This window comes from Lissotriton vulgaris, chromosome 2_1, assembly GCF_964263255.1.
Source record: "Lissotriton vulgaris chromosome 2_1, aLisVul1.2, whole genome shotgun sequence".
Taxonomy (NCBI): Eukaryota; Metazoa; Chordata; class Amphibia; order Caudata; family Salamandridae; genus Lissotriton; species Lissotriton vulgaris.
Window position 1 is genome coordinate 1366253979 of NC_141687.1, and position 144179 is coordinate 1366398157.

The following is a 144179-nucleotide window of genomic DNA, read 5'->3' on the forward strand; positions in this document are numbered from 1 at the left end:
CCGTTTCAAAGACTAAAATGTAATCATTCACAGTTTTTTTCTGCCTCCTACTCTCTCCCGGGGATCATAAGGACTATAACTATAACAAATTGCTTCAAACTACCTCAGGTTACAGTAAATTACAGAAACGTTCATGCCAGCAGGTATTGCCTAGAGCTGTAGAATACTCTCCACTATAATCTTCAGCAGAAATCTTCATGGTTGTGTGCCAGCCTAATGCGCTGCTAGAAGAGGGGGCCTTTTTAAAAATGAGCTTTAAAAAAGTGCATTGTATGGAGCCCAACCACTTAATCCAATAATTTTTGGAACATTTCATGGTACAGAATATCAAGACCCAAATCCCACACCCCCAGGTTATCAACTCTCATCCAGAAGCCTTCCTAGTTTTTCATTACTCTTGTACAGAATAAAGAGATCAACTCTTTTGGGAGTCTAATCTCCACCACATTTACTTGAGAAAGTAATTGTATTACACCGTACATTTCACTAAAACCCATGCTCTAATGTATTTTGCATGTTTTAAGTTCTACTTCTCATTGCTACCTCTAATTACTTTATTCCAACTTGACTTCATGTGTTAGGTCATTTAAATGTATTATTATTATTTTTATTCCTCAAATTTACTTTAAATGCACCATTCGTCCACTCTTTTTTCAAAATCTTCTCGATGGGAACCCCCCAAACCCGCCGTAGGTTGTTTGGGGTTGCTCACTACTCCCGCTCGCTGCAGTGCAGTGTGACAATTATTTTATGACCCACCACTTTCAAATGTCACCACCAACCACTGCCAGGGTCACTGGAAAAATGAGAATTTGTGGCATGTAAATTAGCTGCAGTGGCTATTTTTTCCATAATCTGTTTTGCTTCTATCTCACACAGATTAACAGTTCTGACAGTTATGCACACAGATCGAAGTGCTGAGCCTCACTTTTTGTAAGGGTTAACGGGTCACCCTCAGAAGCTGGTTTGTGTGTGGAGGCTTTTAAAGCAATTATTTTTCCCAGTGTTTAGAGAAGGGCATTTTTCTTCAGTAGGAAAGAGGAACCCAGAATGTGTAAATGTAATTTGAGGACAGAAAGAATGTTTTTTTCTTTGTCGTGGTTATGTTTTTTTTATATTAAAACACATTTAAGCTATCCCCAGAAAATGTTCTCAATGTGAAAATTCATACCAGAGGGGAATTAAAGCGTGCCAAGAATCTCAGACTTCCTGCATCTTTATAAAAGCCCAATGATTTGTATTCTACCGTGTCTCCTTGTGAGACAATCAGTCCACATCAACATACTGAACTGCTTTCCATGGGGGCGGCTTGAGGTAAAGTGGTGCTTTTGAGTCACCACCACTTGGACAGCCAAACAGCAGAAACGTTTTTGAATATAGCTCAGCTATACTGTAACAAAGAAACGAGGCACGCCTTTTTTATTTTTATTTTTTACAAAAAACACACTTGCGAACTACCTTCAGCTCACTGTACCATTGCATTTGTTGCCTACACATTGTTTTGCTCTGGAACATAGGAAGGGCAGTGTTAATATTATGGCTTGGTGATTAACTTTGTGAATGATTTTGTACATTTGTGCATGGTGGTTTTCCATAAGAATCCTTTGTGTTTTAGTAACACTGAGGTCCCTCTTCTATCTGTGTTGTATAATGTCAAAATGGATTCATAACGAATACCTCAAAGTGAGTTGCCAAATTTGCTTAAAATCGCATAATATGCCACATAATACAAGTGTCTTTAGCGCATAGTTTAGTTAACACTGTTGCATAATTCCAATATTGATGTTTGTGGCCAATCACATACATTTATTTTTTGTGTGCAGTAGGTGCATGAACACACCAAGCTATGTTAATAGCACTGAAATATGTGACTTGGATGTTTGAAAGTTCCCTGCAGCAGATGTCTTATCCACATGGCTATCTTATGCATGCTTGAAACAAATGCGTGCTTTACACCTAGATTTCTGGAGCACTTGCATGAACCTCCTGGGTTATATTTGTTGATCTGTAACCCATAACTTGCAGTCAGGCTAACTTATCAGGGCATCTAGTTGGAGTGTGAGATTTCCGGATATAGCGAGATATTTGCAGCAGGTTTATAGACCTTCTGCAACATCTTTCTGCAAAGGGACCCTGCTGCCTGCAGGAGGGAAGGTCTCTGCATTACGAACACAAACTTCATGAGCTATCTCATGTTATTCGATCCTTTGTCCTGCGGGATAATCAGAAATGTGCTCTAAACGTATAATAACCTTGTGGTTTCTCTTGCTAGATTTGGAATCCGTCCCATATGGGTTACGCACTGGATGGACAACAAAACGCTCTCATACTGGGACTGGAATCAGTGATGGACAGTTGGTACACAGTTTTCTTTAGCATTCACACAACCTAAAATTCAGGTGTGTCAAATTGATTTTAAATGCATTGGCTTCTCCCACGCACACTTGATAGGTAGGCAGTTAGGGGAAGGGATGGGGTGAGCAAGGCATTCGTACATGCTCAGTACTAACATACAACTTCTTAAACTACTTTAATACATAATTTAACATGGTACTAATTTTATTTCACTCTCATATGGGTAGTTGGAGCCAGCTGAATCAGAAGCAGACCCTTTACATAGTTCTTTGCATTAGGAGCATTGCTGAGCTAACTTAGGGCCTCATTAGGATGGCGTCCGTCCGCCACCCCCGAGGTGGAGGGACCGTCCACAGGGGCAGCGGCGGTCCCTCCGGTGCAATTAGGATGTGACCGCCACCCTGGCGGTCACATCCTGTATCTTTAACCTTGTGGCGGGTGCTGCTTGAAGCAGCAGCCGCAAGGTTAAAAATGCATGTTTAACATTTACATGCACAAAGCGGCAGGCACCGCGCGGTGCCTGCCGCTTTGTGCATGTAAATGCTGGGGGGTACCATAGGTACCCCCCATGTGCACCCCCCACCCCCGACACCCTGGGGGCCCGCAGCGGGCCCCCAAACACCAAAGACCACATGCTTTTCCACAGCGGAAAAGCCGCCGTGGAAAAGCATGTGACGATGCACATCCTAATTTGGCTGACGGTGTCTTGCAGACACCGTCACCAAATGGCCCTCCACACCGTCCACAGCTGGTCCCACCGCAATCCCACCACCATCCTAATCTGGCAGTGGGTGTATTCTGTGGCCGCGGCGGTGAATCCGCATCCTCCGGGCCGGCGGTGGCTTCCGCCGGCCCGGAGGATGCGGATTAACCGCCATCCTAATGAGGCCCTTAATGTCAATAAAATCAGGCCCGTACTGGCAGGTAAAGTAAACACAATTGAAAGTCCCATACCAGACGGGGCCCTCTGAAAGAGCTTTGTGGCTGGGGTAGAGTCTTCAACTCAGGAGCCCAAAGGGCTTCTTTGAAGTCAATCGCATATCAGGCTGATGGCTTTGGAAGTTTTACACACAAGGAGGAGTAGGGAAGGTGTAAAATATTGGCACCTGCTTTGTGAGACAAATTCATCAAACAAGCACAGTGACCAGGTAGGCGTTTGCGATTAAAATGGATAGAACCTTAGACAATCTGTTCTAAAGTCTACGTGCTTTTTTCCACTTTAGCTTAAGAATTTTTTAGCAAACTTGGCCCAGTCATTTCATGTCACGAGATGGACAACACATCATTTGGATACACATTAAAAATCATTTACATCCAAAATATACATGAACACTATGAAACACCACACTTGTGATTAGACACTGTGTAAACAATCAAAAATACAAAATGTAAACACAAAAAACCGTTCTAAACAATATAAATGACCAGTCCTTATTTACACACTAACACTAGGCAAAAACCAACACATTTAATGCTCAGGTATACACCTACTGTCCTGCCTGTGACATGAGTAATAGGGGTACATAATAACATTGGTTGTAGGGGGTAAAACTATTCAAACTAATTCTCTCAAGGTACACACTCTGTTCGTTCACCCATTCTCTAAAGCCATCGCGTTTCAAACCCCAGGTGGCTAGAGGGTCCTCCTCAGGACTGGGACTGGATTGTGTAAACTGAAAACACCAAAAAAATGACAAGAATGTGATGTAAATAAAGCTGAGCTACCCTGTTGTCAGGCTACCCTAGTCAGTTTTAGGCATCAGATAAAGTGTGTACCTGATTGTAGCCGTTGGATTGGTCAAAGGTTGAACATAGCTGAGATGGCGATTTTACTAATGTGTTGGTGAAGCTGCAACATTGGAGAAATAAAGAAATAAATCCCATGAGATTTTTGTCTGGCAGAAAGCTGCCTGCTTCACTCCAGGAAATAGGTAATAAAGCATACCTTGAAGGCCCCAATCTGCACTCCCATAGAAAACTTCAGGGGACACTGTGTCTAGTTTGAAGAGCGATGCGATTCACTTGTGCAATCTGCAAAAATACAACTAATTTAGCCCTCTCTGTGTCACAACGCTGAATGTGTAGCTGCTCCAAGTGCCATAACCGGCAGGGAAAGGCAGTTACCCCCACGGTTAAAGATCAAAGAATTACAAAGCTTTCCTTGCCTTCTTACGATGTGCCACTTCCAAAACTAGGAAGGTACTAGGTTAAATGCTTTAGTGCAATTTCATGTTTCCAGGAAAGGTGAGACCCTTAGTTCAAAATGCCACGTAGAGACGGGAGCGACCAGCAGCAAGGAGGCAGAGTCTCCAACTGCTTCATAAGTAAAGTCCGAGATGGATTCTCTTTTCGTTCAATGCCCCATTGCGTTATGGAACATGTGGTTTAAAAGGCTGCACACTCCCAGTGAAACTTCGGTCAAAATGATAACAAATGACAGTTTGACAATTTCTGAAAGCTCGTTAAGCCCATGAAGGGCTGCATTAAATCTCATAATTAAGAGAGCCTCTTTTTGAGTTAGAAGGATATCTAGGTCCCTGCCCGACCCCTTTATCTCATTGTAGGCAGCTAGCACAGTCCAACTGAAGTCATTTGGTGTTTGTTTGAGGGTAATGACCTGTTTAACCATAGGTGCGGAGAGAACTTTATTCTTCAGCCGGGATTGGTGCTGAACAATCCGTTGTCGCACGTCCTGCGTGGTTTTCCCTATATATATGTTTTTGCAGGGACAGACAACTGCTTACACAACATGTTTAGATTTACAGTTCGTAAAGTCGTTGTGGCGCCAATGCCTTTGTCCATTGGTAAATAGGATACCTTCTAATGTGGAATGACACACTGAGTATGATTCGCACTTATGGAGACCTTGTGTAGGCTGTAGATTAAGCATGGTGCGTAACGTATCCGTTATTATAGGTGTTGCGGAAGAGCTGATGATTTGGTGTCCAATGCTGCAGTTTTTTTTAGCGCAAACAGTGGGGGTTTGATGTTGGGAATAGTTCCCTCAATTAAATGCCAGATGTTACGAATAATCCTCTTCAACTGATGGGTGTGGGGTTCGAATGTGGAAACACACATAATCCGATCTGTGGGAGTAAGTGTTCGCTGTGTGTGAACCAGGCTTTTTTCCGCAAATGTTTCAAAAGTTTATGAGGATATCCTCTCTCCTTCAGTTTCTTGACTTGAGACTCTGCATGGAGCTCAAAGTCCTCACGTTTTGCACAGTTGTGCCTTATGCACAAAAAATGTCCATAGGGCAGGTTGGTCTTGAGGTTTGGAGAGTGGTAGCTTCGATAGTGTAAGGCGTTGTTTTTGTCCGTGGGTTTTGAGTGCAGTGTGGTAATTAACCCATTGGGTGACGTTTTAACTTCCACATCTAGAAACACTAGATTCTTCTTGCTGTGTTCCAGACTGAATGTGATATCAGGGTTACGGTTGTTTAGCCAAGCGTGGGACTCCTTCAACAATATCTCAGAGCCCTCTCAGAGGCACCACATATCATCAATATATCTGTACCACTTTGTTTTCTGCTTGGTTGCCTGGTCTTTTAATTGCTTTACTGTTACTGTGTTGGTTTTGCAGCTGACTGGGCATGTTTTAATTTTTGTTTCCCCCCCGTATTTCTTGTCCTGTTTAGGTCTCGCCTGAGCCAATGCGCTTGCGCGTTGTTCCGGCGAGATTACAGTAAGGGGAAAAGAAAACTCTATCAAAACGGCAGATTAGCCACAGTTCATGTGAGACAGGCGCGTGCAGAACACCAGCCACGTCACACACCACCCTTCAAAGGCTGCCGCTCCCCCGCCCAATCAGACTTCAAAGTCTGCCGCTCCCCCGCCCCACGCCTCCCAACCCCGCCGCCGCATCAGACTTCAAAAGAATGCGCTCCCACTCCCGCAACCCCCGCCACAGCAATGCCGAGATAGCTTGTTTTCCCAACCGTCTCCCGAGCTGGCTCCTTTAGCCTTCTTCCAAAAAACCTAACTGTGCTTTCAAAGCATATCTTGTTTCTTCTTCATTTTATTTTATATTTTAATCATTTTGCGACTTCCGACTCGAATCATGGCATGGTCCCGCTCGCCCTGCAAAAGGGGGGGTGGCTGAACCAGACATCAGTTACAATACCTATTCGCTGACTGGACACAGTTCAAACAGCGGGTTGCCATGTCTTGCTCTCCTCATGGGAAAGCCATCTCCACACTCGACAGCACTGATCAAGACAGCAATGAAGCGTTGTGGAGGCGCCTTGAGATCTTTCTGTCTCACATATTATATGCTGTGCGATTGGTCCTTAATGTTACCCTTTGACACCGGGATTACCCAGAGGTTGAAGCATGCGCAGCAGTGATTCGCTGTCTTGTGTGAACTAGTCCGTTCGATTTCTGGTTTAATGAATGGGTCGAATGAGCGTACACGGATTTAGCACTCACTCACCTTCGGATTTAGTACTCTCTCACATTTGAACCACTTCACGGCACAGGTGTTAATGCTCACTTCTCTCCTTCTCTGCACTGAGACGCTCAGAGCAAAGACACTCTAACTCTACTCTCAACCCAGGTCTGCACTGCTTCATGGCACTTAGTGGTACTTGTTTACAAGCCACTTGCATTGCTTGTACCTCACTTTTCCCATAGTAAAATTGACACACTGGGGGCAAGTGGCTTATAAATAAGCCCATGTGATACTTGTTCATGGTTGTTTCCTTCTTTGCATGGAAGCAACTTTTCTTGCTTTCTTTTTGGTCGCCGCTGGGACGTTCTTTCCACTCATTTACGTCTTTATCTGCTCCTTGAAACCCGCCTCGGGGTTCCAGGCACCCTCTGGGTTGAATCTGCTGCCACATCAATGGGAAGCCATGTGAGATGTTTACCGCTCTGTCTGCCCGCATGCATGGAGACAGACGATAATGCGGAGAGCACACGTTTAACATTTTTTACCTCTCGTGAACTTCTCTTTCATTAAGATCGGTGTTAAAACACTTAGAGGGTTATTTTCAAAGCTGCACTGTTCCTGGTTTCATTCCTTTCTTGCTCCTTTCTTTCTTTCTTTCTTCCTTTCTTCTGCTTCCCTGTTTACTTCTCTTTCCTGCTTTTATTATCTCTTCTTCCCAAGTTTCTTTCTCTCATCTTTCTTTTCTCTCCTCCTTTCTTCCATTCTCTCCTCCTTTATCCTTTGTCTCTTCCTTTCTCTTTTGTTTCTTTTTTGTTTCCTTTTTTCTTTCTCTTCTCCTTTATCACCATTTTTCCTTTTTCTCCTTTCAGTTTTGCCTTTTTGCTTTCTCTAATTGCGATTTCTTTTTCTCTGCTTCCATCTTTCCTTTTTTTGTCTTTCCTTTATCGATCTCCGTTTGGTCTATTTGTCAGCACTTTTTAATGGTTGTTTCCTAGGTATGCTCCCCATCTCTACTTCGACTCCATCACCCTACTCCTCCTTCCTCCAGTCCTCCCACTCCAGACTTCGACAGCATTGTAAAATTACTGAAAAGTAACAGGGCAGTACTAGATAAAACACAAAAATGACATTGCAACAAGGCCCAAGTCACCTCTTCAAAGGCTGCCGCTCCCCCGCCACCGCATCAGACTTCAAAGGAATGTGCTTCCGCTCCTCCGCCCCCCCGCCACAGCAATGCCGAGATAGCTTGTTTTCCTAACCGTCTCTCTCCCGAGCTGGCTACTTTAGCCTTCTTCCAAAAAACCTAACTGTGCTTTAAAAGCATATCTTGTTTCTTCTTCATTTTATTTTATATTGTAATCATTTTGCCACTTCCGACTTGAACCATGGCATGGTCCTGCTTGCCCTGCAAAAGGGGGGGTGGCTGAACCAGGCATCAGTTACAATACCTATTCGCTGACTGGACACCACGTTCACCACCACCTCATCCACCACCACCTCATCCACCACCACCTCGTCCACCACCACCACGTCCACCACCACCATGTGGAGAAGTGTGGCTCACGATGTAGAGCAGGCAGACCCGGAAGCTGAGGTCAGACCCGGGACCAGGGTTCAATTACCGACGCGGCAGGGTCTTGAGCTCAAATGTCCACGGACTCGATAATTCTCGCTTCGGTGCCTGCTCTAATCATGGGTTCTCACTCTGCAACTCTGGGCATTAAGCTTGCTTAATCTCCACAACGGCCCCCCTGCGGCGGGATGCCTGGCTTTCACCTTGGGGATGCCCTGTAGGGGCTATCTCACAGGGAAAAAAAAAGCCAGGACGGGTTCCCAAGGCAAGCGCCGGGAAACCTCCGGGTAGCTGTGCGCTCAATAAATGCAATAATAATAATAATAATGTCCACCTTCACGTCCACCACCACCACGTCCACCACCACCACCACGTACACCACTACCATGTCCACCACCACCACCTCTTCCACCACCACCACGTCCACCACTACCACGTCCACCACCACTGTGTCCACCACCACCTCATCCACCACCACCGCGTCCACCACCACCACATCCACTACCACCATGTCCACCACCAACACCACCACATCCACCACGTCCACCACCTCCACCACCAACATGTCCACCACCACTACCACCACCACCATGTCCACCACATCCACCACCATGTCCACCACAACCATGTCCACCACCACCATGTCCACCACCACCACCACCACATCTACCACCACTACGTCCACCACCACCACGTCCGCAACCACCACCACATCCACCACCAACATTTCCACCACCACCACGTCCACCTCCACCACCATATCGCCCACCATCAGGTCCATCACCACCACATCCACCACCACCACGTCCACCACATCCACACCACGTCCACCACGAGGCCACCTCACCCTATCTATCTAACGCCCTCACTCTATTTATCTATAGCCGTCAGTTTATCTATCTATCGCCCTCACTCTATCTATCACCCCTCACTCTATCTATCTATCGCCCTCACTCTATCTATCTATCTATCTATCTATCTATCTATCTATCTATCTATCTATCTATCTATCTATCTATCTATCTATCTATCTATCTATCTATCTATCTATCTATCGCCCTCACTCTATCTATCTGTCGCCCTCACTCTATCTATTTATCGCCCACACTCTATCTATCTATCGCCCTCACTCTATCTATCTATCGCCCTCACTCTGTCTATTTATCTAACTATCGCCCTCACTCTGTCTATTTATCTATCTATCGCCCTCACTCTGTCTATTTATCTATCTATCGCCCTCACTCTGTCTATTTATCTATCTATCGCCCTCACTCTGTCTATCTATTGCCCTCACTCTATCTATCTATCGCCCTCACTCTATCTATCTATCGCCCTCACTCTATCTATCTATCGCCCTCACTCTAACTATCTGTCTATCTATCGCCCTCACTGTATCTGTCTATCTATCGCACTCACTCTATCTATCTGTCTATCTATCGCCCTCACTCTAACTATCTGTCTATCTATATATCGCCCTCCCTCTATCTGTCTATCGCCCTCCCTCTATCTATCTATTGCCCTCCCTCTATCTATCGCCCTCCCTCTATCTATCTATCTATCTATCTATCACCCTCACTCTATCTATCTATCTATCTATCGCACTCTCTCTATCTATCGCATCACCACAGCATCACTCAGCACCACCACAGGATCACTCAGGGGCACCACAACATCACTATGCACTACCACAGCATCACTGATCGCCACAGCATCTCTCGTTGCCACCACAACATCACTCAGCGCCACCACAGCATCACTCTGTGCAACCATTCAACAGCAACTGGTTCAAATATGTTCTCTCAATGTTTCAAGCTTCATTACAAATGTCACAAAAAGATGTTAATATTTCACTTCTGTTCTTGTATTTTCTTCACAATAAAATACACTGAACATAATCTTCACAAAAGTTATTTACAAAAGTTTATGCTATTGCCATTATAAATTACAATAGCTTTTATTTAAGTATTAATTATTAAAAATAAATAAAAGCCATTGTTTTTTGTAATATCAATACATCTAAGTCACGTAAATACAGCACAAAGGGCCCGATGTAGGTGGCAAATACCGGTCAGAAACGGCCGAATTTGGCCGCTTCCGACCGGTATTTGGCATCTTGAGATGTAGGGGGCCAGATTGTACAGATTCTGTAAATTTACCGAATCGGTAAATTTACAGAATCTGTAAAATACCGAATCTGTATTTTTACCGATTCGGTAATTCCCAGATGTAGGTGGGACTCTTCTGAGTCCCAAAGGCCCTACAAATTCGGTATTTTACCACCCAATCCAATTGAGTGTTAAAATACCGAATTCAGGTGTGCATGCACATGTGTGCATGCACACCTAGCCATGTGACAGACAGACATGCCCTCAGGGCATGTCTGTGTGCCACATGGCGCACATGCCTATTTTTGGGGTGCCAGAGGGTGTCAAAGTGACACCCCCTGCACCCTTGCAAAATTCGGTATTTACCGATTCTGTAATTACAGAATCGGTATTGCCCATTGATTCCTATGGGCTTTAAGGCCCATAGGAATCAATGGGCAATACCAATTCGGTATTTACAGAAACTGTAATACCTACATCTCCCCCCTTCATATTTACAGACTCTTAAATACCGAATCAGTAAAATTCGGTATTTAAGTGTCGGTAAATATGAATTGCCTACATCTGGCCCATATTGCATTACAAATGCTATAGGTGTCACATTTACAAAAGTTAAAACTATTGCCATTGTAAATGACAAAGCTATTAATTTAGCTATTTTCAAAAACAACACATAAATAAAAAATGTGTCATTTACAATACCAATAGCTCAAACTTTCCTAATGCAAGACCTATTGCATTGCAAATGCTTGTTTCTCTTCATTCACACCTCCCGCTCATTCCCTTCCCTCCACCCCTGCCCCGCGGCCCCTCCCCATGCCAATTCCCCACTTCCGCTTCCCAGCTGTGAGTCCCTCTCCCTCCCCTACTTAATGCGGCCACTGCGAGGGAGCATGAGCAAGACCTCTGACCTCCTGGTCAGGGACCGGCTCTCTCTCCCCGCAGCTCTGCTGGTAAGCGCTGCTGCCCTCACTGTGCCACGCTCAGTTCTGACAGGGATTCAAGGCCCTGTATTGCGCCCTTACTTCTGCTCGGTTGTCTTGTCTGTTAAATGCTGTATACTTACTGTTTTGTCTCTGTAGCTGACTGTGCCATTTTAACTTTATTTTATGCTCGGTTGTTTTGTGTTTTTAATTTCTGTACTGTGACTGTGTTGTCTTTGTAGCTGACTGTGCCTGTTTTAGTTTTCCCCCCATATTTTTTGTCCTGATTTTTCTCTTTATTTTCACCTCCCATCTGTTCCCTTCCTGCCGTTTCTGCCCCTCTGCCCTTCCCCACACTGATTCCCCACTCACTCCTCCCATCTGCGAGTCCCTCCCACCTCCCCTACTTAATGGCGGCCGCTGTGTGGCTGCATCGCTGGCATGCCAAAGGCGCACCAAAGGCAAGCCCGTCTGCGCCCTTCCACTACTGGAACATGACGAGCACCAGTGACCCTGACTCTCCGAACTCTCCACCACTACAACCCAGCTCCCCTCCTCGCACTCAACCCCGGAAGTAACAGCAACTGCCAGCTGTCGTCACTGAACACCACACACGACCAATTTTCCTGCCAACATTCCTTCGCAATCCACAGCACCCCTCTAACCACAGCAACCACGCCGGACGCCCTCACAAATGAAGTCCTCAAATGCATACTCCTCAACGTGCACTCCCTGCACAGACACACCGTAGAAATCTTGGACCTCCTCGACACCCTCTCACCAGACGTCGGTTTCTTCACGGAAACATGGACAAACTCCTCCTCAGCCCCCAACATTGCGACAACAATTCCAACAGCTACAATATCCAGAATAAAGACCGCCCCCACCGCCCAGGAGGAGGACTTGCCATCGTACACAAGAGATTCCTCCGACTCGCCACCTCCAGCACAAGCAACACCCTCTGCAACACGAACACCTCCACTTCCAGATCCGGACCAACTCCGGAACCACACTCCGAGGCACCCTAGCCTACAGACCCCTGGCCCGTTCTCTTTTCACCAACCCCATTGCTGACCTCATCGCACTCCGCGCCATCACCTCCACAGACTATATACTCATCGGAGACCTCAACATCCACCTCAACAACCGCAGCGACCCTGACTCCACCACTCTCCTGGACAACCTCGTCAACCTCAGACTGAAGCAGCTTGTCACCACCCCCACCCACTAGGCCGGACACATCCTTGACCCCTTTTAAACAGGAGGGGCCAACATCCACTTCAGCCACACCTCGCAGCCCCTCTGGATAAACAACCACTCTGTACACTTCTCCTTCAGCACCGCCACAGCTTACAAGCCTGCCCCATGCCTGTCACGAAAGAACGGGAGCAAGATCACAGAAGAGGACCTCTACTCTACCGTCGTCCACCACCCCCCCCCCCCTCTGCCACGATCGACGCCAACTCCGCAGCTAGGGAAATACACCGCTGGATCTCTAGCTGCGCAGACAAGCTCGCTTCCCTCATCCGCCCGACAGACAACTCCCTCTGAAGGCTGCCTGGTTCTCTAAGACCTCCAAGAAGCTAGACACTCATCCCGATGGCTCGAGAAACGATGGTGAAACAGAAAACCACAGAGGACCAGTCCACCTACAAGCACGCCATGACAGATTACCACCAACACATAAGAACCACCAAGAGGACCTTCACTCAAAGGAACTATTTATATATATATAAACATGAAGACAAAATTAAAGAGATAAAGGCAATCAAATTTCAGAGGGATAGAAATGACTACATGAATGGCAGGATCTACACGTTTGCCAGAAAATATGACCAAGTAAGACGACAAACTAAGTTAACAACAACGAGCGGCCCAGACGCATCAGCTGAACAGAGCGAAAACAAAGTAAGAACGGAGTATGAGACAGATGCGGAAAGCAACCATAGCGGTGGGGCGACAGGCCCTGTACCCACCCCTGTACGAGAATGTGCTTTTTTATGGGCACAACGCCTCACAACACTCCGGCCACGAAAACCGCGACAGGAGTGGGGACAGAGCAATCAAAGACAGTACCAAAAACAAAAAGCAGGTGAAGAAAAGACAGACGGTGGGGCAAAACAGGCACAAAAACAAACAAGGCAGCAACACAGAAGGAACAAACGCCGATAATGGGAGAAAACACTATAATGAACATTGACAACACAGTAATAAATCTATCTAACATGGAGTTATCCCCACAAGAATTAGAAAAATTTTCTTTAGGCTTGACATACTGCTCTAACACTAACTTTGACTATGCGCAAACCAGAATTGACTTTTTTATCTATGTACGAAAACTCAAACTTCAAAAATATTATGCGAACGCCAGCAACAGAACTTTTAGTACAACCCAGATATCTGATCAAGGACAAACTCTCAGCGTAGCGAACATGGAGACGCTACGGAACCTGATAGACTTGGAACTAGAAAATGAGACAGATCTAGTATCAACTGGCACGGCAGCAGCAATAGCAGACTTAGACATTTACCAAACGGTGAGAACGAATTTCAAACCCAGATCAGTGTTCATTCCAGTACTACCTAAAGACGGCCTTGACCTTTTTTCCGAGTGTGTCATCAAAGACTTGAAAGAACTATCACTTAAGAGCACAAAAGAGTTTGTGAGACAAAATCACAATAAGAGAATGAAATACGACAGTCTCATGGAAAAAATAAAAAAGAGATCTGACATTGTGCTGAGGTGGTCGGACAAGGGAGGCAACATTGTCCTGTGGCCACTAGAAATGTATAACAAGGAAGCACATTCACAACTCCAGGATCATGAGTGCTATACCAGAATCAGCCCTACGCATATCGTAGGTATTCAAGAAAAATACCACAATGAATTGTACCAGTGGAAAGGTATGGGATTGTTGAATAAGCAAGAGTTTGAATTCCTCAAAACTGACTATCCGGTGTCCCCACATCTGTACCTAATACCTAAAATTCACAAAAATGACAAGGAACCCCCGGGAAGACCTATCATATCAGCTATAGGGAGTTTGTTTGAGAACACAAGCATTTTTGTTGACCATTTCCTTCAACCAGCAGTAAGGGAACTGCTAGCATTTATAAAAGAAACTGGAGACTTCGTGTGCAAAATATTTGATGTAGAGTGGAAAAAAGACTATGTATTCATGACGTTAGATGTACAGTCACTTTATACAAGTATACGTCACAATGATGGGCTGAGGGCACTCAAATACTATCTGGGAAAAAGACCCATAGAACTGTACAACCACACTAGCACATTACTGGAAATGACCCAATGGTGCTTAACAAACAACACATTTCTATTTGATAGACTCCACTATAAACAAATGCAAGGTTCAGCCATGGGCACTTGCTTCTCCCCCAGCTATGCGAATCTGCATATGGGCTGGTGGGAGGAGCAAGTGTTAGGGATCACGCAATCAGAAACAATGAACCCCAATGTGAAAATATACAAAAGGTTCATAGACGATATCTTCATACTGTGGCAGAGGTCTGTTGAGAATGCTGAAATATTTGCTGCTGAGCTAAATGACAATGCATTGAATTTGAAGTTTACGTGTAACACAAACACCACCTCAATACAATTTCTAGACTTAGAGTTGTACATTGATAACAAAATCCAAACGCGCACATACCGTAAACCCACCGCAGGTAACGAAGTGCTACACGCACAGAGTTTCCATCCCCACAAACTGAAAGAGTCGACCCATACGCAGAATGTCTGCGGATTACCCGAAATTGTAGTACCAGTGAAGGTCTGACAGAAGCAAAAGAGAATCTCTTCTCTAGGCTCAAAAGGAGAGGGTACAGCAACAAAACCTGTGAGAACGCTGAAAAGAAGTGTAAGGGCAAACTGCGTAAAGATCTGCTGTTTCCCCGAAACCTGTCGCTGAGATTAAGACTGTAACACGTCAACCACCCAGATTGATTACAGGGTTCAATACATACCATGCAAAACTCCGGAGAATACTGAGCAGACATTGGCCGTTGGTACGGAATGATCCGACCATAGGATCAATGTGTGAGAGAACACCATCTATCACTTTCAGAAAGGCCAAATCCATGAGAAACCAATTGGTTTGCAATTCCCCAACCATCCAAAAACCTATCAACTGGCTACAAACCCAAAAGGGGTTCAAAAAATGCACGAAATGTAAAGCGTGCAAACATGGGATCAACACTACGAATGTACCAGTACCATTAAGACAAAAACCTTTCACAATTAGGAACCAGTACTCATGTAAAACTGAGTACGCGGTTTATGTGCTAGTGTGCATTTGTGGGAAACGGTACGTAGGGAGCACCATCCACCCAGTGCACGTGAGAATTCTCCAACACCTCCGTGCTGTAGCAAATGAAGACCAGACGTACCCAGTGACAAGACACATTAATCAACACCATGCAGGCAACACCCAAGTTCTATCATATTTTGTGATCGATAATGTACCCAAAAGCTTCAGGGGGGAAACCGTCTCTTATCTCTACGACGGTTGGAGTCAAGATATATCATTCTATTGAACTCCAAGATACCCAATGGGCTGAAGGCGGACAAAGCGCTCAGTGTACACCTCTAAGCTAGTCTGTCCAATCCCGAACCCAAGTACCATTTTGATATCATCTGTAAGCTCACCATGTAAATAGTCCACATCACTTTGTACATATGAGCACCACAATGTAACATCAGACTTTTGACACTTTCTTTTGGATTATGTATTTATTTAATTTTCTAATGCTGTTTTGCATTGCCCAAATGAGGACCTTACATAGACTCAGTAATACACACGCACACCATTTTGAGAGCAGAGGACAGAGCCCCAAACACCACAGGGTCTGTCAGAATGGCAGGAAATACAAATCAATCCCACAGCGTGCACAGTGTACATAATTGTCTAACCCCAGGTCCACTTGGAGACGAGAGACGTTGTACGCATCAACATGCTAAACATCAGGGTGAGGTACTAGTTTGCGCATAGGCCGTCACTGAACAAGCCTAATAATGTGCATAATCCACCGATGAGGTTTAAAACACAATGGTGTCACATACATGTTTGAGCCTCTAGACAGCCCGACTGACACGCTACACAAGTAATCAAGAGGCGCTCAGCAATGTACCTGCTTGGCTCGATATAACACTCTGCCGATACAGCAATGACGTAGAATTGCAGGGTTGTGTTCTTTAGTATTTTCTAGAATAGGTGTATCATACTATTGTGTGTTTACGTATATGCCTGGCATCTATGTTTGTGTGTCCTATGCCCTTTTTAATATTAATTTTAAATTCTAATTTCGGTTCACTTTATATATAGTGCACAGCTTATCACATGCACCTAATTTAGAAGATATGATCTCTGTGTAAACATGCCTGGCAAAGAAAGAAAGTAACCATGACTAATGGTAAAAGTCTGTCAAGAAACTCTTCTATGTCGTCAACAGCATCACCATGGCAACTGAATCAAGTTGAAACCTGCCAAACGACCTACCTGTTTGTATGTACAGGTGCATGTATATATAGCAGTAGCTTGAGTTTACAGATGTAGCGAGCAAGGCGGGAGCTAACCGCCGACACGCGTCTGAGCAGCAACTGAGACCAATAAATTTCTTTGGATTACAATTCACGGAGTCGGTGCCTTTCTTGATGTCGATGCTTGGACTGGTTTTCAATATATATATATATGTCCACACAGCAGTTCAAGTTTCCCGGGCCGTTTAGCGCTCATTGCGGGTGCGTTTCCCTATGGCAGAACCACGCCGTTACATATTCCACACTTCTTTCGTATTCACCAAAGAAATCGGGTGCACATCTGCTGGATTCCACAATATCATCCCCTTTCATGCTAATAAGATCGAAATAAAAACCTATTGTGGAATCCAGCAGGTGTGCGCCTGATATATATATATATATATATATATATATATTGATTACCTACTGGCGGTCGCCAGTAGGTAGTTATAGTTAGGATTTTTTTTCAATGCAAAATCTCAAAATTCTATTTAGAATAACTTTGGCGCAGGTGGACGAATCTGCCTGAAAATTTCCTCAAATTTGCCTCGCGGAGCTCCGGTCCTTCCTTGAAAGTTTGGGGGAGATTCGTGAAGCGGGGGCCGAGATAAAAGGGAGGTCCCAAAACGTGTTTTTCCCATGTTAATTTCCATAGGGCGGTCAAACTCACTTTTAGCCCGAACGGCTGAATGGATTTCCACCAAACTTGGCAAAATTGTAGGTACTGGTAGCCCGATGTGCCTTTGCTATGTCTCAAGATATGTGCTCCAGTGGTTTTTGAGTAATTTAGGTTCAAAAAAATATATATATCTATGGCAGCGCCCCGGTACGCGCACCGGGGCGCGTACCGGGCGCGCTACGCGACCTGCGTGCGGAAAGCTGATTGGCTCTCGGGTGTCTGTAAACATTCCAAACAGTCCGGAGCGGCCGCCATCTTGTGTCTCGGTAGGATCGAGACACAAGAGGTGGCTAAAACAAAGGGGGAATTGACCATAATGGGGCAGAGTAGACCCCCCCTTGACCCCCTAGGTTTGATGTGGGGGCCTTAAAAGGGCTGCGCGGGGCAAAAAGAATGACAGTTTTAAAAAAAGTAGCTGTTTTAAAAAAAAATATTTTTGTTGTTTTTTTATATATAAATACATACACATACATATATATATATATAAATGCATATATATGCATATATGTGTATATGTGTGCGTGTAGAGAGAGGTAGAGAGGTAGAGAGGTAGAAGTAGAGAGGTAGCGGTAGAGAGGTAGAGACTAGTAGAGACTAGTAGAGAGAGAAGTAGAGAGAGGTAGAGAGTAGAGAGTGAGTAATAGAGAGTAGAGAGTGAGTAGTAGAGAGTAGTAGAGAGCCGTAGAGAGAGTAGCAGAGAGTGAGTAGTAGAGAGTAGTAGAGTGAATAGTAGAGTGAGTAGTAGAGAATAGTAGAGTGAGTAGCAGAGAGCAGGAGAGTGAGTAGCAGAGAGTAGTAGAGAGTAGTAAAGAGTGAGTAGTAGAGAGTAGTAGAGAGTGAGTAGTAGAGAGAGAGTAGTAGAGAGTGAGTAGCAGAGAGAATAGTAGAGAGTAGTAGAGAGTGAGTAGTAGAGTGACTAGTAGAGACTAGTAGAGAGAGTAGTAGAGAGTGAGTAGTAGAGAGTAGTAGAGAGTGAGTAGTAGAGTGAGTAGTAGAGAGTGAGTAGTAGAGAGTGAGTAGTAGAGAGTGAGTAGTAGAGAGTAGTAGAGAGTGAGAAGTAGAGAGTGAGAAGTAGAGAGTAGTAGTGAGTAGTAAAGAGAGAGTAGTAGAGAGAGAGTACTAGAGAGTGAGTAGTAGAGAGTAGTAGATAGTGAGTAGTAGGGAGTAGTGAGTAGTGAGTAGTAGGGAGTGAGTAGTAGAGAGAGAGTAGTAGAGAGTAGTAGAGTAGTACAGAATGAGTAGTAGAGAGTGAGTATTTGAGAGTAGTGGAGTAGGAGAGAGTAAGTAGTAGAGAGTAGTGGAGAATATTCCAAAGTTTGGCACAGCACCACTTGCACAATGAGTCCAATCAAATCATATCACTTAGAGTCCTTATTGAAGCGCTGAATCTTGGTGTATATTCAAATGCTTTTATTTTCCTTAAGTTTATGTACCACAGCCAGCCGAAACGTTTCGTCTGTACAACAGAACTTCTTCAGGGCGTTCTTATTTCCTTCAAGTTATGTCGGTATCCTGTTGTCATATAACTAGATATTTCTTCCAAATGTTAGACGAGACATAAGTACATTCTTATTCAAAGTGACTAGGTATCAATTTTACCCACACAATTCGGGCAGACTTGAGTAATTTATAGCATCCTCAAAGTCAGTCTTTCAAAAATTCCAAAGTATAGGACATGATAATCCAAATCCAAATGTTTCTCAAGAAAAGTCATTTTCAATCGTTTGGAATATCGGTGTTTGGGCAGATATGACCCAGGGACCCCCAGTCTGCAAGGGGAATTGGTCCCCCCTCTGCAAACGCACCAGTGGCCTGCATTGCAGAGAGGTGTAAAAAGGGTGTGGACTCATTACACCTCTCTGCAATGCAGCCCCCTGGCGCATACTGGAGGCTCCTGGTGGGCTAGTTGGTCCCCAGGGACCCCCAGTATGCAAGGGGAATTAGTTCCCCCTCTGCAAACGTGGCAGGGGGCTGCGTTGCAGAGAGGTGTAACAAGGGGCATAGCCTAATTACACCTCTGCAATGCAGCCCCCCTGGCGCATACTGGAGGTTCCAGGTGGGCTAGTTGGCTCCCAGGGGCCCCCAGTATGCAAGGGGAATTAGTTCCCCCTCTTCAAACATGCACGGGGGCTGCGTTGCAGAGAGGTGTAAAAAGGGTTGTGGCTTCATTACACCTCTCTGCAATGCAGTCACCTGGCGCATACTGGAGATTCCTGGTGGGCTTTCAGGTCTTATATAGTTAGGAATTAGCATTAAAAAAACCTTTGAAATTCACTGAAAAAACATAGGTTTCAGGCCTTATATAGTTAAGAATTAGCATTTAAAAAACCTATGAAATTCACTGAAAAAAACATAGGTTTCACACCAGTTATAGTTAGGAATTAGCATTTAAAAAACCTATTAAATTCACTGAAAAAACCATAGGTTTGACACCAGTTATAGTTAGCCGGAAATTTTACTGACATAAAACCATTGAAATTCCCATGTTATAGTTAGTTGGACTCACTATAACTTGCGCGCCTGCAATGCACTGCTGATGACGTCACATATTACATCACTCATGACATGGTCAGAGACATCACTCATGACATCACTGATGACACCATCCTTGTGACAGTGTGACAGACCTCCTTTCAGTGTAATGTAACCCTTGAAACACATATTCAAAATTAGAAACAAAAATTTTCAAAAAAATAGAGATACCCATACCAGTTACAACAACCAATTCAGTAATACCACCATCTATATACACATCCACTCATTCACCAACAGTTCTATATAGACAATCATACATATATTCACTCATCATATGTAGTGAAACACCTATACATCCTGTTACACACCGACAGTCATCCAAAAGTTACTCACACACATAATCACACATGCAAATAAACTATTGAACATCCATGTATTTGCATATACAGCTATACACACACTACCACCTTACTTCTAAGGAAACTTACACATAATTACTCTCTTAAACAATCACATATAGAAACACATACTTATTTAAACAAGAACTCTTTCAATCTCTCACTCTCACATATACTCACTCCTATACATCAATACTCACATATACTAGATTAAAACATATGTAGTTACTGATAAAGACACTAGTGAGACAGTCATTCACTCACTAACACACACATATTCACACTCATCCACCCATACAGTCCTGCACATATGCTGTCTTCAAAACACATACAAACAGTGAGTCAGTCATTGATGCATCTATGTGCTAAGTAACACCCCCACCAAACCATACAGACACTCATACTGATACTAAAAAAACATCTAATAACCCATATATACACACATGTAGCTACTCACCAACCCATGCAGCCACTTATACACAAAGTGAAACACTGATACAAACATTTAAATATTTAAGCAATACTCGCTAATATATGTATTCACTAAGATACACTTAATAAGCCAGTCAACCAATCAATTTTTTTTTAAACATCCATTAAGACACTTAATTAAACATGTATTTTTCCATCGACCTTTACATATACATATATAAAACATATTTATTTTTCAGAAAGACACACATTCACTGGATGGTGTCATCAGTGATGTCATGAGTGATGTCACTGACCATGTCATGAGTGATGTAATATGTGACGTCATCAGCAGTGCATTGCAGGCGCGCAAGTTATAGTGAGTCCAACTAACTATAACGTGGGAATTTCAATGGTTTTATGTCAGTAAAATTTCCAGCTCACTATAACTGTTGTCAAACCTATGGTTTTTTCAGTGAATATATATATGTGTGTGTGTGGGTGTGGGTGGGTGTGTGTGTGTATATATATGTGTGTGTATATATATATATATATATATATATACATATATATATATATATATTCGTTTTATAACTTTTATTCGATTACAGTTTTTTATAATCATAAAAAGTACATAGTTTAAAAGAACAATTGGGACATTTCGACATATACATAGAAAAGAAATGTTACATAAGTGCTTCAGTTAAGTTTGTAAGTTTATGTCGGATTAATATAGAGGCCTTTAAGAACATTGCCACAGATTTGGCCACATGCGGAGAGTTCAAACATTGCAGGAACATAAATTCTAAGTAGCACTGTCTATGGCCAGCAGATCGAAGGAGTAGAAGTATCCAAGAATTGCGAGGAGTTTTGTAGTATCTACAGAAAAAAATAATATGGATCGTTGTTTGTTGAGATATACCATCACATGGACAGTTCATGAGCGAACGGGACCAATTGTGAGTTTCAGGAAAGGAAACCAGACGAAAAAAGGTATTGAAACGGAATCTTGTTAATAGGAATTTTTCCTGGTTTGACAGGAAAAACGAAAGGTAGGGTTGCATTCCTTTAAGGGGTTGTATTGCACAAATCTGGGTGTTAGAAGGTTTCATGATCTCCGACTGATTTCTCAGCTCTCTCAGGTGGGTCAAGCACATCGATTTTAGCTGCTGCCTTGAAATGTCTTCAACAGAAGGAGGATTATCAAAATAGGATTTACGGCCTAGATCGTAAAAAAAGTTCCGTACAAAGACCAACCAAGGAATCTCATGCCAGTTTGTTAGGGCTAGACAGTCTGTGATCAGAGATCGTGTCAAGTGGCATTCAGGTTTGGACCATATTCGCTGCCACAATAAAATCGGTTGCGAACGGATAGTGTCTACTATGTAGTCCATGCCAAGCTCGGTATGGGAAGCAAAATTCGGGGCGCTTTGGGGGAGGGCCAGGAGATATTTGATGAAAATATTCTCAGTTATTTGAAGGTGATCAATATGGCCATGTCCCCACACGCCTGCTCCATAGGTAGCCACACTGTGGCATTTTGCGTAGTAGACTTTCAACAGCTCTGGAGGAGCAGGTTTCCCGAGCTTTCTCGAAGGACATCAGGGCCGATGTTGCGCGCCGAAAAAGGAGATTTCTGGTAATCGTAGCTTGACGCCAATTCAGAGCGTCGTCCACAAGAATTCCGAGGTATGGGTACACAGATGTTCTTTCCAACTTTGTATTGTCTACTAGTATTGGTTTTGGTTTTTTAACCCTAGGGCCAATATACATAGTAAAGGTCTTTTTTATATTAATTTTCAGGCCAAGTGAGTCCATAAAAGTGCTGTATTTGTTGATTTGCTTCTGAAGTTGATTTAATGTGCGGGCCAGAATAACAGAATCGTCTGTGTATAGCAGTGTTGGTATTTGCCGCTGGTTTATCAGGGGTAGATCCTGGCTCCCTTCGAGCATGGCCTGCTCTAGTCCATTGGTGTAAAGGTTGAACAGGAAGGGAGCCAGTACACAGCCCTGTCTGAATCCTTTTGTTATTGAAAATGAGCGGGACAGCTCACCGTTGGTACCAAATCTGACTCGCCCGGAGGCATTTGAATATAGTTCGCGAAGGAAAGCTATTAAGGATGGATCCACTCCTAGATCACTGAGAATTTTCCAAAGTTTGCCATGTTGGACACAATCAAATGCCGCACTCAGGTCGACGTAGACGAGGAAGATGTTACCTCCTTTGGCGCCAGCATATTTCCCAGCCAGGAGTGCTAGGTTCAGGGCCTGTTCCACGGTCCCGAGCCCCTTCTGGAAACCATATTGCAGGTCAGTCATGATGTTATTTTCCCGGGCCCAAGATTGCAATCGGTCCAGGAGCACTCTACCTGCAATTTTGCCCATGGAGTCCAGAAGGGAGATTGGCCTGTAGCATGCTGGGTCATTGCGGTCACCTTTTTTGAAGATGGGCAGTAAGATTGAGGTTGACCAGGATTGAAAAAGACCATCCGATGCTACTGCTGCCAGGACCTGTGTGATTATCGGTGACCAGAGTTCTATATTGTGTAGAAAAATGTCCATTGGTACTCCGTCTGGCCCGGAGCCTTTCCTGGTTTGGATGCCTTAATTGCTTTAACAACTTCGCTATGAAGAAAATGAATATTTATCGGGAAGATGTTGTTTTCCGATATATGGGATTCACTTGGATCTGATCCTTTTTCTGTGGCACTTTGTAGGGGTGGGCCAAAGATTTAGGAAAAATGCATGACCCAGTCGTCTTCAGTAACAGCTACGTCCAGATGTTGATCTTTTGCATTTTCGGCCAGAAAAGGAGATCTTAGGACTTTCCAAAATAGGGCACTGTCCTTTCTTTGCGAGCTATCGTGAAGTTGGGACCATAGCTCTTTCTTGATTTCTTTTTTGCGTTCCCTTCTGGCTAAGTTATATAGTTTTCTTAAGTTGGTGATTTCCAATTGGTTTCTTGAGGGTCTATGTAGGGCTTCTTTTAGATTCGAAAGAGCTTTACGGCAAGCTGAGTCGAACCATCTAGTAGTAGGGGCCTTCATGTTCATTACCTTGACAAAGAGTTCTTTTCCAATAGCCTCCAGGATATTTTTAAAATTATTAATAATTGACTGAGGTGTAGTGTCCAAGGATAGACATTTTTGTATCCAGGGCTTGGATTTTTCCAGGATTTTCTCCGTTACTGCCACCGGGTCGATTTTAGCCCATTTGACTGTGTAGCCATTCAATTTGTTCATAGCTAATGTGTTCTGGTTTAATAGACTCGTTTTTATAGAATGTGCTTTAGTCAATTTTGGGGTCATTGTTACGCTAATTGGGTAATGGTCGCTCATGACATTTGTCCCTGTTTCGAAGTTAGTTAATTGTCCCTTGAGTGAGTGAGAGGACAGTATATAGTAGTTAAAAATTCTCTTCCGTGAAAAGTGGGGGAAAAGTCTTTCTGAGGCTCTACTATCTCATTTGCAAAGTCCAAATCTAAAGAAAATATAATTTCATTTAGTTTGCTTCCACAGGACGAATTAGCAAAATGAGGCATAGGAGTACCAAGTTCGTTATACAATCCACAGTTGCCATTCCTGTGGTTAAGACAGAGTGAAAGATTAAAATCACCACCCCATAGTAGATGTACTGTATCAGAATTAGATTCGGTCAACAGGGATAATAGGAAAGTGGCAATCTCCACTAAAATTGTGAGACAGTCTGTTGTACTTAAGTTGTTGTAGTAGTTGATGAGTACATAACTAGAGCCATTAGTGAACTTTATTTGAACGATTTGATGTGATGGGGACTCTTTTAGAATTTTGATGGATATGAAGGGAAGAGTATTGGCGACATAGATCACAAGACCTCCCTTAGGCCTTCCCAGAGCTCCCTGTATTGCTGGAGTGAAAAAAGTTTTATATCCCGTTATGTGATTTGCAGTGGTGGACCATGTTTCCTGGAAACATAATACTTGATGTTTCCTTACTGTCTCGGACCATGAATCTAAGTTTAGTTTAGAAAGCAATCCTGCAACGTTCCAGTACAGTATAGAGAGGTTTAGTATATTAGGGACAGAAGGTAGTTGTATATCGGAAGGTTCACTTAAAAGACTCTCTATTGGGGTCGGAGGAGGGTTATTTGTAACTCTCAAATCAGTTGGTTGGTGAGAAGTTGGGTCTAAGCTATCCGTGGGGGTGGGCAGAGACTCGGGTGGGAATTAATGATGATCAAGGGAATTTGTTGTGGCTGACTTTCAGGTTTGGAGGATGATGAATGCGGTCTATGATTCAACTGAGAGGGGATGCTGTGGGCTTGGGCATTCTTTCTCTTGAGTTTTTGGGGTCTTAACGGTCAATCAACCATCTCAAGACAGTCGTAACGATTTCTTGTTGGGAAACCCTGCCAGCCCTCCAGTGGATGATAAGGTCTACCTTGCCAGGGCTGCTTTTGCCATTCTCTAGTTCTATCTCTATTTCCACGGCCATAGCTAAATCCCACATGTTTCCATTGATCCTCTTGGGGATGCTGCCAGTTTGGGATAGGGGTGTATTGATAAGAGTTTAGTGGAGGATAGAAAAAAGAAAGGTGCTGGACGTCTATTCCACCTTTCTTCTCCAAAGAAGGCCAAGAGCAGATGTGATCCACGGTAGATGGATCCCTGCAAGTTACTATAATGCAGTCTCCACGGATCGACTTAGGTTCGTCCCCTATCCATACTACTCTGCGGGCAGTAGAAATCCCTCCAGAGAGGTATGGTTCTAGTGGTCTATTTATGCTTAGCCACTGCATGACTTTATTTTTAAGTGACCAAGCTGTTTCTGTCATATCTTCCGTTAATTCGGGTACACCTGTAAGGATGATTATGTATGGGGTAGCCTCCAGTGGAAGATGGACTGGGCGCCTAAACCTTGATGCCTTTTTGGATGTGAACAGAGGTTGTTTCTCTGTTGGATTGGGGGAAATGGATGCCGGTTTGTTTGTTGAATGGACTGTGGTTACATTATCTGGTAATTTCCCGGTTTTAGCTGTTTTTTCCGGGCCAGTATTAGAGGTATGTTGGGGTAGCTCCGTGTTGAATTTAGTCTTTTGTACACTAGGAGTTTGAACTTGCCGATTTTGTACTTGAGAGTTAATGTTTGGTTTTTTGGAAGGTGAAATAACCGGGACTGGTTGTTTGGTTGCTATTGGTGGTTGTTGATGGTGAGATACTTTTGGGGGATGAGTGGCGTTTTGTATCCCTTGGTTAGGTAATCGTCTGTTAGTTGTGCTAGGATGTGTTTGTGATACAATTGCTAGTTGGGCTTCCAGATTTCTTATACTGATTTGTATGGGTTTGAGCTGTTGTGAAAGTAGATCCTTGATAAGGATAAGTAGTTGCGATGATGTTTTACAGGTTTTACAAGGGTTATCTGTGTCCTCAATAAGGATAGGGGGTGGTAAAAGGTTGTTTTCTACTGGGGTGGTTATCGTTGAATGCCCGGGATGTAGTAACTGTTTAGAACGATTCCTCCCAGATTCCTTTTCTGGACCTATAAGAGGAACAGGAACTGTTGTATTTGCAGGTGGGTGGAAGTTAGTTTGTTTGGGGATGGCTCCTTCCCTTATACCTCAGAGGTGTTTATCTATAGTTGTTTCTAAGCTTTGACATGCTTCTAGGTCCGGGGTAGCCTCTAGGCCATTGGATAGTAATGATTCTGATTGTGTTACAGATAAATCAACTGATCATGGCACTGTGTTCACGTCGACAGTTGTCACAGGTAGGTCCGGGGTAGCCTCTAGGCCATCGGATAGTAATGATTCTGATTGTGTTACAGATAAATCAACTGATCATGGCACTGTGTTCACGTCGACAGTTGTCACAGGTAGGGACAGGGAGCTTATGGATAAAGTTTGCTAAATGGGGGAAGCTGCAGATGCTAAAGGGCCCAGGGACGATCGTTTGGCTTTCGTCAGATCGAGAGACAAACGTTTAGTGTTCATCAGGTCGAGTGATACTCTGCGCTCCAATATAGATATGCTATGGTCGATGACCTCTGTAGTCCTTGAGATAAATTGATCTATTGGGCCAGTGATTTGGGCTAGTGCCTGCCCGTTTTTGGTTTTACTTCTGGTTCTCCCAGGCATGGTGGACATAGAGAGAATCCCGTAGGCAAAAATAAATAGGGGACGGGCTGCAGTTAAGAGTCAAGGGGGGTTGCCCGGTCCGGTCTCTATCGGGCACTAACGGGCAACAACGGGCCCGCCCTTGGCCCGGGCTTTGCCCCGTGTTCCGCCCCGCGCGCGTCCCGCGTCGTGGGTTAAGTGATGGTGATTATGTACTTGTCAGCGGTGGGCGTGTCCGTGGGCGTGGCCGCCGGGGGAAGAGGAACCAGCTGAGCAACGTGGAGATTGCTGGTCCTCGCAGTCCCCCGGCTTGCTGATGGTGTTTGCCCAAGCCTCTTACCCTGGGTACTCTAGATATATATATATATATATATATATATATATATATATATATATCCAACTCGTTGCTCCTGTGGTTGAAGCCAAAGCCGCTACTAATTCCACACATCTGCTGATTACCCAGAAAAAATTGGGCTGCATTCCTCACAGGCGGTTTTTATGTTTTTTATTTAATTTTTTGCATCTTACATCCAAAATAGTACTTTAGGCATTTTACAGATGACAAATTCCTAATCATTTCAGCATTACAAATGCCTTGATCATGGTATACTTTTCACACTCAATTCTTGTTTTTTAATGCTTTGAAAAAATAATTACATCATTTACTATTCGTCATTCATGCCCCATAGCTTTGTGGGAATTGTAGTTTCTAAAAATGCTCTTTCTATCTTACAACTAGGCTTGGAAAAACATGGGCTGGAGTGTAACTTACTGAAAACGAGGACATTCCTATTCTGTACATGGCATATAACTAATAATCATTGCAAAAATCACAGGGAATTAGTCCTCTTTTTAGTTACATTGCTATAGTGCTAGAGGCACTACTACCTATTGAAACTACATGATGACCTTGTGATTTTAGTTATGCCATATTTATTCAGTTGTGTTTTGAAAGGCTCTGTATAGTGTCAAGAGTTAAGAAGGGGCATTCTATAGCCACAGAGCATGCAGTGAAGACCGGTGAAACTGGAGATGAAGTGCTTAAACAAAGAGGGGCCCAAGTTCCCCAAGATTTGTAGCCCTGTTTACGGAAACTGCAGTCAGAGCACCACGTGTCTCTTACACAAAAAGAAAAGCAAGATGCAATAAAATACCGCAGTAGCTGAACCCACATCCAGTGTTTTAACACGAGCAGGAAAGAAATTAAAAATAGCCCCTCAAACAACAGCTGAATAACCAATGTGTAAACATACAGTACTTAGTCCATACTTTAGTGGGAGGAAACAAAGGCAAAAGGAGGGACAAAATGCCAGGACTGACCACCTGCAAGCAAGGATTTTTAATGGGCACTGAATCAAACAAATGAAAAGGGGATAGTGGGCGGAGAATCATGGAGACTTGCATTAACGAGTTTAAGCTGGGGTACGTGAGTCAAATAGGATCGCAGAATAGCAAAACACAAACCACCTTTAAAAACAATTCACCACTTGACTACATCTTTCCGAGTAAAGTTTTGCTGAGGAGGTGTGAAGAATATAGAGTGCATAACTCCACTGCGAGTGATCATCATCCATTATCCATCTTTGTGAGCGTGAGTGCCGTAATGCACGAGGTGCATCTTCCAGCCAGCCAAATACTCGCAGTAATCAGTGACCTGGCATCAATAAAAAGAATCAAATGGGTACTTTTCTGCCGGGCCAGCTATAGCCAATGGAAGAAGGTTACATCCACAACTGTCATCAATATAAGCTGGACAGAAATATTGGTTTAACTATTCAATGCTCTGAGTGCAGGAAGTACATCGCTATATAGTGCAGGAAGTACATCTCTATATAAAGGAAGACACTTCTGAAAGGGGCCCACCCCCTCTCTTACAACAAAGAATTCAATGGTAGCAAAAAGAGTCACAGCCAAGGATGAAAAAGTGCTCATGGACAAAAAAAATCAGCAAACTGTTCGAAAATTGCTTAAAAAAACAATCTGGCACCTGAAAAAGAGTCATATAGAGGAGAAATGGAAACACATCTACGCCCTACTAGAACCCAATAAAAAAAGGAATTTTGGAGATATGCCAGCTGCCTCCACAGCGTAGTCCACACAGAGAATGCTGTACCTGCCAACGAATGGGCAGCACATGCAACAAAGCTCTGTCGATCTAGAAAAAGCATTGGATAATCCCATGGATTTGGAGGGCTGTCACCCAGGGGATTCAATAGAAAAAGAAACCCTCTCTATCCTGAAGGGCATCCAGAAGGATGGGACTCCAGGCCAATGGCCTACCGGGCAGCATCTTCAATGAAGACCGAGAATTCTAAACCCCTCATATGCTCAGCTTCTTTAGTCAATGCTTTCTCACATTGACAGTTCTGGAATCATGGAAAGGCTCCATCTTACACCCCATCTACAAAAGGGGGACGCATCACAACCAGGGAACTATAGACTGATCGCCTTGTTGAATATTGATGGTAAAGCATTTGCAAAAGTGCACATGAAATGGATAAATAAAAATCATATTATACCCCAATACCAGACAGGTTTCTGGCCTAATCCATCCACACTGGGCAACACTATCGCCCTGTCATACCTGGCAACAAGAGCCACAAAGGTCGCCGCCCGACCGCTTTACACCTGTTTTGTCGATTACAGTGCAGCCTTTGATGGCTTCGACCACAACATTCTCTGGGCAAAACTTGCAAAGTGAGGCATCCTGAGGAAGCCTTTGGAGGCCATCATGATGTCCTACATGGGCACATGGGTTCGCTCCAAGCTCTGGCAGACTCATGTGACGCCCGAGATCTATACCCACAAAGGGCTAAAACAGGGCTGTGTGATTGCTCCCACCTTGTTTAGCCTATACACTGCGGACCTGAGTGAGGAGTTATTGAAAGTCAACATCTTTCCACACAAATTAGACCATTTTAGATCCCTCTTCATGCAATACACGGACGACCTGGTACTACTGGATCACACCAGAATGGATATGAAAAGGGCACTGGAGGCATTACATCTGTACAACATGAAAAATAAACTCTGCACTAAATGCCACAAAAACAAAGGTCTTGGGCTTTGGTCACAAACCTAATAAGCACTTGCTGGAATGGTACCTTGGACCACTAAGGATCACCACTACCTATACAATTACCTGAGAATACACTTCACAGACAAAGAGAGACTGAATTTGCAGGCCAAGGCACTCAAAGCGAATGCACATAATGGCCTACCGAAAAGTATTTAATCTTCCCTACTCAACTAGGCGCACATTGATTTGGTTGGAGTTCAACATTTCAACAATGGATATCGATGTAAAAATTATATCAAAAAATCGTACTACTGGGTTACCAAGGCGGGTACTGACACAATTAGGGAAGCATTAAAAACAGTTTTTTTGAGACAAAAACAGCCTTTGGGCTAGGTACCTGCCTGTCAACGGCAAAGGAGACAATGGGCTGGACCCCAGAGACTGTAATCAACACACCTTCAACAGTGACCAGCCTGAAAAGTCTGCTAAAGAAACAGGGCAAATGCATCTCAAGGTTACAGGGCCTCGAACTAAGCAGGCACATCCCTGGCGCAAAGGGCCGCGCCTGGTCACACAGAACTACAGTAAGTCAACCACTTCTGAAAGCAGGGCTGGGTAGTACCGCCCTACAGAACATACTGGGAACTCAGTGCCATATGTATCAAGCTTTGTTCCCATTTGCAAACGGGCCGATTCTCAGAATCGGCCCGTTTGCGAATTGGAAAAAGGCTTTTGGGATGTATCATTCCAAAGGGCCATCGCAAAATAGAGAATTGCAACATTTGCGATTCTCTATTTGACAAATGCAATTAAGGAATTGCAAATTGCGATTCTTTAAATGCAATTCTGGGAGCACCAGAATTTTGCTATTTGGCCTTAAGGAATTGCAAATTACCACCAACTTCAAGTTGGTAGTAATTTGCGATTTTCTTTAAAAAAACACTTTTTTGTTCTTTTAAAAGTGCCATTTGTTGCACATACATTCTTTAAGAGCATGTATGTGCGCAAAATGTGCACACATGCATATTTCAGGGGGCAACAGGGTGTCCTTTTGGCACCCTTTCAACCTTGAAATTGCATTCTCAATTTGCGATTCTCTAATTGGTAATCGCAAATTGAGAATGAATGTCTTCCTATTCATTCCTATGGGCCTCCTAGCCCATAGGAATGAATGGGAAGGTATTCCTTAATTGCGAATTTCAATTTGCGATTCGCAAATAAGGAATATGTAGGATTCGCAATTTTTTTTGCAAATCCTACATCCATTGCATTTTGCGATTCTCTAATTGATATTCTATAAAAGTCGCAATTTGAGAATTGCAAAACTCTTTTTTGACACCTATGGCCCTATGGTCCTTACACTGTAAATTTTTGACTACAGAACCCACTGGAAACACAGATTATCTGGAAATAAGGGATGTCTCCTGTGTCAATATCACACAGAATCTGTCGAGCACATCATCTGCTGCTGCCCAGTTCTGCTGGGACAAAGTTGACTATATCTAACAACTCTGCTTTTGCAAAATGGCGTGAGAACATGCAAAGAGGCCCTAATGCTTATTTTTACCATCAGGTAACCAATGGCCCTTGCATGAATTGGCAAATTCCACGCAGACGCAGCAAGGATTTTAAATACAAGCCAAGTAACAGAGACAAATGTCCACACATACAAGCCGCTGTTCACCAAAGGCTGCAGCAACATCGATTGGAGGAGCTTCCCATACGAACTAGCCACAATGATCTCACTCATGCACTGCGCACCTTTGATTTTCAAGACGCACACTGGCAGGCATGAAAGATGCATCACTCTAGGGGCCTGCATACGGTTCTGACTCTCCATCCAGTACCCTATTTATCTCTGACATAATCCTTTTGTGAGGCCCTCCTGCACTTCCATGCGCCATATAAACCCACACCTCACACAGCATGCAATCAGTGATTTTAATATCTGATTTTCATTGAACCAGGCAGAGCATCACCTTCTATCTGTCACATTAACCTTGACACTTGTGCATGCATAACCTAACCCCATGCATGCTTGCATGACACAACATTGCATGTCCGCACCCTCCATAGCCTTGGCTTTCGTAGTGTCATTTCACCCTGTACTCGCCATATAAAACTCTTTTGACCCCCCTCATCTCGGGCACCTGCTAACGTTGCTTGGCGATAAACACTACGACAATATGGCATTATTTTACGGAACAAATTATATTGTCGTTTATATTTTTATATTTAGTGTCCTCTCTATGCTATCGCTGTTGCAAAAGATTTTAAGTAACCATACAATAAAGATAATTCATGCAAACAAATGAAAAGCAGGGAGACGTCTTTAAGCTCACAAGAGTAGCATACTAAAGTATACAAGAGATCTCAAAAGCTCCACCTAAAAATGGAAATGGGAGCATGCAAACTAGCATGCTTCTTTTAAAAGCGCCAGTTGCAGAAATTATCTGATGACTCAGCACACATAGTTGCAAGCAAGTTAATCATCTAAAAAGTATTAAGGTTTAGGTCTTTAGTGTAACAAAACAAGTCATTTTTTGTCCAGTTAGTTCCGTAGGCCTACTTCAGTCTTTGAAACAAAGAGTGCATTGTTGGTGAACAGACGTTTCACAATCTTACCTATTCCTAGGTCGCTCCATGACTTGATTGGTTGTTCGTTTAACTGATACAGGTTTGCATAACAAAAGACCTAAATACACAGCTGCCACATTTTGCTAATTGTTTATCAATTAGACAATAGACTTCATCCTACTTCAAACTCCTTTGCCTACGGATAACTAGGAGACTACTGTACCCTATGGTATGCGGTGGTAAAGTTGAATGGTTGAATCCCTTTAGAGAAAGAATCAGAGGGTCATGATCACTTCAGGTGGGGTCTCAACTTTCCTATCCGTCTTCATAATCCAATGATGCAGGTTAAATAATATTTCATCAATTAAATGTTTATGAAAATAGTTATTAAATGTAGGTTGTCTTAGAGAATCTGATGTACACCTTCTGTTATAAGCACAAAAGTCTTGAGATAAGGTTACAAGGGCTAATTGCTGGGCCACTTTGCACCATGAATAATTTTTATTTTGGCAAAAGTGGAACTCCCACGTGCATGATCTTCCTCTTCAGTCGCGACTGTATAGTTGTCATTAGGTTCATAAGTATTGGTAAAGTCACCAGCTACATTTAGTATGGGCTTACATTTCCCCTAGTGTAATTGCTGAATTTGTGAAGTCTTGTGTAGCAAGAGGAAAATGTTGATAAATCAGTTCTGTAGTCACATCTTCTATTGAAAACATTGAAGATAATAATCTGGTCACCAGAGATAAAAGTCAGTTATAATTCTTGTATGTCTGGGTTTCCCTGTTCAATTTCTTGAATTCTACAATGTAATGAGATTTGAATCCACCTAGTCAACCTAGCAAATAATTTCCCTTGGGGTTGTTTTACCACTGGGACATTGAAAGATGCGTAACCTGACCTATGCAAGCAAGTTAAGGTCCAAGAATCCTAAAATAGACAGACCTCGTAATTATCAATACATTTACAACATTCGAGTCCTCCATTTTCTGCACTAGGCTGGTAAATCTTATATGTGTTGTAACTAATCCACAATATGTATTCTTGTGTAGAATGGTTCAAGCTTCATCATAATATGTGCATGGTCTCTTGCAAGTGTGTAGGAAAGTGACTCTATGCATGGTTACCCCCACTTTTTGCCAGATGACTGGTCTGATTTAGAACTGTAAGTGAACTTGGTCCTGCTAACCACGTTACCTGTGCCAGATCTCTTTCCCCCAAATCTACCACGATTGGCAACATGTCAGTCAACCCATGAGATCCTACTAAATGGTACACCTGGTATCTAGGGCATGTGTACTGAAGAGGGTCCTCTGGTGCTGCATGACCAGACAGGCCCCTACAATGTCTAGCCTATTGTTTGATGTTCTAAGTGAACAGGGAAGCCATAAAGAGTACAGGAGCTGGATACTCGTCAACAGGGTTTCCTAGCTCCATGATGGCTCCACTGATTTCTAAGGTGTTTGGTACCAAACATCTTGTGTTAATAAATCCTCACTCATGCCTATTTTTGGATTTATTAATACAGGAGAACCTTTTATAGTTTAACTGTTTTTATTGAGTTCATCAGAGAAAACAAGGAAGGCACACCATGTACTGTCCATGTTTAGGTTCCCGATAGCAAGACATACAATCAAATAAATGCCAAGAAATGCGTTGATACAGTACACGTAGTGCTGTCCTGTGAGTGCTGGTACATGGTATGGAAGAAACTTAGAACCCCCCTGCATCCCATCCACCCCCCTCCCCTCCCGTCCAGTGCTCCCCTTCTGTCCCCGGTCTCTCCCCGATCCTCCAGCAGCCCATGCCCCAGTGACAATGCCCGCCTTAAGAATCTGTCGCCTTGGGGTCCGTAAGCCGCAGCAACCTCAGACATCATGGGCATTTGATTTCTCTAAACTCGGTGGACAGTAGTGATAGAAATGGTTGCCAAAGATCCTCCTACTTGTCTCCCTCTCCCGCCATAGTGAGTGACAGTTTCTCCATTCTGAGGACATGCCATAACCTGTACAACAAACATGTAAAAGAGTTATGAGAGACCTGCGAATATTCCGAATTTTTGAAGGCACCAATGACATCCTAAGACTGTTTGTGGCCCTGAACGGTTTCCAGAGTGCAGGGAACCAGCTGAAGGGGCTGCAGAAAGCATTAAAAAATCCGCTGGGGAACGCAGGATTCCTTATGAACGAAGTCAGCATGCGGGTCAAGAGGAAAGCAGGATTTGGCACAGGCTTGAGCCTAAAGGGGACAGTGCATCCTGAGCTGGAGAAGAGCGGAGAATTGACCGTCCAGGCGATCGAGCAGTTTGGAGGAGCTGTGGAGACGATGCTTATGAAGCATGGGAAGAAGATTATTGATGAGCAGTTTGTGCTGAAGCGAGTGGCAGATAGCGCTATTGATCTCTATGGCATGGTGGTCGTTCTCTCCAGGGCTTCCCGCTCCCTCAGCCAGGGGCATCCAACTGCTGAGCATGAGAAAATGCTGTGCGACACCTGGTGCATAGAGGCTCATGGCCGTATCCGGGAAAACCTGCAGTCGCTGAATACAGACACCACCAACCAAGTCTTCAAAAACATGCGCATGATATCAAAGGCATTGGTGGAGAATGGAGGGGTGGTTTCCCCCAACCCACTGGGATTCTAGGTGTTGCGACACGCCTGCCACTCTGTGCCTGGGCCGCTGCTGGGTGCGCACAACTACTGCTGGGACTATAAGATTGTATCTGCTATCAAGCAACAACGTTTTCTAATTGCTGGGGCATGCAAGAAATGGACATCAGGTGGGAGGGAACCAGAGTGCCATGTTCAAAAGCGGAATTGCCTTAGAGTTCCTCATCTTAGCCTTAAATGATCATAACTTACAAAAACACTTCTTATCTGTTGCGGTGTTACCTTTCATTCTCTCTGACTAGATCGGCATGAAGTGTTCAGCGTATTAAACCATCGCCTTATTTTTCACACGCATGGAATGATTTCCTCGTCTCATGGGACATTGATTCAGAGGACATTTTATAATTAATATTTGGATTGAATCACTAACCAGGGCATTCATGAGGTGAGCAGTTCCCTCAACAGACCCAAAAGGTTCATTGCTCCCCTCTGGCTGCAGGGTGTAAGCTTCAGACATGATGAAAATATGGATCCAGCAACTAAAAAGCAGTAGTCTTTTAGACTTCGTGTGATGAGAAACAACTTGCTGGCAGTGTAGAACCGTGTTGGGTTTGGTTCTTGGGCTCTAAAGAGCCACATTTCACTGAAAAGAAAGACTGGTGGGGTGGCTCAAGTGATCCCTGCTCATCAACCTGTCCATAAGTCTTTTTAGAGCATGGTACAGATGTGCTTTAGTACAAGCAACATACAAGGGTGACCCCGCAGGCTCTCTCTGTCTCCTGCCTGCGGGGGTGAGCCCTCTTCAGGGATCCCTGGCGGTGACCGCATCTGCCTCTGCGATCTGCCGGACGTTTGATTTGCCACCCGACGACAACAACCCGGGAGGCAGGGTCGCTGGCTGCTCGCTGATCCCTAGCGGAGCCTCCCGCTAACATATCTGGGCAGGGGGTGCACGGCTGGCCCCTAGTGCTGCGGCGGCTCCCCCTCGCACCACCCTCCTTGCAACTCGCCTGGACCTTGGATGGCGGCCGCCAGTGACCGCAGAGCGAGGATGGCCACCACGCGGGGCCTGCTCTTAACATGCCTGTGCAGCGCCCCATGGCCAACGCGTGACCGCACCAACACCTCCACCACCTTGCGCACTCTCGCGCCCACCGAGCCGGAGGACCGCAGGCTCTCCAGGATGGCGACGCACCTGCGGCTGGCCTCCAACTTCGTCCCCCACCTGGGCTTCCACCTTCTCTCCTGGACTTATTGTCTTCTGTTCTGTCCTGGCCGACACCCTGCTGCTGTTCTCGGACAGTTTCTCTGGACTCTAGCCCTCCTTCCACTCCCTCATCCTTAACCCTTTTCCCCGTGGATGATCCTCAGATGTTTCTTCCCTCTGCTTCATCTCCCACCTGGGCTCCCACCTTCTCTCTTGGACTTCTGGACTTTTGTTCTGTCCTGACCGACACTTTGCTGCTGTTCTCGGACAGTTTCTCTGGACTCTAGCCCTCCTACCATGCCCTTGGCCTTAACCCTTTTCCCCGTGGATGATCCTCAAATGTTTCCCTCCCTGCTGTGCCTCCCCTTCTCTCCATACCCTTGCATCCCTGATTCTTAGATCGTATCCATGTGTACCCCCTCCCTGTGTTTAGAGTTAGAGCTGTAACGACTAGTCGCCTGTGTGACTGTTGGAATATAGCCAGGTGTATCCCTTCCCCCGTGTGAAGAGATAACCCTACTCACTAGAACAAAAAGAAATGTGCTCCTGAAATGTGTAACGTAACTGATTCTGTGTAATGTGCTTTGATAACATGTAACGGAACTGGTGCTATGTAAAGCGCTTTGATAACCTAATCGGTTCAAGTTCCTGAAATGTGTAACGTAACTGATTCTATGTAAACTGCTGTGATAACATGTAACGGAACTGGTGCTATGTAAAGCGCTCTGATAACCTAATCGGTTCAAGTTCGCGCTATAGAAAACTCTAAAAATAAAAATAAATAAAAATAAAAAGTAAAGGAGGGTATGCTGGAGGTATGCCAATGTGTAAGTATGTTTTGCACCGCAGAGCCCAGAGCGATAGCGATTTGTCTGCCTCTGCGGGAGCGTAGTGGGTAGGTCAGCAGGTTGGAGAGCCCTAATAAAATATACGCTGTGAAGCGCGGGAGATCTGTGTCGAAATGCTTGTCCACTTCATCTAAATCTTGCACCCAGTAAGGTTGTATTTATTCACATTCCCACAGCAAGTGTACCTGGGTACCAACTCGGCCACATCCCCGCCAGCTGTGTGCGTCCCGGTTATGGTCCATCTCATGTAACCTTTCTGGAGTATAGTACCGGTATGTTGCTACTTTCATGAACTTCTCCGTGAGCCCCATGTGATATGCGGAGTGGCGTGCCCTATAGTAAATCCTCTCCCAACTCCTTATGGCTAAGGGTCCTACCTAATTCCCACCACCATCGCTCTCTGCCTGGGTTCTGTGTGTGTGACTGTGTAACCTGCAGCATCTTGTAGAGATCGGAAATTAGTTTTGCATCGGACGTGCGAGAGATGAGCCATCGCTCGTATGGTAGGAACCATCTGTCCACGCTGGTACGTATTTGTGGATGTAGAGCCCAGTGCTGCACTTGTAGATATCTGAACCGTTCTGTTTCGGGAAAGCTATATTCCTGTTTAAATTGAAGGAATGGAATGACCCCCTCTGCTCCATAAACGTGGTATGAAAATGGGCATCCCGCGGTCCTCCAGTGGGAAAAAGTCATCCCCACTGTGCCTGGGGCATAGTCAGGATTGTCCACCAGCGGGGTGAGCGGGGAAGGGAATGTCATAAGGTCGTGCGCAAGGTTAGTGGAGTTCCACACTTCCAGGTGGATTCGCATTATATACGAAGCGTAGAGGTTGGGAGGTCTGTGGGGTTTTCGGAGGAAAGGGATTTCTTGTAGGGGGCGACCAGCCACCGCCTGGTCCTGAAAGAGCCAGTGTTTCTCTGACTCCCATTTGCTCCATTCGACCAAGTATCTCAATTGCGACGCTTGGTAGAATGTGGATAGGTCGGGAATCCCCAAACCCCCCATCTCTGGGGCAAGCGTGACCAACGCCCTTCGCATTCTGGGCTTCCTGCCCTGCCTTATAAATTGGGCCAGTTCGGATTGTGTCTGTCGGATCCACCCAGCGGGCGGCCTAAGCGGGAGATCACGGAAAAGGTAGAGGATCTGAGGTAAGATATTCATCAGGTAGTGTCTCCACTGGTTTATCTCACCCCGAATTTTCCCCCGGAGTGTGTTATAGTTGATCGTGACCATAGTGTGAAGTGAGGAGGCCAATTGGATCCCTAGATATGGAGTGGTGTCTGTTGCCCATTGGATGGGGAAGAGGCTTTGCAAATAGGATCTCGTAGATGGTGACAGCAACAGATCCAAGGCTATCGACTTGTCCGCGTTCATTTTGAACCCAGCAACTTTAGAGAAAGCATCCAGATCGGCCATACATGCCGGCAAGGCCGTCCTCGGGGCATCTAATGAGATCAATATATTGTCTGCATAGAGACTGATTGTGTGGATATAGCCTCCAGATTTAATCCCTGTGACTGCCCGATTCCCCCGTAGTTTCTGTGAGAGTGGTTCCATATATAAGGCGAATAAAAGGGGTGAAAGTGGGCACCCCTGCCTCGTGCCTCCCTCTCTGTTAAAACTGGCCTAGCTATAGCCATTCACCCTGATGACCTGCATTGGAAATTTATAACAATTAAAAACAAGGGTATGGAATTTCTTCCCCATTCCCCACTCTCTCCATGACCTGCTCCAGGGAGGGCCAGTGAACGCGGTCAAAAGCCTTTTCGCTGACAACATGCACTCCCCAGGCACTCGGGTAGCTTTCTCGATTTGGGAGAGGAGTTGGCCTAACGGCTAGGGCGCTCGACCTCGGACCTGGGGATCTGGGTTCGAGTCTCGGTAACGATGCCAAAACCTCCTGTGATTCTGGGCAAATCACTTAATCTCCCTGTGCCTAAAATGAATGTGTGTCCTCATGTAACGTAACTGGTGATATGTAAAGCGCTCTGATACCTGATTCGGTTCGGGTCTAGTTTGCGCTATATAAAACTCTGCAAAAAAAAAATAGTTTGGTATTATCCACCATCTGACTTTCAGGGATAAACCCTGCCTGGTCCGGATCTATGAGACAGGGCAGGTGGGGGGCCAGTCGGGCTGCCAGGATCCCAGTATACAATTTAAGATCCACAATCAATAGAGAGATCGGTCGGTAAGCCCCCCACTTAGTCTTGTCTTACTATCGAAGCCTGGAGAATGTCCGGCGGTATAGCTCCCCGCTCGGCAAATGTGTTAAACTGTCGGGTAAGGATCGGGGCGAGCAAGGCGCAAATTTCTTGTAGAAGATAGCGGGGAAGCCATTCGGTCCTGGTGATTTCCCCAATTTAAGTCGTGAAATAGCGGCAATTACTTCTTCTGTTTGAATATCCCTCTCAAGATAGGCTGTTTAAGGAGCGGACAAGGAGGGTAGCAAGCCTTCAACCGGTCGCCAGTTTACAGGGTGGCGTAAAAGGCACAGAACGCCTCCGCGATCTCGGCATCCTCTGATACACAAGTCCCGTCCGGCCGCACAATCTCCTTAACCCTTTGCTGCTGACGCACCTCCCACAACCTATTGGCCAAGAGACGTCCACACCGGTCCCCTCCAGTATAGTAGGCATGTCTCAATCTCAGGGCTGCAAATTCGGTGCGGTCCTGATCCAATGCCGTTAGGTGATGTCGTACGGCCTTAAGTTGCCTCCACACTCTCGGGGCTCCCGTTCTCTGGTGTATTTGTTCTAATTTGCAGACGCGGTGCGTTAGCTCATCCCGTTTCTGCTGGCATTCCCTATTATTCGCTGTTGAGGGGGCCATAAACTCCATGCTAACAACTGCTTTTAGAGCCTCCCACTGAGTCGCCAGGGTCGTGTCCGAGTTGGCGTTATGGGAAAGGTAGTCTTCAACTGTGTACTGAATGCGCTTCACAACGTCCGCCCTATGCAGGAGCAAGTCTCTGAGGCGCCAAACTCTGGAAGGGTATGATGCCGGCGGGAGGATGAGTGTGGCCATGACTGAAGTGTGATCTGAAAGCAACGCGACTCCTATTTCAGCTGTGGACGTGAGTGTGCACTCCAGGCCCGAGACCAGGAGATGGTCTAATCTAGCAAACCTCTTATGTGCATTTGAGTAGTAGGAGTATTCTTTATCTTGGGGATGGAGCCTGCGCCAGAGGTCATGCAAGTCTAAGTCGTGCAAGCGCTCTAGGCCCTCTGCTGAAAATGCGCCTGTTTGGTGTGTATGCTGACTAGATCTATCTAGAAGGTTATTGAAAACCAGGTTTAAGTCACCCCCCCAGTATAATGTGTCTGTCAGACGTAGCTGTGGCCTCAGTAAGGGCTGACTGTAGGAACCTTTCTTGACCTTCGTTTGGGGCATGGAGGGATCCAATGGTAAAAATGAGACCACCCAGGGAAAAACGGTATATCAAAAGCCTCCCCTTAAGTTCTGCAATTTTATTCAGTACTTCCCCCCTATTCTATTGCGCCACTAAAATCGCTACCCCTGCCGTTTTGTTAGGGATGGAGGAGAATAGTTGCGTGGGAAATTTACGAGAGCGCAACCGATAGCATTCAAGCGCCAATAGGTGAGTCTCCTGAAGTAAGCATTTGTCAGCTTGTGTATTTTCAAGACTGGACAGGATAGCTCGTCGCTTAACTGGGTTATTGAGACCCCGAACATTGAGGGTCAAGATCCTAAGAGTGGTAAGAGGCATTACTGTGGAGGAACCAGGGAAAGCTAGTGTCAGGAATCCGGGGGATGGTACCCTCAGTGTGACTCAGATGCAAGGCACCAAGGGCCATCTTGGTCATGTGTGTGTGCGTTGGTCATGGACTAAACTCAGGTATGGAGCACTGGACACCCTCCCTCCCTGCTTCCCCAACACCCCCAAGACTCCTCTCCCTTCCCTGACCCCAACTGCCCCACCCCCCTCCCCTCAACCCCGTAACTCGCCCACTCCTACCCCCCTCCCTTCTCACCCATCCACCCGTCCTCCCTTCCTCAACTTCCTCCCTCCAAGCCCACCTCCCTCCTCCCCACCCCAATGTCCCCCCCCCCCACCTTCCCAAACACCCCAGTCCCCCCCTTGCCCTCCCTAACCCCAACAAAGAACTCCCCCAATCGTTCATAGTCCCAGGCCAGGTTAACCCTCATTTCTGGACTGTGGTGACAGCACGTGTAGGAGCAAGTGGTTGTGGTGACCTGTTCGGCCCCCCGCCCGCTCCCCTTCCAGACCCGCTAAATCAAAGTGCAAGGAAAGCCTCTTCCTCTATTTGGTCATTTCAGTGTAGCTGTGTCTTTAGACACTTCCTGAATGGCCGAGGCCTGTTCCTGTGCCACTGTGGCCGAGTCCGGTTTTAAGTTGACCTTGGGTGAACGTCTACGGCCCACTTGTTGCCACCCATCTTGCGAGGACCGTGGTGACTTCTCTTGTGAAGATCGCAGGGTATCTTCCGGTGGCTGGGATTCCTCGGGCGAGTCAATACCCAGAAGGGCACACGTGTCGTGCAGTAATATGAGCTGAAACTAGGGTCCCCTTCTATTTAAATATCAGCCTAAAAGGGTGGCCCCATGAATAAGGGACTCCCTTGTCTCGCAGGAATGTCGTAGCTACCCTAAAGGCCTTCCTCTTATGTAGGGTAATGGCTGAGAGGTCTTGATACAATGCCACCTGGTACCTCTGATAGTGAAGAGGCTGTTTCTGGCGCGCCTCGCGAAGGATCCTCTCTTTCAAGGGAAAGTCAGACAGGAAGGCCAGGATTTCAGGTGGGGGGGGGCAGGTGCGCACTGTCTATGCGGATTGCAAAGTCATCAGTTTCCCCCATAATCTCCTGGAACATTCGCTGCAAAAAACTTGTAATAGTGTCCCCTTCTGCTTTGGATGGAACACTAATGTTGTTCCTCCAAGAGCGATTCTCGAGGTCCTCCGCATGCGCCTGGCGGTCTACTTGCTGTTCTTTAAGGCGGATAACTTCTTGCTGGAGCTGGTCCACCTCTTCACTTCTAGCCTCAGCCGTTTCCTGCACCGCTGCCACCCGTTCACCCAAGCCATCGACATCTCGACATAACTCGTGGTGCTCCCCGGCCATTTCTTGTTTTAGCGCCTGAAAGTCCCCTCGCAAAGAGTTAAATAGAGTCTTAAGAAATGATTTTGTGATGGGCGTCTCCTCTTCCCCCGACCCCGTGGTGTCCTTTGCTGCCACCGGGGATATGGATGGGGCTATTCTCCCCTTTTGGGGAGCCCTTGGCCAGCATTTCGGTTATGGTGCGCCCGCCCCTGCATCCAGTATTGGCCATGTTTCGCTGACCACGCCTCCTCAGCCTCGCTCTCACCGTCTGCGTTAAGGGGGAGTGCGCAGACCCTCAGCTTCCTCCCTCCTCGGTATACCAGTCTCCCGGGCACCTCCCACCAACCGCCGCACAGGCCTGACACCTCGAGGCCTCAGCTCACTCCCCCAGGGACTCCTCACCTATTAGGTTGTGCGCTCGCAGCTAGAGCGGAGAGGGGTCCAGACAGGCTCTTCCTCGTGTTGGTTCGCTTGAGGCTGGGTAGCCACAGAGGCCTCACAGGCCGAGTCAAAAGCGGCGCCCAGCGAGCCCCCCTCAAACAGCATCAACTTTCTTGCTGGCCTCCAGTGGTCATTATGGGCTCGCGACGATTCCAACCTCCCCTCCTCTTCTCACCTCGTTGACTGTTGGCCCGTTCTCCGGGCAAGGGCAGACAATCGGTCGGCTCACAGCTCCTGCCTCTCGGACGCAGGTGCTGGCACGCCGCACTTCAATGGCCTGGTGAAGCAGCGCCAGGCCCCGCGCCCCACCTCTGTCACGGCCACTCCTGTCCCAGCAAACTGGCCCCTTGCTGTATGGCCTTGTACTCTGTGGTGTTCGTAACGCTGTGTGTGTCCACTGGGTGCTGATACGGCAAGGCTGCTGGTGACTTCTCTGTGGTAGGCCAGAAAGCCCGGGGCTCAAGTTTCGCGCCTTACGCTGCTAGGCCTCCACATCGCTGCTCGCAGCCCCTGGTGACAATTCCGGCGCTCGCCAAGTGCAGTCACTCTGCTGCCCCACCTCGTTGCGCTGGCCCCACTGTGCAGGGGGTGCTGGACCTACAAGTCCGATGGGCACCTCTGGGTGGTAGGCCACAAAGCCTCTGCCTCAATTGTCGCATTGCCCGCCACGAGGGGGACTCTCACCGCCGCTGGCGGCCTCCTCCGATGCTTCCAGCGCTAGCCCAGTGTAGCCGTTCTGCCGCTATTCCCCAGTGTGTGCAGCCGTGCAGTACTTGGGGTGCTGATCCAATAGGGCCGCTGGGCGTCTCTCTGTCTTAGGCCCAAAGCCCGGGGCTCGATTTCGGTGTCCCCCACAGTCGGGGCGCCTCCACCGTCACCGGCAGCCCCTCCAGTGAGCCCCGCGGCAATGCAGCGCGACCACTCCGCCACTCCTTTGTTTCTTCAGCCTCTTGAAGGCCGCACTCGGCAACAGTCTCCCAGGCAGGGCGCCCCTCAGAGGCCACTCAGGCGGCAGGGAAACATCCCGGTGCTCCCGTCTATGCAGCCGCCATGTTGTGGTCGCGTCTCCTTGGACTCCGATGCTCGAGAGGAAGGCACCTCCCCTCCAATCTCACCTCCGGGACAGCCACCTGATGCACTAGTGCCTCTTGCCTCGATGCGCACAAGGCAGGGGCTGGAGTGATGAGAACGGGGCACAACAGGGGACCTAGAGCAGGGAGCCTCTCGATCTAGCGTCCTCTCAGGTCGCCATCTTGGCCACACCCCCAGGAGACCCTTTTAGAGTGTGCCCTGAAACCTACCCAAACCCTAGTGGGGTCTCAGGCAGGTATTCACCAGCCTGCCACCACCAGAAATGTTTCTGTCCTCATGGGTTGAGAGCCAGTACCCGGGGAGGACAGAAGCAATACCTGCTCTGGGCGTGGGTGTTTCACACCTCCTCCAGGACAGGAATGTCTTCCCGGACCGAAAGCTTCAAATGTGATGCCGGCTTTGAAATCCAACCCAGTGCCCCCCAAATAGTGGGGCAGGGTAACCACCCCTTTTCTGCTCCACTGTTCATGGTAGGCAAGGCATGAAAATTAGTTAGGTGAGGAGGGTCCCCCTCAGCCTGCAAAACACCTTAAGCGGAGCAGGTGAGGTGAACTCCTCTCCTGAAATTCCACCAGTGTGAGATGGTGGGGAAACTTCTAATCAGGCCTAGGGTAGTGGCTCTTACCACAGGAAGTAGTCTTTAGAGGGTGTAGACACCCTAAAGGAAAGTAAACCATTGGCTACTACCTGTCTCCCCCTGTAGCACCCCACAATTCAGTATTTTGGTGACTCCCCAAGACCTTGACTTCAGATTCCACGAACCTAGAGAAGACAATGGAAGAAGAAATAATGCTGACCCAGGAAATGAGCACTACCGCAGAAGAAACCAGCACCAAACCCTACCAACTGCAAAAGGACTCGGCAACTGTGGTCTGCCACCCCTACCTGAGACCTATGCAACCTCCAAGAACACCGGAGCCCTGATGGCCTTCACCAATTGCTTGCAACATCCCTTTGGACTAGTGGTCCTAGTCCCCAGCACACCGCTGGTAAAAGACTGCCTTAAGGTGAAGACCGGCACTGACTGTTTTGATGTGATTCACCTTTTCACCCAAAGGTTGCAGCACTCATGGCCTATTGGTCACCAGTCCAGTAACCGACCCCTTCAAAGCATCCACCAGCATGAGGGACTCTCAGAGTACCTACGACCAATGCTGGAAACAGCCCTGTGCCTGTGAGCCTCTACCTGCTTTCTAGTGGCTTCTACTATGTGAATGCAGCAACTTGGGCATAACCACTCCAACTGACATGGACTGCCCTCACTGCACCTATAGCTGAACACCACCGGCACGCCAATCCAGGTAACCCAGAACTGCCTGCTGTGCACGAGCCCCGAGGCTTCCAAAACTCTGACTCCCATGAAGTAGAAATTCCCCTGAACTCTGAGCAACTGTTGTCTCCCAAAACTCTGTGCCAGAGTGTTGCTTCCATTGACCATGACAGTAAATGTTTTGCAGTACTCTGCTATCTAACCATATGCTTTACTTCCCCTTGACCGCGGCGGTCTCTGTCTGAAAGTATTGACCGCTGTTGCCTAAAACCTGTAAGCATTTGGGTCTTGAATTGCATTAGGTTAAAAATCGACATACAAAGCATTTATTAACTGCTGAACAAAGTAATTGGTGTTTAAAAATATATAAGGATACAATTTTATTTTTCCTAATTGGTCTCGGACTTCATTCTTGAGTTTGCATCTTATTTATTGCCTCTGTGTGTGACAACAAATGCTGAGCACTACCCTCTGATGCGCCTAACTGCTCGCCCACATTACCAAAAAAAGAGCATTAGAATTATGTTTTTCTCTCTGGGAACCTATTGGAATCCACTGGACTCTCTGCACAATGTACTTCATTTTAGTGCACTACATAGAGAGCCAGCGTCCTACATATTGCTGTTGTGAGGAACAACATGGAATTTTCTGCAGTAGAGACTGTACCAGCCAATCACTATCCATGCAACCATGACTGGCTTTTGACATGACCCTAGTATTATCATATCTGTTCTACTTTACCTTCATACTGATCCATTCTGCCATGGGTGATCAAGTCACGGCTGTTAGTGTTAACCAACCACCTGCTTAGCAGTTCATTTCTGCCACAGGTCGTTTCTCTTTTGTCGGTCTATGGCTAACTTGACCACCTCAGCAAAAAGGGATATCTTCATATAGCAACCTTTGCCATGTTTATTTCTTCTTTGCCTACCAAGATCCTTTGGTTTCACAATGCCAAACAATGCTCAAATGGTAGTGAAAAACTCCTAATTCTTTTTTTAACTAATGAGAGGCCTACCTCTCCCATAGGATTGTATGGGTTGACATATTACTTTTAGTAGGCACTAACTTCTGATTAGGAGCAGGTAGAAAATTCATGTTTGCTGTCTAAGAATTTGTAGCTTAAAAATTATCTTTAATGATAATGTCATATTTTAAGTCACAGTTTTGGAAATGCAACTTTTAAAAAGTTGGTATTTTCCTGTCCTAGCTATTTTGAGCCTGCAGCCTGTTCCTTAGTCACATGACTCAATATAGTTGAAGGTTGAAGTTTGTATATTCCTCCCAGACAGACACACAATAGAGGACCATCACCGGCAGGATGGGGGGAGTGGAGATGGGCACAGCTCCACTTGTAAATTAATAGATTGTGTCATGCCTTCAGACAAAAGACGTTACACTACCACATTGTGCCTGTTATCAGGATGAAGCCAGGGCGGCGGAAGCAAGAAACTCCAAGCACTTCAAAGGAAAACCTCTGGAAAATTCTCCTACTTCGAAGAAGGCACCAGGTATGAAAAGAAGTCACTTTCTAGACCTGCCTGACTTTCCTGCAGCTCCCACTCCTTTCTTTTCTGCAAAAGTAAATCCTGTTCAGCAGTCATTTGCAGAAGGGGTATTCAGCCTTGGAAGATCCTCATTGGCTACAGCTTGCAACTTTGTCCTGCTTGAGATATTTGGCTTCCAAAAAAAGACTAAGGGGCTGATTACAAAGTATTTTTTTGGTCACAAATGGCCATATTTGCAGAACTGGTCCATTTGCAACAGGAAAAATGGTTTTTCATATATATATAAAATTCTAAATGAAATTGATAACTTGTTACCAAATCACAATTTGCATGTGGGATCTGGTATTTGGAAGGGGCATGTTTTGGGCACCCCTTCCGAATACTAAATCTGTATGGTGTGTATTACCTTTTTGCAACCAAGTTCCGGTTGTAAAACAGTAATACTTTACCATCATTTTAAACGCAGTGGTAATCCATTTGCAATTTGGAACGGGTCCCTTTGGAGCCCGTCCCCTTTCATAAAGTTGAAGATGTTTTTTGAAAGAGGAGGCAGCGGTCTTAGGGACCACTGCCTACTCTTAAAAAAAGTAAACTTCAAAGTTTAAAAAAACAACTTTTTTTAATGCATCTCATCAAAACAGTCTGCTTTTTTTAAACAAATGTTGCTTTATGTACTGTGATTTCGAATGGGTCGCAAATTGAGGCCTACCAAATGAATATTAGAGAGGTAAGTCAATTTGCCACCTACTAGGAATTGCTATTTGGGACAACAAATTCATGCATTAGATAGATTGATTTTCTAATTGCGACTCTGCGATAATCTCAATTAGGACATCAGTATTCGTAATGTTTGTCGATCTGGCCCTAAATCTGAATGTAGAAACTTCCCCACGACTTCATCCAGCAGCTCCCCTACTATGACCCCTCCTCTTCAGGAACCACCAACAGCCTGGCTCCACTCATCTTTGCCATCTAAGACCTTTTTTCCCTGAAAGTTCTTCTAAGTTCGAAAGTAAGCTCCGACTGGGCCCAATCCACTTCTTGTATCTGACATGGGCTCCATTGCGGTTGAATATACTTAGGCTATCCTATTTTAGGTTTGACCTATAATGCTTGATAAACCCCACCAAAAGGGAAATAGCCCTCATCAGGGTAAATCCTGCAAATCCTGTAAATTTGGCTCCTGCATGATGTGCGCAGTGGTTACGGCACCATGTGGAGAGCCTACACTGCCATCCCCGTATGTACAGGGCCCACTGTAGGGATCTACCACTGCGCGTGGCCTGGCCTGCATTAGCATATGGGAGGTACTGGGAGTCGATTCACCAGCTAAACACTGCACGTCTGTCAGCAAGACACTGGAGGGGCCTCAGACCCTTAGAGCAGGCAAAGAAATCTTGGTAGAGGGTTGCCCAGCTGGCGGAAGAGTCAGGATATTACCTGTCTGGGCCTATGCAGTCAAGGAACACATGCCTGCCTTCATGAGATAATATCAGATCTGAGCACAGCCCTACCACTTACCAGTGTATGCAAAGTGAGAGAAGGAGGGAGGGAAATCTGGATACTTGCCTGAATAATACCCAGTGCAACACGGCCTTCTGGCTGGACGATTCTGCGTCAGTTGGGGATGGTGCGTAGGAATTTGTAGCAGAAAACACTGCCCTTTGAGGTTCTTGCAGAGGAAGACAGCCAGCAAACCACTGAGATGGCTACTGAGATTACTGCCGGCGCCACTGGTGGTGCTGACCCCCAGGACTTGACGTGCCTGACCATAAAATGGCGGCCACTGCTGCCTTTATTTCCTTAGCAGCCTAAATGGCAGCCCCAGCTCCTTCTCTGGATTATTTTATACCCCCCCTTCTTTTACCTATATCCTCTAGAGGGGACATGCTCTTCCACTGCTTGACTATGCTACTGTAGACTATATATCTATTCAAAACTGTTTTTCCTGACCGCTGAGACCTGGGCTACATGGCTGATGCCTGGCGGAGCTGATAGACAGCTATTGAGGAGATTGGCCCTGGTTTCCCCCTCGAGCGCCACCTACCCAGCCAGACATTGGGCACAGTTCTTCCTCGTCTCCCTGCTATGGCTCCTTCCTCCCCTTTTTTCCTACGAATTCTTGCAACTTTGTTTTTGTTTACTGAACCTTACTACGCTATTGTAACTGATGTAACTTGTAATGCAACAATCCTTTGGTAAAGTGCTCTGATACCTCCACGTCTAGCCAGCGCTATATAAAGCTTTTTAGAGGTACCTTGTAATGCAACAATCCTCTGGTAAAGCACTCTGATACCTCTGGGTCTATCCAGCGTTATATAAAACTTTTCAAATCAAATCAACTCAAAACTGTTTTTTCTGAACGCTGAAACCTGAGCAACATGGTTGATGCCTGGTTGAGCTGCTAGACAGCTGTTTAGGAGACACCCCTAGCTTTAAACATTCAATGTTAGGTGTAGTGATAGGTATATGGGAAAAGAGTGCTGTCACCAAGCATCGGGGATAGTGGTGAGAACATGAACCCAGATTTTGGAAAACACAGAACGAAGTGTGACTTGGAATGCTGCTGCAAAAAGTTCTACCAAGTTCAACAAAGATTGGAGCAATATTTTTTGTATTTGCAGTGATTCAGCTAAGTATATGAAAAAGCTGTGTAATGACCTGTCAAAAGCAATACCTGAACTAAAGTGCTTCCCTTTAAGAGATCCTTGCTAGACGGTATGTTGAAAGCCTCTTTACAATCTTCAGAGTTAATGAAGAATGCTATTGACTTTTTTGTCTATTCTGGTGTTGTTTTGTTATGCGTGGGAACTAAATGCAAATATTTCTTATTTTGTGCTTTGTGTGGCATCAAAGAAAGAAGGAGTAATCCCAACTGTGTCATTTAACTAGTAGTTCTCAGTCCTAGAGGCCGTGAATGCTATATTATCCATGTGGTAACTGTTTACCAAATTTTTGCAGAGTGATGATGTCAAAGGCAAGAAATGTGAGGCTCTTCGGTTGCATAATGAAAGTGATGTGAAAAAACATTAAATTCTACTGCATTCTTGGATTTTTACCGGAAATATGACTGCTGTAAAGGACATAAACCAAACTAGAGTCTAAAAACACTCTTGTCTACCTTTCGACCTACTCCGCTCTGCCTAATTTGACCTTTCGACCTACTCCGCTCTGCCTAATGCGAACATTGGGCGTGAGCGAGTGAGTGGGAACAGCGCTGCTGATTACCAGCCTTCATTTGCAAAGTGCCTTTTAAACCTGTGTGTGTGTTGCGCTGATTGCTAGCGGGCCGCTTTTTAGCTGCATTGTATTTTACCTGCATTTTTGCTGTGTACTTTGGCCTGATCTCTTTTCCTGTTTCGTTACCTGAGGCTGTGCCGGGTAACTCCTTTTTCTATCTTTCTCCTCGCCTCCCCTAACCCTCTCCAGTTCTCCTCTGCTGCCGGCTTAAACGTGTGGGGCCGTGCAGGGAAAATCATTGTGGTCCCTCATCCTCTCAGCCGAGTGGGTGCCGTGGGGGCTTGTGGTCCACGTAGGAGGAGTGTTTGGGGAGTGGCCATCTTGGGAGAGAGCCAGGCACGCTGGTCGGCGGACCAGTGGTGCACTTGCTCTGGGAGGAGAAGGCTTAAAACTAGAGCCTCTTACCTCCGCGCAGCGGTGCACGCTTGCGGGCGCGCCTAAGTAGCGCCGAAGGAAAGCCCGTCTATGCCCGTCAGCATCCCGGAGGCGGACAGGAGCGGCCGGGCAGGGCTTGGCATGTGGGCCATATATGCCGGCTGCATGATGCTGACATATTCAGCAGCCGCCCTGCTCTCCTTGAGGAAAAAGGCAAGTTTTTGTTGCTCGGTCTTTCCGGGGCGGCCTAACTGCAAGAGGCGCTGCCCGGGCTGTGGATGGCTTCCGGGGAAAGCCCCTGTTTCGGCTCTTTGCCCCCCGCCCATTAGGTATTCCTTCTTTCTGCTAAACACCAGATCGCTGTGTAAACATGCCCTGGATATTCATGAGCTTCTGGTGACTAAGGAACCGCTGGGCCTCTTTCTAACCGAGACATGGCTCGGGGAAGGCTCTGACCCTGATATTGCTACTGCGATCCCGCCCAACGATGTGATTTTCAGGCAGGATAGGGTCACAGGCAGGGGTGGGGGAGTTGCGATTGTGGTAAAGAGAATTGTCACTTGTTCCATCCTTTCCATCGATATCATTTCGGGCTGTGAATCCCTTGCTTTCTCTATAGCCTTGTCCCCTCATCAGTCGTGCACTGGCCTTTTGATTTACAGACCTCCAGGGCCCCTTGGCTCTTTCTTTGAAGAGCTGCAAGCCGTGGGGTCGTCCCTGTGTCTGAAAACCGAACATTGCATAGTACTGGGGGATTTTAATATCCATATGGATGTTGGGATGGATGTGGATTCTATCAAGGTCCGGGATGTTACTCTCCCCCTTGGACTTGTTCCTTACCTCTCTGTTTCCACGCATAATAAAGGCCATACACTAGACCAAGTGTTCTCCACCATTCCGGTCGATATTTTCTCCCCTACACCTGTGCTCTGGTCTGATCATTTTTTAATCAACTTTTATATCTGGGGCAGCAGCAAGCCAGGGAGTAGCATCTCTATTCTGTTCTGCCAGGCCCCGCGGGCCTTCCATCGCGTTTCCGTTGAGATGATGGCCGAGGCTTGTGTACGCCACCCGTGTGCGTTGTCTGGCAATCTGGAGAGGGACTTGGACTCTCTGCAGACGTGGCTCACGGATAGATTAGAGTAATTGGCTCCCATAATGCCTCCACGTAAATCTGTAAGCTGATCCTCGGCCTCCTGGTTCTCCGATTCGTTGGTATTGGCGCGGCAGCAATGTAAGGTGGCAGAGAGAGCCTGGCGGTGCCAGTATGATTCCTTGGCTAAGGAGACATATAGGGCGGCCATTAAAAGCTATCATCATGACATTTTGTCTGTAAAGAAAGCCTACTTCTCTAAAAGAATTGAGGCTGCTGCCAATACCAGTAAGGAGATTTTTTCAATAGTTAGGGAATTTACTTCTCCTAAATCCAGTATTCGACCCTGTCTTCATTCTGAGTCTTGGGTAACTTCCTTGGCTAATTTCTTTACGAATAAACTCAAGTCCATCCAGGCCTCCTTTCTGGCGTGTGGGGCAGTGGCACCCCCCTGCGTCAGTACGGCACTGGATCCGCCAAGAGATTTGGCCCATACCTTCTCTGAATTCCCTTTACTCTCCACTGCTGTTTCTCTGGACATTTTGTCCAAACTAAAGTCCGGCTCCCCTATGGACCCTTGCCCAGCTAAATTGTTGGCCAGAATGGCGGTAGTGCTGAATCCTGTCATCAACCTGGTGCTGAATCTGTCTCTCAGCACGGGGGTGGTTCCATCAGACTGGAAGCAAGCACTTGTCATCCCACTGCTTAAGAAGCCCAATCTGGACTCGGAGGGGTATGCCAACTATAGGCCAATTTCTCTTCTACCCGCTCTTGCTAAAGTAGTGGAGAAACATGTACAGACTTCTCTCTCTAACTTCTTGGAGACTAATAATCTTCTCCACAGCTCGCAGTCCGGTTTTCGGGCTAACTTGAGTACAGAGACGGCGTTGCTGGAAGTTACTGAAATCATCAAGGAGGTGTTGGACTCTGGAGGTAAAGCCATGTAGGTTATGTTAGATCTATCAGCGGCATTTGACACCGTCCCCCACGAGGGTCTCCTAGTAAGACTCAGGGAGATTGGTGTGCGGGGGACGGTGCTCAGCTGGTTCCGCTCCTTCCTGGCTGGCCGGAGTCAGACGGTCTGGGCTCCTCCTTTCTCTGCCGCGGTGCCGCCACTGGAGGTCGGGGTCCCGCAGGGGTCGATATTGAGCCCGACCCTGTTTAACATCTTTATGACCCCTCTGGCGGCACTGGCGGAGTCCTTTGGAGCCCAGATCTTGTCATACGCCGATGACACGCAGCTCCTTTTCACTTGTGGGAAAGGGGCTGAGTTTGATGGGGAGAGTGTCAGAGGTTGCCTGGGGGCTGTGTTTAACTGGTTTCATCTACACAGCCTCAAGTGTAACTCTGATAAGTCAGAGGTGCTTTTCTTTGCTTGTCGCTCGGATCCCATCTGGCAACCTTGGTGGCCTGAGAAGATGTTTCCACCTTCGGTTGCCTCTACAACAGCCAAGAACCTTGGGATAAAAATTGACAAGGATCTACCGATGAAACCCCTGATTCTTGGCCTAACAGGGTGGTGTTTTGGTTTGCTCAAGATGCTGCGCAAATTCCTTCCACTATTGACACCTGCACATAGAAAGATTACTGTGCAGGCGCTTATTGGGTCGCATCTGGACTACGCCAACATCCTGTATTTGGGTCTTCCAGAATACCTTCTCCAACGTCTGCAGGTAGTGCAGAACTCAGCGGCGCGTGCCATCTTCGGACTCCATCGGCGCACCAGAGCTTCTGACCTCTTGCAGACCTTGCACTGGCTGCTCATCCGGAAGCGTATAGCTTTTAAAGCCCTTACTCTGGCCTTTAAAGCCCTTCACATGACCGGAGCTAAATACATTAAAAAAAGGCTGGCTTTTTACCAACCTGCCAGATCACTGAGATCAGAGTCTTTGGCTCTGGCCTCGGTCCCGGCCATAGGAAGAGCTCGGATTGGCGGCCGGTCATTTCGGCGCCTAGCCCCTAAGCTGTGGAATACACTGCCGGTCACCCTGCGCAGGAATCCTAACCTGTTGGTCTTTAGGAAGGACTTGGAATCTTGGTTGTTTGTGCAGTAGTTCTCTTTTACCCTTTTTACTTTTGTCCTTTGTTCGTGTTAAGTCAAAGCGCCGGGACACTCCTCGGAGTAGCCGAGCGCTATACAAAACCATCCTTAACATTAACATTAACATTAACAAGTGTTCAGCATAATTGGTGTAGATGTGAAACATCTCCTTGAGAGTATGCTGGGCGACAGTTTTAGTGACTTTGTCGCTGCAAAATGCTCCATGTTAGAGTGTGTTGTAATTATTTAAAGAGCTGCATCTGTAAGTATGTTCCATCTCCATGGTAGCGTCTCGTGGGAGACAGTAGCTAGCAGGAGAGTGAACAGAGCAGCAGCTGGAGTTGGTGGCTTTTACTATTGAAGTAATAAAGAACTCAGAAACATTCCTGTGTAAGTTCTTTGCAACACTGGCGATGATCACACTTACTGGGGACAAGCTTACCACCAGCTCTCCCCTTTGAACCCACGAATTTGCTTGCTTCTCCATGAAGATGAAGATTGAGTGACAAGAGAGGAAGCACCTGATCTTCCGGTGATTTTGAAGTCTGCTCCTGCTTTTCCCAATTTTCTACGACCCTGTGCCCGAATTTGGAAAATTTTGGGCGCTTTTCTGCATTCTCAACAGTTTGTCTGGCTCTGGATTTTCAACGTGACACCCACTACAATGAGCCAACCTCCGCCACTCCTTTGTGAAAAAGGAGAGCCTTTGTTGCCCTGGAAAAGATGGAAATTGTTATTTGATTCCTACATAGTAGCTATCGGTGGTGACAAAATGTTTCTGCTCACAGGAATTGAGGGACGCAACATTTATGAGAGCCTTGATGTAATTCCTGTGGGAGAGGGTGGTGGTGAACCATCTGATGTGTTTGTGATGTCTATAAAAATGTTGAAGACATATTTTGGACCGCTGATTAATGTGGTGTTGGAAAGAGATAAATCTTTCATGAGAACCCAAGAACCCAATGAAAAAGTTGGGAATTATATAGCATCTCTAAAAACACTGGAACGCACCTGTGAATTTGTGATCTCACTGACTCGTTGGTTTGTGATCAGCTAGTCAGGTGCACCAATAGTTCCAGGGTGCAAGAAAAACATTTATCTAAAAACCCTTCACTTAAAGAATCTGTGGCTATTGTTGAAGGAATGGAAAACACCTCTGGTTGGGTCAAGGAGATGAAAGCCCATAAACCAGCAATTGACGATGTTCCAACCCCCAGGAGCATTCACGAATAGACTTAAAGAAAGACACCTCATGACTTAGTTGATAATGTCTCCAGAGTTGTACTCGGAACCAAACCCAAGCCTTCTAAGGATTTCTCGAAGATGAAGTGTTACAGATGTGGTAGTAACAATCACTCCTCTAACTATCCTCAATGCTATGCATGAAGTACTACCTGTCACAAGTGCGGTATCAAGGGCCACTATGCTAGAGTATGCAAGTCTAGTGGCTGAGTACGCACAGTGGAAAATGTTTCAGTGAATGTTGAGACCAATCTCACCTCCAGAAGGTGATGGAATGATAGATGCAGACCTCATCAGTATGCCAGAATGTGAACTTGTAATTGGATAAAAGTTGTTTGTGGATCTAGCAGACTCTGGTTCTCCTTTTACTATGCTGGGCAATGAACTTTGGGACAAGACTTTCCCTGAAGTGCAACTTAGTGCACCAGATATTAACCCAGTTAGTTACAGTGGCTCACACATTGATGTAATTGGATTTGCCATTATGAAGATTCACTTCAAGGGAAGAGAGACCATTGGAAAGATTTACGTTGCCAAACGTAGTAATAACCTTCTTGGTTGGAGGCATCAGAAGGACTTAGGAATTATCCTCAATCCTAATGTGCGGTATGCTTCTGAGCAGGTCATGTTGGTTGATCACAGTTCTACTTCTAAAAAATTCTTTGAGGAGTTTCCTCAAGTTTTTTCTGACAACCTGGGGCTGCTTAAGCATTTTGAACATTGTAGTGTACTGAAGCAAAATTCTATACCAAATGTGAACAAAGTTAGAAAGGTTCCTAACATGATGTTCGAACCCCTAAAGTGTGAACTTAGGAGGCTAGTAACACTGGGGGGTAATTAAGGAAATTGAGTTTGAGTTTGAGTTTGAGTTTGAGTTTAAAAATTCTTATATAGCGCTCTTACACCAGCGGTTTCATGGCGCTGTAACTGGCAGATCTCCACAATAGACAAGGAAGGGAGGTCGGGTAACAGAGGATTAAATGAAAATTTTGCTGAAGAAGTAGGCTTTAAGTTTCTTTCGAAACTGGGAATATGGGGTTAAAGATCTGAGATCAAGGGGTAATGAGTTCCAAAGGGTTGGGGCAAGGGTCACAAATTTTGAGCCCCCCCACTTTTTCCGGCGAAACCGGGGAACTATCAGGAGGGATTGAGAGGAAGATCGGAGCTCCCTAGTTGGCAAGTAGGGGATAATCTCCGAAGAAATAAATGCAGGGGCCGTACCCAATCGAGCCTGGTAAGTGATAGATGCAAGCTTGAATTGGATACGTTCCCGAACCGGAAGCCAATGTAAAAGTTTCAGAAGGGGGGTGACATGTGAGGATTTAGGAAGGTTAAAGACCAGCCGAGCCGCCTGGTTTTGGATCATCTGCAACCGCCTGAGACTATATGCAGGTATACCTGCATATAGGGCGTTGCCATAGTCCAGGCGGGAGATGACCATCGCAAGGACGATCAACTTCAAGGCCTCAAAGGTGAAAAATCGAGAGACCTTGCGGATGGTACGAAGAGACAGAAAAGAAGAAGAAACCACAGAACTAACCTGGGAGTGAACGGTAAGGTGAGAGTTGAGTTTAATACCAAGGGTTTTGACCGAAGTAGAGGGGACCGGAGAGGGACCAAGGGAAGGGGGCCAAAAAAGTGAAGACCAGGGACTGGAGCAACCACCCGTCAACACCAACTCGGTCTTATCAGGGTTGAGTTTCAGGTGGTTGAAATCCATCCAGTCCCTGATGAAAATCATAGTAGACTGGAAATTAGAGATAGAGGCAGAAGAAGAGGACAGATTGAAGACAAGTTGGAGGTCACCCGCATAGTTGTATACGGTGACCTCCATTTGTTGTAAAGAAAAAATGAGGGGAGAAATGTAAAGATTAAACAGAAGAGGTGAAAGGGAGGAGCCTTGGGGGACCCCACACAGGACCTTCCGAAAGTCCGCAGTGAAGTCACCCAGGCGAACTGCCTGGGTGCGGTCCCTCAGGAAGGAGGACAACCAAACCAGGGCCGTACCCCCGATCCCCGCCGCCGCGACACGGGAAAGTAAGATGGTATGGTCCACCGTGTCGAAGGTGGCAGAGAGATCGAGGAGGACCAGTGCTTGGAATTGATTGGTGTCCCTCCCCTCCCTGAGGTTGTCAAGGACCGAGAGAACTACGGACTCCGTAGAGTGTGCGGGGCGGAAACCAGCCTGGCGGGAAGCCAGTACCCCATTTTCTTCCACGAAGGTGCTCAGCGACCTGGTGACATGGCGCTCGAGCACCTTAGCCAGAAATGGTAGGAGAGAAATGGGGCGAAAGTTGGCTGGGATCGAGGGGTCTGCGCCAGGTTTTTTTAGAATGGGTAAAATGATAGCTGATTTCAAGGGGTTGGGGACAACCCCCTGAGAGAGTGAACTGTTTAGTAGGTGAAGGGGAGGATCAGGGCAAGAGATGTAAATGTGACGAAGTATTTGAGCGGGACAGGTGTCAAGGGGAGAGCCAGATTTTACAAGGGGGATTAAGGATGTAAAGGATTCCTTGGTCAGAAGGGGGAGAGAGTTTAATTGTCCTTGGGAAGGAGGGCACTGAGGATCAACAAAAGACGGGGAAGGTGCAGGGATATTAGCTTTAATGGCAGCAATTTTATCAATGAAAAAGCTATTCAGAGAGTGACAGAGGGCAAGGGAAGGAGAGGGCTTAAGAGAGGTGCGATCTGAAAAGGCTAGGTTCTGAACAATTGAGAAAATTTCCCTTGATTGGTTCTCGGCTGTGAGGATCTTGGAGGAGAAATAGGCCGTTTTAGCGGCCAAGATGGCATTCTTATATTGAGCTAATAGAGTGGTAAAATCAGCTCTTAAGATGGGACAATAGTTTCTCCTCCAGGCCCTCTCAGCACGGCGTACCGATGATTTGATGGTTTTCAGGTCATCGGTAAACCACAGGTTGGCATCTTTCTCCCGCTTGGAGGTCAGACGTTTCAAGGGGGCAATGGACTCACTGGCTGAGGAGAGCCATTGTTCAATGCTGTTAACCTGAGCCGAGGTGGAAAGCCCGTGTAAGACGGGATAAGAAGCACTTAAAAGAGCCGATAAGTTCGCCGGGTCAACTCTACTCCACGTGCGGACCCAGACATTTTTGGGAAGGGGGGCCCTAACTGGAGAACTGATAGGAAGAACAAAAGAAATCAGGTAATGATCAGACCAAGTGCAAGGAGAAATAAGAAGGGAGTCGACAGGGCAGTTCAAGGACCAAATCTGGTCCAAGATATGCCCCTTGACGTGAGTTGGGGAAGATACGTGAGAAACAAAATTAAGAGATAAAAGTGTGTCTGAAAACTCTCTAGAAGATGAACACTCTGCTGGGTCGGAGGGCCAAAAATTAAAGTCACCCAGTAATAACACCGAAGAGTTATTGACCGAGAGGGTGGCTAACACCTCCTGGAAATCAGGGTGAAATCGTAGCGGCGACTGGGGAGGTCGATAAATGAGAAGACAGGTGAGAGGAGGGGATGTGGACGTGGTTCGAATGGCAAGATACTCTGTGGTGGCAATATTGAATTGAATCCTCTGAATGGTTGGCCCCAGTGATTTTGGCCCCTAAAGATGGAGGAAAGAGTATTAGGATGTGTGTGGACTTGAGAAGCTTAAACGGGTGGATATGGGTGGATAGGCAACCACTTCCTAACATCTCTGAGTCGATTAATATACTGGGTGGTGCAAGGATCCTCAGCGTATTAGATTTGTCTTCGGCTTATCATCAGGTTCTCCTCCACCAAGACTCCAAACACCTTACATCCTTTGTGACACCACTGGGGGCTTTCCGCTTCATCAGAATGCCATTTGGGCTAGCCTCCGCAGTTGCCTGATTTCAACGCATTATGAAAGTAGTCCTGGGAAATATCTCTAACATCATGTACTTCCAGGACAACATTCTGATCTATGGCAAAGATGATGCCAAACATGATAGTGTATTGAGACTCACTCTAAACAAGCTAGCTGAGAAGGGTTTAGCTGTGAATCGTTTGAAATGTAAGATTGGTGTCACTTCTGTTACCTATTTGGGACAAGTTATATCTGGGGAAGGCCTCCGGCCAAAACTGGATCTTGCCAAAAGTATTGTGATGCTCCTGCTCCAACTGACAAAGAGCAAGTGAGTTCCTTCCTTGGCCTCGCTGAATTTTATTCCAAATTTGTTCAAGGTTTTGCCTCCACGGTTGAGCCTATCCGAGCTCTTCTCAGGAAAGGAGTGCACTTTGCTTGGTCTCCTGATTGTACAGCAGCTTTTAATACTATCAAGCAAGCTATTGGCAAAATGCGGACTCTTGGTCACTTTGACTCTAAAAAGAAAACTTTCCTGACCACTGATGCCAGCTTGTGTGGTCTTGGGGTGGTACTTTCTCAGATTGATGGTGATGGAGAGAAAGTTGTTGCTTTCACCCCTAGTGCGCTGAAAAAGGCAGAACAACAATATTTGTGTATCAAAAGGGAAGCTTTGGCCATAGCGTGGGCTATAAAGCATTTAAGTTTTACTTATGGAGGATTCCCTTCCTAGTAAGGTCTGACCATCGTCCCCTAGTTCAAGTGATCTCCTGTACAGAGAGCAAAGACTGACTCCAAGACTGAAACAATGGAGCGAAGGGTTGGAAGAGTATCATTTTCATGTACAGTATCTCACTGGTTCTGCCAACAAAGCTGCAGATTGTTTGTCTAGACTGAAGATTGAGTGTTGTGGAGATTCACCAGACTCTGAGATTGTTAATGTTTGTTGGGTCAAAGAATCTGCCCTCCAAGAGTCTGAGTGGGAACATGCTCTTAAAGATGACTTGTTACTCCCTGTGGTGAAGCGTTGTGTCATCGAAGGGTGGCCTATCAACAAAAAAATGAATTCTGACCTGTAAACATTTTGGTCCATCAGGAATGAACTTACCCTCTGTCAGGGTCAGTTGATGCATGGTGAGATAGTGGGGCCTCCTGATGCTATTAAGCCTAAGCTCATAAATCTGGCTCATGAGGGGCACCTAGAAAGGAATCTTACAAAATTACGTCTTCGTGAAAGATACTGGTGGCCAAAGATGGATGGACAGGTTGAAAAGGTATGTGGTCACTATGCCTCTAGTGATAAGTCCCGTGTCACCAACACTGCCCCTTTGTCACCTGTCGAGGTTCAGAGTGAACCTTGGATCAAGCTGGGTCTGGAGATCTTATGGGACCTTTTTAGTTGCTTAATCCTGCTGAGAGATTTGTGATACTGTTGGTAGATTATTCCTCCAAATCAGTCTCCACTAAATGTGTGAGTTCTGTCACTACCAGGGTAGTCAGAGATTTTCTTAAGGATGAGTTTGCTAGTGAGGGCATTCCTAGGTTCCTAATTACAGATAATGGGGTGCAGTTTGTCTCCCAGGAGATGCAATGATTTTTAAGTGATTATGGTATCATTCATCAGAAGACTGCACTCTATGCACCCCAGGCCAATATTCTTGCAGAATGCATGAACAAGGTTGTTAAGTCATGTGTACAGAGGGCATTTGAAATTAAAGTTCCTCTTAAAATTGTCCTAAGGGACACTTGGTGGACACATCGCACTGCCCACAATATGGTTTAACAGAGGTCTCCATGTCATATAGTGAGAGGAAGAATTGCCTTGTCTAAACTCAACCCTGGTTGGGGACCTCTCATTCAAGGTCCTGTTTTTGATAAGGAGGAGATGGGTGTAAAGATCAGGTCCTACCAAGAGAAGTACAAGGAGAGGTTTGATTTTAAGAACTCGACCAAGGCTATGACATGGAAGGTTGGTGAGTGGGTACTTATAAAGAAACCATGGTGGCACAGAAAAGGTGTCACTGAATTCATGGTTCCTTTTGTTATTATTTCTGTGCATAAGAATGTGGTTACAGTTCATAATGGCGGTAAGTAGAGTATGCCTTGTCTGGTGAAATTCAGAGGGGATAAATCCATGTTTCCTTCATGCCCTGATGTTCTGTCTGATCCAAGTTTACCCAATGATGGTTTCTCTCTAAGTGTTCATTCACAAAGTTTTTCTCCAAGGTCTCATTGTCCTCCCAAACATTTTGAAGACTATGAAATGTATTCATTTTTCTTATGATGCTGAACTGTTATAATGCATGTAGGATTTTCAAATTTTTTATGAAATGCATTAATCTTTCTTGTATTGTTTGAACTGTTATGATGTAGGTAGGACTTTCATTTTTTTATCTTTCTTCCACCTTCTCTTGTTATTTATTCTTTCCATGTTTCAATTCTCTTTTCTTTTTTTTGTCTTTTTGTTAGGGGGATGTGTTGTAATTATTTAAAGAGTATGTAAGTCCCATCTCTATGGTAGCGTCTCGTGGGAGACAGTTGCTAGCAGGAGAGTGAACAGAGCAGCAACTGGAGTTGGTGGCTTTTACTATTGAAGTAATAAAGAACTCAGAAACATACCTGCGTAAGTTCTTTGCAACAGAGTGCTTGCCACTTTGTAAGCAAAGAAATGTGGAGGAGCAACTTAAGGGAAAGCAAAGGTTAACAATGCTTTTAAAAGCTAGGAGGCAATACCAAAATGTAAACGATATAAATCTATTACTCAGGATAGATGGAAACAAACTAGATCCCCAGGGACAAAATGAAGTTGAAGGTGCCTGACATAGAACTTGCCTAGCTCCTCACAATATTATCTGTGGGAAGCAGAGCTTAGGCCTAGACCAGTTGAACCTACTAAAAAGGAGACCATTACCCATGTACGTTGTCTTACATATATGTTATTGATACTCCTTGTGCAAATCCTTTTAGCAATTAATTGATGTTGGAGGGGAAAAGTGATGAACCTGAGTCAATGGGCAAGAGCCAGGATAGCTAGGCAGCCAATACAACCTGTGAGGTAGTATTCATTTTGCTAGAGGAATCATTTATAACTGACCCCTTGTGAAGCTATAAAGTAGATACTGCTCCTGAGATTGGGTAAACCAGAGGGTGTTGGACCTACAATGGACATTAAAATGAATGTTACTTTTGCTCTTGTTCTACAAAGCTCAGCGCTGTGCTCCATTAGGTATTAGCTGAAGTTAAATAATTAGAAAATAAGTCTTCTACAATTCATAGGTCGATAATAAAAATCTATAGGGTAAGCCGTTTGGGTTAGTAGTAGGGAAAACTAGAGGTTGCTACGTGCAAGCTAAAAATGCATGCTACCATATGGATGGACACTTTCTCAAATTGCCCAATCAGAGGGAGAAGAGCCAGGACATATCATATAGACCTGAATATAAAGTCTCACAAATGTCTATGTAGTGAAGAGAATATGCATGATGTTCCAATATAAAGGCATTTACAGGAGGGCCCAATTACCAAAACACTTCCCCCAAACTAATTGTTACAACAGGATAATACATTTGCTTAGTAATTCAGCAGTAGTCTTGTAGTGATGTCCCGTCTGGACCCACCTTGGTTCTTCCTTAGTTTAGCATAATAGATGTTTTAGGCTCCTTCTGCTTACACAGTCACAAATAACACTTTTGTGACATTATTTTAAAAATACACTGTGCATGTTGTCTTATAATTCAGTGACTCTTCTGCACATTTTGTACAAGAACATCTAGAATACATAACATCATGTTGTACTGTTTTCTGCTTGGTCACCAGTGATTTCTAATGTATTATCCATACCACAGTTGCCCATTTGCAGCTTTTCAACATAGTTGTTTTATTATATGATCTGTGTGTTGGCCTTTCCTTGGTAGGGAGAGGAGAATTCTGGCAGAGAGACCTATCCTGGAATAAGAGCATGCCAGGTATGGGGTCCTGTGCTGTTTCCAGAGATCACTAAAGTATCCATTTGCTTACATAGTAAGGACAGGCCTAAACAGATAATTTCCCATGGTTGAGTTGTTCATTGTATATAGTCTGCTAGCGATGTTGATTACATTGCTTGATTGTATTTGCCTACTAATCACAGCACATCTGCTTCATAATAGGCTATGTTAATTTCAATAGATGCATTGTAAACTTTCATTGTGTCTTTCTTTTGTTTACTAAGAGCATGCATGAGTGAGATATGAAAGTTGATGATTTGTTTCCACTGTTAACTTGGGGACTAAAGGTTAATGTTCTAGGTTTGCCAAAATCCCCTCCTACTCTGGTTAGGAGCTCAGGTGAGGCACTGTGACCTGGCCCAGATCTGGGATGCTAGGTACTGACATGGTAATGAGACACATTCCCTACATTCTGGCATCCAAGCATGGGCTGAAAATTCGTTCGGCTCGCGGAATTTGCAGATTTTCCGCGATTTTGCGATCCGCGAATCTCGCGAAATCGCGGTAAAAACCGTGAACCATCGGGGACGAATTTTCAGCCAAGCACTTACAGGCTTACAGCAGCAGGTGCAAAAGTTGAAGCTAATTTTTTGTAACCTTTTTCAAAGGGGTTACAAAGAAATTAACTTCAGCTTGGGCACCTGCTGCTGTAAGCCTGTAAGTGCTTCCTGGCGCCTCGTTGCCTACTTGCAACTATTCTCTGACCCTGCTCTGACCCTTGAAGCAGGGTCAGAGAATAGTTACAAGTAGGCAATGAGGCGCCTGTCACGAAAATTAAACCTCAACAGGAAGTACTGACAGATATAAAAACAAGCATTTGCAATGCAATAGGTCTCGCATTAGGAAAGTTTGAGCTATTGGTCTTGTAAATGACAATTTTTTAATTTATGTGTTGGTTTTGAAAATAGCTAAATTAATAGCTTTGTCATTTACAATGCCAATAGTTATAACTTTCGCAAATGTGACACCTATAGCATTTGTAATGCAACATGTTTTGTATTTACGTGACTTAGATGTATTGGTATTACAAATTACAATGGCTTTACATTTTTTAAAATGACTAATACTTAAATAAAAGTGATTTTAATTTATAATGGCAATAGCTTAAACTTTTGTATATAACTTTTGTGAAGATTATGTTCAGTGTATTTTATTGTGATGAAAATCCAAGAACAGAAGTGAAATATTAATATCTTTTTGTGACATTTGTAATAAAGCTTGAAACATTGAGAGAACATATTTGAACCAGTTGTTGTTGAATGGCTGCGCAGATTGATGCTGGGGTGGCGCTGAGTGGTGCTGTGGTGGTGCTGAGTGGTGCTGTGGTGATGCTGAGTGGTGCTGTTGGGCTGCTGAGTGATACTGGGATGGTGCTGAGTGATGCTGGGGTGGTGCTCAGTGGTGCTGGGGTGGTGCTGAGTGGTGCTGAGTGGTGCTGTGGTGGTGCTGAGTGATGCTGTGGAAGTGCTGAGTGATGCTCTGGTGGTGCTGAGTGGTGCTGTGGTGGTGCTGAGTGATAATGTGGTGGTGCTGAGTGATGCTGTGGTGATGCTGAGTGATGTTGTGGTGGCACTGAGTGGCGCTGTGGTGGCACTGAGTGGCGCTGTGGTGGCGCTGAGTGGCGCTGTGCTGGCGCTGAGTGGTGCTGTGGTGGTGCTGAGTGGTGCTGTGGTGGTGCTGAATGATGCAGTGGTGGTGCTGAGTGGTGCTGTGGCGGTGCTGAGTGGTGCTGTGGCGGTGCTGAGTGGTGCTGTGGTGGTGCTGAGTGATAATGTGGTGGTGCTGAGTGATGCTGTGGTGGTGCTGAATGGTGCTGTGGTGATGCTGAGCGATAATGTGGTGGTGCTGAGTGATGCTGGGGTAGCGCTGAGTGATAATGTGGTGATACAGAGGGCAAAAAGGCACAAAAAGCAGTCTAACAAAGGGCAGAAGGGCAGAAAAACAAGGGAAAACGAGTCTAACAGAGGGCAGAAGGGCACAAAAAACGAGTCTAACAGGGGGCAGAAAGGCACAAAAACGAGTCTAACAGAGGGCAGAAGGGCACAAAAAACGAGTCTAACAGAGGGCAGAAGGTCAGAAAAACAAGGGAATAACAGAGGGCAGAAGGGCACAAAAAACGAGTCTAACAGAGGGCAGAAGGGCAGAAAAACAAGGGAAAAATGAGTCTAACAGAGGGCAGAAGGGCACAAAAACGAGTCTAACAGGGGGAAGAAGGGCAGAAAAACAAGGGAAAAACGAGTCTAACAGAAGGCAGAAGGGCACAAAAAACGAGTCTAACTTGGGGCAGAATGAATCCCGCCCCGCGTGTTTGTCCACGAAGATGCCACCGTTTTGTGCAATACCTCTCCTCAACTGGAGTACTTTCTACTGTCTAATCAGTAAGTGCTCCCTCGTTGGCTAAATGTATAGGGGCAGATTTACAATAACTGGCGCATCCCCAGGGATGCGCCAGTTATTGTGCGCCGTAGCTCCGCCACCCATGGTCCGCCGCATTCACAATGCGGCGCACCATGTGGCAAAAATGGCACAGATGGGTCACACATCTGTGCCGTAAAAGCAGCGCATTGCTGGAGCTGCGTCGCAAGCGCGACGCAGCTCCAGCAATGCTCTGGGGAGCCCTATTTCCCCAATGCTGCGTCAAGCCTTGCGCCTGCTTCAAGCAGGCACAGAGTTTTGATGCAGCATTGGCCTAAAAGTGACTGAGTGAAATCTTGTATATTTCACACAGCCACTTTTAGGAGGCGTTCCTGCGCAGGAACGCCCTCCCCTGCGCCGGAAGCCTTCTGATGGCGCAGGGCTTTACAACGTGATGCATCTCTCAGCATTGCTGGATGCAGATCCAGCAATGCTCTGGGGGGCCCTATCTCCCCAGTGCTGCGTCAAGCCTTGCGCCTGCTTCAAGCAGGTGCAGGATTTTGACGCAGCATTGGCCTAAAAGTGACTGAGTGAATTCTTGTAGATTTCACTCAGCCACTTTTAGGAGGCGTTCCTGCGCAGGAACGCCCTCCCCTGCGCCGGAACGCCTCCTGATGGCGCAGGGCTTTACAACCTGATGCATCTCTCAGATGCGTCACGTTGTTAATACCCAGCACCATGGCGCATCTTTTGTGCTGCCACTGCGTCACAAAAGTGACGCAACTGCGGCGCAAAAGAGGAGCCAGCGGCTTGTAAATCTGCCCCATAGTGCTTTTACTACACTGTAGCTGTGTAAAGGGCCAGAAGATGTGTCTCCAGTGACAATGTGTGCCTGTGCCTGTGTTACAGGCACACATGGTCACTGGAGACACGTCTTCTGGCCCTTTATGCAGCTGAAGTGTAGTAAAAGCACTATACATTTACCCAATGAGGGAGCACTTACTGGATTAGCCAGTCGAAAGTACTCCAGGGCAAATCGCAAAACAATCCACGTTTTTGCGGGAAAATTCGCGAATTCGCGGATTTTTTTTGCGATTTCACGGGGAAATCCACGAATTTGCGGAATGCGAATTCACAAATTTCGCCCATGCTTACTGGCATCCTGTCATCCAAAGGCACAGATCTGCTTACCAACAGAGCCCCTGCGACAATCGAGAATGGCAGGAGTACCAAAGCTCTCTAGGAGGTGTGAGGTGGAAACAGAGGAATCATAAACTACTAAAGTGATTCACTATATTAAAGAAGTTAGACTTTGCTGCTCTATCTTACGCTGTGACATTTTGAAAGAACTGAGGCTGGGGGCACAAAATGACCAGTAAGATTGCACCACATTTCAATTCGTAAATATGGAACAAGCTGATGGTCTGAATTATCTTGACTATAGAACATTCCCCTCCTGCCATACTAAGACAAGATCAAGTGCCTCCAAACACCTATTGTTAAGGGTTTAGACCACTGCGATTTTCAGTGGATATTCATGCCCAACTTGTACATATAAGCCCAATCTTATGATCAATGCTAATGATACACTGATTATTGATCTGGCACCTATTATTAACCGCCCTTGACAGATCACAGGAGTGTAAGATGGAGATACAGTCTCATATGTCACATCAACAAATTGAACACTAATTCAATAATTAACAGCTCCTGGATGGAGCAGAACATTCTGCTCCTAAACTAGTAGATTATTTTGTGGATAGTAATTGGTTATATTATTTTACAGATGATACTTTGTTTACCCTCAGATATCTATGTCCCTTTCTGTTGAGGGCAATGGAGCTACATTTACCCATAGATTGGGTCAGCGAGATCAATGGTGTAAATATACACGCCCTTGCAAATGGTATAACATCGACATCTTATTGTGCAATGTCCCATGGCTGGTATATATAACCATGGATATGTATTTAGTTAGTTATATTCCCAATTGCAACAATTTCATCTTTCAGGCATCCTGATGCATGGAATCAGTATTTATTTAGTGTAATACGGAAAATGGTATCCCTTCTGCTGCATCATACATGGGTGTTCATACGGTGGGTCTGAGTGTCTGGATAGATTTTCCACTACTTTGTCTGATCAGGCATATAAATCTTTGTACTAGAGACATACAGCACTTTGCTGTCTCGAGAGTTGTTTATAATTTTTAATGTCTATAATCATCCTTCCCAAACAGAGAGTACATTTGGAAGATCAACAATAATGAAAGCTCTGCAGTACCTAAGAGAAAGATCAGACATAGTTCATGCTTGATATTAATAGTAGTTATGAAAAACAAGGGTACCCCATTAGTAAAACCTGGGGTTGAAGTATCTATAGAAGGAACAGTGGTTTTGGGTGGCCTCAAAAGGTCCTGATAGAGTCAAGTATAACTATAATTCTAGAATCACTCTAGGGAGCAGGCTTTGTAGGGTAGTATACACATAAAAAACTTTTATTTACGTTTTTTGGTTCAATTATATTTTCAGGTGCTCACACGTGACAAAGTGCTTATAGTGACTGAGTGAAAATATTTTAAAATTAAACTATATACAAGGTGTCACAAACAAGGGTAACCCCCAAAAAAATATGTACAATAGGGTAGGGGAGTTTCCTTGAATGGGTCGATGGCGTTTCGATCTAAACAATTTTAGATCATCATCAGGACGTGAGCTTTCTTTTGTAAGGATGGTCAAATTATCTCCATCCGTTTTCGAGAGAAGGTTCTTGGGCCGTTGTAGTTAATGCCAACTGCTCAATCTATTCTCGTCATAACTGGAGAGGTAGATTATCGAGGAGAATTTCCTGTGGACAGGCTGAGCCACGGAAAGGAGTTAGTTGTGTAAGGTCCAATCATTGGAGGACAGGATGTTTACCGTTAGTATTCCGGTCTTATTTGTAGAGGGTGAAAGAATAAATCAGGCCAGGGTTATTCAGGTGATGGTAGGTGATGGTTCATGTACAACGTCCCGGCAGGAGTGAATCGCCGCGGTACGATGCTGGACTAACTCTGTCTCGCGAGGCAGAGTTAGTCCAGCATCGTACCGCGGCGATTGGGGGGGTTTAGGCAACATAAAAGCCTGAGGTGTTCACAAAAATTGCTCAGTAGGGAGTGTATGTCTTTTAATTGACAATATTTTGCAAAAGAAAATATAAATGAAAAGCATTAACAGCAGATTGTTGAATACTTTAAAGGTCTTCCTTTTGGATCTGTTGATAATGTGGATTCACTGCTCATCGGTTAGAAAATAGTGACCATTTAGAAGTGGAATAACAAAAATATAAGATGAAAGGAAGTCTGTGATTTCTCTAAGTACAGGAGTATGAGGGAGAGCAGAGGCAGAAGGGTAGCCATTTTAGGTACTTTTCTACTGAGAGTGGAGGATTGCCATATTTCAGATTTGAGATTTGCAGTGGAAAACAGATGTTAACAGATATTAAAATAAAAGTTGGACAACAGCAAATGGATTTGACAGGTATATTACTTAGGTTGTACTATAGAAAACCATATAAAAAAACCTATGAATGTATATAAGCGGAAAGAAATGGTGTAGCTTCTAGACTCTACAGTAAATGGCACACTAGAAGGGAGGTTAGATGAGAACATTAACTAAAAATATAGTGATCAACAAAAGAGGAAGAGCAATTGCATACTGAAAATATAGGTATTTTATTAAGCCAGTATGAAAAACCGTGTTTGAAAATAGATGTTGGTGCTTACTTATAGTATATAATTTAATAGTATGTAATTTGCACCTACTCACACAGTCAGGCAGGACCTTACACACCCAGTTACACTTCCACAAAAGTGCATATGTGCTCACCACTCATATAAGAGCCAGACAGTGACTGACACACTCAGTAACATACCCATAAAAACCCTTCACACACCTATTTGCTCACCTATAGATCCACTTACATAGTTTATTCACACACCCATACAGACACTGTCACACCACTCACACATCTATTCCCAGCAACCAACACTCAGTTACACACACGTACACATCCATAAACCCAGTCACTTACATACCTATTTATAAAAACATAGCCACTCACACACCCAGTTAGACAGCGACAGAGGTACTTACACACCCAAACAGCACTTCTGTATCCAACACTAACAGAGTCACTTACACACACAGTTACACACCCAAACACTCACTAACACAGACAGTTACCTTTCCAAAGAGCCACTTACATACCCTTTTAGACACTCATACAGTCACTACCATACCCAGTCACACACCTACACAGCTACTTACATATCCAGTGACACATCCACAGAGGCAATGATACACTCACTCATATATCCACTCACACATTCAGTCGCTCACCTGTACAGCCACTTATATACCCATTCATACATCCATACTCAGACACTTACACAGTCTCTTAAACACTGACATACAGTATTTAATGTAAAGTTAAATGTATTATATATTTGCTTTTCAGATATCTACTTGTGTTCAAAGAGGGTTGGAAGACGCAACAATGAGGTGAAAAAAAACAAGTATGCTTGTTGACAGCATCCATAAACTTGACAACAAATTACATTTTTAGTGCAACTGGTTTATGGTATTTGCCACATTGAGTGAAACGGTCTCAGATTCACAAAGTTTTAGCATCGGGTTAGCGTTACTTTTTTCATGCTAATTCAACGCTAAACATTTTTGTGGGTTTATAAAAAAGCACTAATTGGTATTAGCGTTGGTTTGTAAGGGAAAGTAATCCAAAGCAGTGCAAAATTATGCTTTGCATTACTTTGCATCAAGGGGGCATTACATGTTTGGTACATTGTGTAGGAAGGTGGATACCTGACTATGGTTACCCCAGATTTTTTGCCCAGTGTTTAGCTGGTTTTCGACTTAGTTAGCCTGGGATCCGGCTAACCAGGGTCCCAGGCTATCTGCTCTCTCTGTAAAATGGCCTCCATGTACTTTAGGTACATCCCAATTGGATATTGGGTCACCTTATGATCCCCTGTATAGTGTACTATAGGTACACAGGGCATAGGTGCATCCAAGGCCTACCAGGGGCTGCAGCATATCTTTTGCCACCCCTGGCTGGCCATCCAAACTGACACAACTGGCTGATCACTCAGCTGGGGCAAGGTTGTGTAATCACCCCTTGCTTAGATATAGTATTCCTATATCTAACCTTATACCTAGACACATATACACCTATAAGTCACTCCTATGGCAGGCCTTAACAATCCTGGAGGCAGAGTGCTTGGTTTTATGTGAGATGGTGCTCTAGCATGAGCTGAGCTTGTCTGCAGCTTTCTGAACCATGTCCCTGTTAGAACTGGCTATTTCTGGTTGGCTGAGGCTGAAACCAAAGCTAGGCAGAAACCACCATTCTAGTGTGGGCAAGGGAGTCACATGCCAAGATAACCTCTGCTCACCCCCTTGGTAGCTTGGCACGAGCAGACAGGCTTATCCCGGAGGCAATGTGTAAAGCATTTGCGCCAGCACACAACAGCAACAATATGCTTGGCACACCACAAAAGGAACTCCACACAAGGTTATATAAAAATAACTTCTGTATTGTCAAAACACATCAGATAGAATCACACATGTACATTGTGCCAACTGGCACGGGCAATATTCACAAGGGATTATTTACATAGGACAGGGCCACGTGGGCGCCTGTCAGAATCAGCACTTCTAGAACTTAGAATAAGTATAGCACAAAATAACAATTATAAATCACAACCAGTAACTACTGGTAACAGGTAAGTACCACCTACGCAACCCTAAACACCTTAGGAGAACGTCATGCAGGGAACCAGGACCTCACTAGGACCACCTGTACTAGAAAGAGAAACCACCTAAGTATCACAATACAAGTAGGGGTATAAGCAAGAACACATTACACATGATGCATAAACCATTCAGAGGTGTAAGGAAGGAAAAACACATGATGCATACACCAACACATTCAGCGGTGTAAGAACATGGCACATGATGCATCAAAAACACATTCAGAGGTGCAGGGAAGGAAGACACATGATGCATAAAAACATTCAGAGGTGCCAGACCACAACTCAATAGCGCAAAAACACATGATGCCTAAAAACATTCAGAGGTGTAAGATCAAGGTGCGTAATCATATTACATGCATTACATTTCCTAGCACCACATCACATTGCGCAAAACTCACATTAGGCCTAACCAGTAAAAACTACAGTAGGCAATGTCTCACTAGTCTAAACACACATAGGTAAGCACACAGCAAAAACACATGATGTATAACCAACACATTCAGAGGTGTAGGAACAAGGAAGACACATGATGCATAAAACATTCAGAGGTGCCAGAACGCAACTCAATAGCGCAAAAACTTACATAAGCCACCACCTTGTTAGGGCTAGGACACCCTGTGTCCCAAAAGTCAGGGGCCTAAACGGTGCAGCTGCCCACTAATTGCTGGGCAGCCGTGAATCCACAAACTGCGCCAGGGCCCTCACTGGCCCTGGAACAAAAGCTGCGCCAAGCTGGAGCCACACAGGCTCTGCTAATAACTGTGTCCCCTAAGAGCCCTCTCTAGGCTCGCAAAACAACAAGGTGGGCAGGGAGCCTCTCGGGGCTCTAAAGCAGCCACGTGGGCAGGGAGCCTCGGGCTCTAAACAAAGAAATGCCCCCACGAGCCTCTCTGGGCTCGTCAAACAACTATGCCGCTGTGAGCCTCTCTGGGCTCGTCACCAATGGCCGGTCTGAGCGTCTCAGGGCTCAACAAATAACTGGGGCGTCATTGGAGCCCCCCTCCTGGGGACTCGTGGACAACTGTGTAAACCAAGAGCCTCTCTGGGCTCAAATACACCGCAAGACCCCAGGAGCCTCTCAGGGCTCCTCAACAGATATGCCCCCTAGAGCCTCTCTGGGCTCTCAGCTCACGCAATGCCCCGGCACTGGGGGGGGCGGGACGGGCACCGGCAATGTGCCCCGACGCCCCCTCCTGTCACGCACTCACCGGGTCTCCTCTCCTGCTGCGGGGCTTCTTTTGCAGCACGGAGGCCTCGCGACTCGGGCGGCCGGACTTCTCTCTCTCCCCGGGGCTCTCCCTTCACTCAGGAGCCCCGGGACGGACACGGCAGGCGGCTTCCTTCTTCCGGTGGCAGTGCGGGGCTCTCCCAGTCTCACGGGAGCCCCGCTCCATCTCCCGCCGTACTTCTCTCTCCCGGGACTGCGGGAGCGGGACTTCCGGCCGGGCAACGCTGCAATTGGCCGGCAGGCCAACCACTTCCGGGTCGTCGCGGGCAGCGCGGTGGCCCGTTTCAGGCACTTGTAGGCTGGGGGATAATTAACCGAGGGGTGGGCTCCCTCAAGTTAAATTAAAAATATAAAAATAGCGGCCAGGCCCCTGGCGGGGTGAGCATCTGCCAGGGGACAAAATCATAATAAATAAGCGAGGTGGGCACTCGCCACGGCACCCCCAGCAGGGTGGGCACCTGCACAGCTAGCAAAGCGCTCCCAAGCGCTTAGGGGCAGAATAAAGCGCTCTCAGGCGCTAAGGGTCAAGATGCAGCGCTTCCAGGTGCTGGAAGCCAGCAAAGTCTAGGCAAAGTCCTTCAGCATCCAGGACAAGTCCCTCAGGTATCCAGGGCAAAGCAAAGTCCCACTATCAGCCCAGGCAAGGCAGAAGGGTCCCCCAGAAGTCCTCCAGGTATCCAGGGGCTGGGCAGAGCCCGCCCCTGGCAGATTTAAGTCAGAGACAAGAACATTTTGGAAGGGGACACAGCCCCTTTTTATACAGAGAAATCCTTTGTCTAGCAGGGTGCAGGCAGTGTGAGAACCAGCTCGAACTGGTTATAGGGAATTCCTTTCACTGGACAGGCTAGGGACATCAGACGCACCCCAGGGGGTGGAGCCAGCATTGTGTGGGGAAAACCCAACCTCATTCAGGACCCTCAAACCAGACGGTCAATCCACAAGCAGGCCCAGGCCCACTCCTCCCCTCATATCAGCATGCTAAACACTCCATTCACCACCGGGGAAGAACCTCCCAGACTCTTGGAGCCAGGCTCACCAGCCAGCCTCAGCCAATCACAAGCCAGACACAAATTACATAAATATGCCAACTTCTAGAAGTGGCACTTCTACACTAGACACAATCATGGCGCATATACCATTGCGCAGCATTCAATCTCACGAGTTCGCACATACCAAACTCGACCCTGCACTCCCCACACATCAGGAACTACCATGGTCATACCTATTCCCCATGCATTCCTATGGGAAGGAAGGTCACTCACCACACATACACAGAGAGCTCACGCACTTTACACTGTAACACAGTGAAAAAATGCGCAGAGGCCTAAAATCACCAACACCAGGTCACAAAAACAGGCTAGGAGAAAGCAAAAAGTTTTGGGGTAAACCTGCCAAAAGGGCCGGGTCCAACAGTCCCTATAGCTGTTCTAGGATATAGCGGTACAAAAGGGAGTGGTGATGGACAGAGCATCTGAACCAATCAAACACTCACACCCAGTCAAAAGGTCTGGGTTTAATCCATCACCGTTCTTTAGCCCACTCTGCCACCCCAGTTCAGACATGGCCATAAGCAAATCAGTCTAACCCTGTGCCTCATGGGAACAGTCCAGCCCGAACTGCCAAGCCATGCCTTCCCTGGACTGAAAACAAGCTTCCTAGGACCGGTTTCTGGCATTCCAGCCGTCTTCAGCCAGGCTTGCTTGAATCCAGTGGCAAAGTGAGCAAGGGACTCATGTCTGAGAATACCCTGCCAAACTTATGGCGAACAAAGAGGTGCAAAAGGGGGTGGTGATGGACGGAGCATCTGAACCAATCAAACACTCACACCCAGTCAAAAGATCTGGGATTAATCCATCACCATTCTTTAGCCCACTCTGCCACCCCAGTTCAGACATGGCCATATACAAATCAGTCTGACCCTGTGCCTCATGGGAACAGTCCAGCCTGAACTGCCAAGCCATGCCTTCCCTGGACTGGAAACAAGCTTCCTAGGACCGGGTTATGGAATTCCAGCCGTCTTCAGCCAGGCTTGCTTGAATCCAGTGGCAAAGTGAGCAAGGGACTCACGTCTGAGCATACCCTGCCAAAATTTTGGCGAACAAAGCGGTACAAAAGGGGGTGGTGATGGACGGAGCATTTGAACCAATCAAACACTCACACCCAGTCAAAAGATCTGGGTTTAATCCATCACCGTTCTTTAGCCTACTCTACCACCCCAGTTCAGACATGGCCATATGCAAATCAGTCTGACCCTGTGCCTCATGGGAACAGTCCAGACCTAACTGCCAAGCCATGCCTTCCCTGGACTGGAAACATGCTTCCTAGGACCAGTTTCTGCCATTCCAGCCGTCTTCAGCCAGGCTTGCTTGAATCCAGTGGCAAAGTGAGCAAGGGACTCATGTCTGAGCATACCCTGCCAAACTTATAGCGAACAAAGCGGTACAAAAGGGGGTGGTGATGGATGGAGCATCTGAACCAATCAAACACTCACACCCAGTCAAAAGATCTGGGTTTAATCCATCACCATTCTTTAGCCCACTCTGCCACCCCAGTTCAGACATGGCCATATGCAAATCAGTCAGACCCTGTAATTCATGGGAACAGTCGAGCCCGAACTGCCAAGCCATGCCTTCCCTGGACTGGAAACAAGCTTCCTAGGACCCTTTTCTGGCATTCCAGTCGTCTTTATTCAGGCTTGCTTGAATTCAGTGGCAAAGTGAGCAAGGGACTCACGTCTGAGCATACCCTGTCAAACTTATGGCGAACAAAGAGGTACAAAATGGGGTGGTGATCGATAAAGCATCTGAACCAATCAAACACTCACACCCAGTCAAAAAATCTGGGTTTAATCCATTACCGTTCTTTAGCCCACTCTGCCACCCCAGTTTAGACATGGCCATAGGCAAATCAGTCTGACCCTGTGCCTCATGGGAACAGTCCAGCCCGAACTGCCAAGCCATGCCTTCCCTGGACTGGAAACAAGCTTCCTAGGACCGGTTTCAAGCAAGCCGGGCTGAAGACGGCTGAAATGCCAGAAACCGGTCCTCTGTAGCTTGTTTCCGGTCCAGAGAAGGCATGGCTTGGCAGTTCGGGCTGGACTGTTCCCATGAGGCACTGGGTCAGACTGATTTGCATAAGGCCATGTCTGAACTGGGGTGGCAGAGTGGGCTAAAGAACGGTGACGGATTAAACCCAGATCAGTTGACTGGGGGTGAGTGCTTGTATTGTCAACGCTCACTTAAATGCTAACTCTGGTTTGGCTTTATCAAAACATGTCGAGTACGGTGTCATACGCTTTGGAATACTACACTCTCGCCAGTTCTGGCAATGGGGGTAGCATTCCAGCCTTCTAGAGGGAGAAGACATGTTCCTACTAATCCCGGTTAAAGGTAACCAGAGCCTCAGCATCGCAAAATGAATGCTGCTGCCACAGACACAAGTCTGACCTCCTGCTCCTGGGAGTCCTTCCAGCGAGGGAGGCTTGGACATTCGGTTTCCTGTCTTGGGAGGTGCTAGCACCACCCCAGACAGGGCCTTGTGTATTAGGGCAGGGAGGGCTGAAAGAGATGAGACACTGCCTGGGGCACGCAAGGTGTCCCATGCATAGTCCAGTTCAAACCGGTGCTGGAGCCCCAGCTCTGGCACAAAACTGGACAAAGGGAAAGGGGTGTAACCATCTCCTTCCCTGGTACCACAAATAGGAAGGACCTAGCAGGTAATCCAGCCCCTAGATTTGGTATATAGGTAGGAGCTGAGTCCCAAGACTTTAGATTTATCCTGACTGAAACTCTGAAACAAAACTCTGGACCTTCGACGATCTACTTTGAAAGAAGACGACTGAAGAATCTCCCTTGTGGTCAAGGAGTGACCACCCTGCACAAGCAGGCACCATCCAGCAATCAACGGCTTGCTTTGTTGACACTCCCGCCGGAGCCCGAGCACAGAGCCTGACAAGATCCAGACTTCCAGACTTCTTTCAGCCCAATCCACAGCCCCAGCAAAGCTGAGACCCGTGGAGGCGATGCCAGACGTGGGACCGGCCATCTTGGAAAGTCAGCAACTTGCTTACCGTGCAGCTTCTGAGGCATCCTTGAAGCTGAAATGTGTGTAAAAATTCCTAGGCAATCTTCACAGTAGACAACAAATAATATGGGTAAAGTGATGAAGGGAACAGGCAGACTAATAGAGAGGAACAAGCAAATTCATAAGTTAAAAATAAACATGTTTTTAATGTAATAAATAAAAATCATATAAAGAACTGAAAGGTTCAAGTTATATGACAGTACAGTAAAAAATACAAGTTAATACATCCAATAACATAATAAACAATCTGTATGCATAAAATGACACCATATAATAGTAAGTGGTGCCAACAAGGAGGTTGAAGAAACAATACTCGACGCGCGTTTCGGCGAAAACGCCTTCTTCAGGAGCCACCAAATAACTATCTGCAATTACACATAAAAAATAATTATACAAAACAGACAATAAGTTGGCCTTTCATTGTAGACATGGCTTACATATATTCACATTACAGCTTATAACAACAATACAGTGTTATTAAACAAGTATTAAAATCAAATGCTGCCTATAGCCAACAATCACAGGACCCAAAATTCATATTTTGTGTCTACTCGTTGAATGATCAACACATACAAATTGTAGAGTACTCCAGAGTTCTGGTTGGAAAAATACTAGCTTGAAAATTGTATCTCTATACATATGAGACATTTTCTGATAACAAATACATAAGCTTATTGATAACACATACATATGAGACATTTTCTGATAACAAATACATAAGCTTATTGATAACATGCATTGATCAGGTGTAAAGAAATACAATAATTTTGTTAGAAGATAATATACACTTCCTAATAGGAGCAGGAAAAAGCAACCTACTGATATCTTCAGATGGATAGCGAAAACAAAATGGACCTATAAGACGAATGGATTGTGATTAAAATGCAGTAACTGATAAAATGTCTCATTGATCTAAACCAGATAATGGCCTGTATGGAATGTTCATAATGGCCTGTATGAAATGCTCATATACAACGATGGTAAGCAGAGACATAACTGATGTATCAACACAAAGACATGTGGAAAACTATTTCTATGTCTGAGACAACAGGCACATATATATTGGGAGAGTATATCTAAATATAAAACATGGTTTCCAATACAGTTTTATTAGGAGGTATAGTAACATGAAAGATAAAAACAAAGCATAATGGAGTATACAAGGCATAAGATGCTATATTGTTGGAAGAGAAACCTAGATACCTGTTAGGCTAGGTGCATAATGTCTTGATGGAAAAATTGCCGGGTCAAGATCTAAATACGTCACGATTCTCAATGAAGTGTGCTAGTAGATTTCTGCAAGAATATATATTTATATTTGTAATCAATAGTAAGTAATAAATCCTGTACACCGATTAAGACAAATGTAGATATGCTCCCGTCATGGCTCAGTGAGAGACTAATTACCTTATATGTAAATTCACGATGTTGAATTCTTATTAAGTATGCCGTACAATTAATGTGGCATGCGTAGACACTCTACTGAATCTGAAAATAAATGAGAATAAAAGACGGAAGTCAAAAATCTTCTTTATCTATTTTTTTACTTTTTTTACAGCCTTTAGGTCTGTGATATAGCCCAAAAAAAATACAACAGAAAAAGCTACCTGATTAGAATGGTTAAAGCACGTGGTCAGTATGAACCGGAGACCAGGCATTAACCGGAGACCAGGCATCAATAATGAGGTAGACAGATATAAGTAGATCACAGAATGTGGGCTGCAATTAAAAGGAAATACTGTTGTGATAAACAACATTAGCTCAAAACTCCGTTTTATAGGGAGCTAAACAAACTCTAAATAGAATACAAAAAACGATGACAAGGTTCAATAGTGCGTGAATAAATTCTTAGATAAAGACTTTGTATAATCACCAGCGTGGGTTGCCAGTAATGTAAATTTGTGTTTCAAACGCAAGCTTTTCTACCACTAACAAGTACAGAAACGGCTCACGGGAGAAATGAGAGGCATCCTTGAAGCTGTGCATTGAGGATTGAGAAGCCCCATTCCAGAGCATCATCTGCGCCGAAGATCAGTCCTGCACACTCCACGAGTTCAGCGTGGGGCCCTTCTGCATTTTCCTGCTTGACGCATCTGCCCGGTCACTTGCCCGTTGGCTAGTGGCCATCTTGGTGACAAACCTTTGAATTTACACTATTGGTCTGGTTGCTCCAGACTGGCCCCTGCTTCCCCGAAAAGAAGCAGCCCATCAGACCTTGCTGGTCTGATTAAGAAGCCAACTTTGATTCCTGCGCGGGCTGCCTTTGCCAAGGCTTGTTGACTCCATTCCGGAAGCCGACATCGCCGACAGCGAAAGCCTTTGTGGGACAGTCCATGCCTGACTCCTGGTCATCGTCGACGCCTCCTGGTCCACGTGGCTGAAGAGACAAGCTTCACAACATCACCTGATTGCTTCGCAACATCGCCTGGTTCCTTCTTGGTTCCTTCCTGGTCACTGGCTAGTGACCCAGACTCTGTCCCCTCTGCTTTCAGGTACTCTTCATCCTCGATCCACCCTTGGATCTAACCGGACACTTCTCTCCTGGTCACCTGCAGCATCTTTCTTCACGACTCCATAGGATTCAGCCACGAAACCCGACACACTTTGACACCTATACACCCGCTTCCTGTGTGTGAGGTAACACGAGTACTCCAGTGCTCCTGTGGGTATTGACTATCCAACTGTCTAGGTTTGTCAGAAGTTCTTATGTCAATGTCAGAAGTTCTTATATAGCGCAGCTTTTCACCGTGAGGTCTCAAGGTGCTTGCAGCATAAGAGAGCTGAAAAAGAGAAGACAGAAGAGAAAAGAGGCTTACACAACACAGGGGGTCCTGCTTGGGAAAAGCCAAGTCTTCAGTGCCTTACGGAATTTCTGGTGCTCCACCATGGAAAGGAGGTGAGCGGGCAGTTTATTCCAAAGTGTCGGGCTAGGTAGGAAAAAGAGCGTTGGCCGTACCTAGAGGAGCGCACACGAGGTTGAGTCAGCAGAGACTTATTGCTAGACTTTAAGGGCCTTTTCGGAACATACCAATTAAGTTGTTTTTGGAGGTAGCGAGGCCCTTTGTGATACAGTGCATTGTGGGCAAGGCTCAAGATCTTAAATTGGCTTCTTTACCGAATGGGAAGCCAGTGCAACTTTTCCAAACACTGCGAAGAAGCAGTTCTAGGCGGCATGTCCAGCACTAGTCTTGCCGCAGTATTCTGCAAAATCTGTAGCTTCGCCAGTAGGTCCCCATTCAAGCCGTGGTACAGGGCGTTACCATAATCCAAATGACTAATGATAAGGCCCTGCACCAAGGGTTTTCTGGCCTCAATGGGGGGCCACCTGAAGATCTTTCTGAGGCAGCACATTATTTCGTAGCAGGTACCAGTGACCCTGGCTACATGATTTTTCATGGACAGAGTGCTGTCAATAATAATTCCCAAGTTGCAGACAGCCGACTTGGGGGTAGGACATACACCCGATTAAGCGGGCCACCACTTCTGGGTCCAGCACCTCTCTGCCTTGCCAAACAGGATAATTTCTGTCTTGCCCGCATTTAGTTGGAGCTTATTTCCCCGCATCCAGCTGCTGATCTCAACCATACAGTTTTTAAAACGAGTGCAGGTGTTGGTGGCGTCTACACCGCACGTGATCAGCAGCTGGGTGTCATCAGCATATGACACAGTTTCAAAGCCAAATGATTTAATAATTTTAGCCAAGGGAGTCAGGTATAGGTTGATGAGCAACGGACTCAAAATCGACCCTTGAGGTACACCCACAGTCACAGGGCGACTGCCGGAGACCAGGGAGTCGACTCGAACGGTGGTAAGGCGGCCAGTAAGGTAGTCCTCAATCCACCCCAGGGCCCCCCTCTGACACCTATCTCCCACAGCCGATGTTTCAAAATGTCGTGGGAAAAGGTGTCGAAATCCGCGGAGAGGTCAAGGAGGATGAGGACAGCCGAGTCGCCCCTATCCACCGCGAGTCTGATGTTATCCACTATCTCTACCACAGCCGTCTCAGTACTGTGGGCGGCCCAAAAGCCGGATTGAGAAGGGTCAAGAGCACCGCACGCTTCAATGTAGGCTGCCAGCCAGTTGTTAACAAGAAGTTCCAACACTTTCCCAAAGAAAGGTAACAGCGATATTGGCCTATAGTGGGATGGTAGAGTTGGATCGTCCGCAGGTTTCTTCAGGATCGGCTTTACTTGGGCGTGCTTCCATTTGGAAGGAACACGCGCTTGCTCTAACGAGGGATTAAATATGGACGTGAGGGGTTTTGCTAGCAGGGGCATGATTTTCGTACCATGGCGGGGGGGGCAGCTAAGGTTACCGGCATTTGTTTGTATGAATTCCTGGCTGTTGCGCTAGTGTTTTGTGGGGTCAGCAGGGGAACATTGAATTTACCTTATGTGTGCCTGATTTAGAGGCCACTGTTTTAAAAATTCATTTTACTCTTTTTAAACACTGTAATTCGTGTGTTACCTGCTCAACATTTGGTTTCACCATTTACTGCCATTCCAGTCCCCGGTCCGCCACGGCATGTGCTGTTTGAGCGGAGGGACAAGGAAGGAATACCGTAGTGGTAAGGCGGCCGAGTAACTTTCATCGAGTCCGGTCAGAAGTGCCCTAAAAGAACGAGTTTCTAACTCTTTCATTCCCATTCATTCTCTATGGTAACTTGCGTGTGAGTAAAGACTCTGCACACGCCTCCCGTGGGCCTCCTGCTTCCTATCCCTTGGTAGTACAGCATAGCCCCAGCGATTTCCTAGGTCCTAGGCCTATTCCTTTTTCAAGCAGTGGTACTTATACCACTATTTTAGTATATGGTTTAGCGTGCCCCTAGGGCCCTACTGTATTTTGTGCATCTTATTGTATTTTAATTAAGTATCTTGTTATGTGCTTGTGCCTCTGACCTCATAAAGAGTTCAGAGGGATTGTCTAGAAATAAATACATATATATTTTATATATATATCCTGTGTGGTGTCCTTTCAATTGGTATTTAAAGGGGTTACATATGGTAAAACAGCTGGCTTCACATGCCCTCTTGAGTTTAGCCTAAGACTGCTTTGTCCATGCTACCACTAGGATAGCTGGTCTATAAGGTTGACTTTACAACCATCACCATAAGGGTTGTTTGGACTGGTGAAAGGTGCTCACTACAATAGTGAACATCATATACCAGGCCAACTTCTCACACATGGGCATTCTCATGCAGCCATCCATGCTTTTTGATACTAAACCTACTAACAATAGTCAACAGGGTGTAGCACCAAAAGTGAACGCCACTGAAAAGCAGGCGTTAAAAGGAGAAATATTTGTATTTCTCCTTTTTTCCTGACTTTTGCTGCATGCTGCACTGTGCAGCACACATGCTAAGTAGGAAAAGCTTTAAGATGCGTATAGGTATAGTATTTTGTACAGGAAGGGTACCCTTCCTGTACAAGGCCTATGGTAGACTCAGGCATACACCCTAGCACTATGTGTGCTAGGTGTGTGCCTGGCACATGGCAGCTAAAATCAACACCGTCACTTGGGAAAGGGGAGGAGAGTGCTAAATCTCTGTGAATATAGTGCTCTCCTGCCGTCTCTCTGTAATGCAATGCAGCACAGCCTCTTTGGGTGCTGGACTGTGCTCTGTGATTTTTTACAGCATCTGGGACCAATTCTTGCAGTTTAGGTGACACAGCCAAGATGGTAACCATCTGGCCAGGAGGCAAGGGTTCTACAGATGGTCCTGCTGCTGACGAGGATGCACCACCTTCCCTGTCTCTTATCATCCTGTGATACATCTTTGTAGGTGTGGTTTTCAGGTGTTTCTAAATAGAGGATGTGCCATGTGAATATGTGAATACTTCTTCACTGCACCTCTAGACAGTTTCTTGCAGCATAGATTGCATTAGGCACATTTTGGAAAAACTTTATTTTCTCCTGAAGGGATGAAGAAATATTTTAAATGTCAGACGAATTATTAGAAGGTGGTAAGTCTTCCTCTTCTTTGTCTTGTTCTTTCTCTTCTCTTCTAACTTTAGCAGACTACATCTGAACTTTGAAACTCTCTTCTTTTGAAGAATAGCCAAAAGAAACTATGGAGCTGTGGTTTTCAGACTGTCTCTAGAGCAGTGATCTTCAAACCTTTTAATGTTGAGCACCTCAGGTGGAAAAAAATATCACCACCTTCCCCAAAAATATTTCATAACTATTCCATTAAACTGGCAAGGTTTAATTATGTTTAGGCTTATTTAAGCATTCCAGTTAAATTTTGTCACTGTTTTAAAAATGCAATCAAATGCATGATTGCCAAACATACTATATTCTGGTCAGGCAGGCCTTACTAATGTGTAAAAGACTAAATGTATCCACAGTATGATTATTAGAAATGGGGGGAGGGATAATTGAAGGATATTTGGGGGCCCTTCCCTTTTGACACCTTCTCGCAGACAGGATATAAAGGACAAAAGATGTTAGTGATGGCCCGTTACAGAGTAGCTTAGTGACGCACATTTTTTTCGTCTAAAAACAAAGCACCATTATCAATGTTATGCTTCTTTTGGCCAGACTCTGGTGTACCCCCTTGGGATCACTTGAGGCCCCCCAGAGAGGACTGCGGCTGCAGTTTGAACACCCCTGCTCCAGAGAGATGTGAAGCCCAAAAAAATGATTTAGGGTGGAGACTTACTCCAACCAATGAGATGTTGAGGTTTGGGTGTGTTCATCGATATGCGGCGGATTTATGGTGGCATCACGGCGGATCCACGGATCCATAAAATGAATTAAAAAAAGATAAAGATTTGCTGTACAGCTTTATGAACAGTTTAAATAAGTTACGTTATGTTGATTTGTTAATTGTTACTTTTAAAATGTTTAATAAGAATAAATGTGTGACTAAAATGTATTTATAAACATGTAAGAATGCTTATTACTAAACTGAACTTAGAGGTGAAATTGTAGTACAATTTATATTTAAAAAATTGTGAAATTCACAAAAGAAATCAAAGGTTATAGGGACGTTATAGTTAGGAAATAGCATTACAAAAACTATTATAATTCACTGAAAAAAACAAAGGTTACAGGGACGTTATAGTTAGGATATAGAATAAAAAAACTTAAACATTCACATGTAAAACCATAAAAATTCAGCAGTTATATTTATCTGGGCTAACTGTAACTTATGCCCCCGCAATGCACTGCTTATGAACATACATATTACATCAATAATGACATATTCAGTGACATCACTGATGACATCACTGATGACATTTCAAATGACATCATAGATGTAATCACTGATGGCATTACCCAGCAAAGTAAACTTCAATATAGTTCAGAAAATACCATTTTTATATATATTTGTAATATTAATATAGGCCAGAGACATGCAGCACAGCGCTCACTGTAAACTTATCAACTACTGCACCTGGTTTTCACCTAAGAAACAGCTCTCAGTGCATAGTCCTGTCTTTTCTGAACCACTGCTCTAAAAGCTAATGTTCAAAGGAAGACATCTAACCATACAGGCTAGCCTATCACAATCCACAGCAATACCATTTGTCAACCAGTAAAGAGATTTTAGTGCAGACACAGTTTTACCGTAGCTAGTATAACAAACACCCAGTAGAGAGGCCTTAGCGGGCAGGCCACTGTGTCACAAACCAGTAATTAAATTATTCTTCATCCCGGAGAAAGGTTAGATCAGAGATGTCAGTCTACTGCAAAGCACTACTATACTGAACCATCACACAGGAGCGAGGTCTTAATAAATAGATGAATTTATTGCAAAGTACTACTACAGTCATTCACAAAGGTGAGCAGTCTAAGCAACATGGCCAGTATGCCATAAAACACAACTATACTCAGCCACCACTGTGGAGTGAAGTCTCAAAAAACAGCTTAGACTGTCGCAAAGCACTTCCATGTGGTTCACTGACAAAATATCAAAGTTAAAAATATAGAAGTAAAAAATATTGATGTAAAAAAAATAGAATGCAAACATATCGACTCCCTGTACTTAAACAGGTATGTACAAAAATATATGAAAAAATACTATTTATGTAAAAAATATAGTTGTACAAAATATTGAATTTTATATATGAATATAAAATATTAAAATACATATTAAATATGTTAAATAATAAAGTAGATTTTATATGAATTAAAAACGTAATACATACACTTAATTTAAAAAGGTAAACACGCATGCATATTAATTCATATATATACATAAACTATTAATTTAAATCTATTTATAATTTTAAAATGATTAAAAATGTACATATTTATGTATATATATGGGGAAATGCTACGATTGAGACGAGTCTGTAGCAATCCCCGAGATCTAGAACAGGCCCAGAGAGAAAGTGAATTACGCTTTCTTGAACGGGGATATTCAAGCCAGCTAATAAAAAGTGCAAAACAAAAGTCCATGGCCCTCTCGAGGGATAAACTTTTGGTGAAAAAATCTGAACGTCAAATAATACCTGCTGACAATACACAAAGTGAGAGGCAACAAGTGGCGAACTGTTTCAGAATAATAACAGTATATAATAAACAACACAAACAGATACGCAAAATTATTGACAAACATTGGCCTATTGTTACTAAGGACAACATTATAGGCAGAGATCTCCCAAAGAGAGCATCCCTCACATTTAGCAGAGCTCCATCCTTGCGTGATCACATAATGGTAACCAACTCTGAACCATATGTTAAATCCTCGTGGTGGCAGGAAAACAAAGGTTTTTACAAGTGTAAAACTTGTAAGGCCTGCCAACATGGAATCAATACTAAGAGTTACAAAGATGGATTTACTGAAACTGAACACCAAATAAACCAAGTATTAACCTGCAAATCTGAATTTGCGGTGTATGTTTTACAATGTCCCTGCGAGATGAGATACGTGGGCAGCACTAAACATGCTGTCCACAGACGAATCCTCCAACACCTTTGCGCAATCACCAACGGTGACAATACTTACCATGTGGCTCGCCATTTTAGGGAATGTCACCAGAGCAATAATACCAGCTTAAGATATTGGGTGATAGATGCGGTCATCAGTAGTAGAAGAGGAGGGGACAGGGACGCTAAATTAAGAAGGCTTGAGACCCAATATATCCTCCTGCTTAATACCAAGACCACGATAGGCCTTAATATTACAGAGCATCTCTTTACATGCTTGCCCTGAGAATTAGAGATAAAATATATAAACTTAAGATCCCAATCAATTGATGTCTCCTCTTCATGGTTGTTACACGCAATGGACACCCGGCTGGGTGATGCTTGTGTGTACACCATGGGGGGGGCTGCGACATAACAGATACTCTTGATATATGACTGACCTTAGCTGCTACTTAAAGAAAATCAAATTGACAGATGTATATATTTTGTATTCACTACCTTAGCACCTTTATGAATTATTATTTGGTTGTGGTATTCACTATTTGGAACAATACAGTAGCATAAATCAGGAACGAATTATTTGGATCATTGGTAAACAGTGGAATTTTGGTATATACATATGATTGGAATTTAATCCACGGTCACTAAGTATTAAAAATATCCGTGTGACAAAAACAACAAAAACCTGATAGGTACAACAGCATCACCATTGACGTATACTGATTATAAAATAGAAGATATTATGTCATAATAGAAATATTGAGACACAAGAGGGGAATCGATAGCATATTTTGCACATATTTAGTGTTTACAGTACATTGACAACTGCTATATTTTGCACATTTTGCGGTATTTGCACATATATGTAGTATTGTCAGCACTCGCTGTGTAGGCTACATATTGAACCATGCACTTGCACTTTATTATTGACTCGCTAATTTTTTCCCCCCTTCTCTTTGAACAAACTCAGATATGTCATTAATATGTATTTTACAATGATTGTTGTTGTTGTGCATCATTTAATATATGTTTTTACACATACCAATTTTTATATGTATATATAGATGCTTGTTTTCACTGTTGGTATTTTACTGTTATCCAAAATTTAGAAAGAGCGTTATTTAAGCTCAAATGTTATCATTGAGTAACTATAGTATGTCTTCCATGTCCATGCTAAAGAAATCACAGGTGATAATCAATATTTATTGACACTAGCACTTTAAAAGGGCTGTCCTTTTGACAAAGCGTTGTCATGTGAACAAGGCTCCGTTGAGCCGAAACGTCTTTGACAGCAACTCTGCAATAAAGAAAATACAGAGCCCATTTGGTCCGTGTCCGAGTTTCTTTGTCGGCTGGCGAGATTCTGGCTCAGCGCATTTGAAAGCAGATTACCTGATATATATATATACATATATATATCAGCTACAGAAGGTCGGCTTGGGATCACCTGTACCTCGGCGATCAAACACAAAAGACCAACAAATCCCAGATGATGGCAAAGGATATTTTATTCCTGAGCGAAGTACAGCAGCGTGGCAGACGACGCGTTTCGGGCAGTTGCCCTTGTTCACATCAGAGATATTACCCATAATGCCCTCTTTTTAACTGAGTGTGTATACACCATGTGACAAATAAAAATAAACAAAATACTGGTAGGTAAAAGTGAAAGTGTAAACATCGGGGTTTTTTTTTACCATTCTTTACATAATTGTAAATATATTGGTGATGTTAAACATGTGATGAACTTTCTATACCTGCATAAATGCTTGTTAAGAATAGACTGTTCTGATTTTGAGTCTTTAAAGTGTGTTATAGTCGTGCAGCTGCACATGTGCAAAATACAAATAAATACATTGCAATTGAAAAATAGAACACTATAAATATACACATAAATACAAAAAATTCAGTAAATATGTATATAAAATGTGAGTCATTTCATGGTTTAAAAAGTAATAATGTACATACTTAAAACCAATCTAAAAGAATATATTATTTCATTAGATTTCATCATTATAGTAGTTCCATTAGGATGCCCAATACAATAGCAATGTAAACTTCACTGACCAATGTGCAACCTGACGCAAAAGATTAAAGTGCTTTCAAGAACTCCGTGTGTGTTAAAGACCACAACATTCATATTTAATATATTTACAAAATACCCAACATTGAGGACATCGAATTATGATGGCAACCCCTTCTAAAATGACTGATGTATCCTACCTAAGGTACATATGTAAAGTGCAACCTGTGTGATGCAGGAGAATCATAGATCCATCACTGCAAAAAAGTTGAAAAAAGAGAGAACGAATTAAGTAAATGTTGGGTGTTGGACAGAGACTGTGTATAGATAAATAGTATTAACACCTCGGCTGCGGAGCATTTTCTCCTCCTGTGCTGTGCTGAAAATGCTTGAATTCCATTGTTCATGACAAGGCCAGCTCGTCATGAGCACACGAGCACCGTGCCTCATGACGAGCTGAGCTCGTCATGAGCATGGAAAGGGTTAATGGATGGCTTAAGTAGAAGCACTATCCAACATTCTGGTGTAAGTCTGGGGTGCCTGGGCTGTGAAATAACTCAGTGCCTGTACTCAAGGAAAATTATTTATTTACACTAAATGGTACAGGTCTTTCGTGGTATTCAGCCCGTTAGGTACCTTGGAATCTAGTTCTAATATCATTTTAGAATCCAATTGCCAAAGCATCCTATCCCGGTCACCTCCCCTTCTGGGTTTTGGGACTGAGGAGAGGATAAAGTAGCTAAGACACTGTAGGTCATTCCCATGTACACTTTTAAAGTGTCTAGCTACCGGGTAGGAGCTGTCAGTGTTAACGATTGCCCGAATATGCTGCAATATCCTGGCTTGTACCAGAAGCCTGGTACTTCCCACGTATCGCAGGTCACAGGTACATGCCAGGACTTAAACAGCATACTCTGTCTTACAACCGTAATTTCCTTTAATTGGCAATGGTGTAGGGCTAAATGGAGTATTATAATGTTGGGTGTTGACTCCAAATTTACAAGCCCTACAGCTGGTACATTTATAAAACCCCAACCAAGTTTTCTTTTTGGACAGTTCTGGGCAAGGATTGGAAATATGTGTACGTAAGGAGGGTCCCCTCCGAAACGTAATATTGGGTAGAGCAGGTAAATGTTGGGACAACACTGCATCTGTTTTCAATATAGGCCAACTTTTAGTTAGAATGGACTGAATCTTCCTATCCTGGTAACTATATGCAGTGATGAACCTGATGGTAGATTCAGCCGAATCTTCCCTGGTATCTGTATTTGGGGTCACTGGTTTAAACAGTGATTCTCTAGGTCTTAGTTTCATTTTGTTCACTGCTCTTTTCAATATATTATCTTTGTATCCTCGCTCCCTATATCTGTCCAATACTTCAGTAGTACAAACCGCCAACTCCTCATCAATACTACATATTCTTTTCAAGCGGAGTAACTCCCCGTAGGGGATATTGTCTATGACATGGCGGGGTGGGCACTTCTGGCATGCAGGGTTGTGTTCCCTGATGTGTCTTTTCTATCGAGGGTAGTGGCTAGTTTTCCTGATTTGTGAAAGACCTTGACATCTAAGAAGTCCACCGCTTTATTGCTTATGTTGTATGTGAACCTGAGATTTTCCTCATTGTTATTAAGCGTCTTAATGAATTCTTTCACACTTTCTTCATCTCCTCTCCAAATTAAAAACACATCGTCTATAAAACGAAACCACATTTTCACATTTTTTGTGAACATGGCATGGTGTGTCTCCATGAGGACCCGCCTCTCCCACCAGCCCACTTGCAAACACGCTTAGCTGGGAGAGAAGCAGGCACCCATGGCAACACCCCTTTTCTGCACGTAGACATCATTACCAAACAAAAAATTGTTATGGTATAAACACCAACTCACAAATTCTACTAGCATCTTATTGTGGTTGTAACAGTGCACTGGTCTTGTACTCAATAAATATTCTAGTGCTTTGAGCCCTGTTTGATGGTCTATGCTAGTATAAAGGGCTTCGATGTCTAACGTGACAAGTAAACAATCATCTGTCCATGCAATGTTCTTTAATTTTTGCAAGAAGTGACCTGTATCCCTTATATATGTCGGCAGACTTGTAACCAGGGATTGTAAGAAGTAGTCAGTGTATTGTACTAGGTGTTCCGCTACACTGTCTATGGCTGAGATAATTGGCCTCCCTGGAACAGGAGACCTGCCTTTATGTATTTTGGGAATCAAATAAAACCTGGGCATAACCAGTTGTTCCACATGAAGAAATTTGAATTCCTCGCTAGAGATCAATCCTTCCCTCTTATACCTATAAAGGAGTTTCTTCAATTGTTCCCTAGCCAAATCATATTGTTTTGCACTTGTCTTTTCATAACAGACAGTTTCCGAAAGTTGTCTGTTCGCTTCTTCAATATATTGTGCTTGGGCCAGATGACAATATTACCTCCCTTGTCTGTGCTACACACAATGATTTGAAGGTTGTTTTTCAGTTTGTTAACTAGAGCCCAGTATTGTTGTTCCTTAGATGTTTTGATTCTCTTACGATGTTTGACCTGGTAATACAGTCTCTTGAGGGGTGCTGTGACCACCTCGTGGAAAGAATCGATGGCGTCTCTTGGCATGGTAGGAATAAAACTGGAAGCGGGCTTAAATGGACACCCTCCTGCTCCAATTTGATGTATTTCTGCATCCCTCAGTTCTTGTTGAGTGGACAGAGTGGTGTTACTGTCGTTGTTACAGATAGAGTTCCCCAGTTGTTGTAGTGTAAGAAGCCCTCTTACATCTCGTGCCTCTAACACTGTCTTGGGTGCTCTCGTTGTATTACTCTCAATTTCATTTAGACCTTCTTTGATGTTAAAAATTTTTCACAGTTTTCATTTACGGATATATCGAAAGACATCAATTCTAGTTGAAGTGTAACTGAAGTCTGAAATGGGGCAATAAGTGAGACCTAAGCTCAACATATATATATACCAATAACATAAAATATAATAAAAAACATTCTATTATAAATGAAAACATTAAACTATTAAAAAATCTTCAAACTTATATTTCCCACTCCAGTGAGTGCAACATTAGAAAAAGTGTTGGATAGCAGAGGGGTAAAAATATTTATTCCTACTCCAGTAAGTGCAACAGTACAGAAAGTGTTGGATAGCGGGGGTAAAAATTACTATTCCAACTCCAGTGAGTGTAAAAGTAGGAAAAGTGTTGGATCCTTATAATCCCCACAACCCATAGTTAAAATTAAACTATAAAAAAATAATTACACAATTTAAACTTATTTCCAATTAAAAAACTAATAGTATTCAACATAGTGGAGGGGTAAAAGTTGCTATTCCCTCTCCAGTGAGTGCAACAGTAGGGAAAGTGTTGGATAGCGGAGGGTTAAAAATTACTGTACCCACTATAGTGGGTGTAACAGTAGGGAAAGTGCTGGATAATGGCGGGATAACATTTTTTTAATGCCACTCAAATAACTGTAAAAGTAGGGAAAGTGTTGGATAGTGGAGAGTAAAAATTACTATTCCCACTTCAGTGAGTGCAACAGTAGGGAAAGTGGTGGATAGTGTAGGGGTAAAAAGTACTATTCCCACTCCAGTGAGTGCAACAGTAGGGAAAGTGTTGGATCCTTATAATCCCCACAACCCATAGTTAAAATTAAACTATAAAAAAATAATTACACAATTTAAACTTATTTCCAATTAAAAAACTAATAGTATTCAACAACTAATTATAAAGTAAGTAAATTAATTTACTCCCCACACTGTACCCCTATAACAGTAAAACCCACACAATACAAATATAAAAAATACCCTAATTAAATAAATATTAATTAATATTAATGATCAACTAATTTTTAATTTATTACAATAAAATTAGTTCCCATCGTTTAACCCTATAAAACCCCACAACCCACACCTAAAATTAGCTACACAAATTCCACATTTAATTTTCAATTGATTATTTAATATTAATGATCAACTAATTATTAATTAATTAAACTTAATTACTTCCCACCCTTTACCCATAAACCCCATAACCCACAGCTAAATAAAATCACAGAATTACCATAATTAATTTTCAATTTATTAGTTAATATAAATTTGTAATTAATTATCAGATAATTAAACATAAATTACTTCCCACCCATTACCCATATAAAACCCACAACCTGCACCTAAAATTAATTACTCAATTTCCGTGATTCATTTTCTATCAATAAATTAATATTAATTAATAACTAATAATAAATTAATTAAAAATACATTACATCCCACCTTTCACCCCATAAATCCCACAACCCACACCTAAATAAAATCTCAAAATTACCATATTCAATTACCAATTAATTAGGTAATATATATTAACAACTAATAACTAATTAAAATAAATTGCTTCCCACAATTAACACTTTAAAATCTAAATTATATAAATAAAAATTATCATTAATTTATTAAAATAAAATGACTTCCCACACTTTACCCCTATAACCCCACAACCTGCTACGGAACTAAAAAATGCAAAACTTAATTAAAAATAAAATTCATAAATACTAAAAATTCAACACATATATTAAAAAATATAAACAATACTGATACAAAAAAACATACATCACATACATTTAAAATATAATCTAATATTTCGGAATCACAATATTTCCAACTCGATATTTGTGTAAGTTGACATTTCCAACTCAATATTCTGTCTCAGCACCCTTCCATACACATACATCAGCAGAGGATATTTGTCAGCATGGAAGCTAGTTCACTCATAAATACCACCCACACTATAAAAAGGGATTATTGTTCAGATTATATGTGTTAGAAGTGCATCTTCAACTTATTTTTTAATTGGCACAGGGTTCTGGTGGTTTTGTTTGGGACCTAGTGTCTTTTATTCTTTTTGACTCAGCTTGTCTCCAGTGCAATGATGTTGAGCCACAGGAGATGGCGAGTAAGCATGGGCGAATTTTGCAAATTTGCAATCCGCGAACTTGCGGATTTGCGAATTCGCGATCCGCAAAATTTGCGGATTTGTGCGAATTTGCGGATTTTTGATTTTTGCGTGTTCGCAGGGTTTTTTGCGTGTTCGCAGGGTTTTTTGCGTGTTCGCGGGGATTTTTGCGTCTTCGCGAGCCGCTTGCATAGCGGAGTTACCCATGCAGTCGTTTATGGGAGAGGGAGAGAGAGATAGATAGATAGATAGATAGATAGATAGATAGATAGATAGATAGATAGATAGAAAGAGAGAGAAAGAGAGGGAAAGAGAGAGGGAGAGAGAGAACGAGAGAAAGAAAGAGAGGCCGGATCTCTGAAGGGCCAGATTCCTGAGTTGCCCCTACAGAGCATAGAGCTTTTTATTTTTACCAAAATGCATATGAAAATTGTGCTGTAAAGGTCTCTTTTAGTTTAACCCCTCCTGACAACTCAAAATGGGTGTATTTGCCATCCTCTCCCTTCTTCCTGTTTTTTATATCTGTAAGTGCTTCCTGCTGAGGTTTAATTCCTTGGACAGGTGCCTTGTTGCCTACTTGTAACTATTCTCTGACCCTGCTTCAAGGGTCAGAGAGGGTCATAGAATAGTTGCAAGTAGGCAATGAGGCGCCAGGAAGTAATTAGCAGCAGCTGTCCAAGTTGAACTTAATTTGTTTGTAACCCTTTTGTAAAAGGTTACAAAGAAATTAGGTTCAACTTATGCACCTGCTGCTGTAACCCTTGCTTGGCTGAAAATTCGTCCCCGCTGATTCGCGGATTTTACCGCAATTTCGCGAGATTCGCGGATCGCGAAATCGCTGAAAATCCGCAAATTCGCCCGCGAAACGGATTTTACGCCCACCCTTAAGCTTGCCTGCCTGATAGTCAGGGGTGCAAACTGTGCCCTAGATAGCAAAACAGTGTAGATAAAATTATACCTTTTCTTTGAATAATTATGCCATCACTTAGGTAATTTACCGAGCACAGGGAAACACCCTTGCATAGGTCAGAGGAATCAGAAGCAGAAAAATAAATCATCAGTACATTGATCCAGCTGAGAGGCACCACAGCTCACTGAAAATAATACTAGTTGAATAGGACTATCTTGTAGGCCAGGGTACATGCTCACGGCATTCAACTCTTAATCTCGTAGTTGGTTTTAGACTATGCCAAGTAAGAATAAGTCTGTGATACCAAACGCTACAAATCATATTTGAGACATTCACATAGGTAAAGTAGGAAAAAAATTTGAGTCAAAGCTGGTAAAAATGTTGTTGTTGTGCCAGCTACCTGTCTTGCGACAGCAGTGCTGCACTATCATACTGCCACTTACAGTGCTACCACATTCTCCTCCTGGACCCTATCTGCATAAACATCAGCTGCTGCTTCACTGTTCCTTGGTGAGACTGATGGTGAGCCCTGAACTGGATGATGGAGTTAAGAATGCTCAAAATATTTACCATATCCTCCTGCATTTGCCTTATTATTTCAAAAAAATCATGAGCCTTTCAGACAAATTTATATCGATAAAGTGGTGCTGTAAGTGTAGAGACTTGCACTGGATCTCTTAAATGGCTAATTTGATATCTGAGTTTCTCATCAGAGTCTTTAAGAACCCAGACCTTAGATTCTTGCAGATGTTTGATGGCCTAATAAGTTCCAAAAGTCAACCACAATTCCAAACAAAGTTTATTTTTAGGTTCTTTCAGTCTTAAAATTAGTCAAGTGTTCAATATCAAAGGTGCCTTCTTCAGGGATGCCACTAAAACCAAACTGATGAGCCCCAATCAGGGCTAAAACCTGTCTTGGGTTGCTTGTGTTCTAGTTCAGGGAGGACCAAGACTGGATGTTCAAGCTGGACTGTTCTTGTTGGAGTGGGGTCAAGATTCGTTTACATATGATTGGGTTAAAACTGAGATGGCATGGTGTACAAAGTAATTATCGACTGGAATGCAACCCTGAATAATTACCAGTGGCAATTCTCTCTATATGATCAGCTGTTCTTTCCATACTGATGGGGCATGAAATATGCAGGAGTTCGGATGCATATAAAATTTATATTTTCAAGCCCCCATTTGCTTACTACTCTCTCATTGACAACAATGAAGTAATTTAGGCAATCTGCCACATTGTGCCTCAGCTCATCCCATTGAGGGTTTGGGAAAGGAAGATATTTGAAGGGAAGGGAAGGGGGTTTTAACAGCAATTCCGGTCTGTACCTCTTTTTAACACATTCATTATTTAATATCTGCAATGCTGAGCTAGACAAGAGTTGCCTCCCCTTCTATAGCATCTTGATCATATACTATACATTTTCTAATACACTTCTTGCTTCTAATTTCCCAAACTGGTTTTATCTGACTGTCACCTCCTCAGATAACAAATCTTAAACTTAAATAATGAAAAAGTACCATGTTTGGACAATATACACAATGAGAATCACATTTCAAGTTTAAAATTGTACTGACCTGTCTGATCTGATTGATGAGGTGATCATCTAACCATTCCATACCCAGACTCCCATTAAATATTCAAAGACTTTCCTTTGGCACCTGGGGCAGTCCCCCGGAGGTACTGTCCAGCTCTGTCACCACTTCAGCTCAATAGCAGATTTTATCAACCAATGGCACCAGCATCTGTCAAATTAATCTTCTTACATGCCATAAGCATATGAAATGGTTTATTTACAAAATGGAAATGATTAGTCTATGAATTACAGAGTTAATTGACCTGAGTTTCTTATGAACATGACAATTCCTTTTTAGCTAAATAAGCAGGTGCAGAACTGACCTCATGAGAAGGAGAAAATTACATTCACAGGTAAAATGCAAACAAGTGTCTGCTGAGCAAGCTCTTCAAGTATTTCTCACCTTAAGGCACCCATTAGGATGGTGGGTGGACTTTCCCCGCCCGCCATCCCATCGTGGAAAGGGACCGCCCGCCATAAGGGCGGGGGTACCGTGGGGGGAATTAGGATGCGACCACCACAATGGCAGGCGCATCCTTTATTTTTAACATTGCGGCGGGCGGTGCTAAATGCACCGCCCGCCGCAATGTTAAAAATACATGTTGTGCATTTCAAAGCACAACATGACAGGCACCGCGCGGTGCCTGCCACATTGTCCTTTGAAATACAGGGGGTTACCATTGGTAGCCCCTATGTGCACCCCCCGGGAGTCCTTGGGGGCCCGCAACGGGCACCCAAAGTAGACTCCACATGCCTTTGCGTGGCGGCAATGCCGCCACGGAAAGGCATCGGTAAATGCCCATCCAAATATGGCTGGCAGTGTCTGGTAGACACCGCCACCATATAAACCCTTTTCCGCCCCGGTCGCAAGGCGACCAGGGTGGAAAAGCGGCGGACGGTCTTTCCGACTGCCGCAGACCCCCCAACCATGCTAATATGGCAGGCAGATCGCCCCCACAGGCCGGCGGTGTCTACCGCCAGCCTGGCGGGGGCAATCCGCCCGCCAGCCTAATGGGGGCCAGAGAGTCAAAATGAAGGGCTCCTTAACATCAAATAGGGCAATGTTAACCTGAGCAAAAAAATATGGCTGAGGCAGTTTAAAGTTATGTTAATATGGGCAAATGCCTTCATAATATTTCATACTGTACAATTGGTTGGAACCAGTTAATTGACTTTGCAGGTGAACAAGAAGATCGAGGATTACAATATGAATCCTGATTAAGGCTCATATTGATACATTTGCCAATTGATGGCATATAATTATATTTTTAGGAGATGTAATATTTTTTGTTATCCCAAAAATCCCTATATGTTGATATTGTAGATATTGATATTTTTGAAAAAATAATTTTCTAAGTGTGAATTCTTTGTGGCATAAAGAATGCCACTTTGGAAAGAGTGGAAATGTAAAATTCCACATTTTCTCATCTGTCACAGTTTTTTTTCCCCAAAACAAAGATGATTTAACAGGTGCTGCCATTACTACTAGTTTCAAATTGTGGTGTTTGGACACTTTCACATACAATCTGCATTCAAACCTGTATCAGAAGCACTTAATTGCCTACTACGGTCATATTTATGGTTCACTGCACCATCCACAGATTCATGTGGGAAAAAATAAAACATTTGTGCAGAAATTAGCTCCCTGTTGCATCCAAATTATACACCTCCACTCATCGAATTGTATATCGATTCATCTATGCTTGCTGAAAGAGTTGAAATGCAGACAAAGATCCCGAAATGTGTAAGGCCCAAGATTGTAGAAGAGTCAGTCTTCTAATTCTAATCTCATTAACATGCATTTCAGGAAACTCTTGAGAACTGAACCGTTTAGACTTTCATTCTATTAGAACTGTTATAAGAACAGGGACCACAATCATGGAACATGCATGCGGGCCCTTCCCTACCTCATGGGATTCATTCACATCTTATTTCATTATTCTTTTGAACAAAATTTGTTTTATTCCTCATCTCATGATTTTGAAGTAAACAAAAGTTTACTCATATGGAACAAAGAATAAAACTCAAAATACTTATTTAAAACTTGTTTGAAGTATGTTCAGGTGCCTGTTTACAATTGGTTATGCTTTTGGTAATGTTTCTACAAACCAAAAATATCTCACTGTGTTAGTGTTCCAAACTTGCGATTGGCTGCTGTCGATCCATCTTTGGCAGCATCCATATTTCCACAACTTCATTATAAGTGTGATTTGCATCAATCATTTAGAGGCACAGACCTCACCATTGGCATCTCTATTTGTTGAACAAAGTGCCACTCAGAAATGCAAAAGGTCCTGCCGATTGGGCCTTGAATACTTTTCTTGAGTTTACAAAAGTTAGATAACATTCATTGTTGTCCCATGCATCACTCTTGCTTCTTAAACACACATTAACTCACTGCCTTCTGCTTTTCTGAATATTATCAGTGCTTCCTATCTACAAACCTATCCATGTTCAGGTGATTCAAAACGACAGCAACCCCTACTGCCAGAATTATGAACATGAGTATGGAACCAGCTAGAAAAATGATAAAACAACTATTTTTATTAGTTGATAAAAAATTCAATTCACTGGTGAAGTGAGATTTTTAAAGAATATTAAGCACCAATAATTTTGAAAAACCTACCATTTCCCTGACTGAATTTCCTGGACGCTAATTCTTATTAACTCTCTAGCAGGTACCAGTCTGTGCGCAGCCCAGGAAGAGGCATGAACGTAGTGTGAAATTCCTGCCAAGAGGACATAGTTGGCTGGCCTGAACGGGCAGAGATGACTTCTCTGAAATAATAGAATGGGGGTTTTAGGCATTCTGTTGACAACACAGTGTCACATCCTGACAGGTTTGTTAAGTCACAGAACAGAATGCCAGGACAATTTCTGTATATCCCCTGTCTGGTTGCTGAAGGACCCTGTATTTGTCCAATCAAACTTCTATCTCCGGGTTTATTGTTGGTACAGACTCTGCTTCAAACTGAATTTTAGTTTTAAATGTGGGGGACTAAATCAAAAGGTAAATTCTTTAACTGGGATGATGTTATTTGGCATATCTGACCAGAGCTCATCTTTCACTAGGATGAAGTTATTTGGTGAATCGGACCAGAGCTCAATGGTGGGCAATCTGAAATTGTGCCTAGGTCCCGAACTACCATGACCATAGACTATCATTGGTGCTTAGCACTTTTTGATGCAGTTTCTACTTAAAACTTTAACAATTCCTATTTCCATCTCCCCTATTTGATTTGTTTCATTTCGGTGTAATTTTATTCACAGCATTTCTGTTTATTTTTCTATTTATGCTAAGGATTTTTATTGCTTTGCATTTTGAGTTTATTAATGAATTGTTGCTGTATTAAATCTCTACACATTGCCCTTAGTTAACCCTGCAGACCCCTTACTGCCAAAGCTAATAAGGGGATTGAGCTCAAGCTTATTTAATGACTTTAAGGATTCACCCTAACAAAGAGTGTGATTATTACTTGAGGTGGGCAGTGCCCCCCCCCCCCCCCCCCCCAATATTAATGCAGTGTCTTACTGTATCATTTAGCAATTGAAGATAGTATAGAGCTCGATAGTTTAGGCTTCATACAACCCTGACAGTGTTCCAATTTCAATAAGATAGTATAACCCACGCCAGTTGTCAGTCATTTGTATGACACATTAAAACTTGCTTAATGAGGAAGAAGATTTCATAATCCTGGCATGGTATTATAATTGTTCTGTCCAATAAGAGGGGCTTGAGGTCTCCCCATACAACTGTATCACTAAAGATACATGAATTAGAGTGATTAAGGGATCGGCTTTACTGCAGATATATCCAAGCTCTGCATTTTGCACCTCTGTTGTTACTTGTAATGTATCATTACGACTTCCGAGATAAAATATGTAAAGAGCTGAATTTGAAATTCTCGTTGTTTGCTAACAAGAAGAAGTTAGAAATTGTGAAAGAGTTTTCATACAAGGAAGTCGTTTGTGCATGGGAAATTGTTGCTTTACACCAACTACAACAAAGGGCAGCTTTTGCTTTTGCACTTGGAAATTTCCTTTATTGGTTTAGTGAAACTGGAGGCAAAAGATTGGTTGGCTTCTTAAAGAGAAAAGAGGAAGACAAAAATGTCCTGGACCCTCTTAGATGGTTTAGAGTGCCTGTCAATAAGCAACATGCGGGCACTAGAGAAGGCTGGATTCTCAATTTTGAACAAAACCTATTGTCCATTAGTAAATCCACTACTATTGAAGCTTTTTAACTCGACCTTGCACTAAGATGTGCAAGGGGTTAGGTTTAGGATTTTTTTTGTAAAGGAAAGCTTTAAGGTATGTGCTGCCCCTCATAGAACCAAGACACAAATGTATTACATCTTTTTCCCACGAGCACAGATTGGGAAAAACCCTTTCATACATCAGGCCCCGCGTATAATCAACTCTACACAGAATATACAGCAAAGTTTCAGCGTAGTTAAGGGTTTAACAATAGTTGCAATACATTATTTTCCTTAAACCTTACCTGCGGTTACTTTGATATTTTGAAGACAAAGTCAGAAATGCAAGTAGCAATGAGACAGAAAAAAAAAATAATTGTCTGCTCTGACTTACTTTATTTACAGAAAATAGATCGTACGAGACCAGTTTGTTTATCAGCACAGGAAGCTACAATGTCAATGTGCTCGAAATGCTACAAGAGGCCGCGATTTGGCGTTTATTTATTAGCCTTAAAACCTGAAAGTAAATGCAGGTCATTTGAATAGAATTCATTTATTTAAATGAGCGCACATTCACTTTGTGAGGCAGACGCCTCCGAGAAAATGATAGTCTTATATAATTGCTAAATATTCAGCACTTGTTCATGGTCATTATTTATAAACATTGTTTATCTGCTACCGGAAAATATAGGAGAGAAAACACTTGATTTTATTTATGATCCTAACAGTGTAAATGCATTTTACAGTATAAATGCATGTTATATTTAAAAAAATATATATTTAATGATAGATTATGTTTTATCAGATTATGATTGACGTCTAGCGAAAATTAAACACGCTTTGCTTTTTGCTTGAACATGTTTTAGAGTGTTAATACCAGGCACCCTGCTTTTATAAATGGAAGTTGATTCACCAAAAGGCCTGGGGTAGCTGAATGGCAATCACATACTCTTTGACCTTATTAACATCACTGGGAGTGATGTCACATTCCCTTAACCCTGACAAAATCACAATAATTGCAGGCTTAACGTAGGGCAATGTGTAGAGATTTAACACAGCAACAATTCATTAATAAAGTCAAAATGCAAAGCAATAAAAATCCTTAACATAAATAGAAACATTACTGAAGTTCTAAAATAACTGCATGATTAATATAACGGCACAATATAAACAGATATCTATTTTAGATGCCACCTGTATTGGGTGTTGATGTTATTTTTAAAAATGGAGGATGTAAAGATTTCCTTGAATTGTATCAAGCAAACTGAGTTAGGCTAGCAGACCTCTTCTAGGGGTAGCGGGGCTGTAATTCTCCTTTTAAGAAAATTAAGAATACAATTGGGCCTAGTAGTGATTTTTAAAGCATAATATTCTCACAAATGTCCTAAAAAGCCATAGGTTCTGAAAGGACACATTAAATATTCAAGTGCTGTCAAGGTATGGCAAGCCAATAAAACCTGATTTCCCCCGGGAGTTGCCCCCAACTTAGGCAAATGGTGCTATGGGTGCCCCTAATTTTTCAAAAATGACCACCTTTGTGCCATGGACAGAGTGTTGTTTTGCCTCCACCATATGCTACGGAAATCTCCTGATGCTAAAAATGACATACAATATGCAAATGTCAGAATTTTGCCATTAATGGCATTCATACAGCATTGGTGACTATTATATAAAAAATTACCTTTGGTGTGGTATTTTCAGCATTTTGTCGTGGATGCTCCCTTCTTATATGCCATGGTTTTCCTTCCTTATGCCAAGAATGTCATCCTATGTCTCCGCACAAGAACTATGCCATGGGTGCACAGAATGCCAGAGTCCGTACTTTGTCACAGGTTCCTGCCATGCAAATAATTGCCTCCACTACACAAGCGGTAGTTTTTTGTCAAAGGTGCAAGCTACATTAAGTATTGCCTCCATATATCAGAGCAATTAATTTACAATGGTTGCCTTTATAAACCAAGAGTTACCTACAGTATGTCAGCGCCAACAGCAAACTCGACAGCATAACTCCCCATTCTCATTCACACTCACTTACATTCACTTACACTCATTCTTACTCACTTGAGCTCACTTACTCTTACTAACTCTCTTTCTTAATCTGAAACACTTCTTACTCATTCAGTCACACGCACTCACTTTCACTTTCACACCATCATACTTTCTTACTCACTCTCACTGGCACTCAGTCTCATTCATTCGCTCTGGCTCACATATTATCATTTACATTTACACTCAGTCACTGTCACCCACTCTCATTTATTCTTACTCACCCTCCCTAACACTCACCTACACTCATCCTTGCTCATTTATTATCCCTCACCTACTCTCAGTTACTTGCAGTCACTCTTCCAATCACTTTGACTCTCTCAAACACACTTACTAACACTCACTTGAACTCATTCTCACTCTCTACCTACCACTGACTGCCACTTCTTTTTTGCGCACGCACGTGCATATGCTGGGACATACCGACTTACATTCTTACATATACACATGCTCTGTCTCACACACATACACTCATCAGCCAGCCCTCACATACCATACATTTAAAAACATGTTTTAGTTACCTCTGCACAGCAAATGACCCACAATGTTATTATACTAATAGTGAATAATAAACTGTGATCCGTTGTTAGTATAAAAACAAACAATGGTCAAAAGGCAAGGAAAACACAACCCTGACTGACACAAGAGCAATTCTCTCATGTATTCTTGGCACTGATTGTGTTGTCTCTGGGACCAGAGGTCACAAAGGCAATGCCAAGGTCACAAGTGACAAGCCAGAGGTGGAGCTTCAACACCAAGCAACCCTTAAATTAAGTCCATGTTTATATCCCCATTATGCTGCATTGCACTTTTGTGTGCCTGTTAACATTTGACCTCCATTTGTAGTGAAATATATTTATATTGTACGAATTTGCAGTGTTTTGTACTGTTCTTTGATTATTCATCCACATCTACCTGGAGAGTCATAGAGGATTAGGAGCGTAACCTTCCATCACATAGTGAGTTCCAAGTGTCCTGATTAACCGGGAACACCACCATTCTCATCTCCTACAGGTGTCTGCGCAAAATTGGGAATTTGGTAAAAATCTTGACATCCTTGACCAATGTTGTCTGTTTGGGTAGAATTTGATGATATAGACGTCCGGTTTCCTGCAGTAAAGCAGCAACCGTTGTTTGAACAAAAAACATTACACAAACTTCCCACAGTTGTTGCCTTCAGATATACTAGAAGCACAATCATTGTTCATTCAGTGGCTGTTTCCTAACCCTTCTAACGAAACTATCCGATCTTTAAGATGATCATAGATTGAATCAGTTCAGTTATGTTTACCTCACATTGACAATAACATACACATAACAAGCTTTGGCAAAGCCAATAGGACTGGTATTGGACACCAGCCTTTTGGCAATTACTGTTTTGTGGTGTCATGGTTTTGTAAAACTGTATTGTTCAAGAACCTGTAGGGCCGACATAAATCTAAAACACACTGGCTAAAGGCAATGTCTCAAACAATCCAACATTACCATAGAAATACCTGGCACTAAAGGGAACTACTTTCTGTATGATGCACTCCCAACATAAGTCTGAATTGAATTAAAAGTCTCAGTGAAGTCAGCCAACGGCTGTAGTGGGCCACCACATTGCCCTTTGATGCATGCTGGAGTGGGTGGAAGAAAAAGGTGATTTATGTAACCGAAGAAAAATGGATGACGTCTGGCTGAAAACCCTGATAAGTAGGTATGTTATACCCATAAATTGAGTAAAATCAAAAGGTCCTTTCTAACACAGACCTAAAAAGCTGATCAGTCTGGTATTCGCTAGCAGCCTATTGCCTTTAAGAAAGAAGGCAATAAATAAAGAGAAAAAAAGAAAGAAATAGGGTTAGCAAGATTGATAGAGGACATTGATTAGCTTATATTCAGAGTTCATCTGAGCTACTGTGATATAGCAGCAGGCAGGTAAACAAGGCTGCTATGAAAGGAACTTGCAAGAGCATTAGCAACAGATAGAACCCTTGAATGTGGAAACAGTGCAGACACATCCATTTTGTTAGACAATATGGCTGGCGTTGTGCTGACCCAGAGTGCCACAGAGCCCACTCATAAGGCCTGCCATAATTGGATGGCATCTTTACGAATAACCCTAATATTATCTTGGACAAAATACTCCCCCTAACATGGACAGATCATAAGGCTAATTTCTTCAAACCCCTCTGCCCAGAGAGAAAAGCGCCAAACTCCAAACATACTGCCACCTGCTAAGATCCGGCCCTGCTAAAAAATCAACAAAAAGGACCTAGAGGAGGCCCTTGATAGACACCCTCCCATGTTAGTCCCAGACAACAAGAAGGCTGCAGATACTCTGGATTAGAGCAGCAATCGACCTACTGGCCCCAGAAAAATCAAGCAAACAACGAAGAAATCAAGCCTCAGCTGCCTAGTACAGTCCAGAACTCAAAATCATAAAATCTAAATGTAGGCGTCTAGAACGCACTTGGAGATCATACTATAATGAGCAGGGCAAACTGGATTATAGACTAGCCCTAGCTAAATACAAAGAAGCAACCACGCTGTCTAAACCACAGCAGAAGAATCCATTTTCTCCAGATCAAGCCTTCCGTAATAAATTGGCGCACTTCTTCCAGGCCAAAGGTCAAATGGCTTACAAGGAGCTTGCAGGTAGCGCCCCAGACACAGCCAATATAATGTTAACAGAGGACACAATTCCTGAAAATCCTTCCTCATGTCAACTGGCTGGCTTCTCCCTTCTAACTGATGAGATAGTAAGTAATCTGTACTAACTATTAAATCTGGCTCCTCGACAGATCCCTGTCCCCCGCTATAGTTTACATGGCTTCCAGTAAGGGTTAGTACCCACTTGGCCCCAATCCCAAACAACGTCTTTACATTAGGTACATTCCCTTCTTCCTGGAAGAAAGCTCGTTTTAGGCCCATTTTGAAGAAACCCTCATTAGACCACACTGAAGTAAAAATTAACCAGTCTATATACTGCCTACCGTTCGCGGGCAAAATTCTAGAAAAATCCATCAATCAAGAGCTAACAGGTTACCTGGAATCCAACGGACTCCTAGACTCTGCCCAACATGGCTTCAGACCAAGCCATTCCACAGAATCAGCTTTAGTCATGGCCACAGAGGAGATACGTAAACAGCTGGACAGTGGGACGAGAGCCGTCCTCATCCTACTGAACCTCTCAGCAGCATTTGATACTGTGAACCATCGGGTATTAACACACAGACTGAATGCAATAGAAATCAAGGGGATGGATCTAACCCTACTCACCTCTTTTCGTACCTCCAGGGAACAGAGGTTGTGCTTTGGTAACTTTACATCTGAGGTTTTCTCTCTCCAGTGTGGAATTCTGCAAGGGTCAGCTCTGTCACTGACGTTGTTTAACATTTATGTTACTCCTCTGACTAAGCGGATAAAAGCACACAGTTTCTCGTTGATCTCTTATGCTGACGACACTCAGATAGTTATATTTATGTCTTCGAGTGTAGAAACAGTAGCTGGGAGGCTTCACAACTGTTGGAAACACATTATCAGGTGGATGCATCTAAATTATCTTAAACTGAATACTGATAAAAATGTTGTGGGGTTCGTAAAGGGACCATCAATTTGGAATCCCTTATGGTGGCCAGTAGAAGCAGGGCGGTGTCCTGACCCCTCTGGAAAGGTTAGAAAATTGAAAGTCAAGTTTGATGATCAACTCAAACCCGCAGGCCAGTGTAATCTCCTGACCTCCTAGTGATTCTTCTTCCTAAAGATTCTGAGTGAAATTCTTCCGTTCTTTTAGATCTCAGAAAAACTATGTTAGTAGCATTGATTCTTTCTAGAATCAATTACCGCAATGCGCTTTTTCTTGGCATTGATAAACACCACCTATTAAAACCTCAGTCTCTGCAGAACGCCGCAGAGCGGGTGTTGCATAACATCCCCAAATACCATCCTGTCTCCAACAGTATTAGGGAGCTCCACTGGCTTCCAGTCCAGCAACGTATTGAATTTAAAGCTCTGTGTCTGGTGCATAAAGCACTATATGGAGAGGGATCATTGGGCCGACGGAAACTTTTTCTATGGCACATCCCGCAGCAGGATAAATAAAGGACTAGTTCAGGTCCCAAAAATGTAAAGGGCTAGATGGAGGGGAAGAAGCCTTTCTCATCGGTCAACTAAGCTCTGGAATTTGCTGCCAGTTGTAACTTGGTTACAACCAAGTAGACTCTTGTTCAGGAAAATGATCAAGACCTGGCTATTTCCATCTAAACAAATATGGATTATTTCCCTCTCTGGAAACAATCTCATTACACATTGCATTTTCAGCCCCAAGAGGTCTCGGCATTCGTGCACTCTATAAATGCACCGCTTACTTACTGGAAAGCTGGAATGTGCCCCATGCTCAAATCAAAAGTCAACTGCTATCACATCAGGTTCTAAACACAATGCAACACTAAAGCATTTATAAAGTAAAAATTTAAATTACTGACACTGAAGGGAACTACCTTTTGTTTTCATGTACTTCTTGTGAAAGAGCAAAATGCAGTCATTCAAAGTAAAGTTAACCAGTGGCTTGCCCCATGCTCACTGCTTCAGTGGGAGGAAGCAAATGTGAATGACACAACAGAACAATGCATGGATAGAGGTGGTTGAAATGTCCTTCAAGTAAGTATAATATATGGCACATTCACTAAAGTGTAAGGGTGCCTGGGTTGACGCTAGGCTGCACACAATACGTCAATGCAAGGAGAGAGCAGAAATGCTCCATATCTTTATAAATCTGGAGCAATTCTGCCCGCTAACATTCACTCAATGCAAGGCAGCAAGTTGCCTTGCGGCATTGTGTGGTGAAAAAACGATATATCTTCCCTTCAACACATAATTTTAGTAAAGTCAAAAGGTGTTGTCTAATCTCAGACCTAAAAAAGTCAGTTTTTCTAGCCTTTTATTGTAATTTACAATCACCACCAGATGGCACCCTGAAGCTGCTTCCTTACCCTACTGTATCGAAGTGTCTGGTTTAGTGTGAGAGTTTTTTGATTTGGGTTCACAGTCTCCAGTCGGAACTTTAACACATTTTTTTTCAAACCCCATTCTTTTTATTTTACCCACCTGAATTCCTTTCTCTAGTCTTCTGATTATATATTTAAAGGTCATTGTAAATTCAGAAAAATGCCTTCAGAATGTTAAGCAGATACTTGGGTTTTTTACAATATGACTGATTTTAATAATTTGGTACAATGTGTTTTAGGATTTATGTTAATATGCTAATTGGGAGCTCTTCAGTTAGGGTTGTTGGAATGATCACAAGGAACAGGGTGTTGCCACACAGGTAACCTGAAATGCCCCCGAAATAGAGAAACATAATGCATGACATCTCTCTATTTAGAGGGAAGACTTCCGATTACTTACAGCTAATATTGACATTTCTCAACTTTTCATTGTTTTCCAATTTTCAACTGCATGTAAGTCAATGTTCTAGTTAAATTCTTAAAGTATTGGCTGAAACACCTCCCTCTTATACGTTGCCAAAGAGCATCACATATGATAGTGCTGAAAACAATGACTAAAATGAGGCCTCGACCAGCTGCTTGTGTTTCTCTTCAGAGAAGACCTGAATTGGCAGCTTGGAAATGATAATTTCAATAGGAGGAGGGCTTAGCTGGTTTACATATAACTTGCATCTGTCTGAAGTGACATAGGGCCCAATTAAAAGTCTGGTTGTCTGAAGACTGCAAAACTTGTGGATGCGCAGCTGTTGTGGTACAGCCACCATCTCACCGGTGGACCCACAGCCCCATTATGACTTGTGTTGGTCAGACTGCCATGAGACAGCCCCTGCCATCAGGGAACCATCATTCCCTGGAGGTGGCCTGGTGGTCCTGTGGCCGCAATATGCTTGGTTGGGCTACCTGACAACGCCAAGGATTTAATGAGTTTCCTCTCCGCCATGGTTTTCATGTTGGTGGAACCGCCTGAAAACCATGGCAGAGAGGAAACAAAGCGGGCCTACAGGGACGCCTGGTGCCTCAAGCCATGTGTATGCACACAGGGAGGCCCAAACGCGTGCTCGCTTGTGTGCATGAACACTCGTTTTTGCAAGGTATGGACATTATAGTCCATGCTGTGCAACAACCTTGTATGGTTTTCCCATTGCGGTGGCTTTTTCAAAGGTAGCAAAAACCACCACACCACCCATCAGACCACTCTTAAGTTGTAATCTTGCAGGTGACTGCGAATCTTGGTAGTGCAGGGGAACAGTGGTGGTGGGCTTCCTGCCCTGGCACCGCCAAAAGTTGTAATCAAGCACATAGTGTTTGAAAAAGGATAGACTGGGATTTGGCCCACAAACAATTGCTAGTGGCTTAGACTTTTGCAAGCTTTCCTGTATATGATAGTGAGTCACACAAATAGAACCCAAAAAAAACTTGGCCTATCAGAAGACACCAGAAAAAATGACAAAAACAGAACTGTGGAATCATGGTCTGTCTAATAGAGCTACTATACCATAGACTAATTCTAGCCTTCTAATCCTTAACTTTCTAACATTGCTGACACAAAGTGATCCAAAATCTCAGTTTTATTTTTCCGATAAGTCAACTTCCATCTTAGTGCAGGGCTCATTGCTTAACTATTTTATTAGTTACATCACAAATTATCAAAGATGATGCCTCTCTTTTGTAAATGTCAGACTTACTCCTTGAAGTTACTTTAAGTGTAGGCAAATCTTTATTTGTGTAGACAGTGGTGCAGAAATTATTTTTAAAGATTGGGCACCGCATCAAGACTATGTCAGTGAAGAAATGGGGGTTGCATAAAATTCAAGTGTCTCCAAAAATTAGCAAACGAGTCAAGCCAATTCATCAGGAGAATGGTGGATGAGTTTTTTTTTCAAGTATTCTTTATTGATTTTACAAATAATGTTTATATGTCAACAATCATATGCTTCACAGAGAGGTTAACGCAGCAGCATGTGCACTCAGTGAAAATTAACAAATTAAACCAATAGTGTTCAATACTAAAAAGCTTTACATTGCGTGCAAAAGGTAAAAGGCCCTGCTAGACCTTTCGTCTGAAAGCGGAATGGATCTCCTGGGAAGTTCCCAGGAACCTAATGCACTGCCCATTCACTCAAACAAGTGTAAATAGTGAATCTTCAGACAGTTAAAATGTATTAATCATGAATGTTTCCAATTCAACATAGTAAACATGCAATTATAACAATTCTAAAAAACGTCGCAGATGTCGTTGGTCGTTTGTTGCTCGATGGATATTTAATAAATGTTCTTATGAAGTTGTTGTATAATCACAAATTCCAGAACTGAAGCAACATTGTTTGTTTATACATCCCAATGCATTTCGGGCTAAACAGTGTGCCCTTCGTCAGGGATGTCTACAAAACGATAATTTTATGAATTAATAAACAACATCGGCAGAGCTTTATTTAGCACATCATGCTAAGAGAACAGGAACTCGTTTATTAATCAACACTTAAAGGATTATGAGTAGATGCGAAAAAGACCCATATTACCAGAGGTGGCTAAAGAAAGGTAAATGAGAAGCCTAAAGAATTACGTGAAAAAAGAACTACGTGAGAAAAAGCAAAACACGCATTGCTACGTGCAAAAGACCGTGAGGAGAGTGAAAAAGATAAGTGCTTACATTATCTTCCTGGGGGCGTGGAATGAAGACGGTATGAGTCGTCGACTCTACACAATACTGCGTCAAATGGGCTGATTGAAAAAATAAATAAATGCAAAGGTCGCACAAGGGTAGTCAGGTGGCGAGAGGGGTAAAAGTGAAAAATAGATGCATGTGCTCACCCGTAGGCGTTAATCGGAATTTGACTGTATCGCATAAGGAAAGCGTCCCTGGGAAGTAAAAAGGGCAATGCATAATGAGTGGCCTCGTATAGACATGGTCAGCCTGCTACGGTGGGAATCTAGTAGCTGGTGGAAGACTCACCGGTTAGGATTTCACGTGTGCACAACAGGCTGCTCTGTGGTTGCGGCGAGTAAAGCAAATGCGTGAGAGGAAGTGCTTTGCTATAAGGAAGGCGGGGTGATAGAAAGAAGACTGCATGCATATGCGCCATCTTGAAGCTAGCAGCGAAAAGCTTAGTAAACAAAACATGGTGAAATCCCCGAAAAGGTGGTGATAACAGTGTTGATTACACAACAACTTCATAAGAACATTTATTAAATATCCATCGAGCAACAAACCACCAACGACATCTGCGACGTTTTTTTGAATTGTTATAATTGCATGTTTACTATGTTGAATTGGAAACATTCATGATTAATACATTTTAACTGTCTGAAGATTCACTATTTACACTTGTTTGAGTGAATGTGCAGTGCATTAGGTACCTGGGAACTTCCCAGGAGATACATTCCGCAACAATCATATGCTTAGCATTACAATGACATTTGCTTGAATGAATTAGGCAGAACGTCAGAGTATAACTGATACTGTAAATTCAAATACCAATTTTTATTGCATAAAAAAAGAATTAAACTGTTAACTGTATAAAATAATGGAAAAAGGCCGATCTGGTCTGACTGGTCCGAGGGAGTCGGGGGCATTAGTGGGTCGAGGAATAGGGCTACGTGTATGGTCAAATGAATATGAGGTGCATGCAGAGCAGGGGAAACAGGGGGACGAAGTCATGTCCACAGCTCGTCTTAGGATACCCAGCAAGCTCCACCCCAACTGATATAAATATGTGTTATGGGTACATAAATGTGAGGGTATAGCTCACTAAGGTCACCCAGCAGGTTTGTTAACTATGTCGGGGGAACTTGTGTTGCGGTTAATTTTGTCTCTATAGAAAACAACTAATCTTGCCATTGTGTGGGATTGGTCTGAGTTGGTGCGCATGGAACATTGGACAGATGCCCTGTGTATTCTGGGATTAGTGCCCTATTTAGTTCTAACAGCCAGGATTGTGTGTTGGGGCCTGGTTGTGACTTCCAGGCTATTGTTATTTTTTGTTGTGCGAAGCCCAGGGCTAAATCCAAGAATTTATTGTGGCCTTTGCGAGAGGCGCTACGCTTCGTGATTCCCTGTAAGAAATGAGTGGCCTTGGACCTCACTGGGACACCTGCCGCCTCGGTGAGCATTGCCGCAATGTTACTCTAGGATGATTGAATGCAAGGACATGTCCATACCGTGTGCTAAAGCATAGCCTCTGAGTCCACACACCTAGGGCACACATCGGAGGAGGCTGGATACATCTGCGCCAACCTGTGGGTCTTAAATATGTGTGGTGTAAATAGTTGAAATGTGCATATTTTAGGCTGGCGTATGTGGATACCAGGGTGAGATCTTGTACACCATTGTAATCTCCGCCAAAGTTGGTGCTGTAGGGTCTGTGAGTAAAGTCAGTGTAATTGACTGCAGAAATGTAGCTTGACCTTAATTCGGGCAGTGGAGAACCATTCAAGAGGCTCTCCAGGGTTGCATAACGGCCTTTTGGGTCAATTCGGGAATGTAATATCTTTAATGGGACACCCGGTGTCACCCAAATAAGGGCGCCCCAACATACCCTGAATATGTGGTACCTATGACCCTGCCTCTCTAGCGCTTACAAAGAGATGCAAGAGTTTGTTACGCGAGGTGTGTTTCCTGTGGTAATGCAAACAAGAACCTTGAGGAAATATAAATTTTATGGTCAGAAATGTTCCCTAACGTGTACCCCACCGTCTCCATGTACGAGCTTAAAGTGCATGTAACTTCCCTCCTGTATCAGCTATAAAGACGCAAATACATTTGCGTCCAACGTTAACATGTCCTCTTTCAGATCCACCATGAATGGGTCAGATATTCCGTTCCTAAGTGTGCCTTGCCAACGTCTTTTCATGGTGCACTTTTCACGTTTTCCCTGGCTCAGGCGAGTTAGGCCCTGATTCCTGTCATCGAGTCCTTTCCTGCTTTCTGCCTCTGAATGCTCCAGCGTGGATGAGCATCTGTATCCATGACCTTTGTCTTACTCCCTGCGCGGCTAACGGTGCCTGGCTCAGCCTGTTGCCTGCCAAAACGGTATTTTGCCTTCGAGTTATCTGCTCCGCTCCTCGAAAATACATTCCTGTCTGGTAGTTTAGAAAAACATCCTTCCAGCTGCAGAGCAAAGGGCCCGGCCTCACTGTCTCCATGCAAGTAATTCATAGCTCCTGTTACCATGGTAGGCCCATGCCCCCTCCCATCTCATGTAGACACGTAGACACATATGCACGCACTAGCAGTCAGTATAGAGTAGCCTTTTGCCCGAGAGACCTTTCCTTCCAGATAATACAGTTCTTTAAACACAAGATATTAGATACGATTTGGGATTAGGTTGTTCTGACACCCCAGACTTCTGTCTCCTCATGTAAGGCTAAATGTCAAGTCCCCTTCACCCTCCAGTTCCACGTCAATCACACGTCATACTGCTGCGTGCGCATCTCTGCCATATATTTCTGCTGACACTGCAGGATTCTCTTGTGAATACACCCACCTGTGACATCACATAATGACGTTTCTAGTATCTGCCCTCATGCACGCCTATTGTAACGCCTCTTTCATTACGTATGTGTATTCTTATCTCTCCTCTCAGCTGTTACGCCTCCTGCATCTGTCTTTACTGTAATGCATTGACCATATATATATGATAATAAAGTATTGTCTATCCTTTCCCGAGCCTTAGTGGCAACGGAAATCGATTTGCCATGGTTCGAACCATATAACCAATTCCTTTTTAAGGAATAAAACCCCTTTTAAAACCTCAAATACCACGGATTCTGCCTCTTCTTTTTGACTGAGTTATTCTTATTGAACTTTACCGCATAAATTAAGTATAGGTAATTAATATTTACCACATAATTGGCGCCCGAATAGGGACCCCTCCCCCACCTTACGCGCCGGAGGTGCGTTGCAGGCCCGGTCCCCTGCCACAGCCGGACGGACAACTATGCGTACCCGCAGGATTTCCTGTATCTCCCTCAGGCCAACGGAGGTGACTGAGGCTGCGATCAACACCAGACGAGGCGGTGAGGAGTGCGGAGGATCCCGACCAGAGCCTAGCTGAGAGAGAGCAAGATCCGAGGTATACGGAGGCCCACCAGGTTCCGAAGTTCCGAAGTATCTACGTCACGAGTCGAGTCCAGTCCAGTCCAGTGTCGAGTTTCCGAGGCCTTCTGTTCCGTGCTTCCCGGTGAGTACCGTTGCTGGGGACGCATCTAGACGTGCGCATTAGTTTGTGCCGGTCAAGACGGGTTTGGGTACACAGACCCGGTATGCACTGTTTTTAGCGGTGTATCTGTACTGTTTAGCAGTATATCCGGTCTGCACTGTTTTAGCAGTGTATCTGTACTGTTTAGCAGTACATCCAGTATCATGCAGCTAGCTAGTTTTATTCTAATTATTATTGTTCGTTTTGAAAATGTTTTAACGTGGTTTTAAATGTCGTGGTATGAGTGATTGTTCGATCTTCATTATTGTGTTTATTGTATTAACTGTGTTCGAGTTCGAGTAAGTATCAAGTATCAAGCAGCACGGCTGAAAGATGCCGCTGTTCTCCAAATTAAGACAGATAAAAACCAGAAAAGGGGTACTCGAGGAAGCTGTTCCTATTCCACCTAGGGACACTCCAGGGTACTTTATGTACCACAAACATGGCTTAGATGCCGTACTATATCTCGATTTGTGGGTAGATTATACTAAAGACTTAACAGAGAATCAGAGGTGGCCCGCTGCTGGGACATGGGATGCTGATTGCATCATGAGAGTAGAAGAAGCATTATGGAAAAAGAAAGCCAGACAGTCACAAAAAGATGCCATCGAATTATGGTGTAAAGAATCACATAGACGCATAGAGAAAGCGCTCAGAAAAGAAGAGAAGAGTAGAGAGGAGTCTGACAAAACCCGAGAAAACGTATTAGTTGGGGAAGGGATACGAGTAAAAGCAGAACAAGTAGACAGACAACGAAACACTCTTATGAATGGTATGTATCCTCTTCTGACCGAGGGTTTACCTAAAGCCACTCCAGAAGTACCAAAAGATCTGCCACCTCCATTGCTCCCGACTAAATTACACCATAAGACCGCAAAGGACATTTTTCTTTCATCCTACTTAGACGATGTAGCACCCGCATATACCGATCCACGTGTCCAGGCGCCACCCGCTGATGGCACTCCGCCCCGAAACAATCCGCCCCCACTTCTACAGCAACAAACTCCTCCTGCCGATCAACACCTTCCGCCCGTTCCACCACCTCTTCCTGCACCTATTCTTCCCCCTCTCCCTGTCTTCCACTCAACAAATCCTTTTGGACCTGGCACCTCAGGAGGTGCCACAGGAGGTTTTCAGACCCCACCACAAGCACATAGACTGACTTATAGGGATTTAGCACACCAACGTACACCACAATCAGCGAATTACGACATACTTCAGGAGCCTCTTACAGACTGTAGATATGATCCAGTGCCCGGTAAAGATGACGACAGGATGATGCTATCATCAATACGTCTACGACTAGTTTCAAACTACCTACTGTTACTACCCGGAATGGTTGATCATCTAGACAAAATATATCACTTTGTCCAAACAGGGCGAGGTCCTGAAAGCATTGGCGAGGCCATGGCATACCAGAAAGTCGATACTCAAAAACTGTTGTTACGATTTTTTATAAACTGCTTGATAAGAAACAGAGATAGGCCTGGTGCAGACCAGGAAGAAATGAAAGCACTTAACAAATGGGGTCAGAATATAGCAGAGGGAAAACATGATAGACAAAGTTGTATAGAAAATATGTACAAAAGGATCCGAAAAACAGTAGTACAGATACATGAAAGAGAACAGCCTGAAATAGAGAATGATGGAGATAAGACTGAATCCTCAGAGGAGGAGGATCAACCAGGAACGACAACTGGACAGTCACAATTACAATCATCAACTAAAGAAATGATAGCTTATGTAGGTAAGGGAAGACCCTTAAATAATTCGATACGTCCGGTACGTCCAGAAAGTAAGAGACTTTATCAAGCTGCCATGTCAAATCCGAGGACGCCTGAACACTTATTTCAGGCTACGGATAAAATACTTCGAGAACGAATGGGGTACCATGTACTCGATTCTATGGATGAACAAGAATTAGCCAGGTCAGCAGTACAATGGGCTGACAGTCCTGATAAATATAGTGATGATGCGCTAGCACACACGTTTTTGAATCTTTCCCCACACGAACAGCGTTTAGCTGGTATGTACATGATACAACATCTCCTTATATTGTATAAAAGCCAACACTCTGATCCAGGTCCCCTACCCGATATATTGATAGAACTACTCATGAGGAAATGGAGAGGTCTAGGTACTGATTTAATTAAAATAATTCTAGAACATCGGCACAGGTACAGTGCCTTCTTGTGTCCAAGGCTTGATCCGGCTCCCTTCACGGAAAGAGAAACGTATTACATAGACAGACAGAATCCCTTGCGAGAAGTGCACCCAGTTATGAATGATGATAATACCCTAAGACGTGTGTTTGTGTACACGCCTTTAACAAAATTGGAATTGTTAGAAATGAAGAAACTAGTGCCTAGTCATGACAAAGATCCAGCAGGGTTTCACCGCGAAATAAAAGACATGTTACTCATGGGTGATTACACCTATCCGGATATCATGAAAATATTGAAAGTATTATTGCCTGCCGGTATTTACGAGAAACTCAAGGAAAAGGAATGGGAGGTGGGAGAGCAAAAGATTGAGTGGGCTGCATTAGAAAACGAAGAAAACACTCGTACTCCAGGCCTAGGGCTTGGGGACAAAACTAAAGCATTACCAGGATTATTAGTACAAGTACTACCACGTTTATTGTCAACGAAAAAGGAAGACTGGGATGCAATCTCAGCCTGTAAACAGAAACCTGATGAAGACACTAGTGATTTTTATTCCCGATTTGAGAAATGTTTTGGTATTAATAGTGGCCTGAAAGCAAGTAGCGAGTCATATCCACATCTTTTTGTATCCAAATTAGTCGAGAATTCTCTGCCCCAGGTTAAGAACCGAGTATTGAAAGTCGAAAGCACCTGGCAAGCTAATACCCCTTCACAAATGTTACAAATGTTACAGTACCACCAGAATAGAATTAGAGAAGAACATGAACATGAACAAAAACGTATGAAAGACACGAAAATGAAAATGCTAGTCGCTCAGTCAGTTCCGGCTGATGGCCAGAAAAAGGGTACAACACAGTCCAATAATTCAGCAGGCCCTGTTAAAGGGACATGTAACTACTGTAAGCAGCCAGGTCACTATATAAACGATTGTGCAGTTTTGAAACATAATATCTCTTCGGGTAAAACCAAAGAGAGACCACGTCCACCCAGACAAGACCAGGTCCAACAACAAGTACCACAGAATATGCAGCCTATGCAAGCCTCACAACAGACAGTACAGACCGTAGCAGTGCCGCAGTCACAGCCCATTACCGCAACACAAAACACGACACAACAGATGTACCAGTATGCACAAAATGATTATCCCGACTATCAGCGATACACATGAAACAGCCTAGAGAGGGAGGTTGGCTTGCCTCTTATTGAGGTTCCTGTAGATCAAGAGGGTCCTTATGTACATAGTCAAGTATTAGGGAAAGACAGAAAGTTTTTAATTGATACAGGGGCAAGCAGGACGACCATCAGTCACGACGAGGTTCCAGGGGCACCCCTCTCAGGCTCACAGAATGTTTCCCTTGGATTCTCAGGAAAGCCTATTATTAACGAAGTGTCGCAACCACTTCCCCTTGCAGTTGGTCCTTTGACACGTACTACAGACTTACTACTTACCAAATCATGCCCGGAAAACTTGTTAGGTATAAAGACACTGAAAGCTCTAGGAGCTGTAATATGTTGTTCTCCGGAAGGAGTACGACTATTTCTGCGCGACTTTAAAGGTCACTATGTATTGAGAGATATGGATCCCAGATTGCAAAATGTCCCTGCACATTTATGGGCGCAGGGCCCCACTGATGTAGGTTGTATGCACATCACACCATATCGAGTTACACTCAAGCAAGGAGTGGTATTACCCCGAATGTGACAATACAAGTTACCCCCAGATGCTGTAGTGGCTTTACTGCAAATCATTGACGAGCTCATTGCACAAGGAGTGGTTGTGGAAACCGACTCCAATGTATGTAATTCACCTATCATTCCAATTCTTAAACGCACCGATCCCAATGCACCACCAGTTTATCGATTAGTTATTGATCTGCGCGAATTAAATAAATGTATTGTACCACAGTACCCCGTAGTCCCAGATATCTCTTCATTATTGACAGCTATCGATCCAGAAGCAACGTTCTTTACCGTAATTGACCTGAAGAACGCTTTCTTTAGTGTTCCAATTGACCCAGAAAGCCAATACTTGTTCGGATTCTGTTTAAATGGACGAAGCTTCAAATTTGCATGCGCACCTCAAGGATTCACAGAAAGCCCCAGCATCTATAGCCAAGCACTGAAAAGACAACTCGACAGTATTCACATGCCTAATAACACTGCTCTACTTCAGTATGTCGATGATCTGCTGATCACCGCCCGAAGCGAACCCGAATGTGAAAAAGCATCACTGACGGTTTTACATTTCCTGGCTGACAAGGGGCACAAGGTGTCCCCTTCGAAGCTACAATTCTGTGTTCAGCAAGTTGTTTACCTTGGGCACTTGCTGTCCAAAGGGGGGAGACAGCTCACACCTGATCGCATCCAGTTAATCATAAATATGTCACGACCCAAGACACAAAAGGAGGTACGGGCCTTCATAGGCCTCACTTCTTACTGCAGACAATGGATTCCCCAATACGCATTTCTAGCAAAGCCACTCATTCAGTTGACAACCCAGGAGGCAGCGTCTTCGACTGTCCTCCCTTGGACTCAGGAACATACACAAGCTTTTGAAGACTTAAAGAAAGCCCTATGTCAAGCACCTGTTTTAGCAACACCATGTTACAATAAGCCTTTTACACTTTTTGTTACTGAACGCGAAGGTACTGCCTTGTCAGTACTCACACAGGAACAAGCAGGTTCACACAAACCGTGTGCTTACTTTTCTAGCACATTAGATCCAGTAGCCCAGGCTCTGCCTGCGTGCTTGAAATCAGTTGCAGCGACAGCTCTAGCAATCAGACAAAGTGATTCTATAGTGTTAGGACATCAGTTGACGGTACAAGTTCCACATTCCGTGGAAGTTCTTTTAAATCGAACACAGACCCAGCACTTGACTATAGCACGACTGACAGGTTATGAATTGACATTGTTTCAACCACACATAGAGATCAGACGCTGTAGTACATTAAATCCCGCCACACTTTTGCCGTTAAGTGGAACAGACCCATTGGCACATGATTGTATTGAAGTCATTACTATTACGACGAAACCTAGACAAGACTTGACAGACACTCCATTACCAGACCCAGACCTGACACTTTATGTGGATGGTTCATGTATGAGAACAAGTACAGGAGAGTTAGTGGCCGCCTACGCAGTCACGACAGACACTGAAGTCATAGAAACAAATTGTATTGACACCCTGTCAGCTCAAGCTGCAGAGCTCATCGCTCTGACACAAGCCTGTATCCAAGCCAAGAATAAGAGAGTTAACATATACACAGATTCCCGTTATGCTTTCGGAGTTGTGCACGACTTCGGCGTATTATGGCTAGAAAGAGGTTATTTAACTTCTCACGGTGCCAACATTCAACACGGTCCCCTTATTCAAGCTCTGCTAGACGCAATACATCTGCCTACTGCCATATCCATCATGAAGTGCAAGGCACATACAAAAATCACTGATATCGTTTCCCAGGGTAACGACCTGGCAGACCGAACAGCCAAGCACACAGCTCAGACTCACGCAACTGACCTGACAAGGACAGTAGTTCCGACATCGACTCACTGCATGACAGTTAGGGATCCCGCCCATGATGTAATTGACATACAGACACATGCCACACCGGATGAAATAAAGAAATGGACTGAACTAGGAGGGATCCAAACAGATCAGGGATGGATGACGAAGGGAAAATCTACATGGTTTCTCCCCGACTCTATGGTTCAAGTTATCATCAACACAGTACACAGTCCTGCACATCTAGGAGAAAAAGCTATGCTAGACAGTATTCAAAACATCTGGTTCAACAAACACTTACGAGCAGCAGCCAAACAGAAAGTGCGTACTTGCATGATCTGTTGTCAGTTCAATCCAGGTAAAAGCATCCCTGTAGAGCAAGGTGGATTTCATCCTCACGATCACCCTTTTGAAGTCCTCCAGATGGATTATATCCAGATGGAACGTTGTCGAGGATTCAAATATGTCCTCGTAGTTGTATGTGCACTCTCCCGATGGACAGAAGCATATCCAGTCCCAGATTACACTGCTCCGACCACTGCCAAGCAGCTGGTTCGTGAATTCTTCCCACGGTATGGCTTGCCCCGTATCGTATACTCAGATAACGGCCAGCCATTCTCATCCGAGCTTGTAAAACAAGTTACACTCCTGTTAGGGTATCAGTGGAAATTCCACTGTGTCCGGCATCCCGAGGCAGCAGGTCTCGTGGAGCGCCATAATCAGACTCTGAAAATTCGACTTGCTAAAATCTGCAGAGAGAAAGGCGTTGACTGGATAGTAGCTTTGCCAGTTGCGCTCTTCTACATGAGAATGATAGCGCATTCTCGATCAGGGCTATCCCCGTATGAAGTGGTCTTCGGTAGGCCACCAAATATGTGGGGGACGCCTATACCTCGTAAAATAACGGATGTTGATTGTAATATGCTGACAGATTACCTTGCCTCCTTGATGTCTGCACTACAATCTTGTCGTTCACAGGTAGCTGCAGCCTTTCCCGACAACACCGACGTGAAGCCCCATGAAGTGGTTCCTGGAAATTATGTTTTTATAAGAAATTTCGACCGACGGAGCCCGCTGGAGCCCCGCTGGCAAACGCCGAAATTGGTACTTTTGACGACGAGGACGGCTGTGAAAGTTGAGGGCCGAAAAGGGTGGCTGCACTCGAGCCACATCAAGAAATTTCACGGACTGCCTTCTGATTTAAATTCTCAGCCCTGCCCTCCTCCGCAGACTGACTCAAAACTCCCCCTGGTTGAGAAAACCGCTTCCCAAGAATATAAACTGAAACTAAGGTCTAGCAAGTCAGACAGTTTAATTGTTTAAGTCCTCCCCTAGGTGAATCGGGTAAATTAGTTTCTGACATGTATCCCCTAGACCGAAATAGAGAGAGAGATAGACAGAAACAGCTCAAGAAAGATGAATATTGTAAATCACTTCGTAGTCACTGTATAGTGACACTATTGATTATGTTTTTTCTAAGTTTATTGATTATTGCTGCAAGTATCCTATTGCACATTTATTACCCTATTTTCAAGCGTGCACATTCTGCTTTCAACGTCACTGCCGAACATTCTTTTAGCGAATTACCCCCGCATGAGTTGTCCTACAGACTTGCGCTACGCAACAACACCTTCATTAGTATGTTACATCACTCGCATCAGACCAGCAACGCTACAAATTGTTGGATATGTGGCCGACTCCCTCCCTACCAGAAATACAGGGGAGTTCTGCCCCTTTTTCCGTACCCGTTCACACATAATGGTTCCTGTGGCGCATGGTTTAGTTTGATTAATTCTGTAGATTCAAATACAGTAGTTTACGAGGGCAACTGGGTATGGGGAAACCTGAATACAGTTCTGCATAAAATATGTTTCCCTGACAAGGAGGGACTCCCCAAAAGGACAGGGACTGATCTAGAAAATGAAGTATATGGATTAGGTAACTTTACACTTAACCTTATGATCCTGAATGTTGAATCCGAATCGGAGCCAGTCTTGCCCGCTATGTCAGTATTACCAGTCAAAGGTGAACTATGTGTTAGAAAGAATGGTTCAGTACACCTGGGTCATAGTAAATGTACTACTGTGATCGAATTCAGTGATAAAGGCAAGTCTACGTTTAAAGCTTCACGACATTCCTACTTCGTTTGTGGTCATACCGCATATATACGTTTACCTCTAGATTGGGATGGTACCTGTTACATTGCATTCCTTCTGCCACCTGTTTTCCTAGCTCCTCCTGATTATCATAGGAATACCCATCTAGTACACAATAGACCCCAGAGAGATCTCCCGATTGTCGACTATACTGAAACGGCATGGGAGCAATACACAGACTTCAATAAAGGTTTCTTTCCCTACTTAGGTGCTATCTTTAATAGTAAACTGATACGCAAGTTAACTAGAACCCTCGAAGCAGTAGTGAAAGAGACTACTTCTGCCCTAGGCAACTTAACAGAGGAACAGTCTGCGATGCGGATTGTTGTTCTTCAAAATCGTCTCGTCCTTGACGTCATCCTGGCCGATAGGGGCGGAGCCTGTAGAGTCATCGGATCGAGTTGCTGTGTTTTCATTCCAGAAAACGCGCCATCAGTATATAGAGCCATTACTCGTCTTCATAAAATTGCAAGTCAGATACACCAGAATCCAGGCACCTGGACTTGGTCCGGTTGGTTCTGGACTACGTTGTCAGCCTGGGGATGGAAGATCCTATCCTTCCTAGGTATTGCCCTTCTCATAGTATTCAGTTGTTGCCTATGTCTACAATGTGGGCCAGCGATTTGCGGCTTGTGCGCCACATCATGTATTCCTCATTCAAGTTCTCATTCAAAACGACATAGGAAGAAAGAAGAGCAAATGATACTACGTGAACAGATTGATAGACTTATGAGTATCGATATATCATGAAGGGTCCTTAGGGAACAAGGAGGGAATGAGGAAATATAAATTTTATGGTCAGAAATGTTCCCTAACGTGTACCCCACCGTCTCCATGTACGAGCTTAAAGTGCATGTAACTTCCCTCCTGTATCAGCTATAAAGACGCAAATACATTTGCGTCCAACGTTAACATGTCCTCTTTCAGATCCACCATGAATGGGTCAGATATTCCGTTCCTAAGTGTGCCTTGCCAACGTCTTTTCATGGTGCACTTTTCACGTTTTCCCTGGCTCAGGCGAGTTAGGCCCTGATTCCTGTCATCGAGTCCTTTCCTGCTTTCTGCCTCTGAATGCTCCAGCGTGGATGAGCATCTGTATCCATGACCTTTGTCTTACTCCCTGCGCGGCTAACGGTGCCTGGCTCAGCCTGTTGCCTGCCAAAACGGTATTTTGCCTTCGAGTTATCTGCTCCGCTCCTCGAAAATACATTCCTGTCTGGTAGTTTAGGAAAACATCCTTCCAGCTGCAGAGCAAAGGGCCCGGCCTCACTGTCTCCATGCAAGTAATTCATAGCTCCTGTTACCATGGTAGGCCCATGCCCCCTCGCATCTCATGTAGACACGTAGACACATATGCACGCGCTAGCAGTCAGTATAGAGTAGCCTTTTGCCCGAGAGACCTTTCCTTCCAGATAATACAGTTCTTTAAACACAAGATATTAGATACGATTTGGGATTAGGTTGTTCTGACACCCCAGACTTCTGTCTCCTCATATAAGGCTAAATGTCAAGTCCCCTTCACCCTCCAGTTCCACGTCAATCACACGTCATACTGCTGCGCGCGCATCTCTGCCATATATTTCTGCTGACACTGCAGGATTCTCTTGTGAATACACCCACCTGTGACATCACATAATGACGTTTCTAGTATCTGCCCTCATGCACGCCTATTGTAACGCCTCTTTCATTACGTATGTGTATTCTTATCTCTCCTCTCAGCTGTTACGCCTCCTGCATCTGTCTTTACTGTAATGCATTGACCATATATATATGATAACTTGTCAATAAAGTATTATCTATCCTTTCCCGAGCCTTAGTGGCAACGGAAATCGATTTGCCATGGTTCGAACCATATAACCAATTCCTTTTTAAGGAATAAAACCCCTTTTAAAACCTCAAATACCACGGATTCTGCCTCTTCTTTTTGACTGAGTTATTCTTATTGAACTTTACCGCATAAATTAAGTATAGGTAATTAATATTTACCACAACCTATGGCTAAGCAAGTATTAATACACCTTGTGCCGTTTGGCAAAACCCGCCAGGCAACGTATATTTCAAGTCAATAAACTGTAATCACCGTTAGCCTTCTAGCTGACAATCAAGGGAAAGGCAAACACAGGATTGTAGGTTGAGCACCACACCCTCATCAGTCCGTCACCTGCCGTCCCCAACCCTCACCCCGGAACAACAAAACAACCAGTCAGCCCACACTCCCCGTGCAACGTGAAAAAATGAACAGATCGAGGCAAAAAATATAGTCTCGCAACAACCCACCCCAGGCCATCTTGCCAACTGGCAATTGGCAATATGCACTGAAATGCAATTAATCCAAACAAATGTAACATTAAGAGAATTTCTAATAAAGAGAAAAGAAAGAAAGGAGTATAGCGGGAAAGAGAATGGAAAAGAGAAACAAAGGAACAAAGGATATACATTTTCAGTATCAGCTACTTATCGCTCTCTGGGGGGCATAGCAGTTCCATACGTCACTGCCGGTGGGCTGCCTGATATGGCTCAAGCCGGCAACGCCCCCATTTGCAATGTGCGGTCCCATTTTAGTTTTTCAGATAGAACACTAAGGGCTCAACCAAGTAGTGTTTGGTCCATTGCTATGTCTGAGTCCAATTCTGATTTTTGGGGTGATGTAGGGTTGCCAATGTGTTCCACTGATTTTATAGCTTGTGCGCCTTCTTGAGCTAACTGGGTCATTGTTTTCCCCGCTGCCACAGCCCCTGCTTGGGCCCACCAGTTTCCATGCTTTGCGAGGGTCCATCACCACAGTTGGTGGTGAGTGTGTGAGTCCATGTTGATTTATCCAAGTGTATGCCTCCTCTGGGGTGGTGCAAAAGACAGTGCTGTCTTTATGACGGATGTGCAGTTTGGCGGGATATTGTAATGAATATTGGACTTAGTGGTCTTGCAGGCATTTCTTGACCTCCGAGCAGGAGGATCTGCGGCGCTGCACTGACAGGTTAAAATCAGGGTAGACGTGAACCATTGCATTGTCCACTTGCCATGGGCCACGGACTCTAGTTTCCTGAAAGATGTGATCTCTGTCCCGGTAATTGAATAGACTTGATACCACAGTGCTAACCCCGATTCCGTTACCATGGACCGACCACTTCTTGGTTCCTTTTATCTGGCATACATATTCTCCCATTCCCACTTGTCATCTTGCTAAACAGCGAGGTAGGAAGTGGTCTTCACTCCCCCTCTCTGAATGGGAAACTGCACTGGCCAGAGACCCCCCGGGAAAAGCCCCGAATGCCAATATCGCAGCTAATAATTTCGATAGCTGGATCTCTTCTTCTCTGGACATGGTCCTCCCTGTGCGAGTTACCAATGCCACTAAAAGACTGAGACCTGCTCCTTGGTTCACTCCTAACCTTAAATCTAGGAAACAACTCTGTCGGAAATATGAAAGAGCCTGGAGACAAGATTACTCCCAAGACAAGAAGGCTAGTTATAGAGCGGCCATCAGGCTCTATAAACTGGAGCAAAAAACAGCACAAGCCTCCTATTACGGCAGCAAAATCGAGGCTGCCGCTAATGCCCCGAGGGAAATCTTTAAAATCGTCAAAACCCTTATCTCTCCCCCAACTGAATGCCCCTCCGTGGAGGGTGCCCAGGATCGCTGCATCAACCTGGCGAACTTTTTCTCCCAAAAGATTCAGACTATATACTGTTCTTTTGGAGAAGCTGATAGCACCCCGGACCCCTCTTCCCCTACTTTCCTGTCCACTGCTACTCCTTGCCAGCTAAATACCATTCCTCTTTTAGATAGGCCTACTCTGGACAGACTTATTTCTCAAACTACCTCTGGTTCACCTAGTGACTCAGCATCCCCCCAGACCCTTCTGAAGGTAGTGGACATAATCCGCCCGGTTGTACTGGACGTCCTCAACACCTCCCTCACCACAAAATCCGTACCCCCGTCATGGAAGTGCGCAATGGTGAGGGCTCTGTTGAAGAAGCCCAACCTGGACCAGGACAACCTGGCGAACTATCGCCCTATTTCCCTGCTCCCTTGGCTGAGTAAACTATTGGAGAGGCACGTGAACAACATCCTGATGAGCCATTTGGAATCAAATGGGCTCCTGCGTGCCTCCCAAACAGGGTTCCGCCCTCGACATGGAACCGAAACCGCTCTCCTAGCGGTAACGGAGGAAGCTAGAACTGTGTTGGACCAGGGTGGAAAGGTCGCCATTATCTTATTAGATCTAAGTGCTGCGTTCGACACAGTCAACCATGTCACGCTTTTACAACGTCTGGCGGACATGGGTGTGTCGGGCGCAGCCTTAGAATGGCTGACATCCTTCCTGGCCGACCGCTTCTTTCAGGTCTTCGAGGGCGAGGTGACATCCCCTAAACATCCTCTCAGATGTGGGGTTCCTCAGGGCTCCTCCCTGAGCCCCACTCTGTTTAATGTCTACATGGAGCCCCTAGACAGGATAGTCCATCCCTTTGGTGTGCGTATTGTCACCTACGCAGACGACACCCAACTGGTGGTCTCCTTAGACCACCAGGAGGGATCGTCCAGCACCTTAGGCTCCTGTCTGGAGGCGGTTTCCAGATGGATGCAATCCTCATGTTTAAAACTCAACGGGGAGAAGACAGACGTCATCTTGCTGGGCAATTCCTCCCCTTCGGGCTTTGCATCCTCCTGGCCTCCATGTCTAGGCACACCCCCTACGCCCAAACCTCAAATAAAAAGCCTAGGGATTTGGCTGGATACCGACCTTAACTTTTCGGTACAAGCTACGAAGACTGCGGCTACCTGTTTTGGGTTGATGAGGATGCTACGGAAGGTGCTCCCTCTGCTCCCATTTCAGGCAAGGAGGATCCTGATCCAGGCCCTTATACTATCTCGCCTGGATTACGGGAATGTCCTTTATATGGGAGCTCCTGCCTATACCATCCATAGGCTCCAAGTCGCCCAAAACAGTGCCGCCCGTCTACTTTACAACCTTCCCCGTTGGCAGTCAGCGAGGAATGCTTTGAGGGAACTTCACTGGCTTCCTATAGCTGGAAGAATACAATTTAAGGCCATGTGTATTTTACACAAGGCCTTCCATCGCACTGGCCCTGCAATTCTTCAGTCCCTGGTCACTCCCTATGCTCCATCTCGTTCTCTTCGGTCCAGCTCCTCCCAGTTGGCTACTCCCATCAGAGTCAAGAAGGCTCGATGGGGTGGCCGCTCCTTCTCACACACTGCGGCAAAGCTATGGAACATTCTTCCTCTGCCTCTGCGGGAAACTTTAAACCATCTCTCCTTTAGGAAAACTTTAAAAACACACTTGTATACTACATTCTGCTGACCTGCCCTGAGCCCTTGCTAATTGAGTTTCTGTCATAAGCGCTACGAGGCCTCCGGGTAGATAGCGCTATACAAGTATTGCTTCATTCATTCATTCATTCATTCATTCATTCATTCATTCATTCATTCATTCATTCATTCATTCAGGTGTGGGAGGATTGCCTGGGGTGGGGGCCCTCCGGTACTCTATGGGTCCGTTCAACCTAAAAGAATTTCGAGTTCTTACCCTGGAGAATTTCCATGGAGAATCAGGACTCTAAATAGAGCTCCATGCTGTGACCTCCTGCCCGTTCCGAGAGGCACAGGATGCGTACATTGTTCCTGCGAGACCGACCTTCCTGGTCCTCCACATGTGTTTGCAGATCTGCCACCTCTTGCTGGAGGGACTGAATCTGGTCTGCTGTCGCTGTCACTTTGGGGCGCAAAGACACTAGAGAGGATTCCGACTCCTCCACTCCATCTTTCAGATTTTTATGGTCTTCCCTTAAGAACCCTATAACGACAATGAGTCAATTTTTGGGCCAAAGTAGTTTTGATGTCTAAAATCGCTGCTATTAGTTCGTAAACTGGTGTGATTGGTTGTGGTGATCAGCAGGATTTGTGGGTCCAGTGTGCTCTGTGTTCAATGTGCCAGGAGCCTAGGACACTGTATCTGGTGGCTGGGCTTGTGTCCTGTCTATTCTGGGTTTCCCCATCATGACAGTATAGGCATGTGGTGTATCGCAGTTGGGCTGTCCGCCTGTTATGGCTCCCTGGGGAAGGCTAGAGGTGGTTCAGCAACCAGTAGTTGTCAATTGCTCACCAGGACTCGGGTCAGTGGACACAGCACAACTAGGCAAAGCATGGGGTGCGTGCAGGTGTAGGCATTCGGAGGATTGTCAGACACTGTTCACCGATCTGCCAGGTAACCCCAATAGTGCCCCACCAGCTCTTGTTACATGTGTGACTTCAAGGTAGTTTTTCCCCTCTGGGTGCATGGTGTATCTACTGGAGTGGTAGGCGTCCAGGTGTCAGGGGCCCTGCATCTATTATATTGCTGGTGTCTCACAGGTGAGAGTCATTTGCCAAGGAAGAAGTAGGTCAATGTGGACGCTGCAGTATATCACTCACCGATGGTCCCACAATGGATGCCCTCATCCCAGGTTTCCCCGATGGGGTCCCAGCACCGATTAATTGGTACACCACAGTTAGGATCATCGGGACCGGAGGAGCCCAGTGGGCCACAGACACAGCGGGCAGTAGGCAAGAGTCCACTGCAAAAACAGACAGCTCTGTGAGAGCTCAGTCAAGAGAAAGTTAGTTGTTTCCCCCCCCCCCCCAGTAGGGCTCACATGCAAGGAGAGCCTTCAACGCCCACCCACACAATCTCCGTGATTGCTGGGGGGAGATAATCCCAGTAGGCTAGCACACCAGCAGGCCTCAACAGTACGCAGTTCTGGGCATCTGCATGCTGCAATCGCATGATTCCCACAATATGTCTTCTGGGGTATCAAGGCCGCCTCGTGCACGCCGCATAGGCACCCTGTCTCTCGGTTCACTGTGACACAGGAGGAAATGGCTTACGTGGGACACATTGTCTCCCAGCAGTTTCAAGACGGGTCGGCAGCCTTCGTGTTGTCTTGCGTCTTCACGGCGTACTTGTCTCAGTAAGGGGGCAGTGCAGGCAGCACACACCGATCAGCTATGCAGCTGGGTGGATCCTCTATGCTCGAGGCCCTCTGCTTCAGTCAACTCAAAAATAGGTGGCGTCCTAGGTCACATCCCTGCCCGATTTTCGGCATCAGACATCAGCCCCATTTCCAGGATGACACCGCTGTGTAACATGCAGATTTTATCCGTCCGAATCAGAAGTAATACAGGATTCTTCGGAGGGCCCGGAGCAGAGCTTAGCTGTACACGTCCACACTCGCCGCCATCTTGCCCACGCCCGACAATGGCCACTAGATTTGCACCTATCATGTAGTTTCACCATTAAGCCTATGTATAAAACAAACAATAACGGTTAGAAATCGCATTTGTGCAAATATTTAGCATTTGGGCATCACAGATAAAAAAAATTGCTTATTACAAAAAAACTCGCCTCATTTGAACTTTTCTTGCTGCTGATTATTTTTAAAAGTATATGTAAACCTATTTTAAAATTATTCAAATGTTGTTTTTGTTTTTTAGGAAATATTTGAAATCCTGCAACCTTATCTTTCATACTTCCTATGCCCCAGCAAGATTGTCCTTTGTTTCACATTCCAAAATTCCCTCAGTTCTCAATCAGCAAAAACAAAAGTAAACACCAATTTCCATGGTAAATAAGTAACCATTCGTTGGAAAACGTTGCTTGGCATTTGAACTCTGTCATTGAACTGAGTGCAAATGCTACAAGATAACAACAGCACATAAATGCCTCTGTATTGCTCTTTCCCCTTTTGAACTCCAGCAAAATTATCTTGGGGTGCCTGCCCAGCCTTACTTCCAGCGTCCATGTTCACCAACACAATGGTTCCTTAACGAAAGCACATTATGAAATGCAATAGGCATTGGGACATTGTCTGCATTGAATTAATACAAAAAAATGCGTGGTGTGTCATCAAGAGTTATCATTCTCTGTTAGGATTAATAAAGGTTTAATGCCGGAATCCTTTTATCGTGGCGCCTTTCTAGAGCCAGGTACAATAACAGACACATTCAGTTAATGGTCCTCGATTGGGAGACACGATTAGAAAATGGAAATCAGATTCTGTTATTTTTCCACAACATGAAAAACCTTTGCTGTTCATATCCCAACTCTAATCACATTTTCTTCTCTTCTCTGTATTCTATAAATATCCTGTTTCATATCTCTCCGCCTGCTTCCTGGCAGTGCACCAGTTTGACTCCCTCCCAGAAAGGAACATTATTGTTCCAACCTGATTTGGAAAATGATGATTGTTATTGTAGATTCTCATGGACAACTCTTGTGAAAGATTCTTCTGCAGTGGGAGTGGGAGTTTCAGAGACAGTAGTTCAGGGCAACACAGCAGAGGAAGATGGATGTTTGACTTTCGTTTGAGAAAAATACCTGAGATTATGGAGACGTGGAGGCTGTAATGTTAAGATTAACCAGTGAAAAAGTAAATTCTCTGTGGCTCAAACTTCCGTGCTGTTCTTTCACTACCTATAAATACACTGTAGAATTGGTGTTTGAGGTTCCCTGCCTGCAGGATTGCTCAGTAATTTGAACACTTTCCAATGAAACGTGCGATGACCAAAAGGTCAGGTGTTCAAATTCTGGCAAGCCCAAATTATTCTTTCATCCTTTTGTGGTTGGTTAACGACATACCAATAAATTGGATAGTAGGGACAATATGGTCTAATAGATAAGAATTGAGAAACTAATGGACTTCAGCATGGATCTGAAGAGAGTGCAGCCACTCGGCAAAAAGAGCAGGGGCTGCAGAGCACATGCCAATCCTTTGTGTAGGCTGAAGGGCCACCGTGGCATAGAATGTAAGCCAGAGTTGTATTTCTGTTGTACAGAGGGACACATAATGTTGCCCCCCCCCCTTTACTGAGCGTGACTACTTTCAGCTTACATAACTGTGGAGGATTGACAGTGGTGGAAGCTCCTGGTCAGGGCAGGTCTTTTTACCTGGTGTTTGCACAAGTGCAGATGACTTCTGGAATTTGTTGTTTACATTTGTCTGCCAGTCCCCTGGAACTACGTATATGCCATCCATATCCCATGAGGGATATATAAGGCACATACATGTGTTCCTTATGTGTTTATTGTAGGTGGATCATGTGTGCTGTGCTTCACTATAGCATCCTAGGAATCCAATGTAGAGGGGAGGAGAGAGGGGGAAGTCTGCAGATTATGGAGATTCTTTCCTCTAGGCATTATTCCCAACACATTCAGAGGAAGCTGAGTGCCGAAACATGTTCCTCTGTTATGGCTTTGTTTTTGTTCTCCCTGACAGGAAGCTTTCCAGCCTCATTCTTCCATTCTGCTGACACTGGAGGACAACATCTGGTGCTTTACTCTCTGTGAGTTAAACGTCTGTGTGAAGCAATTTCAAGAACTGGACGACATTGTATGATTCCTTGGTTCAGGTATGATGCAGTTAACTCCAGTTAGTATGCCAGGATTTCTCTTTGGCCAGCACCTAGCGTCCCACTGTAGTAGAGCCCGGGAAAAACGTGTGTGCTCCAGACTGGGATTCCAGATTGCCAACTATCCTATGACAAGCTAGGGAACAGAAACCTAGAAGTTCTTTAAGCTGCTAAAAAGAGTTGCCTTCGAAGTACCTTGACGTAAGGCCCCCTCTGAATTCTAAGGAGAAATGACTCCCTAGAATAAGAGGGCCATGAGATGCTGCGTCTAGGGTGTGTTGTAATACCTTAAAGCCCTGGTACTCATACAGCGTGCCACTGAATGACAACACTTGTTCGTCAAGACCTACTTGCATTGGGCACTCCTGAAATACCTTGCCCAGTATATGAGGCACCATAGAAATTTGACAGGCGGCAGCAAAATTACCACAGGAGACAGAATGGCGAGGAAAAATGCTTTGATGACTTGATAACACAAAAACCTCATTATTGAAATGTGTTTTCTGATTTCTACAATAATTAGTACCTCTGATGATTGGTTCTACAACAAACAATAATCACATTGGGTGCTTCTTGACCTCAGTAAAATTAACAGAGTCACCCGGGGTGGCCTCTTTTTCTGTTTTGGTGGTGGGCTTGATTTTTGAGGCTATGGAAAATCCCCCAATTAAGATTTCATCCCACCAACTGTCCCAAGTAGGTCTCTTATTACTTATATCTCCACTGTCTCTCCCCATCTTCCCTGGAGGCATGAGCCTACGTACAATCTCACTGCCAGAGGGCTATGCAGAGGACCACTTTGCCAGGGCAGAGACAAGCACCAGCACTCTCCCATAAAACTGTGTGAGCAAGCGCAAAGCCTAGAGCTGTGCCCTAACCACAGCCGGGTTATTATGACACAATATCATGAACTAAATTATTGTGATAGCGGAATATTATGTCAAGAATCGCCAATACAAATGTACATACTTTGCATTTAAAATACCATAATATCATGTCAAACATTTTGTGGGACAGAATATAGTCAAAAATAGTATGAATATCGACATTTTAAAATTTATAGCGCTACATGTCATTTATTTAAAATACTAAACTAGAAAATATAAATACTTTTCACAAGTAGTATAAAAACGATATACCTATATGTATGTTTCAACAATATAAATACAATAGTACATCTTTTTTTTAAATACATTAAATAAAATATATTAATTTAAAAGTTAAAATGTACTAATAATACATATCTAAAACATTTGTACAATCTAATTTGTAAATTAAAATTAATGTAAAAAATCATTTTAATTGGAGGGGTTCATTTAATATTCCCATTCCAACCTAAGCAAAAACAAGGAACTGTTTGGACTTTGGAGGGGTTTGTTTGCTACTCCCACTCCAACATTAGCAGCAAAGTGTTGGACAATGAATGGGTTAGATTTCGTATTCTTACTTCAATGTAAGCAACAGTGGGGAAAGTGTTAGAGGTTGAAGGGGTATGATTTACTAATCCCACTCCAATGTACACAAAAGAAGGGAACATGTTGGATTTTAAATGAGTTAGATTTATTATAGTCCCACTCCACCCTATAAACAGTGGGGAAAGTGTTGGACATTGGAGTGGTTAGAGTTACTACTCTGATTATATCCTAAACAACAGAAGAGAAAGTGAAGGACTTTGGTGAGTTAGATTTACTATTTCCACTCCAATCTAAAAACACAACAGGGAAAGTGTTGGATGTTGGAAATGTTAGATTTACTATTCCTAGTTCAACCTAAGCAACAGTAGGGAAAGTGCTGGACTTGGAGGGTTACATTTGCTATTCCCACTCCATTCTAAACTACAGTAGGAAAGGTGTTGGACTTTGGAGGAGAGTTGACATGATTGGGTAAAAACTGTAGTTTTTAAACATAAACTTTTCCTCACCAATGATGCACTGACAACACTGTCATGAGCCAGAAAAGTATGTGTTTGTAATGTGGACTTTGTAAATGGCCACTATTGTTAAATGTGCAACATTATTGACTATTAGTACATATGTACATGTGGGAGTGATGCCATTTGATAGGACTGCACTCGAGAGGTCAGTGGGGTGGGAATGGCCTACAGGTGAACCAGGCCCCCTACCCAAAGGTTGGGCCTGACAGATCAGAGCATTGGTTGTTTTTTGGGCTGTTTGTGGACCGATTTTCTTAGCTGGTGGGCTGTGCCAATGCTTGTCTTTGGTTTTTTGGCTATTTGTGGGCTGATTTCATTGGCTGGTGGGCAGGTTTTTATTGTTAATTTTTCTGATATTACCAAACATTTTGTGCTGCAAGCACAAATAGATAAGTCGTCCATACCTTGAAAATCACCTCCTATACAACATGCATTTACATTATAGTTTAAAACCTAATTTGCAAATGTGGCCCACTTTTTAGCTATTAGAATTGGTGTGGGGGTGTCTCTCGGAAAAATGCGCGAGTTCCTAGGGGTTTAGTAGCTCACGACGATTTTCACAGACCGGAAGTAGCTCTCACTACACAAAAGGTTGGAGACCCCTGATCTATAGTGATGCAAATTTAGTAGAATCTGTGGGACAAACAGTTCCCGGGCTAGCAATCCCCCCCTCCACTTTAGTACGGATGAGGTTTAAAAAGCCATTACTTCAACATCCAGAGGAACTGCCCCCGGCCCTGATGGGGTACCAGTGGACCTTTACAAAGCCGATCCCAAAGTCTTGGCCAAGATCTTATCACACGTTTTAATGCAGTCTGCTCCGGGGGCTTCCCCTCATCATAGGCAAAGGTGATTATCATCCCCATTTTAAAAAGGGCTCTTGGGATGACCTGACATGTTATAGACTGATCTAGCTCTTAGATTCCGCTGCTCAAATTATCGGGAAGGCAATATTGGAGCGTCTAACAGTTTGGCTTCATCATTCTAACATTATTTCGGATCTACAGTATGGATTTAGACAGGGGAAAGAGACACTGGACCAATGCCTAAATCTCCATCTAGTGATTGGGAAGTATTCCATTGCCAAGAGGGGCGTTTTACATCTGGTCTTCATGGATCTAACCTATGCTTTTGACTTTTGTAAATAGGTCTAAGCTGTGGCGGATCTTACGCAACATGGGACTCGATGTAGAACTAGTCTCTTTCCTGCATACCGCACACGGAAACGCCAGGGCTGCGGTATGGTATACTGAAGACAGCAGGCTGACAGATTCCTGGGTAGAGAGCAGGGGAGTTCGGCAGGGATGCATTCTGCCCCCTTCCTGTTTACGCTATACATTAACAAATTGAGAGATTCTCTAATATCCACTTGTAAAGATATACCCAGAGCTGGCACTCCTGTACGCTGATGATGAGGTTCTACTGGGTAGAACCCCAATGGGCCTTTAACAACTTTTAAATTGTTTTATATTTTTTATGGATTCACTAGATTTAACCACAAATTTTAAGAAGTCACATGCTATGACCATAGCTTCTCGAAAGGCGGCCATGGACAAATTTTACTGTAAGGTCGCCAAGCTAACCAAAGTGTCCAAGTTCCCATAACTAGGGGAACTTTTTGACAAACAAGGATCGTGGTGTGCGCAACGAACACTTAAAAAGAATGCTTTAGGGGCTACCCTGGATTTTGCTAAATGATTGGGGTCAAATCCCCTTCCCACTCTAATGAAAGTGTACAATGAAAAATGTATTCCCATGGCTACGTATGGGTGTGATATCTGGGGCTACAAGGATGGGAAGGGAATTCAGGGGGCGCAAATAACTTTATGTGTAAACTCCTTGCGGTCCCTACTGCTACCCATGTTTTTAATACACATAAGGAACTGGGGGCGGGTTACATTTCAGATCAGATTGAGGTCGTCCATCTGTTGCGCTGGATGAGAATCTGGGCATGTCCGACCCCAAATGCAAACCAACGTATAATTTCTGACTGCACCGCATTGGAGGGGGCTGTACACATTCCCTGATTGAAATATATAAAGGAACAGACAAGATATCTGGGCTGTCCCGATCTGTTTCTGAGCCCCGGGCACCTGGGCAAGACTGCCATTAGAGTTTTTAAACAGTAGTTCATGGACAGGCGGCAGGGGCTTAGGGAGGAGACAGAATAGCCAAGCTCTCAGTGAGAAGGTTTGTCACATTGAGCTCTGGTCTGCAGATACAACCATATTTATCCTAAGTTAACAAAGCATATCATTGTTTTGTCTTGACCAAATTTCATTTGACCTGGTTCCCTGGTTATTGGCATTTCCCCAAGGTTACTTGAAACCTGGATCACTAAAACCTTGCCTTTGTGACAATATCTCGAGGCAGGACACCCTCCATTTAATGTTCTTTTGCACCTGCTAGAATTTCTTGCACAGGAAACATATTATACCACTACTCAGAGATTCTCAATTCATCCAAGTCAAGCCAGTTTGGTTTTATCTTTAAATGCTATCCTCTCCCAAGGTCTGTTTTGGGGTGGCATGTTTTCTAATAGTGGCCATTAGACATAGGACCAAGTTGTCGCTGCAGTAGCCACCATGCGTCATTAGTCAGTGTAAATATGTTTTCCCAAACTACACAATGTGCATTTAACAAGATAATATGCATGGTCTTCGGTCCATTGCCTAGCACTGTTACACTTTATATGTTGTATTTTTTGTAGGTTTTTATGGGACCACTGAAACAGTATTGTTGGACCCATTGCGACCCATTTTATGTATAAAATGTATTCTGATGAAATGTTCTTTTCTTAAAAACTGTTTGCTTTTATGGCTCTTGGCTGCTGAATAAAGTACTTTTGACTGACTTAACACTAATGAATCAACTACGAATTAATAAACAAAATAAAGAAGTTATCCAAAAAATAATCAATTAAAGAATTATGTAATTTACAAGTAAATATTTCAATGAAATAAAAGTATATTTTAAACAAACTGTCATTTAAATAACTTTCGACCCTATTCCTCTAAAAATTCAACAACTCACAGACAAAAATAAGTCACTAATTTAACTATTAAAAAAGTATGCATTCAAAATACATTAATCTTTAAAACATCAATTATTCAATTAACATAATTATTCAACAATTAAATATTCAATATGCATAAAATGAATTTAAAAATAATTTAGAAATGAAATAACTGCTGATGGAAACCCTCTACAAACTCACCAACCTGCCACTAAATTACAAACTACAATTTAAGGGTAAAGCAAATATGAAAAATTACAGTAATATTATTACCACCTAAGTTTTGTGTAGTAACAAAAATATATTACATTTATTAACCCTTCCTTTGTGAGCCATGGCACTCCGGTGCTCATGACGAGCTGAGCTCGTCATGACCGTTGGAACGCTCGCACGCTGGGCTGATTCCTCTGCTGAGCTGAGCGTTCCATTAAACGGGCACGGTCATGATGAGCTCAGCTCGTCATGAGCACCAGAGAGCCATGGCTCATGACGAACTGAGCTTGTCATGAGCACCGGGGCGCTTTGCGCGCCCCCCGCCCCCCAGCACAGCGGGGGACACAGCCCTGCGGCAAAGGGGTTAAAAAATAATTGCTTCAACTATATCAAAGTAAACAAATTAAATATAATAATATTTTTTTTAAACAATATTACATACAGATAAAAGGATATTAGCTTTTTCATTTTATTACTCTATGTGGTAGCGATGATATTTTTGACATGATAATAATATCACAAGATTTGTTTGATTCAATATTTTAGTCATTCACCCACAGCTGAGCTTAATATGCATTCCGGGAACTACCCATGCACATAACTGATGCAACCAGGACAGTGGAGTATAAGAACCCTTGCAATCATATGGGCAACCACACTAGAGAAATGAGAGGCAAAACTTTGTTGACCACTTTTTTAACAAAGGACTACTGCTCATGTGGAAGTAAAAGGAAATGATACCCTCTGAGGAGTGAGCGCCCCTTAATATGAGTCTTACCCTGACCTTGATGTGTCAACTGGGGTACTTTCAGTATAGTATTAGGCACACAGGAGCAACAATTCATCTAATTATTCCCCATTTTATTTCATATGTAGTTTTCATGTATCGGTAGAGCCAGCGCGCACGCGCTGCCCTGCGATACTTTTTGTAAGGGGCCTAAAAAATCTGACCACATGCTCGTGCGTGTGTTTTGTTTTTGTTCACAGGCTATTGGGCTTTGCGTGTGTCTTTCTAAGAAAGACAGTGCGCAATTGGGCAAAGGTGGGTGCATGCTCCGCCCACGGCCTAATGCTTGCGGTTACCCACACGGGCGCCATCTGTTTTGCAATTATCGTGCCTAGACGCGTGCACGATAATTCAAAACACATGGCTTGCTGTGGCGCAAGCACGCATCTCTCGCGTGCTTGTTATAACTTTAGCTCCACACTACTCTACAGAACGAAGCTGGAAGAGTCACAGCATTGTTTGCATTCCTTACGGGCCACACAACACCCTGTTGCTTCACTCGCCTCTGCCCGCCCGCCCTCCCTGGACATTCCAGCAGCAGGGGAGGAGGCTCTCTGCCCGTGAAGGCTTCTGCTGTCTCCTGGTCCCTTTTTCCAGTGCTTTCAATTGAGAATTCGCAGTGTATGTACCTGCTGTGAGCTCAACCAATGGCAGTGCTTGCCTTAACAATAACATAGCTGTGCTCCTTAGAAATGCCAGCCCCCTCTGCTTGCATTGAAGTCGGGTAGGCGCTGTGCAGCCGCCGTCTCCTGATACTTACTCCCCAGAATATATGGCACTGTCTGTCCCATTGAAGCTATAACAGCAGTGGTGGCTTTAAAGCGTCAGTACTTGTTTCACATTCCATCCAATTCCACCCTTCCTGCCCTTTCATCTTCCCCTGTATATTTACTTTTGCGGATTCCTGAACTAACCTTGTTCTATTTATCGCCAACAAAATACACTTTCGACTGATGTCTGATCTGCTAGTTTTTCTTTGCACCTTTAGAAAGATAGCTTTTATGTTGTAAGTCTTTTTTTCCTCCATGATTGACGGTATTTTCTACTACCCTTACTTTTAACACATGGCCCTACCTATTCCCTGTCAGTGCACCCCCCTGTGCATATTTATATTTGCATTCATATAGCGCTTAACCTTACTATTCAACTTAGGCAAAGGGCACGTTGCATTTCAGTTCAGACGCTAACTAGGGTGCCACTAGCAAAGTGAGGCAGAAAAAGCAACACAGATTGCCCATGTGGCCTTTGTGAGTGCCACTGTGGTGCTTGCTGCAGTCCTGTTTTTAGGTGTGCTGCTTTTATGTTATGATTTGGTATTTTGAGCTGCTTCATGTGAAGTTACAGTGGTCACATCACTGGATTTTCTGCAGATCTCATCACCGGCCAACCAAATATGCAACTAAATGGCTACTGGAGTACTAGCAATCTAACGGAAACCAGCTAGGCAACAAATGGGTACTAAATGAGAAATGATGTATACTAGTGTATTATCCACCTCCAGACTCAGACAAAGCCTAAACCCACAAAATGAAGGCACATTCCTTGGCCATATTAAGCTTGTGCTTGCAGCATAGTGATGCAAGGGAAGGCTTCAATAGCATGAGACCCCAAGCCTGTCCACCCATGTATTGTTTTTTCCAGTTTAACCCCTGGCTCTCCTGCTCCCGCCAGTGCCTAAAAAAGGGCTCCAAGACCACTCTGGGTCGAGTCTACTCTATATAAAACTGGAAGAAAAGCTTTGTGTGTGTTTGAGGACATGCCCCCAGGGAGCTCCAAGTCCTGGCAAATCAAGCAAAAGCTTATTGCTCCAACTGGGTATGTCTGTACCTTCCATGAAGTGTGGGGTTGACAGAACACAGAAGCGAATATGCACATAACAAACATCGGATCCGATGCCTTCTAGCTGTTAATCAAGGTATCAATACATTTCTGACAAAACAATCATTATTACTAATGTGCTTGCATATTCATTTATTTGATGTTTTCTTGACAGCATTTGAATTGTCTCCCACCATTGATTTACCCCAAACTTTAATATCCTAAATGACTAGTGTAATAGATGATGTGCTGCCTGGCTAAAAACCTATAAGGTCCCAAAGGCGAGACCTATTGGCTATGCCAATGCTTGTCAATTGTGTGCTACAGGGTAGACTTGATCCTCAGTTTTGACACCAATGGTTAAAGCCTCTTATTGATCCAATTTGAGCCCAGAATCCCCTGATTGCTCTGGGTCTGCTGATAAATTCCCCACAACGAGTGAGTCTATCTATGCATGAATGAGTGAGTTACTGAGTACATGGATTATCAATGGGCAACTGCTGCATTCTCGTACACGAACAAAGCTGTGTCACTGCAGAACAACGTGGAAGATTACCGAACTAAAATAAAAAAACAAACAGACAGACATATAAGGGGCAAATAAAAAGTCAGTGACACTGACTGTGGATATAGAGTCAGATCTGTAAACCAGCGTTAAAAGATCTGTAATAAAGCTAATCTTGTTTCTTTTCAAATGAAAAAAAACTTTCTTCTCACTGTGCTGAACATGAAGAAACACGCAGACACTAACAGGCACATGCATCAAGCGATTTGGGAATCGCAAACGGTGCGAATCGCAAAAATCGGCCGTTTGCGATTCCCAAATCACTATTTGGGATGCATCAACTTAAAAGTCAATCATTCAATCAATCATTGACACTTATAAAGCGCGCTACATACCCGTGGGGTCTCAAGGCGCTGGGGGGGGGGGGGGGGGTGGGGGGGCGGGGGTGCCGCTACTGCTCGAACAGCCAGGTCTTCAGCTTCTTCCTGAAGGAGAGGTGGTCTTGGGTCAGGCGCAGGTCGGTCGGGAGGGAGTTCCAGGTCTTGGCGGCCAGGTAGGAGAAGGACCTTCCTCCTGTAGTCGCTCTTCGGATGCGGGGGACGGCGGCGAGGGCGTGGTTGGCTGATCGGAGGTGGCGTTTGGGAGCGTAGAAGTTGACTCGGCTGTTGAGGTAGCTCGGGCCTTGGTCGTGTAGGGCTTTGTGTGCGTGGGTGAGGAGGCGGAAGGTGATTCTTTTGTTGACGGGGAGAATAAATCGGAGAAAAAAAAGTGAATAAATCGCTATTTTAGCGATTTTTTCAAGTGCGATTGCTTTTAAGGAATCGCAAATTTGCGATTCCTCAAAAGCAATGCATGAAACTAAAAAAAATTGCGAATTCGCAATTAGAGAGAAAAAATTACCATGAGGTTGGACCTCATGGTAATTTTGCGAAATGTTACAAAAATGCAATTTTTTGCATTTTTTTAACTTTCATGTTGTGCACACACATGCCCTTAGGGCATGTGTGTACACAACATATGTGCATTGTTTGATTTCAGGGGTGCAACAGGGTGTCCTTTGGACACCCCTGCACCCTTGAAATCGCAATCTCAATTTGCGATTAGCTAATTGCGAATCGCAAATTGAGATTGTCTTCCCATTCATTCCTATGGGCCTCTAGGCCCATAGGAATGAATGGGAAGGGATTCCTTAATTGCGATTCGCAAAATGTTAATCGCAATTAAGGAATTCTAAGAAATCGCAATTTATTTAGCGATTTCTTGATGCATAGGCATTTGCAATTCCTTAATTGCGATTCCTTAAAAATCGCAATTAAGGAATCGCAAATGCCGAGTTTGATGCATGTACCTGTTCGTCAGCGTTTTTGATACAAAATAACACTTTTAAAAAAGCGTAAGTCTTGCTACATGCAAACTATGAGATGAAAGAAAATGCTACTAAATACCAAGCAGCCTGCAATATAAGTAAACCAAAAAAAAATATATTCACAATATGGCTGGACACTGCCAGCACCAAAGAGTTATTTGCACAATAGACAGTCCATCCTCGATAATGATTTACAGCCTGATTCATGAAAGACACGTTGTGCGAGTCTTTAATAGCGATTCATAAGGAATCGCTATTACAGGCTCGCAAAACGGGATTCATGTAGGAATCTAAAAAAAATGCGATTCCTACATATTCCTTATTTGCGATTAGCAAATTGCTAATCGCAAATAAGTAATAACTCCCCATTCATTCCTAGGGGCCAAAAGGCCCATAGGAATGAATGGGGAGTATTCCTTATTTGCGATTAGCAATTAGCTAATCGCAAATAAGATAGCGATTTGAAGGGTGCCAGGGGTGTCCAAAGGACACCCTGTAGCACCCCTTACATGCAAATTGAAACAGGTGTTGCGCACACACATGTCCAAAGGACATGTGTGTGTGCAACATGCAACTTAGAAAAATGCTTTTAAAAGCATTTTTCTAAGTTTTCGCTATTTACCACGAGGTTTGACCTAGCGGTAAATAGCGGGCCGAAATTGCGAATTCGCAATTTTGAAATGGATGATGAATTGCATTTAAGGAATCTCAAATAGAGATTCCTTAAATGTAATTCCTCGCAAAATAGCAAAATCGCTATTACCGATTTTTGCATTTGGGATGATGAATCCCAAATGCAAAAATAGCGTTCGCAAAGGGCCAGATTCTGAGAATCTGGCCCTTTGCGAGCCGATTTCGGCTTGATGAATCAGGCTGTTAGTTCCTTTCCTTCTTCATTTAAAATATACAAATGAAATACTCTAAAAACAAGTTTCAGCAATACTGCTGAACACCAGCTAGTAACAATTCTGTCATACTACCGTCGTTCTAATGCAGTAATGCTTACAGGTGAGAAACAAATTGAAAGTACTCTTAACATAATAGTGATGGCTGCTGGAGTATTCTTTGGCCATGTTAACCATTATTATACAGACTGTGCAGTTTCTGATGTATTAAACCTCACTCCCATACTTTGAGGTCCTAGGCAACGATTCAAAAGTAGTCTAATCATCATCTGGAAGCTTATATTTTTTGTATCTTTTCTGAATGGCATTTAAGGCTTTCTCATGCTACAATAATCTAGCTGTTTTGAGTTCTACCTTCGTCCTTGTCTGCAAAAGTCTATACAAACACTGGGGCTTATTTACAAGCCCAGTGCACTGCTGAAATGCCTCTTTTTATGATGATCAGGCGATGCACTGGGCTTACCCATATCTACAATGCCACATAAAGCCACCCTGCGGGACATGTCATGGCCTCGTAGACATGGTGTGTTGTAACACAGCATAAGTCACTGCGTTGCCTCACACTGCGATGGGGTGCTGTACCATGGGTGGGTGATTCCCATAACACCCGTGGCATTTGACGCATTCATAGATTAACAACATGCTGTAAAAGTGGGAATGCATCAAAAGCCTACGCCTCCCCAGGGGTGGTATACGAATTGTTTTTGTGGAGAAATGTGCCCCTTCCTCCACAAAAACAACCTGATTTCAACACTGACACCCTTGTACCATTGTGCAAGGGTCCCTGCAATGGAGCATGCAGACATTTGTACGCTAGTGCTGTGAAAGAGGACAGGAATTCCCTTTACATAGATACAGCACATTCCTGTCCTTTTTTTGATGTGGAGCAGCGCAGCAGGAAGGCTTGCGGCGCTGCCCTACACCAAAATACTGCATATGAAGGCCTCCATGTTTTCAGACAGGGGTTAATCTTAGATGCTCACTGTCATCAAATGGGGGACCCTTGTCGCCCTATTTGGGTCAAGTCACTCTGTTTATATTTTTGCTTAATAAGCATGCTCAGACTTCAAGCAGGCATGCCAGCAGATTCTTCATCAACACAGGTTGCAAACCACGACCAAGTAATGACATTTTCTACGGCATCCTTTGAAATTCAGTCACATTACTGGCAGGTATGATCCCATTTACAGGTGCCGAGATCCACACTACGAGTTTCATTCAGGGGATTGGAATATGGGTGTTCTTAAGCATTTCAAGGTCAGGTTGGCTGACCTTGAAATCAATTTCCAAGGCAGGAAGGCAAAATAATCACCTCCAGATATATTGTGGCTTAGGAAATATATGTTTCCAAAGAGAAAATCTTTGTTCTTAAAAATAAAATGGACGTTTGAACAAGAGATCTAATTGTGTGATTTCTTTGTTATAGAGAACTCCGCACAGTGGGAATGGGATCCCAATAGGAATATCTCATGACCTTCTTATGAATTCATATAAAAATCTGCATTTGGATCAGCTTTGCAAGAGGATGTTTGGGACATTTTGTGAATTCCAGAAACTCGAAATTTGATGTTGATGTAGCTTTACATACTTTCTTTGCAATTTGGTCTCATTTTGTGTTCACTGCAGTTTAAAAATCTCAATCTTTCTTTTTACTGGTCATTGACAATGATCAGGCATCTGCACACCAGATTTCCTCATTGCTCAAGAAGGTAGGCCGCCTTAGACAGCATGTACTGCCCAATAAAGGCAGTGGAACTGCAGCCTCGTTCTTCTAGATAGTCACAGAACTCATCAGTAAGTTTCAATACCCATAACAATATACTTTGGAGGATACATAATCCCATAAACAAGAAATGGGAGCATGCGATTTCTGTATGAAATCCTGTCTCTCACATCTTTATTATAGTATTGTTGTTATATCTATAGTCACCTCCAGCAAGAGCTGCTTCATTGTAAAAAGTTATTGGAGTTGATTTGTGTAGACATATTGGTGCACAGCAGAGCCAGCAGATATTGTGAGAGTAGGTTAAGGGGCAGGATGACAACCACTATATAATGTGGAAATGAGAACTCATTTTTGCAGATTTTCTGAACTGTTTTCCCCAAATTAACTGTGCTTAGCAGAAGCTAGCCATTTATAGCAACATGTTTATTAGTTTCACATGTATAGCTCACCACAGGAAACCAGGACTCTCTCTGCGTGCTACCACACATTATGGTCTGTAGTTGTGTTTGAAACTCACATCAAATCAAATCTAAAATGTTTTGTAACTAAGCACTAGTTGTATATTGCGGTTTCTAATTTCTCATCATATTTATTCTATATAGAAGGAGGATGGGAGCACACTGCCTTTTAGCACAGGACTCAAATTGCCTCAATGCATCATGGTAAATGCAGTATTTGATAATACTTCAGTAGCAGTCTTTAATTTTTCACCCTTTCTGGTGCAGTCTGTGCTATGTAACTCTAGACACACGTTTCTGGATTTATTCCTGAATCAGTAGAGAGCAATAAGACAACTTGGGGGAGCTGGCAATACTGCCCAAAGTCTTCTAAGGTATCTGTCCGACTCTCTGCGGCCAGGTTCATCAACAGGATTGTCAGCTCAGTAACTCAAGAGACCCTTTTCAAACAAAAGGTGGGTGGGAGCACACTGGCTCACATCCCAGCACTCATTTTGGCCCAATGCATCATGGTAAATGCAGTGCATGATCACACCTACTTCAGTAGTAGTCTTTCTTGTTTACCCTTGTTGGTGCAGCCTGTGCTGTGTAACTCTAGACATGTGTTTCTGTTTTCATTCTTTCATCAGTAGAGAGCAACAAGTCGTTTTGGGGGGATGAAAATGCTGCCCAAAGTTTTCTCGGTCTCTCTGCCACTCACTGGGTGCAGGTTCATCAACACAAGCTTGTTAGCTCAGTAGCTCAAGGGACTCTTTTCAAACAGAAGGAGGGTGGGAGCACACTGCCCCACATCCCAGCACTCAATTTGCCCGAATGCATCATGGCAAATGCAGCGCATGATAAGACTTACTTCAGTAGTAGTCTTTAATTTTCTAAAAATTGTTGGAATAGCCTGGAATGTGAGGCAATGGGCTCCCACCCTCCTTCTGTTTGAAAAGACTCCTTTGAGATACTGAGCTGACAAATTTGTGTTGATGCACCCAAGCCCAGTGAGTCATTAGGGATTTGTGTTACGCAAGTATGGAGCAGCAATGTGGAACAAAGTTAGAAACATGTCATCTGTCATATCTTATATTCCACTTGCCCTTGCTTACGGTACGCAGCCATTTTTGCTACTTAATATCCAGCCACACCAGAGTTTTCTCTTTTTGATGTTTAGCCTTAGCATCTTACTACCTGTACGGCGGGCCTCAGGGCTGCCATACCCGCAATGGTGGTCACATCATCGCCACTAGTGCAGATCACCCACAGTATTCTAAGTGTGGCATTCGAATCGCCACAAGACTGCTAGCTCCACCGGGATCAAGGAGCTCTTTGCATAGGCGATATGAAACCAGCCACAATATGCTGGTGGTGCTGATGCCGGCACTGCAGAGCATATTACAAGTTGACTTTTCACTGCCCTTTTCAAGGCGGTGACCATTCCAAAAAAAGGGTGGAAGAGAGTCACCTAAGGTGGCCCAAGCAGGCCCCCCATGCCACTTATGGTCCTTGGGGTGCCTGCGGGGGAGGGCACATGTTGTGCCCCCTGAAATTTCACCCCCATTCCTGCACAGTGTGGCAGGCAAGCCACACCACGCAGAAACGTGCTGCATGCCCTGTCACTGTGGTGGTCTCCTGTTAAGGCTCTCCTATGAGCCTGAAACAGCTGCCGCATTGAGACTGCTGCAGTACCCCCGTATTCCCTGGATTGCACTCCAATTCCCTAATTCATCAGGTAGGGGGGTGCACGAAAGGCTTGGCAGTCCTCCTGTTGGCACAGCAGTAGCTGACTGAAAAGGAAGACTGACAAACTCTTAATAGGGCCACTAATGTATTCCACTGGATGGTGGCATTCCCCTACTGTACTAATTGGGAGCGTAACTTTGAGCCCTGCCCCTGTGACTCGATTTCTCCACAAAACACTTTACATGGTATGTTCGTTTGTAGATTTTACTCAAAACTCAGATCATGTACTTTTAAAGCTCTTTTGAACACATTCTCCTTAATACATTGCATGCAGGCACTTTATTTCCTTCAATGCTTATCATCTGATGAAAATATCACAACTCTTTATACCTGTCTCAGATTGGTAACAAAGATTAGAAGGTCCCAGTGTGGAAGTTACCCCTCGGTGCCTCAATGACCAAGGACACATATTAATATAATGTTGCAGCTCTGTGTTGGTCACTATGAGGATTTTCCCCTCCTTTGCTATGTCCATATTGCAGTGCCTTAGAGTAGGGCTTTTGCACAGAGGTGGGCTGATCTTCAATACGCACTTTATAATATTATTAATGTCTTTAGACTTGCACACTGACAAGTGAGGATTGTTTAAGAGTCTTATTTAATTCCAGCATTGCACTCCCAGCACCTTGGTAAGTTGACCCTTCATTGCCATTGTAGCCTTTCTAACATCTTAAGGCTGTCGCCCCTTGTTTTTGTTTCTATATCATGGGGAATATGGTTTTAGAATCCAGTGAAGTGGTCTCCATATTAAGCCCACTAATTTAGCACACCTTAAGCATTTAGAAGTGACAATTATGTTGGTAGGAGAGTGTAGCAGACTCTTAGTTGAGTTTTATTTTCTCAACCTATTCCCTTCTTAACTAAATTCCAATATGTAATGTTGTTATTAGGATGTCA